This window comes from Motacilla alba, chromosome 5 (genome assembly GCF_015832195.1).
Source record: "Motacilla alba alba isolate MOTALB_02 chromosome 5, Motacilla_alba_V1.0_pri, whole genome shotgun sequence".
In the NCBI taxonomy this organism is placed as follows: domain Eukaryota; kingdom Metazoa; phylum Chordata; class Aves; order Passeriformes; family Motacillidae; genus Motacilla; species Motacilla alba.
The window spans coordinates 669,252-813,430 of record NC_052020.1 but is presented as its reverse complement, the minus strand read 5'-3'; the positions used below and the strand labels follow the sequence as shown (position 1 = coordinate 813,430).

The 144,179-nt window shown below is 42.1% G+C and overlaps 2 protein-coding genes across 5 annotated transcripts; one reads left to right on the top strand and one right to left on the bottom strand.

Annotated features, from left to right (window-relative positions):
• The first annotated feature begins 61,904 nt into the window (after positions 1–61,904).
• On the top strand, positions 61,905–114,027 carry USP47 (ubiquitin specific peptidase 47). 4 transcript variants are annotated; one of them, XM_038137203.1, is made up of 29 exons: positions 61,905–62,172; positions 76,550–76,609; positions 79,683–79,886; positions 80,765–80,881; positions 82,000–82,138; positions 83,664–83,760; positions 84,259–84,404; positions 85,213–85,292; positions 86,102–86,251; positions 92,296–92,391; positions 92,482–92,634; positions 93,998–94,165; positions 95,974–96,105; positions 96,810–96,886; positions 97,199–97,254; positions 97,786–97,898; positions 98,770–98,874; positions 99,895–100,102; positions 100,508–100,623; positions 101,545–101,664; positions 103,542–104,325; positions 105,984–106,159; positions 106,321–106,401; positions 107,418–107,533; positions 108,242–108,360; positions 109,835–109,965; positions 111,311–111,358; positions 111,450–111,580; positions 112,528–114,027. In XM_038137203.1, the coding sequence occupies exons 1-29, from the start codon at positions 61,912–61,914 to the stop codon at positions 112,700–112,702; spliced, it is 4,359 nt and encodes a 1,452-aa protein (XP_037993131.1). In that variant the 5' UTR covers positions 61,905–61,911; the 3' UTR covers positions 112,703–114,027. The 4 variants fall into 4 exon arrangements, with proteins under 4 accessions (XP_037993131.1, XP_037993132.1, XP_037993134.1 ...); XM_038137204.1 differs by having other exon boundaries at positions 80,768–80,881; positions 112,528–113,939; XM_038137206.1 differs by having other exon boundaries at positions 94,001–94,165; positions 112,528–112,702.
• A 1,019-nt stretch (positions 114,028–115,046) lies between these two features.
• On the bottom strand, positions 115,047–140,182 carry DKK3 (dickkopf WNT signaling pathway inhibitor 3). The gene is made up of 7 exons (XM_038137208.1): positions 139,876–140,182; positions 138,264–138,401; positions 137,669–137,752; positions 121,914–122,006; positions 119,932–120,076; positions 117,157–117,313; positions 115,047–115,998 (listed from the first exon to the last, which is right to left on the bottom strand). Exons 1-7 carry the CDS (start codon positions 140,047–140,049, stop codon positions 115,755–115,757), a joined length of 1,035 nt encoding a protein of 344 aa, XP_037993136.1. The 5' UTR covers positions 140,050–140,182; the 3' UTR covers positions 115,047–115,754.
• Between the last annotated feature and the right edge of the window lie 3,997 nt (positions 140,183–144,179).

Here is a 144,179-nt window from a genome sequence, read left to right as displayed (position 1 = left end):
CCTGACACAGGTGCTGGCACTTAGCTGGATGTCTCCAATCAGGCACAACTTGATTTAACGAGATACAGGGGCAGGCAAAGCAAATACCAAGTTGTTTAATAAGGTGATTTTTTTTTCTCATGGGCAGTTGCTGAGGCCAGAGCTGTGAGCACCCCACAAATGATCCTGTGGAGACCGCTGAGCCTGCCTGTATGGAATCAGTAACATGGGAGCACTGCTTCTGACTTCCAGGAGCTGGCACAGGAGAGTGCTCAGGTTTTCCTCCTTGAGTTTCCTGCTGTTCTAGTCCCATACCAGCCTCTAAAATTAATTATTTGTATGTGTATTTTCTCTTTTTTTTTTTTTATGTTCCACTGTAGAGGTGGATTTATCATAGTCAGTATTTCTTAAGGCACAGCTGTTTCAGCTGACAGTGATCAAGGCTAACATTGAAGTCAGGTCACAATTTACATTACAAACACTGATTTCTGGAATCTTACTACCCTTGCATAAAAATGTCCTGCAAGCAGAAAAGAAGCTCTGTGGAAAAAAAATTAGAAGAACTAAAATATTAAAGAGCAAAAACAGTGACACAGTTTTGTGCCTACTAACACTGGTTTTATGAACCTGTTTTCATTTTTCACCAGCCAGCAATCTGACCCTTTAAAGCTCATATTCTCTCAGTGCAAAACAAAGTAGACACATGCAGATGATGTCCAAGTGCCCATTAGAAGGGACTGGCAGCTGCAGCCAAAGCCTCGTGGCCACCAGGACAGGACAGTTTGTACTGCTTAAACAAACATGCTAATGAAGGTTTGCTTTAGAAAAAATGAGAAACATTTCAGCACCCTGAACATTAAATCCTCATTTAATGATGGGAAGTGTTGTTTCTTTCCAACACCCAGGCACGGTGCCACAGCTTCAACAAGCTGCTTAATTTTCTCTCCAATGCCTAAAACTATGTGATGGATATATGGTGCCATATCACCCTCAGCTGGGAATTGCCTGAACTTTATTGTTTTCTGTCACAGTGTGTATGCTCTTCCAATGTTTTAGTGATTGTAAAAGATCAGTAAAGAAGGACTACTTTGAAAGTCTTTGAAAAGGAAAAAAATCCATGAGGGAAATTCAAGCAAAAGTAAACCTGAGACCTGTTGTGCAGCACAAAACATTTAGTGAGAAGCAGAAGCAGCCTTTTAACTGTGACAAATAATGAGAGATGCCACTGCAGGACCGCTGCTGGAAGACAGTTTAAGAGGGCATCAGAAAAGTGAGTGCTCAGCTTTCGGGAAGCATTTTATTCCCAGGGTCCCATCCTTGTGGATCAATAGAGTATTTATGGTTGGCAGTGATTATGAGTTACCACTGATGCTCTTACATGGACACCTCAAAGGCATTTTCATCAGTCTTTCCTTCTAAATTAAAGTTGGTGTGCAAAGGCTGTAGTCCAAATTCAACAGGAACATAAACAGCACAGCACTTTTAACATATTAATGATGAACTGGGATCTTTGGGGCAATTTCATCCCATCCTGGAGGCCAGTGCTGACCACGGGGCAGTGCCACTCTGCCTGCAAGACACTGCCACCCCTGTTCTGGTTCTAATATCAGTGTTTGTCAACTGACCTGGCAGGAACTTTTTATTTGGTCAAGTTCCACCACAATGCAGTGTAAATGGCAGAAGTAGCTTACAGAAGATGAGTGGGATAGTAAACATTTCAACTGGAGAATGCAGAAAACTTGAAACTGAATATTCTTGATCCTACTTGCTAATACACTCTCCTGGGAGACTCAGGTGCTGCCTTCAAACTGGATGGGCAAGTGAATTAAGAGTGAAACAAGCCTTTGCTCCTCATTGTCTGTTTGGTGCTGCCCACCTCCCTTGTGCTTCTGGAGGGCTGTGCCAGAGGGAAAGATAGGAAAATATATAACTTGGCATCAGCTTTGACTTGGTAGGAGTGCCATGATGTTTAAGGAGTTCTTCACAGGAACAATGGCTGAAGCTTCAGTGGGTCCTGACCAGGACTGGGTTAAGTGGCAGCTACAGTCTCACAGGAGAAAGCTCTCATGAAAAACCTCTGAGTGCATAAACCTGTTTTCTCAGCTGCTGAATTTCTTCTGTTTTATCTCTTGCTGTCCTCAAGGTTATTCAGCTCCTCTTTATCACACTGCAATTCTCTTGCACAGTAACAGTGTTTCCCAGCTGTATTCCAACAGGGGGTTTCATTAGCAAACTCATCATTATTTCAGAGAGGTCATTAGTGAAAGCCTCATGTGTTTGGCCCCAGGCAGATTCCTTGAAGATCTCTAGTAGTCAAACGCCCTCTAGCCTCATAACTACTCCCAAGGAGGTGCCAGCCTCACCTTACATCCCCAAATCCTGAATCTTCCTCATAATACCCAGTGTGTGATTTATCTTAATCTGCTAAGAGCTGAATTCATAGTGCATTGTAACGTTATAATGAGCCACTTGCAGAAAGGTATGGGTTTCTTAAAATGCAGCATTTCTATCCTAATGCAAGCAGGAAAAAGATGATGGCCTAGGAAAATAACAACTTATGAGAGGACTAGAAGGGAAAACATTTGTATTCTACCAGAATCAGACAAAACAATATGAGCTGACCTGAAAGGTAGTGGTCCCAGTAAAAGCCACGCACTGTGATCCCAGCAACATCAAAGAGGCAGCAAAAGGCTCATTATTAATTTATCAGGAAACAGTAAAGAAAGGGAATGGTTGTTTTTTGCAAGAAGCAGAAATCTTGATGTGTCACACACTTCTGTTAAAATACAGCAATGAATGAACATTAATTAACTCGTAATACGCATTAATCAAAGGGAATGTTTCATTATTGCCCAAAATAAAACAAAAGGCCTCTTTGGACTTGTGTGGCATGCCAGATAATTAGCACAGCCATCCACCAACTTGGCCAGCTGAAGAAAGGGATATTCACCAGCCAGAGCCACCAATGGAGGGAACCACCATTTTTGGTCCAGTCACGACCTGGTTCTTGCAGCATGGAGAGGAGTTCTCACAGCAGGGTGAATCACTGGCTAACCTGGAGCCCCTGCAACGAGTAAGGCATCAGAACACTTGGTGAGTGACAATTATCGAAAGTATGGGATACACTTAATTGAACCAACTTAATGGAACAGCTACAGGAGCTGGCAGGGATCCTCAGTTCTGTGCTGCTTCCCGATGCTGTTAGATCAGGATCTTCTTTCCTCCCTGCTCTCCTCCACTCTCTCATCATTGTTCACTCACCCACCTTACAGTGCACAACCTGTTTCCTCTGTCCAGTCCAGAATTCTGTCACATCCACCTTGGCACCAAGCCTTATTTCTTGCTCCTCGTGCCATTTGACCAGTTTCCTTTCTCTGTTTTGTTTCATTTTTAAACTCCAGGCAGATTTTTAACTCCTTTATTCTACACTATATTTAACATTATGTTAGCTTGATAAAATACCATCAACTTGTAGTCACAGGATTTGGTCTTCTTTCTAATCTGATGTCTAAAAGGTATCTGGCAAGTTTATTTGGGGCATGCAATCCTGAAAAGCCCTGTTTATGTTGGATAAATTAATAAGCAACCGAAGCCAAACACAGCTGTATGCCAAAATTACATTGGAGGCTTTATTTGATCTGTTATTTCATATACTATGAAAACATATATGCACCTGAGTATAAGAAAAACCATGCAAATTGCTATTCAAAAAATTTTTAAAAGCTATAACAGTATGAAGAATACAGTACCACTAAGCTTTCTTAAAATGTTTATATATTACTTGTAAGAGCCATTTAAGAGGGTATGAAAAGTACAGGCAAAAATTAACAAATTAGGAGATTCCAGGATTAAAACTGCACAAATTCATTATGATCTACAACTCTACTGCATGCACAGGTACTATTTCTTCTACGTGAGCTGTGCTTTATTCAGATTGCTCTCTTATTGACCCGCTCTCCACTATTTGATTTTGTTCTCACTGGGCAAAAGCCAGCCCTGTACTCAGCACACAGTGTTCCATTAGTGCTTTAAAGGAGCAGGATTGGCCTTCAGTGGGTGTGAATCTTGCTGCCTGTCCTCCCACAAGGAGCTGATTTCACAGCACAGAGGGCACATCTGTGCCAGGCAGTGGAGAAGGGCTGATGTGGCTGTTCAGTACCTCCCTGGCAAACACAGATCCTGCAGCCCACAGCAGAGGATGCTGCTGAGGGTAACAAAAGCAGGTTAGATGAGCACCATGCCCGTGCTAAACCCCTTGGCGCCCAGGAAAGCTTAATCAGAGCTGACATCTGTGCTGCCTGCAGTGCCAGAGAGGCTGAGAAATGTCTGCTGGGCTGCGCTGACATGGGCAGAGCTGATGGGCTCTGCCTCATGTCTGCTTATTATAAGGAGTAGGAAATCTACAGAACTTTTTTCCCCTAAAACTCTATGACTGAGTTGATACTGTTGATACCTACAGAGAAGAATCTTCCAGGAACAAAAAAAAAAAGCACTATTTAAGGAAGATATCAACATCACTGTGCTTTAATTGAAATGGCTTAGTGCACAAACATTTCTGGTGAAAGTGGTGCCACAGAGGTGACACTTTCCAGAAGAGCTCTAGAACCAGACTGTTTCTTGCTCTAAAACACATTAAAAATTACTGGATAGACACTAGACAGTAGCTGAGGCTCTCATCTGAATTAAGCCTTGAGTGACTGGCACCAGATACCCTTGACCAGCAATTCCTCTTGATATTACAACCTATGGTAAAATACCAGACTTTTACTAAGAAATCTAAGAGATCTTTTTATTTATGCTTTCACTAATTCACATTCTTAAGCCAGGAACTTTTTATTTCTAAATAAACAAGCATGCTTAAATGTCTGAAAGCCAATAGAAAATGACCATCTTTGGTGACATGTGATGAAAAAATCAAATCAGGTTTTTCTCATCTTCATCACATAGTAGGGGTCACAGCCCAGGATTTTTACCTCAGACATGGAAAATAACTGACATTCAGCTCTGTCTTCATTGACAATGTCTTTATTTAACAAAAGTTGTTGGGTGTGTTGTGTCCATGTTAAATATATTCATAAAGCCCTAAAAAACAATCAGCATGTTTATAGGTGCTGCACACTCCATTGTCTTCAGAAATCTATTTTTAATTTATAAGATACTGTTTGGGAGTGCATTCTGCTTGCACGAAAGGCTGTGCTCTGTAGATCTCTGTGTGCACTCAGAACTGAGGGTCAGCCTGGAGCATCCAGACGATCCTGTTTACTAATTCATGGAGTGTTTCACAGCTTGCCAGAAGGACACAACAGGAGTATTCTCACTTCTTGGTATTCTGCAGGGGTGGAGGGTTTATTGGATTTTCCTCAGTCACCTGTCACGCCTTAAGCATTCCTAGATCATTAATGATCAATGGATCCGTTTAGATAAGAATAATAATGCAGACAATTGAAAAACATCCAGGCTTCCTGGAAGGCTTGTGGTCACAGTCACAAATGAATTCTCTGTTCAGCCCTCCTGAGGAATAACTGCTATTGGAAGAGCACATTGTGGAATGCCAGAGATGCTAGCTTGGATGATACCCTAATAACTGCAGTGTAATATTTGGGTTGTTTGTTCAAACACTGCACAATTATGCTTCCTTTAAATTTATCATATTTACTGAGATTCTGGGCTCTGTTTAGACCTTATGACCTCGTTGTATATTTAGTTACTACAGCAGCCTCTACAGTTACAAAAGTAAAAATGTTCTCTCTTAAAGAGCTTCTTTCTCAGTTTTGGGAAACTTTATTCCTAAGTCAAAAGCAGGAAATACTCAAGATCCAAAAACACAGAGCTCTTATTGTCCATACATTTGAAGTCACGTTCAATCTCTGCTTCATGTTCCCATCCCTTTTGCCCATCCTCTGTCCTTCCTGTATGTGTGCAGTAACAAAGACTCGGAGTTAGATGGGAGAGAAGCAGGCTGCATTTGAATATGCTGGAACTCAGGTGGACAGCTGTGTGTGGGGAGGACAAGTCTGGCAGCCCCACAGAGGAACTGTTTCCTTCCTGTGTCACACACACTCTCTGTTCCTGCACATGCCACATGCACTTCACACAGCCCCAGGGCTGTCCCAGCCACCCTTCCAGCTGCTTTGCTGCCTCCTGTGTAGGGAACAGTCACTAAAGTCCCCTTGCTGTCTGTCTGTGGCCACCCAGCCCTTTCTCACCACAGCAGCTGAGAGTCCCTGGTGCAGCAGTCACGGGCTCCTCAGGCCAATTCAGGTAACCAAAAGAGTGGCTGGGAAACTCAGATTCCTCTGATTCCCCATGTTTCTCCAGTTCTGATGGAGATCTTTTCCTCCAACACTTTATCTGCATGTTCAGTGATCTCAATCTTCATTGCCAGGATTATCATCTCTTGAAGGATGGCGCTCAGACTCATGGTCCATCGTTTCCAGCATCCTTTCTAGAGCCATTTCTGTGGACAGGACAGACTTCTGCAATATTCCTGCTTTTGTCATACTGAAATAATTTTGACCTTTTAAAATTCTTTTATTTCCCCATCCTGTGCAAGGTGCTCCTCAAACTCTCTTTAACCCTCCTAATGTCCTGGTTATGTTTGATCTGCCATATGGAGTTTCCTGCTCTATTCTGAAGGACAAAATTCCCATTACAAATGCCAGTCCTTCCTACGTGAAAATCACCCTAATTTTCTATTTAGTCCTGTAGGGCTTTTGCTGGACCACTCTGATTTCTTTCCAAATTTCAGCACAGAGTTTGTCTTGAATGCTAATACAGGATTTCTCAGAAGTGTCTTGGCTATCTTGCTCTTTAGCCTGCTCCCTCCTTAATCCTTTTTTCTTCACTTTAACCACTTGCCATGTTAGTATGCAGTTCCCTTTCTTTAGATTGAACACTTGTGTTCTGGATTTGTTTGTTTAGTCTCTCCTGCTGCAGGGTTAAGCCGGATCATCCTGCAATTGCTATTAGATCAGCTCTCCCACGTGCTTCTCAGGCTGGTCCTGTGCACCACTCAGGACCAAAGTCAGGGCAGAGATTTTCTGGGATTGCAGACCAGTTGTTCAGGAAAGCAGCTCCAGAAATTGTATTTTTATGTCCTGTCATAGGTGATGAGGCATTCATTCTGTTGGTAGCTGAAACATCCCCATATTAATAGCTGCTCTGACTTTGTAGGTGCTCTAAACTCTATCCTCTATCCATATTCTGACTGAGAGTAGGGGTAATTATACAATCATTACATTTTTATTATTGCAGTGGGATACTTCCAACCAGAGGGATTTCAGACTGCTTCTGGTTTTTTGTGTTTTGTGGGTTGGTTTTTTTTTTTTTGTTTGTTTGTTTATTTGTATGGGGTTGGGGTTTTTTGCTAGTTTTTGGTGTTTTGTTTTTTTTTTCCCCAACAACAACAATAATTTCATTTGGTTACACTGTATTTTAGACTCCAAAACTACTGCCAGCCCTTTGCATGTGCATCCTCTTCTGTCAATTTGTATAAAGCTGATAGGTTGGGAACATCACATCCACCAATTACTCTCTTTCTGCAGGGTCTCTGAGATGCCTCTCCCATCACATGAAGCCAAGCACCCTGGTTCTCCCATCCATTTTCCATGCTTCCCGCATGGCAAGGTTTGCCCTTGCGCTGTTGCCCCTGCACTGGACACTGTCAGCTGCCATGGGAAGGAGCCTGATTTGCCTTCCCTACTCCCTGCACTTTTGGTGCTTTCTTTGCATCTTTTTAGACATGCACTGAACAGTATCCAGGGGCATTTTGGGGATCACAGCCCTCTGGCGACTGTGCTCCTCTGCATCTGTCAGCTTCCTCACACTTCATAGCAGTTTTTTATGTTTTCAGGGTCATCAGCCTGGTTTTTTTCCAGCCAAGGTTTCAGCCCTTCCTTCCTGTTCCCCCTCTTCTGAAATATTCCCATTTTCTACTGTATGTAAATCTCTTATGACAGTATCTAAACTAAATAATTTCTAACTGAGTATTATGTTATTTTCTGTTCATGAACAGCAACAGCAACTGATCATCATCTTCTTAAGAACTCCCTCTTCTATTACAGATTAGACTGCTACCAGAGCACAGAATTTCTAAAATGTTTTTATTTTATGAAAGGTTATTAACAGGCATCTGCTAGTATATTAGCAGGCAGCTCAAGTATTATATTTATCCAGACAATAACAGCATCAGCACTGTAGTGCAAGCTTCTCCCTTGCAATCCTGTTTATTTATTTCAATCAAGCCCAGGAGAAATTCCAATAGGAAAAAGGGATTGTAATGAGTTTCATGAAGCCTCATTCATGCCAAGCTGTTACAGATGATGATTCAGAGAGGGAGGAAAGGATGTGGGGCAGCACCCAGAAGCTGGGGAATAATAGAGTGTTAAACCACCAGTGCCTGTTTGCAAAGTTCAGATAAATACCAGACAAAAACCATACTCCCTGGCACTTCAGCTTCCCCCTGCAGGGTGCCAAACACACCCCAGCATGTGTGTACAGGGGGGAGTTCAGCTCTGCTCTGCACTGGGGTGGCCTCACCTTGACTCCTAGGAGCAGTTTTGGGGTGCCACAGTACAGAAAGGACATTAATGTGTTAGAGAATGTCCAAAGGAGGCCACAAGGATGGAGAAGGGTCTGGAGGGGAAGCCTTGTGATGAAAATCTGAGGTCTCTGAGCTTATTCAGCCTGGAGAAGAGAAGACTGAGGGGAGACCTCATGGTGCTCTTCAACACCCTCACGAGGGGAAGAGGAGTGGCAGGCACTGATCTCTTCACCGGTGACAGGATCCAAAGAAATGGCCTGAAGTGGAAGAAAAAGAAGAGCATCCTATCCCAGCAATGGTTTGTTAAGAGCAGAGCAGATACATTTTAACCTGCTGTAAACATTCCCATTCTCATTTGGACCCTGAATTCTGAACTCACGGGCACGCTGAGCACAGGGAAGCCTGTTAAGGTATAGCATCCATAAAAAGGCAGGCCACAAACAGTAATGGCATGTAGTCGACAGCAATTTGACTTTAAAACAAAAATCCTGTATCTGCACCTCTTGAAAGAATGACCCCTCCTATGGCTAGAACAGGCAAGTCATTTTGCCTCCCTTCACTTTGTTTTGTGGACTTGTTCACCAAACCATGTACAGTGGCATATTTATGATGTGAAAGGTATCTGGAAAAAATCACCTATTCAACAGAAAGGACAGCATTCTAAAATGTCCAGGCACTTCCCAGAGCTGCTCAGTCACATGGTAACTGCCATGGGCTGGATGAACACTAGGAATGAATAAAGTCATGATCCACATCTGTACCATTTGTGGTTTCGAGTATGTGTTGCAATATAAAAAGGATTTCCATTGCAGGCAGATACAATCAATGGAAACAAGTAAAGCAGAGCTGCAGAAAGGGTTCTGAAAGAGGGGTCAGAGTTAATGGTCTCAGCTTCACGTCAGAGAAATGTCATAAGGCCTCCCTCACACCTGCAGCTGGCAGTGCTATAAACTGAGAATCAGAATGGGGAAAGGGTAAACAAAACATTGATTGCACTGCCCGTGTGACAAGCACATTACTCCTCACAGGATTATGCCACAGATTCCATGACAACAATAAGAACTAAGATATTTATAACCTTGAAAGCAAGCCTCTGTCTTAATGCCACAGTTTGCATCCACAGGCCAAGGACAATTCCAAAAACTTTTGCACGGAGGTACCTCAGGGATTTAAGGGATTAGGTGTGCTTTGATTCGCGTGTGAGCTGCAATGGGACAATGTCTCTGAAAATGGCCTTTTCCAGGCTGGTGACTGCCTGCAGGGCTGGGTGCCCTGAGCAGTGGTGAGTGTGAAACCTGGAGCACAGGAAGAGGGCTCCGTTTGGAAGTGCTTGCTGTGCAGCAGGGAAACACTTACTGATCCAGAACATTAAAACAGTCATAGCCTGAGCCCCTTCCCTTCCAGCACCACACATGTAATGAAAAAGGAGCTTGGTGAGTCTGTCATTTCTCAGTTCTGTATGGCCTGCACACAGCAGACCTGACTGTAGCATCACACCCATACATCAGAAAGGGAGGATTTCCTTGCATGTGCACATATTGATTCAAAAAATGAAATTAATGTCTTAGGCTTTAGTGAGCTGAAGCTTTCAGTGCAGTTTTCAGTCATTCTGCAATATCCATTTTATCCTCAATAAGCAACTCTCAGTCTCTCAAAATTAAGTCAGTCTACCCAGATTTAGGTCTCTTTCATATCCCTCAAAATCCCAGCATGGTGTGCATGCTGTGTGCCCTGAAACTGCTAGTGACATTAAGAACCACTGATATTCACTACCCTGGGCTTTTTCACGTACATATTCCCAACATCTTTCTTTGCCCAGGCAAGCACTATAATTTTTTTATCCACACTGACACAATTTCCAGCAGCGAGATCCCACCACTCGCCCTTTGCCTCAGTCCCATCACCTTCTCTGTGTAGTCTCCAGCATGGGAGGGGAGGGGAGCTCCAGCTGGGAGGGGAGCTCCAGCCAGTTAAACATCCAAATTTCTCAACTGATTTTTCAAATTTTTCTTTAATCTGCACAGTACATACAGCACATAAGCTGAGGTCAGCACAAAGAAAGCAACAGAAATGAAGTTGTCAAGGCTAAACTCTTTCAGTCCAGAGAAATTATGACAAAGAGGTGGGCCCAAATATTTACTGAGAGCAAATATTATATGAATTGAGGTCTTGTGATTGGACAGTGTTAAGTTCTCACCTGTGGAAATGGTATCTCCAGTAACGCTAAGAAAGGAAAGGATTTTGTTTCCATAGTAGAATAGATGGCAAAAGATGCAGCTCTTCACACACCATGGTCTTCTGACAGTTTCACTGGTGATGTGGTTGCAAAGGCACACAAGAACCTGGCAGATTTTTACAATGCAGTAGAATAGGGCTTCTTATGTTTGATATTCAATGAAAAGGAACAATTATATAATTCACAGTGCACAGAGAGTCAGCTTGGGACAGACAGAGCAGCCGAGTGAAGAGGCAGAACAGAAGAGGGTTTAAAAACAACTCTCTCTAAAGATGCATTTTGATCTGGTGAAATGAGACACAGTCAGAATTCATAACCATTAAATCACAGAATACATTGTGTTAGAAGGGACCTTTAGAGCTCATCTAGTCTACACCCCTGCAATGAGCAGGGACATCTTCAATTAGGGCAGGTTGCTCAGAGCCCCTTCCAAGCTGGCCTTGAGCGTTTCTAGGGATGGGGCATGCCCCACCTCTCTGTGCCACCCGTGTCAGTGTTTCACTACCCTCCCTGTACAAAATTTTCCATGTCCCTACAGACCCTCATTAAAATCTGTCCCCATTGTCCTCATAAGCCCTCTGTAAGTATTGAAAGCTGCAATGAGGTCTCCCAAGAGCCTTCTCTTCTCAGGCTGAACAACCCCAGCCCTCCCAGCCTCTCCTCACAGAAGAGGTGCTCCAGCCTCTGATCATTTTTGTGGCCCTCCTCTGGACCTACTCCAGCAGGTCCACGTCTTTCCCGTGGTGAGGAGCTTGTCCAGGTCCCTGTGGAGGGCATCCTGTCCCCACAGGCGTTCCAGCTGCCCCGCTCAGCTTGGGGCTCAGGGCTCCCAGGCCTCCGGACCTGCACTGGATCCCACTGGCTGTGTCCTTGGTGAAGATACCAAACATGCTGGTGCCAGTACAGACCCCTGATGGACACTCCTTGTCACCCATCTCCCTCTGGATGCATTCATCCAGCCAATTCCTCATCCCCACAGTCCATCCATCAAATCCATATGTCTCCAGCAGAGAGACAGAACTCCACAGAACAAATACTTCAGAATGCTATGACAACTACAGATTGTTTCATTGTTCAGAGCTAACTCTAAGCTAGACAAAACTTTATTGATGTTCCTGATTTTCAGAAGTCTGGGAATTTTCCTGCTATCCCCAAAAGAGTTTCTCTACATAAGAACAAGATTGAGCTGGATCTGAAAGCCAAGCAAGTCTTGTTAACAGGTATAGCTGTACAAAACATCACTTTATTCTACCCAGACTTGACTTTTCCTCCTCGAGGTGCTTTTCTTCTCTTCCATCTTCCTCATTCAGTGTGTACATACAGAATGCATCTTGAAACACCTAAATTTTTATCAGAATGTGCTTTCATCATACAAAGAGTAAACAGGCACAATACCTGTGTCTTGAATGGCTGCCTGGACAAGGAAACTGCAGGTGACACAGCCCAACCTGCCTGGACACCAGGAGATGCCCCTGCTTGCCCTCTGCAATACCCCTGCTGCACTGCTGGAAGCAGCACTCACCTGAGGATGCAGATTTGTCTAAGAATGAACACCAGGAGAATGGCACAGGAAAATATTAGGGAAGAGAATCGTGTGGCAAATGTAAATGAAAGAGCAACAACTCTCTCACTGCAAAACCAGGAAAATAGTTATGCACGTTATGTTGGCTTGTTCCCTTCAGTGCTACTGCAAAAGTCAAACAAAAGTTCTTACTAATTTTTTTTAAATCCTATGTAGGCATGAAGGGATTCATCCTGGCATTATGATAAATGATGAAACATAAAATTAGCATAAACTTATTTATATGAGGAACGCTGCTGACAGAGTACATGCTTCTTCATTTTATTTTTTCACGTTCCCTCTTTCCAAGACACTCAGCCAGTTCTCCCATCAATTACACCCATACAAAAGAAGAATAACTTCAATAAAGCTTGTATAAATTCATCATCCTAACAAAGAGGCAATATGTATTAATAAGCTGATTTTGACAAAACCACCAGCTCAGAATAATAAAATTTAACCCCAAACTTATCTATATTGCCTAAGGAGAAGACTACTAGTCTGAAAACAGATAGCATAGTGTATATGATTCTTTCTACTTGACTGTGCAAAATCACTTGTGTTAACAGGAGGAATCTGGTTGTGTTTGTTCAGTTGAAGACAACAAAAAGGGATCTTTGTTCTGCTGTATCTGGGCTGTCCCCGCTTTGAAACCAAGCTCCAACAAGAACTTTGCTTTCCCACCCCCTTTCTCAGGCCCTGGCACTGTTCTGAAGCTCACAACTGAAGGCTGGAACTCTCTTGCATGGTGCAGTGAACTCCACGTACAGCATTCAGGTAACCTCACTGCTGCCTGGTTTAGGGAAAAAAAAGGTCTATCACTGCTCAAGCCAATGGTCACATAATAGAGCAACTTATGCACCAATTCTGAAAAGAATTGCCTTGACACTCTTGTTTCAGGAGGAAACATGCACTCAAGGAAAGACGAGCAAATCCCAGAGTACGGCTGTCAGACAATTTAAACACTGGTAAAAATACTCTGTGTAGCTCCCCAAAATATTTGTTTTCTGTTTTCTTTCCTTTTGGTAATTAAAATTTTAAAAGCCTAAGATGGTCATTAAAAAAAAAAAAAAAAAAAAGTCTTCTACATCTTGAGCAATACTGCAGCTATTTTGTTGTACAGCAATGTAAAAGAAACCCAAACAAACTAGTTAAATATTGGATTAGCAAGTGACAGCTCTTCAAAAATATTCTCATTGAAGTTGCTCAGAGCACCAGAATCAGGTTTCATGTTTTGAAAATTAAGTTACAGGGAAAGCTTCCTCCCTCTTACCATATCCTTGAGGACCTGTGAATGCTGTTGTGGGTGGCAGTGTGTTGGCAAAGCAAATGTCAGCAAACTGCCTCCCCTCGCACAAGTGATTGATTTATCAGTTTAATAGAGCTGTAAATCGAGAAAAATGTTCCTCAAGCCCGAACAGTGAACCACAAGGAAATAATAGGCAACAAGCTGTGATGCAGAATTGAAAATGTAAGCACTTGTGATACACAGCATATGTTACATTTCCCTGTCAGGAGCCCACGGAAAATCTGACCACTCTGATTTCCGGCTGCAATGACTCTGCCCTTGAATTCTGGTGGCAGAGCCCCACAGCATTAATGTTGGATGCCCTTGCTTTCATCTGTAGGGAGCACCCACGTGGGTTTTATTACATTTTGTTCAATTTGAAAGAGAAAGAAGCCAGTACAAAGGAGCTAAAAACAGCACTACAATACACTGAACCTAGCAAGGAATTTCCAGCCATAAAGCAAAAAAATATCCTTTGCAATCACTTAGTGCTTCTGTATTTACAGAATCAAGAGAGTTTCTAATGGCTGTAATTGTTTGTACAAAACATAAAATGCTGGCAATGTGTATAATTACCAGAAGATTCCTTAAGTACTGTTCTCAATCCATCTAAAAACATCAATGTCACCTGCCTTTTTTTTCCCCTTTGCAAAATACTGTTTCTGGCATATCCTGCCATTTCTGCCTAGAATTTCTCCTTCCTTCCTCCCATTTCTGCAAATTTCACAGGACGTTTGCTACTGAGCTCTTGTGTGCTGTGAGATGGAGCGAGCAGGCTGTGCTGGGAAAGGAAGGAGAGATGTTATCCAGCAGCAGGAGAGCCGCCAGCTGCACTCAGCCCTGAGCCTGGAAACCTCTGCCAGGGAGGAAAGGTCTCCCTGTCAGAAATTCACTTCTCACTCGTGAGCAATCGTTTGTTTGTAACGCAAAAAACAGCTCATAAGAAAAACCTCAAAACCTCAGCCATGGCCTGAGTATCTGAGACTCTGTTTTTAAGAGGTGTTGAAATTGGATCATTCAAGCATTTTGAAGATACATGCTGAGGTGGGAACAGTTCAGTTTTAGGCAAGTACTCTCTTCCAATTACCTGAAAACATGGTTTTGATGCATTTTTTTCCTCCAGGCTTGCTTCAACACTGAGACAAATATGGGTTTTCCATTGGAAGTAACAGTAGGTTTTCATTCAAGAAGGTAGGGGATGGATTTCAACACAAAGACAGTTAATTTTTTTTTTTTTTTTTTTTTTTTTTTTTTTTTTTTTTTTTTTTGTGGCTCTAACTAATTCTATTGTGTAAAAAGCTAATTGTTCTAAGTCTATACAACTGGAACAGCAGACCTCTATTCCATCTTTCACTAAATACTGGCAAATGCAGCCAGCAAAAGACCAAATACTCCCAGAGGTTCAGCAATGTCTCTGGAGATCCTCAAATCCTTCCCCGGGAGCTGTGCCTTTGCAAACAAGTCAGGCACATCTTCTGCAACCTTGTCTGCAGCCCAGGGGAAATAAAAAGGCACCAATCACATGGGACTGGCCTCATAACGTGGGTCTTTTGTTCTCCTGGCTGCTTTGTTTTAAAAGCAGTGGTTATCTTCCCTGTCCCTGCTGGAAGCATCAAGAGCTCGCTGCCCCATCTCCTGCTGCAAGGCAGGAGCAAGGAGACAAAAACCCCCAGGGAAATGCAGTGAGGGAAAAGTGGCTTCCCCCTGCCAGCACATCCATCCAACAGCCTGTCTGAATCCCGCAGTGCCTTTGCCATGCTGCCCTTCGTTGCTTTGGCTAATCCCCTGAACCTCTGGGAGGGCTTTAATGCGCTCAGCTGTGGCCACTGCCACCTTTTCACGGTGGTTCCAGCCCCCTTGTCCCTCCCACCACAATCTGGAGAGATTTCTAGATGCTGTTTAATTAGAAGTCTGAGCTCTGTACTCACCAGAAATACTGATCAAATTATACTGGTCTGCTGCACAGGAACTTCTTTTCAGTACTGGACAAACAGATGCAAGAGGTTCCCCAGTGCCTGTTCCACCCACGGCAGTCAGCAGCCTTCTGTATTTAAAAGCAATCCAACGTATTTCTGAGGTGCTAAAGTGCTTCCTTCTTTCTTCTTCTGATGGTCTAGGAACTTACCTGTGTGCAAACAGAACTGTCTGTCTGTTGGGTTGAGTCTTTAACATGCATTAAAGATTACTGGAGGAGCAAACACTGCACACTGGCACTCGCTGTCCTTGCCTCAGTGTTCTTCTTGCCTTGCCTTTCCTCATTAGAATTCAATCAGCAGGCTGTAACCCCAGCCTTTCTTTGTTAGAAAACAATCAGCTAAAAATGAATTTTTACACAGGGCAGATAAATAGGATAACTTCATTGAGAAGACTACGTCCCATGAAATTAAACTTATTTACTTGCTTCAGTCTTTTAAAGTATTGTAGCAGCAAATTTTGAAGTGTTGGTACAGCAAATGATCTGCCAAGCAGGGAGCTGCTGACTCGCAGGGCCACTTGGAATCAGAATCTCAGTGTAACTTGTATTAAATTCCCTAGTTTCTCAGACTTTCGTCTCAGGAGCACATTTAAAAGTAATTAGTTAATTAACTTGAAAGGAAAGAGAAACCCAGATAATTCTAGAATCATATTTACCATTAAATTCAACACTTGTTCAGAAAAATATAGTTTTCCTGAATTGACTTACACCCTGGTTAGCTCATCACAAACTTAAAATCTCATTTTAGCTTGAAAAATCAAACTTGCTGAGCCAAGCCAATAAATAATGCTGTCCAGTATGGGCAATAAATAACCAATTTAGCTGCCTTCCAAATCCATTTACAAGTAATCATGCAGACATTTAGCAGCTTTATAACTGATACCTAATGGCCACATAATAATATATTTATTAGAGCTAATAATTCCTGTTATGCTGGTAAGTGGATGAGCATGGTTCATCACCATCCCTGATGGTGTCTTTGTGCAGTAAGAGGGAGGCTGGCAGGGAGTGACTGGTACCCCCCTGCGCAAGGCTTCTTTAATGCACTCTCTTTTTCTGGGAGGGTAATGCTCAGACACAGATCCAGGGGCCTGTCCTGTCACGTTCTGACAGATTCATTCTCCCAGGTTTTGTCTGGAGAGTGCAGTGACTGCAGCAGGCTGGAGCACAGAGGAAACTGGAAACCTTTAAAGCAGAGCACAAAAATAACACATTTATCCATCCGTGTTATCCGTCTTGAAAACTCTTTGTGCCACTGGAAATGAGCAAAATTAGCTTTCAGCTGTCAATTAAAGCAGCTCAGTCTGCAGTTACAGTTGGGTAAGAAATTGTTTGTATCCTAGCACCGACACCAAGCAGGAGAAAAGAGATTCTGAAACTCCCTTTGTGCTCCTCGGGCTGTGTTCCCCCAAGACTCTGGCACAGGCTGGCACTTTTCTTCCCAGCACCCCTTTCCTGGCCCTGCAAGCAGCTGTGGAACGGAGCATTCCAGCTACAGCCCCATCTCACCTGTAAACTCCTATTTTTCCTACCCTGCCATGTGTTCCTCATGTCAGGGCTAGAATTAGGGCAGGTGTGAGCCATTGCAGGAGTTATCCTCTTCAGTCTTTGAGAAGCAGCCATGGGCAAGGATATATCTTGAGCTGTTTCCTCCTCCTAAGGTCCCTTTCATTCTGCTTGAGCTGGGAATTTCACATACGAGTCCTTGCTGTTTAATTTCTAGAGAATGTTCCTTGGTATTGATTGTGTCAAGATGTCATTTTCCCCCTGCTGCTCACTGAAACTTCTTTAAAAATGCTCAAAAATCCTCCCCACTTAAGCTTCACTTCATTTATCACAAAGTGGAATGAAGAGCACTTTAGAAACAAAATTCACAGGCTTGTGGGCATTTGGCTAATACGTTGAGTGTAAAGAGTACAGATGGGAAGATGGATTTTTGCCTGCTATGCTCTGCTGTTTCAGCTGTGTGCACCCCAGGCAGAGCCTGTGACAGCCCCCCCCCATGGCACCAGAGCAGTGCATGAGTGACACCCTGCTCCCTGAGAGCAGGAAAAGTGACTCAGCATCCTCTGCTGCCTTGTCTGCTGACTGTGAAGGGAATTATCACAGCTTTTACTGACAAGGCACAGAGAAGATGGGAGGAAGAAACAATACTGCATCAGTGCCAGCAGCAATAGAGATGGCTTGCTTAATCTGCCAGTAGCCTGAGGTAGGGAATGTCACTGGAAACTCACCTTAATGATGTTGCCGTGGAGGCAAAGCCCTGTCAGTCAGCAGTCTCATTTTTGGTTTCATAGCTCTAATCTAAGGCTGAAGAAAAGCTTTATTAAAAGTAACTGACAGTATCATTGCCTTCCTTGTCACCACCTCAGCCTGGATCTGTGCCTGGTACAAACACACTGACACCTTCACCTGGGACAGCGTTTTCCAAGGAAAAGTGCTGCCCACACCTCTCCTCCTCCTGCTTCCCCTCACTGCCTCTGAGCACCCCCTTACAGGACAACAGCATCAAGCCAAGATGTACAATTTCAGGCTGCTCACCCCTTGCTGAAATAACCCCAGGGAGGGCTGACAGCCCAAGGGTTGGCTCAGGCTTGCACCCTCCCTGCTCCCAGCCATGCTCCGACAGGGAGTGCTCCTCTCCTTCAGCAGGACCAGGGTGGCACTGGCTGGCAGCACCCAGCCTGGGCTCCCTGGCAGCTGCCCAGGTGGATTTTGGTATGGAGCTGGCCTATCCCCTCCTGTCCTCACTGGTCACAAATCTAAGAAATTCAGTGGAGAAAGATGTCCTTGATTGTGGAAACCCAGGGCACTGGGAATATTTCTCTGTCTGCTCTGGGGTGTCCTGACCCCCAGGGGAGCACTGACTTTGACCCTCATCCATGGAGAAAGTTTCCCAGACTTCAAGACAGACTAGAATCCACTAAAGTGTGAAATAGATTACAGAGAGTAGTGTAGGTGTATCTCTTGGTGAGGAATTTAGGGTTTGGGATTTTTAGTATGTTGTGGATGGAAGCAAGACGGAGGGCACAGGGTGTTGTCCTGGATTTCTGCTTCATGCTTCTTCTTCCTTCTTCTCCATGGGTTTGGGTGGCATTTTGTAATTGGGCAGAAAAGTCCATATTGTGGTCTCTTTGGGATCAGTTATTGGGTTAAAGGGGAACATAATCTAGGTGTCCTTTCTTAATTGGATAGTTTAGTCTTAAAAGACCTTGTACCAAGAGATTGTTGGCCATTTTGTGCCTTCTAATGAAAAGCTGCCAAACTCATGGCTGTGAGACTGTTTCACTGATAAGAAATAATAAACACTTGAGTCCAAACACGAATTACTGTCCCAAGTGCCTTCATCCAGACCCAGAGAAACCCATGACGGGGATCCCCACATTCAGTGTTCCTTTCTGTCTTGGGAAAGCAATCAGGAAGAAAGGTTCCCTGCCCCTTGCTTTGCCCAGCTAAAAGACAAACAGGATTTTGGCTTCCCAGTCTTTGGCAGTCAATGTCACCATGGAGCAGGAAAGCAGCTTTCCTAGGGCAGGACAGGGCTTTGCCCTCACTGCTCAGCCTACCCTGGTTCTGAGCTGAGCACGGCACATCTGAGCTGATTTTGGGTGGGATATCTGCCCAAGGGAAGAAGCTGTCTAAGCTAGAGTAGAATGAGGCCTTGGTTTACACATTCAATTTAGTTCAAGCTACTTTTTAATTAATGGTGATTAAAAATTAACAGTGATTGAAATATCAGAAACTTTTAAATAAAAAATACAATTATATTAGCACTAGTAAATATAGCTGAGAGATGAACAAGGAAGAATGTGAGCTGCATGGCAGACAAGGACCTCTCCAAGTCCAAAATTCCCGCGATGTGATAGTAAGATGGTGGTTTGTGACTAGTGTGTATTTTCAATAAAAGTTTCCCCTTTTGTTTCAAAGAACAATGCTTCTTTAAAAGGTGATTCCAGAGTCTCTCACCAAAAATGTGTTTCTTATGAACTGAATTAATTTTTGCTGACCTTAACAAATAGTCATCAGTCACCCAAAACATGTCCCCCAGAGAATCAAACAGCCAGCAAAACTTCACATAGCTCTAGAATTTATGTGTTTGAAGGATGCATTAACTACTTCAAACAATTTCTGGGATGTTTTAGACCATAAAGTCTGCTTTCAACTGTCATAGATCATTGGCTCTGCTTTACAAGAAACATTGTTTAACAGGTTTATAACTTGCCTATAAAAATGTGCTCCAGGCTGAAGCTCAGTATAAAAAGGTCTCAGCTAAAGGGTAATTTTTTTCATTACAACTTTTTCCTACTTTGTTTAGCTTTTAAGATTAGCACTGCCTCCAAAAACTCCCCTTTCACTGTAGGATTATCACCAATACTGGGGTTTGATTTATGCTCTAAACTGCAGGGAAGGGAAAGGTAGTCCAGATTTAGAAAAAACATCACAAAACCATCAGCAAAGGAACACCCCAAAAATGCTGGAACTACGAGGTTTTACATGGTCAAGGTCTTAGATTTTTAAGGTAATGTGCTGGAACACATTCTTAAAAGAGCTGTGACTCAGTGTGCACCTCAGACCATACAAAAGGATGCAAGGGAATTCATGTATTACCATTTCAGACTGGGGCATCTGTAACAGAGTGCTCCATCAGTGCCCCTCTGCACTGTTCAAAGGATGGGGTTCCTCAAGACCTGGAAAAGAACCAGCTAAAGCTGCTTGGTCTGCTCATTTCAACCAATGCAAAGTCTCAGGGTCATCCCAGTGAGCGTCGCTTGGGCAAGCTCAGAAGTAATTGAACATTCTCAGGAGCAGAAAACATTCAGCTTAATGAAAACCAGGGAAGTCAGGTCCAGGGCAAGCAAAGTTCAGCAACTTGAGCTCGTTTTTATGTTCAATTATTTGGCTCATAAAAGTCAAATAGGTGTTAATGCCTAGGGAAGAATAGGAATTATTAATATGAAGTTATACGAAACTACCATAAAGACACAGCACTGGGATTTGTTGGGTTTCCCCCCAACAACTGCAGAAGGAGTATTGTTGGGAAAAGCAGCCACATGCTTTTCCCCCAGTCTTCAAGAGAGGGAGTGAAATTGCTGTATTTTTGCTCAGTTTCTGGAAGCAGTGGGTACAGCAGGGTAAGAACACTCAGTGGAGAATTTTGCATCAGAGATCCTGGGCTGCCCCAGCTCTGCTCTGGTTGTCACACCCACATCCATATCCACTGACAGGAGAGCCTTTGGGGCCCTCTGTTCTTTCACTGCCTCATTCTTCTGGGCATACGGGGTAGAGTTACACTTCCTAGAAACATCAGAGATATTGCTTCAGCTTTTAAGACACCCAGAGAAAACTGTCCTATTTCCAATGGTTATGTAAATACTTCAAATCCCGATCAGCTTCCTGCCCTAAAAGCCTCACTAGGGCGTTTTATGCTTCTTTTGACATCGTGTGGTCACAGGTGCTACATGCACAAGCTGCTTTTTTTTTATCCCCTACAGCAGTATTCCCTGCTGTTCACTGCTGGCCCTCAGGGACTTGGCAGCCCAGGCACACCATGGCCAGGAGCTGGGGGTGCTCAGCCTGGACAAGAAAATGCTCCAGGGAAGCCTTGTCATGCCTTCTGGTACTTAAAGGGGCTACAAGGGAGCTGGAGAAGGACTTTTGAGAAGGGCGGGTGGTGGTAGAACTAGGAGGAATGGCTTCCAACTGGAAGGGGGCAGGGTTGGATTGGATATTAGCAGGAAATTCTTCTTTCTGTGGGTGGTGAGACACTGGCACAGGCTGTCCAGAGAAGTTGTGGAAGCCTCATCCCTGGAAGTGTTCATGGCCCGTTTGGATGGGGCTAGTGAAAGGGGCAGTGTGTTGGGACTAGATGACCTCTAAAGTCCCTTCCAACCCAAACCATTCTATGAAACAGCTGTGTGATCCTTTTAGTATTAACTAGAAGTGCAGAACAGCAATATGTTCCCATGCATCAGTGACAGAGGGCTTTGCCAGATCAGCAATATTACGGAGACCTTTGTGTACATCTTATTTTCACCAGTATGCTCCAAAAATCCCACAATGAAATCAGAATAACACCACAAAACCCTTTGGGTGGTGTGCAAAGAAAAAAACTTCTTAAGAGCTTTCTGTAGAACCAAGCTATATTAACCTGCAAAACAGCACTAGTGATGCTCCTTTTACCTTTTATATCATCACCAATCTTTAGGTTGATAATTATTCAAATGAACATATCAGCTGAAACAGTGCAGTTGTTATCCATGAGTTGCTAGCCACACATGAATGACAACAGTGATGCTTTCACAAGTGCTCTGTGCCACACCGGGCAGTTCCTCAGGATTCACATGAGGAGGCCAACTTTGTCTTTAGGTTTTGAAGAATTACAGAAACAATAGTAAAAGTTGAAGGCTACTGAAGTAGGGAAGAAGTTGGGATTTTCAGTGGCAACCCAACTTCATTCATAAGAGTGGAATTTGCTGGTGACTAAGCCTTTTTCTGCTGAGTGAGGAGGACATGATCCTAATCCCTGGGCTGAAGTTAGAGCTAAGCCAAAGCAGCTCAGCCCCACCATGGGTGAGAAGCACCTATTTGATGGCATGTCAGAGGGAGTTCTGCAGAGCCACTGCTCCCCCAACAACAGGGCTGAGGGGATGAAGATGTCCAGGCTGAAAATACAGCCTTTGTGCCTATTTCAGTTTGTAAATCTCATCAGGAACGGGGTACAAGCACAGGCTCTGTTTGTACTAATGGGAACTGAAAGGCACACTAAAGAAATGACTCATAGGAGAGACCCAAGGACCTGGGAGAGATTGTAATACTCTGTCTAATTTTGGAAACCCTTCATGATTTGTATCCTCTATCAATGTCAATGGAAATAATGAATGGCAATAGCAGGTGCACCAGGAGTCCTGGCAGTTGTGACCTTTAGGAGAGGGAACTGGGAGTTACAGATGACAAGATTCATTGCAAGCACATCACACCACACTGAGCTGCTGACTTTCTGGCTCGCTAAGATTTGCTGGAACACCCCAGCCCATACACCAATAGCCCAGCACCCACAGGAAGGGAAGTTTTACTAACAAATATCCCAGTCTGCAATTTTCACCAGTGTCACTGTCACATTTTCTGAAAAATCCCTTCCCTCAGGATTTTCTCCTGGGAAGCTGAGAAGCCTCAGAGAAAAAGGGAAACAACTCTTATCTCATTGGCTTCTCATGTGTTGTGCTCACCTGTGGAATGTTTGGAGATTGTTTACCTGCAGATGATTGTTTCACTGGTTTCATGTGAATTGTTTTGACTCAATGCCCAATCAGGGCCAAGCTGTGTTGAGGCTCTGGAGAGAGTCACGAGTTTTCATTATTATCTTTTTAGCCTTCTGTAAGTATCCCTTCTGTATTCTTTAGTATAGTTTAGTACAGCATTATTTAATATAATATAGTATCATAAAATAATAAATTAGCTTTCTGAGAACATGGAGTCAGATTCATCATTCCTTCCAACAATGGGGGTCTCAGAAAATACAACACACCAGGAATTCCTGAGACCCATCATGTAAACCCATATGATGTAAACTTATAACATTTTTCCTCATGCGGCTCGTCAGCACTGCACATTGCAAATCTAATACTTGGGCTTTTTCCTTGCACACAGACATAGTAGAAATATGAACATGATGCAGAAGTGGACCACCTGATACTAAAGTCCAGTGCAATTACAGGCTTCTGGAAAGCAAAATTAATTTAGGCATTGATTGCTTTTTTGCTGCTTTCCTTTTGAAGGCTTTACCTAACTCACATGTCCACATCTCTTGTAATTTTCCTTTCCTCATAAAAGTGAAAAATAAACCCTGGAGGGATCCCATCTGTGGGTTGGGACATCAGCTTTCACCATACATCTAAAGTACATTTGTGTACCTGCAGATGTACATGAAGAAGCAAGCCTTCATTTAGGAATTAGTTATTACCTGCACATAGACATACAGATAGATTTCTGCAAGCAATAGGATCCATAAATTAGGTCTGGGCTGGATAAGCAATGCAGAGCCAGAACATTGAACCAGATTCTCTGAAGCAGTTTGAGAACTTTATCTGTCCCCATTTCATTTTAAAACTCTCGTTCTAGCTCTCCTAGCTTCATCTCTGGCCTTTCTGGGACCTGGAGATGGAGGCATGCTTCAATTGCTGGGATTTTTTTTTTTTTTTTGTCCCACAAAATACTGTGTTTTTCTTGACATGTGGGGACATGATGGAAAGAAGATCGATTACAAAGAGAAATGTCCCCTTTCTGCCTGTCCTCAAATCCCCTTTTTGGTTCCTAAATGCAAAGCAGTTGGACAGCTACACCTGAGCCAATACCTTGTGCTGCTGTTCCTCTGTGTTTGATGCAGTATTTGATGCAGTACATGCTGGGCACTGGCTCCTGACACCCTCAGAGGTTAACTGAGAGGTCCTCCTTGCTTGTCTGCACTCAGTGTTTCTCCAGCACTTGATACCCCAGAGAATGCTCTACTGACCGTGCTCTGTGATCCAATGGGAAGTTCTTCATGCACTTCCTGAGTAGAGAGAAAACCCATTTCCATTAAAAAAAAGAAGATTATTTAAGTTTCAGTAGTGCAGTGCCACAGCAAAAAGTTTTTCTGCCTTCATAATATATCACTGTAATGTTTTATTTACAGCAGAATTTGTTCCAGAGACTAGTGACTAAAATATGCCGTAGGCTAAGGTCATAAATTTTCAGATCTCATCCAATAAGTTTTAAGATGTTAAGTACATTAAATTTTTAATTGAAAAGAAACTCAACTGCAATGTCATAACTTGAAAAGTCCAGAAACCTTACAAAGTCCAGCTTGCATTCACTCATACTAAAATCATAATATATATACTATTTTTATACTAAAACCAGAGCACTACATATTTCTATATACGTCTGAGTTTGCCTCCAGTTACACTCAGACTTCTCTTTTCTTCCAGTTAAGTGAATTCACTCTCACCTTCAAACCTGAAAGAAGTCCCAGAACAGCAGGTAGCCTCTGAACTGCCAGGGCCAGAGGCCTCCCACTGCCTTTAATATTTCTGCATCAGACCCTGGAAGAGCCAGTGCTGATAGATAACTTCATTTGTCCCTAGAGTGGCCCACAGGCCTTTAGAACCAAAGTTTTATTAAACAAACATAAAAACCCCCACAATTTAATTTTCACATTCATAAGGGATATATTTTTTCATTAAAGATAATTTGTATGTATTTTAAAAAATCCAATTTATATCACCTTGAATACTGAGTAAATATATGTGTAAGAATAACATATGCTGGCTTTTAATCAGCAAAATATTTTATAAGCATGGTCTTTAACTTTGTTCAATAAGCCTGAAACTGTTTTAATGAATCAAATCTAGAGTTCATCCGAGCCAAACTTTATTCAAGGATTGACAATAATGGTAATCTTTGGGTATATAAGAAGCAGAAAAGGTTTTTGTTACCTTGAACTGATATTTGCCTGTTTTTGCTCTGCAAAAATATTGAGTGTCGTGGCCCCTCAGCTCTAGAATAGGAAGGAAACATTCCTGCAGCAATGCTTCCAGAATGGAATGAATAATGCTCAGCATTTATTATTTCCCACCATTTAATGAACAATGGATAACTCTTAATCCTGATTTGAATGCATGACAGAAAAATCCCATGGGAGCCCCAGTTTGCTCCTGTTCATTAAGGAGCAGAATCTGCTCTCCTTGGAGATGGGTTTGTCCCTTGATGTGTCTCTCTGACTACAGGTGGCCAGGAATAGTCTCTGCACTAACTGTGCTGTGCTGCTTGCACTCAGACACAAAAATAACACTGCTCACTCCAAGCCAGCGTGCAGCTCATTTATATTTTACCTCAAATCAGCCCCACAAAAACAAAAGAAAGCTGTTCTCCCAACCCACTTCACCTCCTTTGCCTTGCTCCATGAGATCAATTGGCAAGTAGGGGTTGCTAGAAATACAGACCACAGCACAACCTTAATTTCTTCCCTTCATAGTAATACAAAAAACCAAAAAGCTATGGCCCACAAAGGCCTTATTAATTTCCTTTATTGATTGAAATGTAAGACACAAGGCGCCTCACAGCTCCTGAGCCACACAGCAGAATAAATGCGAGGACCAGCAATGAAAAACAAAGTAATGAAACAAAAGAAATTATGAAAAGTAAAGCTAGAGATCAATATGCTGCTTTTCTGAAAAACTGTGCTCAGCTTTAAAAACAGAGCTGTTTGTGCTGAATGTTTGATTAGCTATAGATCACTAAAGAAGGATTCCAGACCATCTGGAGTCTATTCTGTAAGCTGATCCGGAAACCTCTAGCTCAAAAATAGTCCCTGTGTGAAGGCACAAACACACATACCACAACCTCATCAGCAAGTCTCTGGAATGTATTTCAGATAAAAATATGCCATCTTTATCTCCTGGGAAACCTGAGATGAAAAAGAAAAGAACCCAAATGCCAAAGTACTGGAAACAATTGGAGAAGCAAGGCATTGTTTCTTAAAGGAGCAACAAGAGGGAGGGTAAGACCAAAAAGCCTGGTGAGCAGCTTTAGCTGCTAAACATTAAAAGATGCAATTATTCAACAATGTCAGATAATCACCCAGATGATAAATATACATCTGCTGAGCTTTAACAAGGAGCTTAAAATAAAACTTGCAATAGAGCAGAGGAACAGAAGTCCCCATTGCACTGGGAGGATACAGAAATTGGAGCATCACACAAACACTGAACAAAAGCTGTCTTAAAATAGAACTTGGAATGATGCCATAGCTAATAGCTATAAATACAGAACATGCTGGTGTATTAAACACGGTTTTTAAATACAGCTTTAATCAGAACAGAAAAGAAAGGCAAGTCTTGACAAAGATTTTGGTCACCATCAGCAGGGCGAAGAAAACTGAAATAATTCTAGACAGTGAACTAGTGAAATACTTTTATTTTTATATTTAAATCAGGTTGGGTCAGACTAAAAGGCTTCCTCCCTGTTTCTATACCCAGAATAGAGCAATTAGCAGGTGTGTCTCAGAAGGAGAAACCAGTCTGTGAACAACACTTGAATTACAGTCAAGTGGTGCAGCATCTCCAAGGGCAAACAGCAAATAATACTCTGGAGGTGGAAGAAGAAAGAGGCCCTTACTAAGCAGCTGACAATCAGCCTGCATAAAAGATCTTTGCCCCTAAGAATCAGGGGAAACCTTTGAGAGTGTGTTTCCTGGATTTTAACAACGATGGTATCCTGGGAATCTAAAGAATAGGACTGGAATCAGAATTTGGTTCATTTTTACATCCGGAAGGGTTTCCAGAAGGAAAGTTAATGAAAAAGAAAAGCTATAAAATATGAACTGCCTGAGTATTTAAAAAAAACCAAGAGGCAGTCTGGAAATCATAAATGTGTCTCCAGCCTGGCCATGACTGAGCAATACCATCAGGCTGGGCCTTACCAAAGGGAGTTCCAGGCAAACTTTCCACCCTCTCCTTCCCATCAGGCACAGCCTGTGCCCACAGCAGAGGATCCAGATGTGGGGATGTGTTTTCCCATTCTGACAGGGACTCTGCATGTGGTGGCAAAGAGTATGTCAGGCATGAAACACGTTTCCCTATAACCCAGGTATGTTGTGAAGTACAAGTGTGGAATTTGGAGCTCTTCAAGAACTGGGGGAACTGCTTCTAGTGAAATCTCAAACAAAAATGGCAGGAAAACAAAAGGAAACCTATGGAAAAAAGGGAGTCTTAGGTCATTGCCCTCTTGACTCACTTTTGAATCTTGGGAGAAATGGTTTAATGAGTTTAGAATTTATGCACCTATCTATACATATTGTTACCATTTTAGCAAGCTAAATTAATATAATCATATGGCTTAAAGATAAAGTAACATTAGCAAGAGCTGCTAAGAAAGTAAAATAGAAAACCCCTGAACATTTATCTCAGAGTGATCCCAGACATTTTCTCCAGCCATCTTTTTTTTTCTATAAATATTTTTTATAGATTTCCTGTGCTTACTATGGATCTGCTTTTGAAAAACCTCAGCCTCTGCAAACACATATTCTACTCCAAAAGAAAGAAAAATGGAGACCAAAGCTCATCACCCAAGCAACAGAAATGTGAAATGTAGATGTAAAAGTGTGTGAGATAAACAATACTTGTTTACCCTGGTGTCTCTGGTTTGTTTTCTCATTATAAAAATCACAAACAAGCAAAGACACTGTGACAAAACCAGCAACTGGGAACAATTCCCAAATACTCCATGCTCAGGAACAGTCAATCATTTGACAGAGACCAGGCACAGGATATTTACTTTTTATTCCTACCAGATGAAGCTGAGCTTCCACCTACAACTGTGTCTGTGCTTAGGAAGCTGGAGGGAAAAGATCCCTGATTTAAAATGATGAATGGAATTTACTGCTGCCACTTGTGCATTTAGATACTTAAAATCGTCCATTAAGGTACTTTTGAGCACATAAAAATGTCCTTCATTAGGTTCTATTAAATCTTATCTATTTGCACATGCATCTCTGTGGCTTCTGCAGCCCTGGCATGCACTGGAAGGGGCAGCAACACTCCCATGATCTGAGATCACACTCCCTTTCTCTGTGATAAAAATAATGGACAGGCAGCCAGATCACACAGATATTATCCTCCCATAGCTTCCAGTGATATAAACCACAATTACAAAGCTCTGGGAGCATCCCCACAGCTCAGAGTATCTTGGTACTTGTGTGACAAACTTTGAGGTACATCAGCAATGCTAAACTGCATGGGATTCCAGCTTCCTCTGCAGGACAGGCTGGATGGAACTTCTTACACACGATGGGAGAGCCCCAGATAAACCAGGTTGTTTGAATCTGAGCATTAAAAAGGAGCATAGAGCTTTTTCAAGAAATGGGCTTTGGAGGGAGTGAGAAGCTGCTCACTTTGACTGCAAACTTCATTTTATAAAAAATGAAATGACAGCTGTTCTGTGCAATGAGGTCCACACACATCCTCAGCAGATGGCCAAGGCATCTGTACTGATTTAAATCTGCTCCCGGATTCTCACAGGTTCCCTTGATGGATGTGCATCCTTCCCTCTCCTTTGGCACACAGATTTTATCACTCCCAGCAAAGGTTTCTATTGTATTTGCTGGGAATGTCCTGACGAAGGCAGGAATGATGAACCTGACTCCATGCTCCCAGAAGGCTAATTTATTATTTTATGACAGTATATTATATTAAAGAATACTATACTAATTGTACTAAATACAGAAAAGATAATTACAGAAGGCTAAAAAGCTAATAATGAAACTCGTGACTCTCTCCAGAGTGTCGTAATACGACACGAAAAGACGACACGGACACTGCTGCTCTCCAGGTGAACAAAAAGAGGGACCTTTATTTTCTGACTCCAACATTTATAGTTTTCCAAAAGTGACAGTGGATTGGAGGGTGACAGTGCCACCTCTCCAATGACACTGGACAGACCAAGAGTCCATCAATTCTCTCCTCCTCCATGAAAGAATGCAAAACATAAGTTGTTTACAGAACTGTGTGTGAGAAAGTTCGTTACAAGAATGAAAACATCAGAAGGCTTAGCAAAGTCTTAGAAAATCAGGGTGACACCAGAGTCTCAACACAGCTTGGCCCCAATTGGCCAAAGAGTGAAAACAACTCACAGCAGAACCCAATGGAACAATCACCTGTGGGTGAACAATCTCCAAACACATTCTACATGAGCACAACACAGGAGAAGCAAATGAGATAATAGTTGTTTTCCTTTTTCTCTGAGGCTTCTCAGCTTCCCAGGAGGAAAATCCTGGGAGAAGGGATTTTTTCAGAGAATCTGAATGCTGCAGGTTTCACTCAGCACTTACAGATGTGCCACAACTTGACAGCTATACAATTTACCCTCCCTAAGAGAAGACAAAAGGCACTATGTCCCAATATCCTCACCAAAGCCTGGCCTGGCCTAAGATTCTAGGAGCATTGAAATTTCTATTTTGCTGCAAAAAAGCAAACTCCGATTTGACTATTTTTTCCTTCTTTTTAGAAGGGTCTTGGTGCTTGTTTTAGGGCCCACTTCTCCTCTGTGAGGCAGCTGGTGCAGAGCAGCATTAATGACAGGTACGGTGCCTTTCCTCACAGCCACGTCACCAGCGGTTCTGTGTGGCTGCATTTCTCTTCACAGAGAAAAGCAAGGCACAACTTCCCAAGGACATTTCCTGGGAATTGCAGCAAGGAACCTCAGAGAAAGAAAAAACAGTTCTTATCTCATTTGCTATTGTTGTGCTCATATGGAATGTGTTGGAAGGTTGTTTACCTGAAGGAGTTTGTCAGTTGGATTCTGCTGAGGATTGTTTTGTTTCCTTGGCCAATTGGAAAAAGCTGTGTCCTGACTGTCAAGAGAGTGTCATGAGTTTTCTTTAGCATCTTTTAGTGTTCTTTGTAGTATAGTATAATATAGTACAATAAAGTAATTAATTAGCCTTCTGATATCATGGAGTTCTGCTGATCATTCTTTCCAACGTCGGGGGCTCCTCATATTACAGTAGCTCTGTGTGACAAACAGCCCAAGTCCTGAGTGGGGCCCTCACAACCAAACAGCAGCAGCAGAGAAACCCAGACCAAGTCCTTCACAGAACGTGGTGATGTGGCTCCAAGTGCCAGTGGAGCTGCTCTCATTTCCATCAGCAGAAAATGCAATCCTGTGCTTTTAGCCAGAGGACAGCTCCAGGATTGTGTGTCCAACGGGCTAAATGATTCCAACCATACTTCTGGCTCATTCTGTGCTGGAAAGGACATTCTGGCAGGAGACATCTTCCCAAATCCGCTGGTCACCTGGATCCCTGAGGCAAAGGTGCCTTTCCATTTACTGTATAACAGCAGGTAATGAATAATCTCCCCCTTCACACATTAGGCTCACTGTACTTTGAAATAAATTAAAATGGAATTGTTAATCTATCAGTCTTACAAACAGGTTTTTTCCTGTTTCAGTGATAGGTAGATGAAAAATGCATGTATCCTGGAAAACTTTTAGTACTCTCATTTAACCTTAGCACTCTCTCAATACACCTTTTTTTCCTGAAGATATGATCCAAACCCTACTATACTTAATAGAAAAGGTTTTCATTGACCTCAGCAAGCTTCGAATCAGACCTGTAAATTAGAGTCTGACCCCTTCCACAGAATTTATGATCTTTACAGCCTATTCCTGCAAAATTAGGACATTGTGGACTCCATGCTTTACGATTCTTAAAATAACTGCCAACAGATAGTGCAAACTATGCTGTTCATTTCAGGATATCCTTGAACTCTGGGTATTTGTCTAATTTTACTCCAGCAGACCTCTTGACCCTGATCAAGCTTCCTTCATCACAGTAGTTCTAGGCCACCTGTCCTGCTGTCAGGTTAGGAAGCTCAGGCATGAGAGAAAAGGAGGAACTGCTTGGCCATCTAATCTCATATTAGTAACTTCAAATAGAGTTTCAGCAAGTTTTTCTTATACCTTAGGAAAGGGAAAGGAAGCATAAGATGAACGGTTAGCAGCAGTCATCCTTGACTATTAGAATATGGAGCAGGTAGTTAATATTTAAATAATATATACATTCATATGCAGAGAGAAAAAATAGTTTGAAGCAGAACTAATGCCCCCCAGGACAGGGGACACCCCGTGCCCTCAGATGACAGTGACAGCCCTTTAGGGGAAACAAGCTAACAAAACCAAACCAAACCCCTGTGAATCACCTGGCTCAGCCTTTTCCACTTTGCAGCTTCCTCTGGCAAGAAGCTAATTCCCCTTCTGCCTGCACCTCCCAGCTCCAGCGTTCAGAGCCAAGAGAAAAGGTGTGTGACTGAAGAAACATCACGTCCTGTTTGCAGCCAGTCAGGGCCAGATGTCTGACTTCAGACAAGAAGAGAGAATGTTAAAGCACATTCCAGTAACTCACAGGCAATTCTACAACGGTTCATCCTTACTCAAGTAAAGGATTGCAGCCCATTGTCACACCTGTAAAGACACTCAGGAAGAGGTGTTCTGATTTAGCAGCATTTTAAACACTCTGTTTGGAGGCCTAAGTGAGTCCACAAGCAGGGAGGCAGTGAAAAGCCAAGGGTAGCAAACTGCTGTAAGCAGTTCTGCACTTACAGAGACTGGTAGAGCAGCAGGAAGCCTTTATGTTGCCCATAGCATCTCCTCAGACAGCTTTGTAGCACTCTCATTCAAACAAACCTTTCACCATTGATATCATGTAGTTCTTGGGAGAAAATGTAGACAGAGCCAAAAAACTTCTCTAAACTTTTCATAGCTACTGAAAGAGACAAAGAATAGTTAACTATTTCTTATTTGAGAAGCTATTTGACTGGTATATTTAATCATTCTATAGGATCAGTTTCTATCAGGAAAATAAAATGCTTCACTGGACCCCAGTTGACACAATAAGAGAATTCAGGTTTTATTTTTATCTACTTGCAAATTACTGACCAGTCAGGGTGACTTTGTTGTTCTTTCATGCTCTGCCTTGGCACAACTGCAGAGATTTTCACTGTTCTGAGCTGCGAAGTTTCCAGAGGGTTGCAGAGAGTTTCTCTATTGGAGGCTCCCTCTTGGTGCCTCTAGGCTTTCCACAATGTTTCCTAACAAATGGATCTGATTTTAATTAAGGGAGGTAAAGAAACAGCCCAGATGCTCTGTAGTCACACAGGTCCCTGGTCAAATCTTGTGTCAGAGTAAAGCCGGGGGCAGCAAAGCATTGGCCTCATGTTGAGCAGCCCACAACCAGAATTATTCACTCCAGAGGGAGTGGAACACTCTGGGTTCACTGGGGTTTGGGATGCAGTTTGATTCCCTGGCACCTCCTTCAGGTGAAAACACACATCTACTAAAAACTCCAGAGATCCCCTGGATGAATCTTCTTTCAAACACGATTTATTATGCCTGCTCTTCTGAAAGGCTCTAGTAAAGACAGACAAAAGTGACCTAGAAGCTGATGCACCTGTTTAGCCCCTGAATAACTTGTGGTTAATTACAAATATATATGACTAACACTAGCACTGTGATAAACTGATGTGCTGTTGGAATTCACACAAAAACAATTGCTTGGAGCTTTCCTAGAAGTAGAACAAGAGCAGGAGAATGATCACATTGAAAAGAAATGGAGTCAAGTTTTCTAGGCAGTCCTGACAGCTGTCTGCTAGTGGGGATTTACTGCAATGTATGCTTGGAATTAATCCATAACTTAACATTTATGCTAGTTTACATCTGTTTACAAGTCCTGCTTCCTATTCAAATGAGTAGCACGACCCTTTTCTCACATCAGCCAGGAATATCATTATTAACTGATAACAACCTCAATTTGCAAATTACTTAAATCTAATGGGGCTCTATTTCATTACCATACTGTCTGTAATTCCACGTCAACATTCATTACTGACATAGTTCCATCTTAATGCAGACAACTACGCATTGCTGAGAAGTAATTTATAATATCCTACATATTTTACTATGGAAGAAATGTGCCTTTTTGCCTAGGAAAAAGGTAGGAAAAAACCCAACACCATTGTGTAAAGAAATGAAAAGCTGAATTCAGGCCTTCCTTGCCTACAATCATGTAGAACATACAATTAAAGAGCTGTGTCCAGACAAAGTTCTATACAGCAAGGAGGTATTCTTTCCTTACATATCTGCTTCCTCACCATATCAAGAGCATACCTAGCCAAAACCTGCTCTTTTCTTCCCACTTTCAAGCCCTAAAGAGGCAACTACTGCAGCACGTTATTAATTCATTTCCAAACTGTGCCACACAAACATCTGAGTCAGAACTCATTTTTCATACAGTGCCAGGCAACAGGAGCACAGCACACCCTTCCATAGATCTGTCACAAATTCAGTGCTTCTCAAGTCCCAGTGACACAATACCCTGTGTGAGGAGCAGAAGGACATATGAATTGCTCTTGCATCTGTAAGGACAGCAGAAGATCCACCCACAGCAAACCCAAACTGAACAGCTCTGTGAAGTTCACCGTTATTTGCGGCTCCATTGCATTTGCAGACTGGATGTCCAGCTGCCTTCAGCACTAACTTCCTGAGGGAAGTTAAATTTCTCCCAGGGATTAAAGTTCGTGCCTTAACCCAGAGTCTGAAATGTGTCCAGGTGTTTTCCAAATTGGATTTTCATCTGTCAGCCTGATTCCAGTCCTAGAACAGATTAATGTTACAGTCCATTGCTTCCACTTCCTTCTCTTCCCTTGTATGGACAGCTCCTGTTTTCTACCTTTAATTGCATCTTTGTGGATTAATGCTCTCCAGCTCAGATCCTGGCTCCTCTCTCCAGCAACAGAAGATCAAACCTTATTTGGTTAGTCACTCCCACCTAAAAGAGTTATCTGATAGCAAGAAGGCAGCAAATACAAACACGATGTGCATAATCTGTTTCTGGCAGGCCCTTTTCCAAAAATTCTTTTAGATAAGGAAAGCAAGTGAAGTTGCAGAAGTTTTTCTTAGATGGGTCACTGCCCATGAACCATCAGGAAGTAACCCTGGCAATTTACTTTGAGTGAGCCTTGGCACACAGTCAGGAACACTCCAAAATCTCATGGAATGCCAGAGGCTCTTTTCCATTTCCTGTATTTGGTACATTTCACACCTTCCAGAGGATGCTTGTTTAAGCATAAGACATCACCTCAAACTGCTTTATCAGGAGCCAACCATTCAGAGACTGAGACTTTAGTCCCAGAATTCTGCTACCAACAAAGTGTAAGCCAGGAGTTCTGAACTCAATAATTCACTCAGAAACATTTTAACTTCAGCAAATGCTCAAATCCACCAGAATCCAGAGGGGAATTGTTTGCAACTCACCATGGTAACAGTGCACCAAGGCCAGCTATAAAAATTCACTCCTCTCCACTAAATGACTTTTCCTGCAGGAATAAACAGAGCATCACCAACCCCTTCCCCAGCCCTCTTTTGATTCTAATACAGATGTCATTACCATGCTTTGGAAATGGTGTGGAGGTAATTTGTGGTATTTTGTTGTTGGGTTTTTGTTTGGTTTTTTTTGGGGTGGTGGATTTTTGTTTGGTTGTTTTTGGTTTTGTGGAGTTTTTTATATGTTGGTTTGGGTTTTAATTTTTTTTTTAATTTTTAAATTTGTATTTCTGTACCTGACCAAAACACTGAAGAGCTCTTTGTGCAGCCCCTCTGCAAGCCAAGCCTGCTCCCATTAATGCCAGCAGAAGGCTCACAACTGACTTCCAGGGATAAGAGCAGTTTGTTGTTAAGTACAGTAATATTTGTTTCACCTTCACCCATGTTAACCTCTTAAAAGGTTTATATTTATGGGCAACAGTGTCTGCTCCTCTCAGAGGGGTTTGCAAATGCATAGCATTAACCTGTCATTTGATTTCCCACTTGGTCTGGTGTTCACACCGAGGCACGGAGCAGCACTGAGGTGTGTTGGTAAGGAGTCCCCCGGATAAATCCAAGCATATTTTACATTACAGAGTGACATTTACATTACAGGTCAGGCTCTTATTTTCCCACAAAAGGTGATTTGCATCTAGCTGGCTTCCTTCCAGATGGTGACCAGCAAGGGCACAGGGAGGCTCACACAGGACACCCTCAACATTGCAATGGGCTCAATATGGCTTTTGGGTTTTTGGCCAAAGCATCCCACGAGCACACAGCTCTACTGTAGTACAGCTGTGAGTGCCATTATGGGACAAAGGCCATCCTTCAGCAAGGACAGCTGCCCAGCATTAGCACTTTGCTCTTACCTGATCCAGAGTATGATTTTTAGTTCATTTAGTTTGAAGTAGGAAGCAAGGAAAACACCTGAGTCCCATCACAGTATGCACTACACACCTGCTGTGCATTTGTCTGAGTCTTCCTGCTCTGAATCCTCATGTTATCTCCCAGCTTTACCTTACACTTCTGATGCAGTCATTTATTGCAAAGGCATTTCTATGCTATCCCATTTCTCTCTAATGGAACATCACAGATAAAAGCAATAAACAGGCTCAAGAATTGAATCCTTTCCTGCATCTCTATAGACGTTGCTGCAAGCTGCACGTTCAAAACGAATTGCAGTGATGCAGTTCAAACACGTTTGAAGTAATGATCCATTCATTCTCAGGTATGGGGGTTTGGTGGGTAAGTCAAATAAAACTTCTCTGGTTTGCCAGGGAAACGGCTGAGAAACACTTGATTCTTTCCTGTCTATAATCCATGTCTTCTGCTGGCAGTGAAGGAAGCAGCTTCTGTCCCCCTGTGCTCTCTCCCAGGGGGCTGTGGTGCTGCTCTGCCCTCCACCCCTTCAGCAGCAGGTATTCCACACTGACTTCTGCTGTCTCTGCTCTCACGCCCCACGCCTGTGCACTCCCACGGGATCCAAGAATTTGATCCCAAACTTCTGACAATGCAGGCTTTAGTTTATGCAGGATGGGCTCTGCCCTCGCGGCTGCTCACCACGCCTCGAGTCCTGGCTGTCCCCCCTTCCTTCAGTCCCTGCTGGTGCCACCAACGGGTCTGACTCACCTAATTGTGATTGAATGGTTTTCTGTTCCAAATGCATTGCTGCTCTGGAGTGCCCTGGGTACATATATTTCACATTAAGATGGCCCCTCTGGGCCGCTTCCCTGCTCACCAGTGGCAGCAGTTACCTCCTCACTCTGCCATCAGTCACGTTTTTAGTTCCCTCCACACTTCTGGCAGCTCTTTAGAGGGGAGCTTGCTAATCCTCGCATTCCAGGCACCCCTTCCCACAGCGGTTACTCTGACTGAAGATTTGCAACTGAGACATTGCTGCTGCTGCAGCACGGGTCTCACAGGGTGGCTGCAGGGGGCCAGGGCAGCGTGAGGATTTCATGTCAAACCCAGCCTTGTGTCCTGCTCAGAGCTCCGTGACAGTGCTGGTGGCTCCTGTTCATGGTCTCAGCATGCTCCCCAGGCAGGCACAGCTGCACATTAGAAGTTTGTCAGACCACACAATTTATGATTTTTATTACGATAATGAATGCAAAGTATAGAAACAGATACAGAACTGCTGAATGGAGAGCACAAAAAACCACTGCTTTGCCTCATCTCTGCCTAAATGACACCATGCTTGAAGGTAGCAACACTGGCAGAGCTGGTATTGCCCTATCAGTGTTCTGCAATCTCCTATCCAACACTCAAATACCACTTCACAACTCAAAAAGTAACTCTGTACTGACACAGAGCATTAACAAATTAATAGGACTTCAAGCCATTCATCAACAGTCACACAAACTCTGCTTTAATTAATGAGCCATTCTTACCATATATGTAATGTTCACTGTCCTTAATGTTCAAACATCTCAATAGAAGCAGATTTCAAAAGTAATTAATATTCAAGTAGCTCAAAGCCTTAAATTTGCATATTAATCTTTGCTTTCTAAGTCACATGGAGAGGTATTTGAAAGGCTGGGCTCTGATCTGTCAGAATAGAAGTGTTAGAATGATTAGATTTTCAACACCTTTTGGGCAATGGTCCTAAGATCACACAGATCCTCTTTTTCTTTTCTCCCATGACAACTCTAGATCCTTCACTGAGAACTGGGACTTGAAACAGTTTGATTCTACTCCTGGGGCACTCCTAGGAACTAGATTGAGAGTGTACAGCCTAGAGTGCTACACAGCAAAGAAATGTCTGAAATGACTGAGTTTTCAAAGCAAGACTTGAAGTACATTCAGGGTTAAAGCACAATGTTGATTGTGCTGCTTGTGTGATTGTAGCAGAGCCATTTCCTAGCAGAATAGGGGTGTAAATGATGGGAGGGGACTACCTTGATCACCCCGGAGTCCTAAACGATGTAGTATTTGTTAAATTAAAACAGAGAACAACACCCATTCTATCCATACATTCACACACAGCAGCTGAAATGCACTCATAGCCTGTAAGGTACATCTTTAACACAAAAGATAAAAACCCCTTCAGACACCCCACAGAAATAAAGAACAAATACATTTAGCAGCACTGTAGGTCTCACACAGCCAGGGAGCCACAGGGAAGCAGTTGAACTAAGTCCAGGAAGTGAACTTTACTCCATTAAACGGAAGAGCATGGAAAAATAAAGATCCCAACAGCCTCTGCCAGTGTAAACAAGGATGAGAAGGTGGGAGAGAGGAGACAATTCCTTACTCCCCTCAAATCTGCCAACTGCACACCAGATGGCATTGCCAAGCATGGGTGGAAAACATAAACAGGATCATTAAGGTTTCCCATAGGAATAACAGTTTGGCATGTTCAGACTCCCATCCTCAGTTCCTAGCAAAGAAACAAACAAACCCAACAGATGTAATGATGAAAAAAAAAAGTATAGTGGAAAGACAGGAAAAAAATTATTATTCAATACTTCAGGTAACTAGTGACAATCCTCAACTAAGATAATTGATTAAAACCGAAAGTTTAACAGCTCTTCCTAATCCATTTAAATATTCAAGAACTTCCTTGGGAATCATATAGCTCCTTCCTTGAATTCATCAAGATCTACTTTCAAATCCTGTGCTCTTTAGCCTTCTGCTCTACTTCAAAGTTAATTTCATAACTTCAGTTGTCCTGTTTACAAATTCAGTTGCAATGGTGAACTAGCCATGAAAACACTGGACAGAGCACAGAATCCCAGCTCTGTCATCCTTACTAATGGCTTTGTTTAAGAACATTCAATAGCAGACAATAGTGGAAATCTATAAACTTTATTGTCACCATTTTTCAAATTAAAAGAGGCATTTCATTACCACCAGGATTTCACACATGGCTTCCAAACACAAGGTGACAGGACTAAAAATGTTCTCTGGAGAAATACTCCAAAAAGGCACCTCAGAAAGCACAGAAAGTTGTATGGGAAATATATGCAAGAGCTAAACAAAACTCCCCCTGTCCTCTTCAAGAACCTCACTGGTTGCCTTTTTCAGACATCAGTCCAACCCATATCACCCCAAACTTTCCCATCATGTCTTCTCTACCAGGCCAGCCAGACACAGCTCTCAGCCTGACTTCTTCCCCTGAAGTGGTCAGTTTTATCTTAGTTTTTCATCCTCATTGTTTTATGCTAGCTGTAGTGTTGCTTCTCATTTCCTGTTCCCTAAATGAAGAGAAAATTAGGTTCTCAGTGCACATCCCAAATCCTATCTTCTTTCTTTCCTGCCAAAAATAACTCACTTCAGCGAGCTCGCTGGAATCATCACACCACTCAGATTTAGCAAGGCTGTTTTATAGCCTGCTTGAACAATGTATTTGATGGTGTCCCATCTGCAGCTGGTCTGCACCAAACCAGAAATACTCACACAATATTTGTTAAGCTACTGTCTCCAGAGTTAGAAACATAAACTCTGTAATACACATGGCGTTTCCTTCAAACCCCTTCCCTGCTCATTTCAAATGCTTTACAAATGCTGTCGTACTCAGCTAAAGTTAGACAACAGGATTTGCAAAAAGCAAGATTTGCTATGAAGGCAGAATGCCTTCAAAGTCCTTGAAATAAATTCAAAAGAACAAAGTCGAGTTTTTGGTTCCACCACGGCATTTCTGGTTACTTTGAAGGTGCATTTCACCTGCAGAGGAACAAACCAGAACATAATCCAAAGCCACTGAGCAGCACATTTCAGAACTGGACTACCATGGAAAACACATGGAAATGATCTTCAGGAGCAAGGAATGGTTAAAAAGCACCACTTTGTACGCCATATAAATATCAAGTGCCTTCTGGCAGGACCCTGCCAGTAAATCTTCACTCAGTATGTTAGCATTGAGACGGAATTTCAGGTTGTTACATTGCAAAAGATATTGGGGATTTCCTTGAGCAATCTCTGAGCTAAGGCCACCCATACCTTTCACCAGCGCATATTACTCATTCAAGAGAAATCCTAAATGTGCAGCAGTCTTATTACACCCACTCATTATTTAGCAAGGGATTAGCATGTCCCAGAGATTGTCCCAAGCCTGCATTGTGCCATGCACCTGAAGCTCTGCAGCACGAAGGCAATTTGTAAGTGAGAGCTATCTGCTTGCCCCAGGCTGTTACATGGGAAGTTATTTCAGGTACTGCATGGTTTGGGGAGTTTTTGGTCTTTCAGAAAAACACAATTAAAGGCTTTAGGCTCGCAGCAGCTGTTAGAGCTTGTTTTTAAAACACAGTCAAGGTGTCTGTTTCTCAGTAGATTTTTCTTCCAATCTTACCCCACATATTCTCCACAAAACCTGCTGCCTGCTAACATTTGCTGCTGGCAGTGCCATCAATATACGTCACTGGTACACGTCTCTCTTCCCCTCTGAGACTGGAATTCCAAAAGCTCCTCCTGCATATGTAGCACAGCTCTGTGTCTTGCAGAGAAGTCCTCAGAGCCCACACCCCGTTTTGGTTTCAATAATTCTCAATAACACCACGTATGCTTGCTGTTGGCAGTGGTGGAAATAACACAGCTTTCCATACTCCGTGCAGGACACAAACATCCTTTTCTCTTCTGGCTGCCCCTTCTGCTGCAAACACTGAGACAGTTCTGCTTTTCAGCTTTTACTCTTGCAGTGGGCTTTCACAAGGAAACGAAGAAACAACTGCCCCCAGAACGTTGAAATGCACAATGCACATTCCTTTTTCAGCCTACTTATATGAAGTGTTAGGATACTGTCAGGTGTTTTATCTCCATTTTGTTACCTGTGAGAAAATTCATTGCAAGTATGCAATACCCTGACAGGTATATTTATAATCCTGGATTTCTGAAACAGCCCAGCCATAGACAATGAAACCTTTGCATCCAAATGTGCAGCTCCTACTCCTGCTCCAAGCCTGCTGAGAACCCTCCTGCACGGCTTCCTCAGAGTCCTGCACACAAATGGAACAAAGTGATCTGCTCTTCCCCAGCACTGTCTGGAGTCCTAAACAACCTGGATGGATTAGGGGACGTTAACAGTTCTCCAGGTAAGCTCACATTTTAAAGACTGAAAGCTTCCTACATTTCCAGTCCCATATTCCCATATATTCTGCCCACTCTTTACATTACTCGGGATTTCTGCAGAAGCTCCTGTCTTCACTAAGCCTTTCTCCTGGCTTCATTTTTATCTGCAAACGCCTTTACAACTTTTAATTTACTTTTCTTTTTATTCTAAGACCCTGCAGCTTCTTCTCCAACATCTCCAAACTTACTGTAGTTCATAATCAGTTTTTTATTTTCACTTTCCCACATCTTCTTCAACTATGCAGTGGAATGCATGCACCTACAATCCTTCACCTGCCAGGCGTGATGAACTCTAAATAAATGTTTCATATATAATTTTATATCAAGTATCTCACTTGTAACCTTAAACGATGTCTGTTTTTACAGCTCTGATACAGCAAGGCACGTACCATAAAGAAGTTGGTCTGTTAGCAAGGCTTGGAGCTGCTGTACCATGCAACAGCTCACATTTCCTGAAAAGCTGCCATAGCCCAAAAACCTCTGATTTGCTTAATTTGTTACAAGTTATTCCTGAATAAGCACCCCAAAGCTCTGAGGACTTACAAAGAGGATTAACTTACATATTCTACATTAACAGCTGAGCATTTTACCTTCACACCACTGCTTCTGGGCTTTATTTAACTCTCCCCCATCTACAAATGGCAGAATATTACCAAATTTCTTCTTAGCAATACTGTGTAAAGCGCAGCATTTATTAATTTATCGTGCTACTTTCTGGGCAAGCCAATATAATAGACAATGCTTGGGCCTAAGTAATATGTATTGTAGTTACCACACATATTACCACTTAAAATTCATATACGGCAAGCAGAACAGACGCTCATCTCAAACATGCCTGCATAAAATCTTTGCAAACAATAGCTTGTGTTTTTCTGGTATTTTTCAGCTTGGAGTTTGTTCCACATCTGTTATAGCAGAAAGAGAAAGTGGAATGTGGCCCAAGGACTACTTCTAATAAATCCTTTCCTTTATTAGTAGAAACAATGTGATCCACCATAGAGCATATGTTCCTATAATTATGTTTTTGAGCAAAAGTATTAATGGCATTTTGGCCATATGTCTAGTTATCCTTCTCAGAGTAAGTCTGGGGATTTTTGACACATTTGCATTTTATAATGGTCAGAAACTTTAATTAGAAGTTGGGGGTTTCAGTGTCTCTTATTTACAGTGAAATAGAAGCTGAATGCAGAACCCATCCAATAGTTTTGAGCAGTACTCAGCTACTAAAAATAATTTTTATGATTTTCCAACATTCCAGCATTATGTAGGCTTTTGAAGAATCTATTTTCCAATGCTGCACCTTTATCAGGATGTGAACGAACGGAATTTTAAGTGTTTACCTCTGTCTATCCTTGTAATTCCAACATAAAACCTCAAAGCGTGGAGAAGTAAAATGGGATGGGAATTTGAAACAGAACATTCCACTGGCTTTGAGGGAGAAGTAAATTTTGTAATCTGGTCATAGTCAACAGTGTCTTTGCAAAGTCTTTCATGACTGAAGCAAGGTATTGAAAAAGGAAGTACTCCCAATCATTTCTATGTTTCTTATGAAAATTTCTAGTCCATCAAGATGGCTTTCACGAGTCAAGCAACTACCAAGATATTCTATGCAAATTGCACACATGGATCATAATATAAACTTGGACTAGTATTATTCTAGCAATGAAAATAAATAGGCCATACTAAAATCAAGTATAAAGCAAAGATTCAGCATTTCCTTAAACCATCTGATATCTATATTGTCCTCTTTTGTATTACCTCCTCTGAATAACCTGAGAGAACAATGTTACCTGTACTTTCTTTTAGTGCTTTGTACTTAGCATGTGTGGAAAGTACTGACTTTCAAGTCCTTAAAAATGAAATCTCTTTGTTTGTGGGTCAGGTAGACACAAATGCTTCTGGAATTAACATGTGATAAAAGCTGCATCATGGAAGTCTTGCACTTGTCTCACAAGTGCCACTGTAAAGGTTAGAAACACCTCATTGCCCGGCGTCTTCCAAGTGTGCTTCCAGCTAGCCCTGAAAACCACAGTAAAAGCCAAACCCTTTTAAAATGCTTTCTGGAAAAATAAATTGACTTAAACACGAGGGATAACACTTCCAGGTTAAAACACAGTGACTCACAAATAGGATCACTGCTGATTAAGCCAGTGAGACCCACTTAGAACCAGAATTCTCATCCACTAGGAAGAGGAGAAATTAATTTCATACAGCCTAGTAAAAAAATAGCTTCTGACTTTTAGCAGTGTGGGCGGGATGTGAATGTGATCAATAGCACATTTCATCACCAATGACCTCAATTATTTCATTTCCTTAAACAATCTCTCAATTTTCTGCTACAGGCCAGCCCTTGAATTACCTTCCTCTTTAAAGCAGGATGCCTTTCAATTTTCATTGAAAGCCAGACTTGTCCTGCTGCCAGGATGAGTGAGGGAGGAGGCTCCTGGGGAATATCACAGGCTTTGTGTGACCAGGAGGTTAGATCCATGCTCTCTCTCTTTTTTAAGCAAGGAGAGGGGGAATGATGGAGGTGTGCTGACCTGCAGCAGCCAAAACAACCCCCAGTGTTTGAAGCTGCCTTTCTGAAGCTCTCCCACGCTGCTGTCCCTGTGCTGCAGCTCAGGCCTTCCAACACCTCAGGATGTATGTTAGGGTGGAGACACCAGGCCCTGCAAATGAAGAGATCAGGTGCTTTTCTTTTGTTTCCTTACAATCCATGCTGGGTAGGGAGGAGAGAGCAGAATTCAGCAATCGTTATCACCCAAGGACCTGACTTTATCCTCCCAATGTCATTTGTATCCACGGCTTCCTTCCTTGAGCAATTTTAGAGAATGTGTTCAAAGCCACAAAAGTAAACAATCCTGATGGTAAGTTCGTTTTTGGGAGGCTGTACTGTGAATTGCTGAAGATGAGGAGAACTGCACCAATAACAATCCCTAGGTACGATAAAGAACAAATTAAACACGCAGGTCATGCATTCCAGTTTGGTAAAGTTTAAACATATGAATTTGGATGTCTCTGAACATTAAGTCCAACACCTGGAGCTGTTAGGAAGTTGTACTTGCAGACTAAACCTGCCTGAATCCTAGAAGTGCAAACAAAGTGACCACCTGTCAGTAAAACCATATCTTAAGCATGCTGGATTTTCAGAAATTGAAAGAAGAGGTAAGAATTTCCTTTTGTGCTCAGCATAAAAGCTTTCAAGAAAATGAAAATACAAGACTTTAAATATTTTCCTGGTAAAGTATTATTGCACACCAGCCAATATTTCCTTGAAATAATAACAGTTGCTATCCAGAATAGCAAAGTACATCTTCATTACTATAAGAGAGGCATTTCTCCAGGTTGTCATGAAAAATGCTTTCCTGATTTAAAAATGAAAATTGTCTTGTTAGTGGAATATCTGAAGAAAGTTATAAAACAACCATATGAATCAGAGAGTATTATTCTTCAGCTCACAACTCATGCTGTAAAATCAAAATCAAAATGGTAATTAAAAACAAACAAACAAACAAACAAAAAAAAAAAGTATCTATAGTCTTGGGAAGCTCAACTTCATCCAAAAACCACAGTGAGGATTCCTGTATTTCCAAGCTTTTTATTACTAATGGGTAAGGCCAGACTGGTAGACCTGGTTTTAGAATCAGAAGCAAACTTGACCTAATTCTTTTAGAAGTTGATCAATGCTGCCCTGAAATAAAATAAAGGTGTTGCCCAGAGTTAACTGAGGGTCAAGCTTCTTATGGCTCAAACAGCAGCTCTTTCATCATTCCTTATTATTTATATGGGGAGGGAAAAAATATTAAAAACCCCATTAAAACCCCAACTTTGATGACCTTTCTTTTCCCCTCTTTTTATGTTCTTACCCTAAAATTCTGACTCAGCTACTGACTTCAGGGAGAGTAGGATCAAGCCTTGAATGAATAAAAACAGTGCACATGGAGGGAAATATGTGTCAATCTGAAACTAAATTTCTGTAAGATACTTCTGCTTAGTGCATTTGAAACAATCGAATGTTGCTGCTGAAATCTCAGGAATGCAACTACAGTATTACCCAGAGTCACAATAATAATGACATTATTAATGACATAGTTTCAACACAATTCTTAATTTTCATCATGAACACAGCAGCAAATTAATAAAACCCATCCAGTCCTGTGCCTGATGCTGATCTACCAGTCCAGGTAACACAAAGGAGCACAGCTATCAGAGTTTCTTTCATATACTCGATGAAATGGAAATATTCAAATCCTGACTGGTGCAGGAGATGTTATTCCCTGAAGTGATGCTGCCATCTTGTGAGGGAAAGGCTTAAATCCACTTTTATTTTCATTCCTGAGATGTATCCACAGTGACTGGAGATCTGGGACACACAGGTCAGGAACTGCCAGGGATGGGAGCTGGACATTTGCTCTCCCTCCCCAAAACCAGCTCTTTGGACACAGAGTGGAAAGAACAGGCAACCCTGTCCAGGAATTAAGAATTCTTCAAAGCAAGCTCACCCTTGGTGGAGTAGAATATTCAAATTGCAGTGGGACATTCAAAACTTAGAGAACTTGCATTTCAGGTGGAAATGGAAGCAAAGGAACCACAAGCAGTTCATGCTAAAAGTTGGTGAACTCCATGTCCTTTCTTCTAAATCCCACCATGCAGCTGGTACCTTGTGCTGCTAGACTGGGGAACCCAAGCAAATTTTAAAAAATGCCATTCGCATGGCCAGATATTCCATCCATCCACCAGTCCTTGACATTAGGGATCAAGGAATTATATAGGTACAGGGTACAGCCAAAGTGAGCAAAGTAATTTCTTGAGTTTTTCACCAGATAACACACCACTGGTAATCTAATTCTAATACAGTACCTTACATTTTTCTAAATCTCTTCATTCTAATTCTCCATACTCTCATCCAAACGCACACACACCAGATTTCAAGACAAGAACTAGAAGCACCTACAGTTGGATTGAATTTCATAGCATGGGCTGAAGAAACACTGACTGCTATTAAATCTAGAGTGAAATTTTCCAACAATGCTTCTAGAACTGAAAGTGTCACTCAGCATGAATCTATTTTGAAAAAGAAATAAAGTAGCTTCAGCATGATCAAAATATTCTGACTTCATATTTGTGAATGAGCATTTAAATCTTCTGTTTCTGTGTTTATAATATGTAACGCAGAAAATACAATTTTAAAACGTTTTATTTCTTGAAAGCAACTAGAAAATGTATGGTATTCATACACCACAGAGCCTATGTACATTGAGTTTTCACATGGGAGTACAGAGAAATATCCCTAAAATTAATTTTATTAGCACGCCTAAAGGTTTACTGCTGCTAGAAAAAAAATCACCTGCTCCTCCTGGCTGCGAAATCCATGTCTTCCTGCAAGCCCCCCACATCAGAAAGAGCATCCTGCTGTTTGGGTTTAGAGTTGTAGCTATCAGCAGTGACCTCTCTGCTCTCCCAAGATGCAAATTTGTTATGTTACAAGAAGTTATTTTAATAATCCCTCACCGGGGTTACTGAAATGAATCTGTTACTTTGCAGTTGGAGCAGCTGGTGAGGAGACAGTGCCCACCACTGCCGTTAGATTTTCTTCTTGCTCTGTCACAGACTGTTACAGCTCTGGGTCTTCATTTATTCCTTTGGGAAAGAGCAGAAACCACCATCGTGCCCTGCCTTTGAACAGCACAGGCTATTCACACAAAAAAATAAAATGTTTTGTTATCTCTGAAAGAAAGGACTACAGCCTCAGTTATCAGACATTTTGGCACTTACCAGGTGCAAGCCATGTGTAATGTATTCATTAGCCTGTATCACCACCCCAGCAGGCATGGTGTGAGCCAAGAACACCTTTTTCTCTTGGCCTGCTCCTTCAGAAGGGCTGGCAGAAGAGGGGAAGTTCCACTCCAGGCTTTCCAAAGAACAGTTCTTCACTGGGAAACTGTAAACCAGACAATCTGGCCCTACATAATTATAAAATGTTTTTGTTGCTTGACTTAACGGCAAGATCTGCTCTTTGTAATTACTTGGAAGAGCACTGAATCAAGAGATACATTCTGCTGCTTCCTCTGTAAAACACGTTGCCTTTTATTCACTACAACAATGGCCCTCAATTTTATTTTAAATTCAATATGCTTAGTGAGTCTGGAGCCTCTACACTCCATATTCAGTTATCTAATCTGAAATCACAGCCTAAAATAAACTGTGTTAATCAGAGATTAGAATCTGTTGTACTTCTCCTCCATCTGCAGAACTGTTGTGGACTTTGGGCAACAGCCTCTGAATCCTTTGATGCTCCACATGCCCATGTTAATTCCTGTAAATTTGGATGTTTCTGGCCTGAAAGAGGAGCAGGTGAGGGGAAAGGATGACATGACCCACATTTACAATCAAAACCCTCTCATTGTATCTTCCGGTACTGGTTACCCAGCTGACAAATCAGCTTTTTAATTTGCTGGAGTCTGAGAACTCTTTGAAAAATGGACTCAGGAGATGTACCTATTTCACTTGGAAAGCAACCTTACACTGCCAGCATGCAGGTGTCTCTTCAAAGCTGAGGGGCTTTGGTTTTAATGTCATTTATCTCTGTATCTCACCTCAGAATGTTAGTCTGCCCTCAGGTATTTCACCTCTCCTACACACCTGAACTTACTGTGCTGTTTTAAACCTATTAAAATTAAAAACAAAAAAAACCCAAACAGATGCATTAGAACTGTGGAATACAGAGGACATGTTTGCAAGGATGGTGTGTACGCAGTGTTCTTCCTCCAAAACATGAAAAGCCATAAAACCCATCCAGCAGACCAAGCAAGGCCTTCTCCAGAGTCAGCCCATGCCCAGTGGGGACTCAGTGACAGAGTCTGGGGGTCACTGTGTCCTCGCTCTCCCTCTGAGCCCTGGCCACCAGCCAGCCACAGCCAGCAGCCTCCTGCAGGGGCCAGGGACAGCTCTGCCACCCGGAGAACCCAAATTCTGCTCCAAACAATTCCAGAAGTTCGGGAACCAGAACGAGAACTAAGAGGTCTGAATCCCTGAGCTCCCCTGAGCTGATCTGAGCTCCCTACAAGAATTCTCATGTCAGAAAAACCTTCTCTGGGCAAGCAGTGAACATTCTCAACTCTACTCGAAGTGCAAAGGAGCTGAAAAGACCAAGGTACTTCTAGAGTTGCAAAATTCTACTTCCGTCTTCTTTTTTCTTTAAAGTCTTTTTTTCCTTTCTTCTTTTGCAGGAGTGTCAGTCATGGCTACAGGTTCATGGGGAAGATCTACAAAAGTATCTCGAGCTGAGCTGAGCCAAGTTCCCAGCAGCCCTGCAGGGAGATGGTCATTACCGGGACCTGCAACCATCATGAATATTCAGGTTTTAACTGCCTGGGTCTCTTATTCTAAATGGACTTCTTTACAAAGTTCTGTCAGCAAAATGAAAGATCGCTTTCTCAAACTGGAGGAGTTCTTACCAAAAAAAAAAAAAAAAAAAAAAAAAAAGGTTTAGAATGAGAATGTTTCTAAGCATTTTTCAGTAATGCAATTCAGCAACTCAAAATATCCATGTAAGTTAAGATATAGCTCCCTGCTCAGCCAAACCATGACTAAACAGGAGACATCTTGTTCCCTCTGATTCACAGAGGACATCTTGAGTATACTGTGGTGAAAACTTTCCATGCATTTATTATCTGATGAATTATATGTGATGAAACTGTTTTTAGCTGTTTATACGAGTATGCTAAGGGATGCAGAATTCTAAAAATTTCCAGGACAGTTTCTGGAAAAAAGGTTATTTCCTGAATCAACTGCTAAGGATTCAGAGCTATTCAGGGTACAGCTGGCCCTCCCTCAAAAAATTAAACCAAAATACTAAGCGCTTCACCTTGCAGGTATAGTTTAATGCATTGCAAACATCAGTTAAAGAATGACTGCTTACCTAAACTGAGGCTTTAAGAGAGATATTTTCCTTTATAATGTCCACAACTGTCAATGCTACACACAACAATATCACTACTTAAAAGAATATTGCTGTCCAAAATGAGATTTAAGAAAAGCAGCAGACATTAAAGAAAACAAAATACAAAGAAAAGTTACCAAAGAAAGACCATTTTTTTTAAAATCACAAGGCTGCTCAAAACCATTGATTTCTAGAATAAATTACCTTCACCTGAACTATTCATCATACTTAAGCTTGTACTGGATATTAAACTACTTTATTTTTATTAATTTCTTCTTTGGTTATCACTCCTGGCTGCAGTAATTATTTCTGCACAGCAAATAAACACACAACAATACACAGAGTGAAATAATCACAGAGGAGCCAAAAATTAATGAAACCTTTCAGCACAGAAGTAAAGGAAAAAGCAGTCCCAAATGACTTGGAATTTTGGGGAATGCAGGATATCACTTGCAGAACTTCTCTATAACAGCAGGAAGCCTTCAAAACGGGTAACCCATCCAGCAGAAAGTCCAAAAACCAAAGCAGAGGTGCTGAGGTCCTCTTGTGTTTTCTAGAATATCTGAGTAACAAGTTCTTAGATGAAAAGACAGGGCAAGATTAAGAGAAGGGCAGCCTACCACTGTTCTGTTGGAGCTATGCCTTAAATATTTAAGGAGGTTACATCTGAAGGTTTAAAAAAGAATATATGAGTGGTGCAGATTGCTAGATGAAGGAGAAGGATCATGTTCCCTGCATACAAATGCAATACTGAATTTTACATTAATACAGGGCTTTCTAGAAAATATACAAGAAGCACTAAAGAACTTTATTTAAATAACTGCATTATTTAAATCAAAATCGAGTAGGAATTCTTTTGATGAATAAGAAACTAATTTGCCATAAAAGATTAACAAGACAAGTAAAATATTTTCCTAATACTTATGTTATTTTTGGACTAATATTTTTGTAAATAGCCAGAACACACGGCAATTCTTTGACATAGCATGAACTCCTTTCAATTTGATAGACTCAGCATTCACTTCAGCCTTCTGCCTCTCTTTTTCTCGTTTCCCAACACAACCAACTGCACAAACAGAGATGTGCCAGGTATTCCTCGAAAATAAACATATTCTTAAAACAGTGTAAATACAAGCTACAGTGAGTTATTGTAGGACTTCACAGATGGCCAGGATGAACACATGTCATGGCACCAGAGACAATTCCTACAGTATCAGAAAAGAACAGCACAAAGGTTTTTCAGTAATGCTGACAAAATCCTCCCCTTTTTAGCTGACCTTTCTTTCCAGTTACAGAATGTAACATCAACAGCGAAACATACGTGGTTGTTGAGCTTGAGTTATTCTGCTAGAACCTAATTAAACCATTCCCAGCTCAGAAATTAGAAAAAAGTATATTCTTATGAGACATTCCAACTGGCTGATGTTGTTCAATGGAGCACAGAGGTCTCTGGATGTTATTGTGCAGAAGGCGTGGGGAGAATACAGACCTCAGTAAGATAAATCAAACATTCTTTATCTCTGCTAGAGGTGTTATAATTTCAATATAAGGGCACACTTTACAATCCACTCACTAGATTCTACTATACTGAAATAAATCAGCCCTAACAACCGCCAGTGAATCCATGTAATAACATTCCTTGAGGTTTGCTCAGCAGTGGAACACAAAGATGTTTTAGTCTTATTAAATTCCTGGTGGGTTTGGTTTTTTTTCACCCTGTTTTCTGGCACTGGATTCATGTCTGGTGTTCTGGAAAGCTCAGCATCTGAATCACCTTTGACTGTAAAGAAACAAGATTAATGTAGCAGCATCTGATCATAATATTAAATATTTATTACTCGGTGAAATCACGACTTTCCCTTTCCGGTGAAAATACTACACCTGCAGGAAGATGTTTAATTGGTCCAAATATTTACATATGCTCAGAAAATACGTGGAAATGTCACCAGTAGCTTCTAGTGAGGAAAGCATTCATTATCATCACTTCTAATTCTGCAAGGCAAAGGAGGACCGCTGGCTGAGTCAGTCTGCAGGTATTTCCCCACTTGCTGAGGAGGTGCCTGAGGCTGAAGAGCTGTGAATGCTCTCTGTTTGCATTGCTCACTCTCTTGCTGCGGAATTTCTCTTCCCCATCTCACTGTCAGGCTGCGGTGAGAAACCCGACTCCCTTCACCACACATTTCTCTGCTCAAAGAACCTTAAGAAAACTGTAAAATACCTCTACATCTTCGGGGAAGGGAGAGGTAAGGGCAGTGGGCAAGGCTTTCAGCTTCGGTGTGTGTCCATTAAATTGGCTCGCTGAGCGATACTGGCAGAAACAGCTCCTGGGTTTGAAAAGCTCCGGGCTCTGCTCAAAAGCACCACATCTACCCTGTTCCCAAGGGGCTGGGACAAGCTCCCTTATCCCATGGGCTTCCCTGAATGCGGGGCCTGAGCTCCAAGTTCGCATTCCCAGTCCTGTCAGGCTGGGTGACAAAAGAGACACTGTGCTGCTGCCCAGCTGCTGATCCCAGTGCCACTGGCTCCAGTAAACAACCAACAGAGCCCTCCTTATGAATGTCCTGTTCTCCTCAGACCTCGCTCCAATTCCAGCCCAAAACAGCTCCCAGCACAGCCACAGAGCTCCTGGCTGCCAGGGGTGGCACACCTACAGCTGCCTCTGTGTCCCATACTCCGGCTCAGCTTTTCAGCAACGAGACTAATGTGAGATGGAAAGGACACAGAGATTGATTTTTTTTTTTCACTTGATATTAATGTTTTAGTGTTTTTAGAATAGATTTTTTTAAATCAAGCTTTCTCAATTATCACTGTCTAGCGCAGTATCAGGAAGTAGCTTTATTGCTTTTGCTTTCTGTCCTATAAAAGCACCTGGGCAAATGTTTTGGTTCATCCTAGAATGTCTTTGGTTACAAAAGCAGTACAAAAAAGCAGCTGGACAGTGTCCTGCTTGCTCTTTTGAAGATGCTTATTCCTTCTATGATCACCATCACAGCTATCCATGCATTTTCCCAGGCACACAGATTTCATTTGTAGAGATCACATTTCACTTTCTCTCTTTCTTGCTTTGTCTCTCATCATTTTCCAAACCTTTTGGATCTGCCGTTCACCTTGCCATGTCCATTCCTGGGAAGTTCTTTATTATCATGTTAAACTTCAAATTTACATAACTTAAGCAAGTTTAGTTCCTTCTTCCAGGTTTAACTGGGAGAGCTTAGGAAAAGAGAGAAGTCTTGAAATTATTGTGTAAAAAAGGCGCGCGTATATACAGTAATTTGCAAAATTTGAAGAGTCACAAATGGCATCATGCATGGTAAAGACTAATGCTCACATGCATCTGTGTCATGCTGTTCCCACACTTCCCACATTTGAAATTTTCATATTCTTCTCACGTGCTCTCTGACTGTATGATCACTGAGCACAAGGAAACATAGCTAACATGCTTTTAGAACATACCGTTAAATTAAAAATGGTCTCCCTGCAGACCCCAAGAGATGTGAACCTGTTCACATCAAACCTCTTAGCATAGTGGTAGAGGAAGCTCAAATTGTGCTCTCAAGAAAACCTTAAGTTGCTGGTTTCTTAAATGAAATCAAGGCACGCTATAATTTCAAAGAAGAGAAAACATCAAGCTGCAGCTAACATTTCACAAAAGGATTCTAATATCTAACTTCTAATGTACAGATACACCCAGTTTACAGCACAAGAGACTCTCTGAGTTACTCTCAGTTTTGAAAACCAGAAATTTCCTTCTCTGGGTTCAAAATAGCAGCACTCATCACTACTGTAATTATCTTGGGATTTGTATGCTTGATACAAAACTCTAAGCTCAACTATTCCAGCTGTGACAATGTGGACTTAGATGTTTGCTAAGTAGAAATAAATAATGCAAACAGGTAAAGGGACTTCCCTTTTAGAAATGCAAGAAAATGCAAAATTGCTAATGAAATGTAAGTGGATCTTCCAAATCATAAACCTCAGCTATTTCCAAGATTCAAAGCTGCAGCAACACTGAACATCTCATGTACCAAAACAACAAATTACAGACTGCTGTGATGTACTGAAGCAAACAGTCAAGGGAACAACAGGACCAAACATAACCTTGTATTCAAAATCAAACTTCTCACACTCAAGCCTCAAGGCTTCAGACAGATGAGTACTGCAGAAGAAAGTGCCTGGGGTTTGTATTCCATCTCTCTCTCTTTGGTTCTGCCTGTGAACAGCCCCCAGCTATTACAGTTTTAACCAGATTTCTTCACACTGCATAATAGTACCAAACTAACTCTGGCTGAAACACCACCTTAGCCAACTACTCTTCTACAGTACAACAGGGCCCAGAAAAAAGGCATTAAGCAATCCAAGTGAACTGAGTGGCACCATTCTCAGTCATATGATGGATTTTAAATAGCCAGAGCAGCACTAGTAACTACTCTGAAATCTCAATAAATAATCACTTTGATTAAAGATTTTTTAAAATTGCATGTCCACTTTAATTCTTAGTGCTCTCAGTTTTCCCCCTTCCTCAATTAAAAAGAAAAAAAAAAAAAAAACCAGCTAAATATTTCATCCTGAGATAGTGCCATGGTTTAAGCAGCCAAAGGACCAGAATCAGATTAGCAGCGAGGCTTTGAGAAGAATTTCTTATGCCATAAATTTATTTCCAAAACTTAAATCACAAAAGCATCTTCAAAACACCTTTGTATGAACATTATTTTTGTTCATTTCAACACAGGAATTCTTGGTTTCATTACCTGTTCACGAAATCCTGCCCTTTCAGTTTTCAAGAGGCACTACAAAAACGCATGTTATAGCCAAGGACTGTACAAAAGGACTCCCCTAAAGATCCTGCTAAATCTACTTTGGCCGCGTCGAAATGTGGCAATCAAAGAGGATAAAAGTCCTTGGATGTGGCAGGAACCACCATCCCGAGGCTGCCAAGAACATGGGTGTTATCACGAGGCAGTCAGTTCAAGCTTCATTAACCTCTTCATGCCTGAAACGTGTACTACATTAGTGCCATCCTGGGTAAATTCAAATAAATGAAAATAAATAGCAAGGGGATACAAAAAGCGGATTAACAAAAGGCAAACTACAGTTTCAGTCTGTCTCTGAAGGAAGAGGCTAAGGGAGTAGCCATAAAATAAGAGTAAGAAAACAGACTGAGGAATGATCAGAGTATTAGCAGAAAATCTGCAGTTAGAAAAGTATGTTATCATCATGCTTTTATTTTTCTTAGAATTGAAAAGGTCAGAAGAGATAAAAAAACCCAAAAAGAAATACAACTGCTTTGATTATCTTTGTTTATAACTTCTTGGGCAGTAGGGACAATAAGCCTCTGACGTCTGAGGCTTGCATTTTGCCCATTTGAGAAACCCTCCTAGACTTCAAAAGGACAAACCTGCCATACAGCCCAGATCTGGCATGCAGAGCAGGACGGGAGTTTATTGTGCGTGCAAGTTTTCTTGTAGGTGGAGACAAACCTAGAACATCAAAAAGTTGATGGATGACTCTAATCCTAGTGAAGAGCATTCCCATCAGCAAGCCTGGAGTTTGGTTTCCTGTAAGTGTTTGCTTTGCTGGTGGTATCAAAAGCACAGCTCTAGTGCCTGTAAGAATTTAAAACTGGTCTGGGCTCCTTAACATAAATCTTTTGTTCCCATAAGGAACACAAAGCCAGCGTCTATGCAAAGGCACACGTTTCCAGCACAAGGAAGGGCATAGATTCATTCCATATGTAAAGCACTGTGGTAAATACTGCAGTAGCCAGCCTATGATTATATCTCTGAGCCTGGCACTGAGACCCTGCTGATTCACACAGCCCCGCATTCCATGGATGCACACCACATTAGTAACCAGCCACCCCCAAAACCCCAAGGAGCCCTCTTCCTTTAACAACTGCAAAGAAAAGAACGCTCTGCTGAAGACTTAAATCTCAGGAAAGGATTTGGGTTCAGTCCAGATTTTCTGGAACCTATGTGGACACCTCTGGAAGATGTGCTCACATCAAACAGGCCCATTTAAGAAGCCAGGTTTAAATCACAGGTGAGAGGCAAATGGGTATGCATCTAACTTAAAACAGCCAGCACAATTCACTGCAAAGAAGTAACAATACTGAAAGAAATCTATTTCCCATACTAACAGCAAGTACAAGATTCCAACTCTGCAGCCAAGCCTTCTAATCCAAATGTTGAAAAAACAACTGCTCTCCAGACACATCTATTCACAAAGGCAATGATGACAAGCAAGTACAGTAGTTACAATTTTTTTTTTATTATTTATCCCATGTTTATTCAGTTCAATCAACAGATAAATTACATTTGAAAGAAACAGTCCATTAAAAAAAATTAAAATTCAGATACATGTAACAGAAATTATTGCTTTTAGAAACTACAATCTCTCAACATTCTTACCACCCATGCTTTGCCCTACTCTTCCACACAGAAGAGAGACTCCCTGCACCATGGGATTACTTCATCAGCGCACACCCCACACTCTGATGACTATTGACAGTCAGGGCTGAGCACAAGCCACAACAGCCAGGAGCATTTCCGTGTACACGACCAAAGCAACACGGGTGCCAACTTGCTGAGAGGTCTCAAAGGGCACTTCACCAACGTCAGGATACTCTGTACACAAGTCCCTGCCCTGACTGACTCACACTGTGTCCACACTGACATTCCCTGCATTTGCCCTGTGACAACATTCCCCTGCCAGAGCTCCAGTGCTGGCAGCTGCTGTGGTCTGGCAGCTGACATTTTAAATGCTATGTAAGACCTCTGGCAGCTCCCGCTGCTGCTGCCAAAGGTAAAGCTACATTAATTAATGCAAGAAAGAGCTCAGCAACCCCCACAGCAGAGCGGCCCTTAAAGCCCCAGAAGGCTGCAGATGTTCAGGACAGAGCACACTGCAAAACAAGGACAAGGTTGAGCTTGGAGAACCATGGGGCTATGCACAGCCTGCCCAAAAGCTGCTTTAGAAAGGTCTCAGCACAGCCCGCTCCAAGCCCTGGCATGAGGAATGACAGCAGATGAAAAGCATCTCCCCTCCCCTCAGAGGCCAGCTATAAAATAACCAGGTCCAGCCCAGTACCCCTGGAAATACAAAGTTCCTCCCATCACCAGTGGAAGAAAGTTATCTGAGAGCACAGAGCAGAGCAGAGCGGTGTCGAGCACTGAGAGGAAGCACCAATCAAGCAGCAATGGGAGATGGTGACAGTCCCTTCCTGCTTTCCAGCCCTGCCCAGTGCAGAGGCTGGCAGGCGGCACGGCTGGGCACTGCTGAGGCCAAAGGCAGATCACACCAAGATCCTGCTGCAGCTACTGTCCTGCTACTCCATGCCATGGGACTTGAGACATTCAAAAGACGCCTTTTCTTCCCTCTTCTCAGTGAGGGGATGGGGTGGAGCCCAGGCAGCTGCGAGCGAGCTACCTCTTTATCGTGATTATCATGGTGCCATACAAAGAAAAGGTGAAGAAAACAACTTTCATCCAGGGGAAGGCCACCTAGGGACCTAACTCTGGGAGGATGGAATGTTCTCTATGTGCTAGGGCATGCTGAGGATGGGAAACCACTTCCTGCTTGCCCAGAGAGCTGCAAGCAGCATAATTAGCACTGACTCGGAATATTAAACGTCACCAGAGTAATCTGAAGGGTCACTGGGAACCCCTAGTGCAAACCCGAACTATGAAATTCCCCAGGAGCCAAGGGCAGCTATAAATACCTTGCTGTCCATACTGAGAGCTCCTGACTACTGAGGGCATACTGAATCCAGGGCGCTCTGCTCCTTTTGCACATGACAGCCTCTTGTTTGCTGCTGCCTTTGTGCTCCCCGGCTGACTATGCAACAGCAATTCCTCACATGCAGGAAGTGTTAACTCAGTGCTTTGAAATACACTGGCTTTGTCACGGCGAGCTCTTTTTGAACCTCTAAAGTAACTGAACCATGCTGATGACTTAATTATTGTCATGGTATGAATCCACGGCAGCTCTCCTTCCTTCTTGCTTTCCCATAGCAAGCCTTTCCTGTGCTGGGCATAGAGACTCCTCACCCTGCTGCCACCTCCCAGCCTGGGAGGGTTGGATAACGTGGGAGCCCCCATTCCAGGAAGGATGCAGGCACTCCACCAGGCTGCACATTTAAAAAGACAGCAGATTTCCAAGCTGCTGCACATGTCTTAGACCCAGCAGTGCCAGCCTGGCCCCGTGACCAAGCCAGCAAACTCCATGTGAGACGCACTTGGAACTCACAAACTCTACCCGACAGCAGCCACATCTCTTTCCAAACTCTCACCACACAAAGTGGGAGCTGGCCTGCCACCACACACATTTCACCCCCAGTGACACCAGGAAGGTTTTGACAAGTGCATGAAGAGGTCAAACACTCTGGAACTGTGTTTTGTTTAGGCTCCTAATGCCAGAAACTGCTCTGTAGTCACCAGCACACAATGCTGAAAATGTTAAGCCAAGCTGGTAAAAGAACTCTGTGTTAATAAAGGAATACATGGTCCTGCAAAACTCTCTGCAGTATTTCTACTTCTCTTTACAACTGTAATTTGAGTTCCAAACTCTTGTGGGAATTCATACATAAGATTAATGCTATCATGGAAAAGACAACTAACTTCCTAAGCTAGTATCTGAACACTTGGTGTCTTGAAACTAGAGTAATACGATAATCCTTAACAAAAATGTTAACGAATCTAGGCTGCTGATTTACAATTAATTAAAATAATCCCCTACTGGTTTCGATCAAAAAGATCTTGGCATGAAATACCATGTCAGAGGAGAGAAAAGCACTTGCCTGTTCATAAAGATTATGGCAGAAAACACTGCTTAAGAACTGCAGAACACAATGTTTAGCACTGAACATACGCAATTTTTTTTCCTAAATCTCATGACGTTTCACTTCAGAGGGCTGTTTATCTACGTATTACAGCCACAAGACCTGCAACATTGGTCCCTCTAAAGCAAAATAATACTTTTTCCATGGTATATCTCCTATTTAATGTTTTAATTTCCCCGACCATTATCAACTCTTTCAAATTAATTCCTTACTTTCTAAAATTCTGCTTCAAAATATTCACCTTCAGACACAAAAGTCTATATGGGGGTTTTAAAATACATACAATAGAAAATAATTTTAAAATTTTTCATCTTTAAATTAGTGTCTTGATTCAAGCACTTAACACTTTCAAGAAACAGCCTAAAATACTAAAATATAAAATACTAAAGTATTTTATATAGTATTTTATATTTAAAATATAAAATACTAAAGTATTTTAACAGATATAGAACAATTAAAAATAATTAGTGTTCTTTTTTCAAAGACCTTATTTTGCTCTTTAGCCTTTTATTGATCTGTTTCATACTTAAAGAGCTAAAATCAAAGAGATTATTATTTAGTAAAAAGGGCATTTAAAGATGCTGAATTCTGTATTTTTCTCTTTTTTACTTCTGTTAATCCTACTTATTCTTCCTATTAGTTCTCCCCTCCATCCATATAAGGGCTGAATTTACTGGTTATGTTTTTAACTTTCCTTATTGAAAGGACTGGACGGTACAGGCAGCTTTTCAGAGAAATACTCCAAATTTTGCTGTGCAATTGGGGAAAAGTTACTTGAGGCACAAACAGCAAAGTAACCAGCAGTGCAATGACCGGCTGGACTGTGATATCCTGAACTTTCACACATCTCTTCTATCAGTGGATGTGGAATTGCCAAAGACTGAGAAGGGAGGAGGCCTTGAGCTGTATTTTCTGAGAGCTCTGAGCGAACACTGCCACTGGTGGCAAACACACAATGCCTGGGACTTTTGGGGGAAATGGCAGCACCTTGCCAAGGACTGCAAACTTCAGCTTTAGGGGGTTTTGAGGGTTTGCGGATTTTTTGGGTTTTTTCAGTTGGTTGGTGGGAAGGAGGTTTTTTTGTGGGTTTGTTTGGTTGGGTGTTTTTAACAGGACAATACAGAAAAAACCAAGCAAGCTGGCTCTACCTCTGAAACAGGACACAGATCTCCTACTGACAGTCTATTTGAAAACTCAAAACCAGGTGTTTCAGAGAAGACATCCCAAAACCATGGCATTAATCTACACAATCCTCTTTCCACAGGCTTTCCATTTCCAAGAGGTAGGCTAACATTACTTTGGGAAAGACATCAGTTTACAGCATCTAACTGCACATACGAAAGAGCTAGATGGCAGCACTCCATTTTGTTCTTAGAACTTCCTTCAAAACTTTATTAATAATTTGTCAAATCTTGGCACATGATTCAGTGACTCCTTACAGAGAAGGAGGAATGATAAGAGCACAACCTTTAAGGAGGTATCCCATTCCTACAGACTAATTTACAAGTTCAGCATCCTTTAGAGTGGAGGTTTGCTATTTACTTTAGCACACTGACAGTGCATAACTGTATTTCCATCATTCCAGTGCATACATTAGTGTGACAAGCATTGTACTGACTGAAAACTGACACACTGCAGCACCTGTGACTCTCATTAATGTGCCTCTGAGCAAGGTTGACAATCAACAGCCCAACAAATTTACCTGTACCTGCAAATCCAGCATCAGCTGCAGTCTGAGACATCAGTTTTCCTCCTTCACACTAATAACACGTTAAACCTGTGCTATATTAAATGAGCCTTTATGTAAGGCCAGGATTCCCTTCATGAAACTCAAATACTGAATATTCCTCTTTAAGAAGCCTCACATAAAGAGATTAAATGTTGTAGCATCCACAAATTACAAAAGCTCCTGGAGATTTAATTATTAACTAGAGATTATTACTCCATTAAAGATGTTTTATGCACACATGCTACACTGGATGTTTGCACAGTTTTAAAGGTTGACAGGAGGATCTAACAAAGTATTTCTTAAAGAAACAACTCCTGATTCTTATCTAGCAGGCGCATATTTGTGGTAGCTACCTCTTTATTCTAATAGAACAATATATTTCAAATAAAGTCATCGAGTTGTGCAGCTTTTTCCCTTGTTATGCACAAACGGTAGCAAAAAATACGTGTAAGAACATCACATTTTAGAGAGTCTAAAGAACTTTCCAAAGTAACATCTCTGAAAGCTTCTTGTCCCTGAATTCTGGATTCCTTACAACCCAGAGGAAGAATCCTCCAAGTCTGTTTGGTGGGGTGTGTCCCCAGAATGGGGGGAGAGGGGAAATTACAGCAGAGCAGTCAGTCACAGTTTTGCTTCAGTGGTTGGATCCTTTGTAGTGGAAGCTTGGCTCTGCTCTGGCTCCTCAACTCAAGCCCCTGCTCACTAATCCCCTGGATCTTTGCACACCTCTGGACAACTGGAGATCACCAGGCAGCTGTGCTCCTTCAAGCAGCTGCAGATCTTGACATAATTTCTCACTTCTGCAGTTATACCTTTTCTTTTATACCCAGATGCTTACAAAAGTCCCCCTCAAGTAAAACCCCAACTAAATCCCAAACCTTTTAATGCACAACACAGCTGATAAGCACGAGTAAAACACCTCTTCGACACGAGTTCATTCATTTCATACTGCCTTTCCTATTAAAACCCCACTACTTTAGATATTTTTCTTCCTCTTGCAGACGGGTAGCTCGACAAAACCCCGTGCTAACATGAAGTAACATTAACAGCAAGGGACTCACAGGTTCCTGTCTCAGTACTTGATGCTATCATAATAGAGCTCAAAGGTCTAAGATGAGGGGCTTTCAGGTCCAACATATTTCAAACCCACAGGGCAAGAGCTCCTGTGCCAAAGAACCCTCTGACCTTTACAAGATAAACAACTTGAACCCATTAAGTTATATAATGCAAAACAGGTTAGAAATATACTTAAAAGCTGCTTTAAGTTTTTCAATGAGAGGATTTCTGTGCTTAACTCCAGGAGCAAAAACTTAAGGAAAAACAAACCACAACAAAGCCAGAAACATAGCATTTCCACAGCATACTTGAAAGATGAAAATAAAACCACTGATGTTATTTACAGAAATTACCATTTTGAAGCCTTTTATTGAAGCATTAATATACTATATGTATAGAAACATTAATAACATATCCCCATTCTAAAAGCTGCCACTTATCTCTGAGAATGCAGAGAGGAACCTGACAAGTTACATACTTTGAACATGAAAAGGGAGAGGAAATCATTCAACTTTATCAAATCTTCAGTAGCCTCCAGTACAATGGGTTTCAAAAATTACCCCAAAACTTCATGGACACAAACCAAAAACTATCCTCAGTACTGCATTTTTCCACAAGAGGACACTAAAATAATAAGAAAAACAGTTGAGCAGAAATGTACAGCTACCAAACAGCATCGTTCATCAGCTAAATAGAATGATTTTCACTTACAAACTATTTTGCAGTGAAGTAGACATCAGCTACTTTCTGTGTTTTAGTCATTCTAGTGATTTGGCTTTTAGTGCGTTTCAGGTGGCATAAAAAATCCAGATATAGTTCAGCTCGTTGCGGACAAAAACCAACGATTAAGCAATGCCACAGAAACAGCCTTGCACTCCGTTTGAAAACGAGCTCTCAACCTTGGATTTACAGCGAGCACACGCTGAACTTCATGGCATGACTTCAAGGAACAACTTCTGGGCACCAGTGAGGGCTCACACGCCAGCAGGAGCACGCTGCGCACTCCGGCCTGGCACCGGCACTGCGAAGGAGCGAGGCAATCACACTGGAACGGCCTCCCGCGTCCCTGCAGCCCGGGGCTCCGGGAAGGGCGGCCGGGGGAGCGCTGCGAGGGGACGGAGCTCGTGTGGCGGGGCCTGGCGCTGCGAGCGCACCCCCGGCCGGCTGCCAAAGAGCTCCGAGACCGGCTGCGAGCGCACCCACAGCCGGGCTGGCTGCTAACGGGCTCCGAGCCCCGCTCCCTGAGCGCCCCCGGCCGTGTGCCGACGAGCCCCGAGCCGTACCTGGGGCAGTGGCCCCGGCGCGCTCCCTCCCCGCTCGCCTCCTCCGGCTCCACTAGCGCGGCCTCAATTAGCTCAGAACAGAGCTCTGAGATCATCCAGCCCACCCCATGACCGAACACCACCGTGCCACGTCCAGTCTCCCCCTAGATACGTCCGCAGACGGCGCCCACTCCATTTATTGACTCCCTGCTCCCCGCATGCCCGGGCGCCCCGTGCCGCTCCCCGGGGCAGGATAACGTGACGGGGCAGCCGCGGCGGCCCGGCGCCATTGATAACCCGTGCGCGGGGCAGCTCCGGCCCGGCCGCCCACGGAGTTCCGCGTTACGGCTCCGACACCGCCCCTCGTGCTCGGTGAACACCGCGCGGCTGGGCCGGGAGCGGGAGCGGCAGCGGGGCCGGGAGCGGCAGCAGGAGCGGGGCCGGGCCCGGCTCCATCGCGGCCGGGCCGCAGGCGATGAGCGCGGCGCAGCGCGGCGGGCCCGGGGCGGGGCGGCTCTCGCGAGACCCGCGCCGGCGGCCATTTTGCCATGGATTGGCGGCGGGGCGGGGCCGCGGCGCTGCCCGCGGGAGCGGAGGAGGTGGAAGAGGAGGAAGAGGAGGAGGAGGTGGAAGAGGAAGAAGAAGAAGAGGAGCAGGAGGAGGAGGAGAAGAAGGGGGAGGATGAGCCGCGGGCGTCCCCCCGCCTCCCGCTGCTGCTGACGACGGCGCTCGGTTCAGCCTGCTGCGGGCTCCGCGCCGCGCCGCCGGCCATGGTGCCCAGCGAGGAGAACCAGCTCGTCCCCAAAGAGGTGAGCGGGAGAGGGAGACGACGGCCGCGGCCAGGAGGCCCGGGGCACCGGCGCCGCCCGAGAAGGGAGTGGAGGAGGCCCGGCCCGGCCCGGCCTGGCTCGGCCCCGCTCCCTCCCTGCGCGGCCCGGCGGGCGCGGGCCTGCCTTTGTGCGGGGCCGGGGGTGATGGTGCTGCGCGGGTAAAGGGGCTGGCCAGGGCGGGAGGAGGAGGCTGCGGCTGAGGCCGGGCTGCGCAGGGCCCCGGCGGCCCGGGGCTGCACCTGTCCGTGCCGCGGCGTGCGGCGAGCCCGGCCTGCGCGGCGGGGCCGGGCCGGGCCGGGCCGCTCCGCTGTCACGGGGCTGGCGGCGGCGCGGCCGCTCCTGCCGGCTGAGGGCCCCGCGGCGAGGGGCAGAGCGGGGAGCCGGCCCCGGGAGCCGGGCGGGTCTCGGCCGAGGGGCCGGGGCCGGGTGCGGGGCGGCTCCGCGCTCCTGGAGAGGGGCAGAGCGGGCGGCAGGGCCCGCGGTGTTTGCCGGAGGGAACGGGTTGAGCAGCGGCTTGTTCCCTGTGTTCTGAGCCCCTCATCTCTCCCCTGCTGTAGGGAGAAGGGGAAAGGCTTGTTTTTGGCCATAGGCTAGAGATAAGAGCCCGGGTGAAAGAGGAAGGCGAAGCCTCTGTCCTGCAGCGATAGGCGAATGACACGTGTCAAGTTGGAGCGATACTGTGCAGAGGAAGGAGTTCGAGTGATGGCATAAAATGTTTGGAAACAGCTACTGGTAGAGTAGTATCAGCAGAAACTTTGTTTCCTGAGCAGGTACACGTTTTTCCAACTTTTCTGACAGTTTTGCAGTTCTGATAAGTCACTCAAACCCTTCCCGGAGTTTTCGTCACACGTCGGTGTTTGTTACGTTTACCTGTTCCGTCGTGCGGGAAGCTTTGTCAGGAAAGGGCTTCGTTTGTGTGGAGCTTAGTAAAATGAGGTGCTGGTCCTTAAATGGTATTCTTGAGTAGATCTGGGAAGCAAATAAGAGCACTGAATATTAGAAACATTTTTTTGTGCAGGCAGTTGTGCATGTAAACACAGGATATATGTAGGAAAAAGGTAACTTTACCTCCTTTCCTTTCTTAAAATACTAAGGTTTTAAAATATTTTGTCATTTTACAGTAAAGTGAAATCTCCAGAAACTTAAAAGAGGGATGGAGTGTAGTAGCTAATATACTTAAATATTAGCTTTTAACAAAAATCTTCACAAATATAAAACTAGCGCCAGAAGACAGAGTAGCTGATATATTTAAAGATTTCATCTTAAAGCCAAAGAAACAGGTAATGGATAGTGGCAGGAGAAACATTGTGGCAGTAGCTGTAGTTAAGTGGAATAGACAAGATATTAATAAAAGCAGCTAGCCAAGGCTGTGTCTTTAGTTATATGTATTAATAGTATCCCCCTTGGCTTTAGAGTTGTATTCAGAATATACTTATGATTCAGATGTGTATTTTTAACTGACTCATTGGAGGAGGCTTTTGAATGCACTTTTATCTGTAGGGGGGAAGTATGGGGAAAGGAAGATGAATCTGTGTGATTACAGATATGGGTATCTTAAACAAACAGTGTGAAATCTATAAACTTTGTACATTGATAGTGCTAGCAGGAGGAGTTGTTTTTTCTCAGCAAGTTTTGTCAAGTTCTTTGTTGTGTCTCTCTGCGTTTTTAAGGTAAATGAAACTCAACAGAATATTAATGAAATCAAATTGAGAAAGAAAACAGATGAACTACTTAAGTCCATCTGGTTATATCTGTATATATGTTGTAACAGAAGTTTGTCTTCAGCTTTTCCAGTGTTTTTCAGTATATCCTCTTTTTTTAGTGACAGGGAGTTTTAACAAATGCTACACTGCAACATTCCCATTAAGTCCTTCTGAGATTCATTAATAGTCCCATTGCAGAGAACGCTGAGTTGTGGGTAAACAGAATTCTCCAAGTCTCTGAGTTCTCAACGGCCTGCTCCTGAATATTCCTGTTACGCCCCTAGGAGCCCTTGGAGGCAAAGCAGATCGTTTGGAGTTTCGGCTGTGCCCTCCAGGGATGGATAAAGGAGCACAGTTGATGGTTTTGTCCCTTCCGGGTGGGCTGGGTGGTACCGCTCGTGCAGCTCACTGTCTGTGCTGCTTCAGAGATTTCAGCTGGGCTCTGAACCAGCGTCTGCAAGAGATGAGCACGCAACCAGATTTGCCTTGGCATTCCAGTGTGAAAGAACGAGAAGAAATGTAATGATGTTTGCTTTGGGCTGCTTTAGGGAATGACTAATCATCCAAAGCAGTGGATGGGAAAAGGATTTTGGTTCTTGTCTACAAGTTAGTGATGCCTTGCTAGATAAGTGGTGGGAGGTGTCTCTAACACTACCAGTCTGTGTGTGGTGGAGTGGAAGGATGGGTATTAAGTTGATTATGAGTCTTCAGTTTGTGTTTTTATCCATATTTTTGTATATTAACAGGAGCTCAGGTTACTGTGTGCAAAGTAGAATTGCTAGGATTTTTTTCATTAGGTTTTGTAAGTAGTACTATGTTTTCATGGACACGAAGTGGATGCAAACGTTCATCTTTTGTTAGTCTCTTATGAAAGGTTTCCTTTTGGACATTGCATAGCTTCAGCTGCGTCTGTGAAGTCCAAGCAATCAGGGCCCTGTTATTTTCTCTTGCTCATAACTTGGGGACAAAGTTCTTTTTCCTTTGGAAGAGAGGTATGAAAGCAGTTTCTAATAAATCAGTGTTGGGATTTCTTTTTGCATAAAGGTTTTTGCCTGGGCTGTGCAGGTACTTAGTAAGTTTGTTCTTGCATTCCTCTGCTGTCTAATGCTTTCCCAGCTGCTCCTGTAATAGTGTGGCCAGTCATTCCCTGTGGTGGGGACACAGAATCCCTGTTCAGTGACCTGGGCTTCAGTGTAAGCTGGTCCATGTTCCTGTTCCTTCCTTCCTTCTCCTCATCCTCAGTTACTTTGCTTTCTTCTTCTAAAAGATGAAAAGATTCAATTCGGTTTTCTTTTATATCCAGTAAACAGAAGGCACGGAGTAAAACACTGTTCATTGCTGCACCCTGGTAGTGAAATTTGAGCATATTCTATAAAAATTGCTGTATTAATAGGTGTGGATTTTTAACCCTGGGAAGGGAGGGTGAATAGTATGAGTTAGATAAATATGGAAATAAGAAAATGATGCTATCAGAAGGGAAAACATTTCTATGGCTCTCAGTGTTTCTTACAGGAAAAGTTGAGTTGAAACTTCTTTTGAAATCTACCTCAAATAGAAAATAATAAAATATTCTTGTCAACACAGTTGGTGAGAAAGATGCCCATGTGTGTTTACTGGTAATATAAGTGAACTTTACAAAGATTATCTTGAAAATCAAGATGTGTGAGAACTTAGTGAGTATTGGTCAAAATATGAGAAGGGTGTTCTGCTATGAGGTTTTTGAAGTGTTTGTGCTACTGATTCAGTACATGCTGTGCAGGTGCTTTTTCAACAAGTACACCTGTCAGAATAAATAAATATATATATATATAAATATATACTTGCTGCCATTAAATCGGGCAAGGTGGTGTGAGTTCTCTCTCAGCTCACTAATGTGAGTCTTTTCATCCCTCCACTAATGAATCCATTTTAATCATCTGCACTGCACAAATCAAATGTGTCTCTAGATGGATATCATTCTGACTTCCTCATTAGAAGAGCAGGAATCTGATTAAGATATTTTGCAATTCTCCTTAGTAAAGGGATGCTGTTCTTTTCCATGCTGATGACATCCTTGTTTTTTCATTTCCATGGATCAAAAGATTCTACAAGTGGTTACAGCTTGCATAATTTATCAGTTTTTCCTGCTTTCCTTCTCGTGCTCCATTAGAAAACATAAAGGAATGATTGTGACAACTAGAGAAACTGACTAATTCGTTGACTGAGAAGGTATTTTGGAAACGAGCAGAAAATCCCCATGGAAGTCCACCAAGTAATTTGTTCCTTGCAAACAGACTCTTTCTGAATGATGTTCGTGTAGTTATTGAGTTTGGTGAATAAAGCTTGGAGTAGAATTCAGGAGCTTTCCCTGCTTTTTTCCAGCCATTGGGCTTCCCAGTTAGCTTTAGTTTCCCTTGCTATCCTCTGGGTATTTAATCTGCAGCACAGAAAGATGATCAGGGTGATGAAGTACCAGCACCTCTAGATCATCTGATGAAATGTTTGTGCCTGAGAGGTACCAGCTGCCTGATGGGCACCACTTGGAGCTGGAGCCTCAGACTGCAAGTGCTGCTGCAGGAAGTTCCTTCTCAGGAGAATAATCTGACGACTAAATAACTAAACACTTCTCTTTTTTTCCTGTAGTGATAAATTTTGAACATCATCACAAACAATAAATGCCATTTTATCTCATTACTGTTTTGTGCGTCACTGGTGAAAGAAATTTCAGAATCACAAGCATCGGTAGTGAAAGTATAAACCTTAATACTTTTTTGTGCCATTTTCTGTTATTTTTAAAACCTGTGGATGTAATCAAGGCAGCCTTGCATTATAGTTTTAAAATGTTAGTTGTACAAACACACGCATAGTGATTAAAATTATTATTGTGCTGCCTCTTTTTCTGATAGAATGTAGTGATGTCAATATAAGATTAAAACTTGTGGTGATTTACTGAAATAAACCAGTACCTTGAATTTGTGCTACCTTTGAATTACATGTTTCAGTCTTGTCAGAATTAAATGGGAGTGGGGGAAGGGGTTTGTTCTAAACCTTCCCCCCCCCCCCAGTACATTACAACTGGTACTGTAATGCACTATATTGTGTACAAGTGTTCATATCTATTCATAAATGTTCCTATGTTCATAAATATTCACAGCTTCACTCTTTTTGTTGTTTGAAAATATGTTGAGTTTTATCTAAGAGAAAAAAGGTGAAAGCTACGCTTGTAGAAAATGGAGTGATTGAGTTACATGTACATGTTCAGCCTTTTTATCCAGTTTGAAAAAGTTTTTAATTCCTTTGTGAACATTTAAAGCTGCTATTCTACACTTTGCCCTTTAAGATTTAATGTGGTGTTCCTTTGGGTGGCCCGCCATTTAGCATCTTGTTATTTTTCTTGTCTTGAATGAAGTATTCGCCAAACATTGCCACTAGTTATTAAAGAACTGATAATTGTGAATTCTGGTAAGTCACAGAATTTTTTTGTGGAGCTCTGAAAAAATAACAATGAACTTGACCACAGTTTTAGGCACTGTGAGATGCTGGGATTTTTATTTTCTTTGGTTTTTGCAATGCTTGGCATGTAGTCAGCTTGCACTGAGCAAATGCTCTTGCACAGCATTGGCAGATGAAATAATTTCTAAAAAGGAAGTTGTGCATGTTCTAAAAATACTAGGGGTGAAATTGGTACAGATCATTTGATTCAATATAATTGTTGAGATTGTGATCTCAAGGATGCTTTAGGTGCTTCTGAAAAATGGCAACAGATTATTTTTAGATTGGCATTTCTGTGAATAGCTTAGAGCTGGATATCGTGCTGCAGTTCAGGTGTAGCTTCTCAATAAGCACATGTGATGAAAGCTGCCTCAGTAACATGAGCAAGTGTGCCTGAATTCCTGAGGGTTGGTGAATGCTCTGGTTTTGGAGCTTCATGAGAAATATGTTTGATATAGTGTGAAAGTTTTCCCGGTAAATAATGTCTGAACACGTAAATAGCATTTTCTGAAGGAGTTTGGCAGCGTACTACAGGAGCTGAAGGAATGGAAGGCAGCCATGCTCACTGATTTGTGTAGGTGCTGGGTTGAGATCAGCAGCAGTGAAGGAAAAGAAGAAACAGCAGATACAGAAACTCTTACGTAGTACCTTTTTTTTTTCTTGTCTATCAGTTTATATATGGAAAAATTGTCTAGGTCCTTTCTCTCCTGCACATTGTCATCCCTGTTCCTTCTGTGGGGACATTGCTCCAGAGTTCTGTGTTGTCCCTGCAGCCCTTGGTGGCAGTGGCAGCAGGCAGAGTTTATGCCCAGGTGCTTCCATTCTGAGCTGGATCCTTCGTTCTGTGCAGAATTCCCAGAGAGCTGCTCACAGAATGCCTGCTAACACACCTCGCTGCTCAGTTTCTAGCTTTCCTTCCCCAACAGAAGCTGGACAGCTTAAAATTAGAGAGCTGTTAAAGAATTGAAAACTTTGCCCGTAGTCGTGTTTTAATGACTGAACTGTGCAGGATTTAAATTTTTTAGCATGCATGTCTGTTGGTGATTTTGTAGGGAAGTAAACTTTCATTTCAAAATTCTCCATGAAGGGAAGACTCTTCTGAGTACTGGTTTTGCTCAGACTCCTAATTTGTTTTTATGCTACTGTTCCATTTGTAATTCAATCCAGCAGAAAGTTCTTCAGAATAGGAGCAGCAAGGGAAAATGTTTCCATAAAATTCATACTTTGAAGAAATGAAGGGTGAGTTCATCCACTACTTCTGTGACTCTCAGTGGGAGACAAATGTTGCAAGTATCGAGTAATATATAAAAGTGTAGTGTCTTGTGGCGTTCTCATATCCCTGTTTTTAGCTTTTATGGGTTTTGTTTCTAAGGAAAACCAAGGAGTATACTGATTAGGAATGTGGAGAGGAGTTACAAGCAAAGGAAGCTCCATAAAAATGACGCTGTTTCAGATCTGAGTGTAAAGGTTATACTGTAATAAATGTAGAGAGTCTGGCAGATAGATTGTGAATGTAGGGAACTTCGTTGACATTTAATTCTCACAATTATTACAATGCGGTTACAAAACCCTTTGCAATCCTCAAAAGCTTTGGGTCAGAGGAAAGAAAATAGGATCAGCTGAAATGGAAACTTTTAAGAGTAAGAGAGTGAAATACAATGTCCAGTGGTTAAGAGATAGCTATAGATATTTAAACTATTCTTTGTTACCCCTGAAGAAAACTTTCTTTGTTCTTGTGTGATCTGCAGGTATGACCAGGAAATACTTGCACACTTTTGTTATTGACAGCTGCTTTGTTTAACTTTTTTAAGGGAAGTAATTAATCTTGAATCACCTTAATTTGCTATATTTAAAAGACCATAAGGAGATAAGTGTAAGAAGACTGGTTCTTCAGGATGTCCTTAGTAAGGCATATCTAAAGTCTCACTTTAAATATGAAAAATACCTTCTGTAAAACTGAAAAGTGGATCTTTTGATCTCCAGTTCAGCTCTCCCAAGACATGTGTCCCCTTACACTGTATCTTTTTCTATGGTCTTTGGAACGACCTCCAGGCTTGTACTTATTTCTGGCCCCATCCCAACTTTTTTTGTCATTCCTATTCTTTTGTTAGTGTTTTTTACAAATGACCCAGCAATACACAGCAGTAGGAACAAACTCTCAAAGGGAAACACTAGCCTCATAACACACTCTTTATTTCTGAGGCAGAGGGTTATTTTTGGACATGTTTGGAAAGTTGGAAATAGTAGACTTTGAAGTGTATATGTATTATAAAAATAATGTGTCCCTGTGCATTTTCCAGGAGTGACAGTTGACAGCTGGCATGCAGCTGATTCAGTGAGGTGGCACTTCCAATTCTTTTTAGCTAAAATTTGTTACTAAGGAAGCATTTCTGAGAAGGTGCCTTTGAAAAATAAAAATCTACACAAGACAGAGAAGAGAGTAAAACATACACCCCGTTTTCCAAAGGGAACAAGATCCCAGAGGCTCTGTTACAGAACTGATTTTGTACCTCCTCCCTGAATTGGGTCACGCCCCATGGGGAGAGCATTTGTAGGGTTCGCTTAGCATGGATCTGGCCAGGGCCGTGGTGTCAGTGTGGCACCTGCAGCAGTTACCCTGTGCCCACAGCAGCTGGCACACACAGCGAGCGTGGCGTGCAGACGGGAGCAATGGCATTGCCACAGCGGTGACGCTTTTTGCTCTTCTAGGCCTTTCCAAAGAGAAGGGGGAGTTACTCCTCTTGTCCTGTGAGCAGCACTGCCATTTACAGACTCATACCCCACCCAAGGATGGAGGGTCTCATTGCGGTGTCTTTGGATACCACAGAAAGATGCAGTTATGCCCAGGTGGTGTTGGTATTTAGTGATGTAAGCTCTACTGCATATAATACATGCATTTAAAATACTGCTACTGCTCCTCTGCTGGTACTGTTAACTCCCCTGAAAACCCTCCAGCAAACCAGGAAAGGGGTAAAGGTCCAATTATCAGGCAAATGGCCACAGTCAGGATATATATTCTTGAATTTTGTTGTATTTTAGGCTTGTTGTGAAGCAATTTTTTTCCTTACTTCTAAAGAGACAGAAGACCTGTGTTTGGTTTCACTAGCTTCAAAACACTGTTGTTGGATTTTGCCTGAAGTCTCCCCAGGTATAACGAAGAATTCAAAGTGAGGATAAAGTATGTTGTTGAGGTACTCACAAACCTGATACTTCAAAATCAGTCAGATTCAAGATTAAATGATTGTGTCTAAAGGTTGTTCAGAATTATTTTTGCTTCAAAAAACATTCCAACACACAGTACATCAAGTTAACAGCTCAAAATTACTCTGTTTAGACCTCCTGGGATCTGTGTTTTAAAAAGTGTGTTCAGTTTGCCACAAGTGTGCTATAAAATACGTCTTTTTAAGTGTTTTGGTTCAGGCATTTGTAACAGGATTCTAAGTGCACTGTTCTCTCATTAACTCAGACTGGGCTGTTGCAGAGCACCTGTGCTGAGTAACAAACACCTCAGTGCTCTGACAGGGTTAGTTTAGTAACCTGTATTTCAAAAAGAAGGTGCTTCTTTCCTCTAAATTAAAGCCCAATGTCAGTCTGAGACCACCTGCTCAGTGCCTCCTTCATTTTGAGGACCTTTATCACCCCGTGTTCACCTCCCAGGGGAGGGACCCTTCTTACCTGGCTGTACCAGGGAAGCTGGCCTCTGAAAAGAGCTTCCTCGGGCTCGGAAAAAAACATGGAGCATGAGTAGCTCTGCTGGGGGTAAAAAGGGGGTGGTGGGTTGTAAGGACTCTCTGGAGTCTGTGGTTCAAAAGCTCAGGGTAGAAAGAGGGGAAATGGTGGGAACAGGTGGAAATGGTACCCCGGTGCTCACTGACTGTTCTCCCCTTACTTGCTGTCTATTGGAAAGATCTTTGATCTTTGCATTTTCTGCAGGAAGCAGTGCTATCAGCATGTATCCAGTGTGGTGTTTAATGGATTGGACCTCTTGAAATAGGTGGAAAAATTCCTGAATTATGGTTGTCTGTTCTCAAGGAGCTGATTTGATAGTATTTGGTCATTGCTGAGAGAGAAAGAAACATTCAGACACTAACAACAGTTCAGCTGAACAGAAGCTTGTTTCAACTGTGTGGTTGTACTTCAGAAGTAAAAGGTACAGATGTAGACTACTTGTGTGTCATTGAAGGTCCCAGATTTCACTTGTCCTTGTAATTGCTGGAAGTGTGCATCGAGTCATTTACACAGACCTGGAATGTGCACCCCAGAGTTTGCCCAGCAGTGATGTGACTGGCAGTAGTCACTTACGTGCACTTCATATGGGAGTCTGAAGTTGCTGAAGCTACATTAGGTTTGGGAATTACTGTCTTAGGCTTAATCATCCAAGTAATTCTGTGACTGTGAGCTTGATGTCTGCTGCTTGCTGCTGATCTCTTTGTTTTTTCTCTGTACTGCAGTGATTTGTGAGAATTATTTACAGGCTGTGGACATGTAGAGTCTTCTCTAGTGGTGATCCTTTTAAGTCTCAATAGGCCATTAAATTTACTTGGCAGTAAAACTTCACACATCTATTGGTTCAGCTCTTGACCTGGAGTTTGGAAATATTGGGTAGAATCTGTATGAAGTTTGACCTTAGCTTTAGGTTTTGCTTTCAGTCTCTGAAAGTAATTTTATAAAAATGAAGCTGGAGTTAAAATAGTAAAATGCTGCTATAGAATTTTAATTAACTCAGTGATTCAAGGCTGAAAAATAGCAAGCCACATCTAAATGCAGTGTTAAAACCACTGCAGTTGTACATTTGAATTTTGTTGTGACAGCTCTAGTAACACTCTATTTTTATTGTTTCTTTATTTTCAACAAATACAGAACCTATATGGTCAAAGCAAATGTGTGTCGTGCAGATGGCACTATAACAATGCTGCCTTTGTATATACAGAAATACAGCTTGAATTGCTTCAGAGCAACAACATGCTTTATGCTCTGCAACTTGCAGGTGCAGATCTTTCATGGAAGGAGGATGAAATATGTTTCAGAAATTTACATGGGGTGTGAATTCTTGTGTAGCATGGCCCTCTAGAATGTCCACCCAGGTCAGACCTGTGTGTTGATTGCATGTTCCTATTGTACAGAGTCTTTTTTAACTCTGGTCTAATAATCAGAAATCTTATACATGCAGGTTCATCATCATCACCTTTCCAGAAATGGAGCAGTGTAAAGGGTTGTAGAATGGTGTAGGTTGGGAGGGACCTTTAATATCCCAATATCCTGCTCCACACCCCTGCCATGAGCAGGGACACCTTCCACTAGAGCTGGTCACTCAGGGCCCCATCCAGCCTGGCTGTGAACACTTCCAGGGATGGGGCATTCCACAACTTCCCTGCATGAACTGTGCCAGTGCCTTGCCACCCTCATGTAAGCAATTTCTTCCATATATCTAGTCTAAATTTGCCCTTCCAATGTCACCCCATTACTCCTTGTCTTGCCACTGCAGTTCCTGGTGAACAGTTGCTCTCTGGCTTCCTTGTAGGCTCTTCAGATACTGCTGCTAGGAGGTCTTTGTGCAACTTTCTCTTCTCCAGGCTGAGCAGCCCCAGCTCTGCCAGCCTCTCTTTGTAGGGGAGGTACCCCAGTCCCCTTACCAGCTTCATGTCCCTGCTCTGAACTTGCTCCAGCAGTTCCATGTCCCCCTTACGCTGTGGGCACCAGAAATGTCCCCAGCACTTGGGGTGGGGGCTCACGAGGGCAGAGTGGAGGAGGAGGATGCCCTCCCCTGACCTGCTGGTCACGCTCCATTTGATGCAGCCCAGGATGCGTTTGGCTTTCTGGGCTGCTGGCTCGCACTGCTGGCTCATGGTAAGTTTCTCATCAGCCATCACCCCCAAGTCCTTCTCCTCAGGGTGCTCTCAGTCACTTCTCTGCACAGCCTCTGGGTGTGTTTGGCATTGTCCCAGCTCAGGTGTAGGACCTTGCACTTTGCTTTGTTGAAATTCATCAGGGTCACACAGCCTCGCCTCTCAAGCTGTCAGTGTCCCTCAGGATGGCATCTTTTCCATCCAACATGTTGACAGCACCACACAGCTTATTGTCATCAGCAGACTTGCTGAGGATGCTCTTCATCCCGCAGGATTCCCACCCTCAGCAAGATGGAGTGACTTGGGATGAAAGTGTCAGTGTTTCAATATTCTTTTAACATTACAGTTAACAGCTGAAATTACAATTTCAACTATTTGTTGACCAAAATATTAGCCTGAGAAGACTCCTGTGCTAAAATAATCGTAGGATGATTTTGTGAGTTATAGCCTTAATTACCAGTCTGCATTTGCCCTTTAAGCCCTCATGCACTTGAGAGCCTGCAGCTTGTTTTCCTAAGCCACTGGTGTACTGTGTCACATGTTGGCAAAGTAGCAGCATGGAGCTTTGAGCATGGAGCTTTGAGGACTTCTCCCAAGTACTGGATAGATGTGCTTGCTACCTGAGTAGTTGCTCTTACCTCTTATGAGGAAAAGGCAGTAAGGCGTTTCTGGGTTTGCCTGTGAATGGTGTCTATGTTAATTTGAAAGCCCTGAACTGTGTAGTTAATTGCCTATTGATTTTGTGAGGTGTAATAAGTAATTGGCTTGGTGCATTCCAGAATAACTTTTATCAGGGTAAAATTAAGCAACTCTGCAGAAGACCTTTGGTCTCTTAATTGTACCTTAAATATGTTTCCACGCTGAGAGGAGCTTTTTGTAAAATGTGGAATTGAGCTAGTGGTTATTATAAAGTTTATTCGGAGTGTTTGAGTGAACACTTTAATTGAAAGGTGGAGAATGCTGTATTTGAGAGATGGACACATCCTTGTGATTTCAGCAAGGCCTGGTGCTGTGTCCTGCACTTGGGTCACAACCCCATGCTTTGCTACAGGCTTTGGGGAGACTGGCTGGAATGGGGCCCAGTGGAAAAGGACCTGGAGGTGCTTATTGACAGCAGCTGAAAGTGGCCAAGGAGGCCCATGACCCCCTGGCCTGTATCAGCAAGAGTGTGGCCAGCAGGAGCAGGGCAGTGCCTGTCCCCCTGGACTGGGCACTGGTGAGGCCACGCCTCGAGTGCTGCGTCCAGTTCTGGGTCCCTCAGTTCCGGAAGGACATTGAGGGGCTGGAATGGATCCAGAGAAGGGCAGTGGAGCTGGGAGGGTCTGGAGGGTAAAAGCCCTGTGAGAAGCAGGTGAGGGAGCTGGGGGCGTTCCGCCTGCAGAAAAGGAGGCTCAGGGGTGGCTTTATCACTCTCTAGAGCTGCCTGACAGGAGGGTGCAGCCCGGTGGGGATCGGCCTCTCCTGCCAGGCAGCCGGTGACAGGATGAGAGGACACGGCCTCCAGCTGCACCAGGGGAGGTCCAGGTTGGACACCAGCAGGAATTGCTTCACAGAAAGGGTTGTCCAGCATTGGAAGGGGCTGCCCAGGGAGGTGGTGGAGTCCCCGTCTCTGGAGGTGTTCATGAAACAACTCAGTGTGGCACTTGGTACCGTGGAATAGTTGACACGGTCAGTTAAAGGTTGGACTCAGTGATCTTGGAAGTCTTTTCCAACCTAAATGGTTTTGTGATTCTGTGACTTGTGATTTGTCTTGCTAGAGAAGCTCTCAGTTACTTCTAAAATTTCTGAACATCATATAAACCGTATAATTAATAAATCTGCTTTGTTTGATCTCTTACATGGAATTTGTTTAGTGAAGTAGCTCTTGAAAATCTCCCAGCAGACCTTAACTGAAAAAACAAGAGGTGACAACCGAGCACAGGAATATTTTTATAAAATAAGCAACCTGTAGATAGTTCTGCGCGGGTAATACCTGGAGCCTGTCCTCCCCTTCCACTCTCCACTGTGCGTGCCAAGTCAAATAGCACACCACAAAATTACATGTGCCCCTGTGTGTACCAGACTTAGCTTGCCTGTCTCTGGAGAGAAGGAATTCAGGCTGAAGTCAGGGTTCTTTGGAGTCCCTGATTAGGAAGAAAATTGGAAGTCTTAATTAAGTCCTTTGTATTTGATAACAGTGAAAACATTACAAATCAGCAGTTTCAGATTGGTGGTTCTAGGACTCCATTAACCTTTGGGTCATTTTAACTAAACGTATATGGCTTTTGATTAAGAGCAGGTAAAACCAGTAGGCAGCAAAACATTTTTAAATTGTGTGATTTAAATCTGAAATCTCTCAAATCTGAAATTGCAGACTGGTGTGTAAAGAAAACTGCTATACACAGTCTTGTCATATTAAAACTTCCGAACTGGATCTTCAGTTCAGTACGTGAAGAAAATATCTTGCCTTATGTGTCATCCTGCTGGGAAATTAAATGCAGTAGTCTAATTTGGGCTATTTTTGTAGGTCATTTGGTGGGGCAAATAGGGCACATCAGTAACGATCGTGTCAGTGCTCTTTGTTTTGGTAGTCTTTACCGAGGGCGCAGTGGAAGGAATTTGGAGAAGATCAGTGATGTTATGAGCATCTTCATTCTTACTTCCTGTTTTTCCTTTCTGGAGAAATACAAAGTGCACCACTTGAGATTCAGAAACTGGTTCATTTGATGTTTAGTCATAAAACAATTTTGTGCAGTTAATGTTTGTTGTTGAATTTTTGGTGATACATCAGAGATACCAGGGCAGGGTTTCTTTAACAGTGGTAGGAATAAAATCAGCAACTTCATCTCTTTGCTACCTTCAGCTGCATGCTTAAAAATGGGCTCATAATAATAAAGCTTCCCTACAGGAAGGAATTCAGGCAGGAAAGAACAGTTTCATATGAAACTGGACAGCTTCATAATTTATAAATACATTAATGAACCAAACTACAGGGTTATATGCTAATCCTACCCTTGAACCATTTGAGGTAAAATATTTACCTATGTCTGTGGCACCTTTTAAAGATAATCAAGGGAAGCGTTAATATGAATTTATATCTTGAATTGTTATTTACATTTTCTTATCCATTCACTTCTTTCTTTATGAGATGTAGTCTTTGTATTACAACTTAACTGACATTGTCTGTAACACTGCTCCTATGATAATTTTAGTATTAAAATAGGCCATTCCTTCTTGAGTTATTCTGTGAATGGTGTTTCCAAACTCAGTAATGATATTTTTCTATAGTATAAAATAAAAGTCAATTTACAACATTAAGTTATTATGACTTGTTAATTTTGTTTTTGTATACTGTAGGATATGTTTTGGAGTTGCAGACAGAGTATCTTTGCTGAAATGAAGAAGAAGTTTTCACAGGTAGACAGATGAAATCAGCTTTATAAAATGATAACCAAGAAATATGGTAGCAGCATGATGCTGTAGCTTTTATTTATTTTAACATGAGCATGAGCTATTGACACTAAACTCTATGCATGTTCTTGAATACAAAGATGATGTACATATTCAATTCAGTCTTCGTGGTAGCTTCATATGGAGTATGTGTTGATATGCTTTTACACTGGTGTGTGAGGCTTTGGCTCTCTCTATCTCTGCATTAAAAAAGGAATTGTTTTGCTCAGATTATGTAATGGTTTCAATTAATTTCTGTGTTCCTGTTGTGGGTTGGTTTGATAACAGCCTGTCAGAGTAGCTGAGGGATCTATCACTGGCCAGTCTTGCTTTTCACACTATTTCTGTAGGAAAGTAGCCCCAGACAAGGTGTTGCATTGTTGTCTCCTGGTTCAGCTGGTGTGTGTGAATGCTCTTCATGAGTAGAGTTGGGCTGAGGTTATTTTACTTTATCTATTTTACTACTAATGACTTGAAGTGGTGACAGTGTGAATGAATGACAGCTTAATACCCTTTGCTGTACTGACCCTGAGTTAAACCAGTTCAGTCTGTCAGAATTACATCTGTGAGCAAGAAAGAGAGGATTTGTGTGACGTGCAACATCCAGCAACCCAACCAGTAAATCTTCTGTAATTGTCTGGAATTTGTTCCCTTAATGTTGTTTCCATCCCTCAGATACTGTGTGCCTAATTATTTTTTGTAGCAAGTCTAATGCAAGTCCCAGCTGATTCACCATCCAGGGTACCGGGGAGAGTGGGAGTGGGAGGAGTTCACTCCAGGGAGCTCCTGCAGGAGGAGGGCGCTCAGTGTTGGTTATGTAAAGGCAGTAGCACAACGAACTGAGGCTCCAGGGGAGAACTGCTCATGACATGATTGTACACGGTAGCCCATCAAGTTACAGCATCAATACAAAATCAGTGTGGGAAAATTAAATCCAAATTAACTTCTGTTTTCTGAGATGATCCTGTATGGATAGTAGTAAATGCCTCTTAACCCCCCTGCAGTGTTCTGTAGAGTAGGGTGGGCTCCCACCCAGAGCAAGCCTTTACCATTGCTGAGGCACCTGCCTGTAAGTATGGGTTGAGCTTACAAGTTTGTTGGGTCTTAGCTGCTGCTCACCTTCTTAAAAAAAAATCAAAAAAGAAGAGCACTGAACAGGCTTTACCTTCTCTTTCCTAACCACACAGTGAATGAGAGAGCTTGCTTCTTCAGCAAAAAAGAAAAAAAACCACCAACAAAATAAAAAAGATGCTGTGCTGGGAAATTTCAAGGGAAGAGCCCAGGAGAAGAAGTCACTGGTGAAATTTAGTTTTAATCCACTTAAGTACAGCCCTGTGTGTCTCTCTGGGTGCTGTAGATGAAAGTGAAGATATAATATGTCAAAATTACTTTGAGTTCCAAACTCTGTTTTCTTCTTAATGTGTGGTTAATGTTCCAGGAATAGTTTTGGGTGTCTTCTTGGAAAGTAGTTCATAAATGTAAAATTTTCCCATAAAGATGAAAGGTATGAGGTGTTAGAGATTTGCTGCAAATAACGCTTTGAATCTTTTTGAGCATGCAGTTAATGAAGGCTTCCACACAGGATATTTCATTTAATAAACCTAAAGAAATTGGACTCCAAAGTCTTAAAAAACAACCTAGTCAAAAGGCAATTAATGTCATACAGATTGGGTGGAGGGTGGTTTTATTTGCCTTCCTCTAACAACTTTTTTGTGACACTGATAGGAATAGATGCTGCAGTCAGCTAACATTTTATTCTATCCCTATGGGAACACTGCCAGCAGATCTTGCAATCCCCTGGAATGAAGGCATCAGCTGGAAGGTCCGAGTTCCTTTTCCAAGGGGTTGGTGGTGTAAGAGCTCTCAAAAGGGACTGTACCACTTTGGCGGTGCTCTTCTGCATTGCGAGGCTGCTTGTGTAGAAATACAGGGGATTCTGAAGATGTTCAGATCTGCTTTGTAGCTCTCTGTTCTCTAGAATCTGCTTGTGATGTGGCTGAGAGTTTGAGCATGAACCTAATTATTGCCTTTTGTTGTTCTTATCCACTGAGAATCGTGATAGCAGTGCATGTGGTTTTTTGCCTTTTTGGATGGTGTGGCCTTTGGACTAGCCATGGACTGAGATTTGGGCACCCTGACAATGCATTCATTACTAATGCTTCTGTGTGCTACAGCTTGAAAAGGCTGAGTCCCTGAAGGAATAATTCCTTTTGCTTACCTGATCCTTTCCTATGAGATGTGTATTTAAATATCAGTTATTGTTGTTCTACAGTTTTGGATAATTAAGATAATTAGTTGATTGTGCTTAGATTTTTGACTTCCTCGGTTTTCAGTGTTGGAAAAATGCTGTTTTTCTTGACTTACCTGGGTCCAGAAACTTTTATTATTATTCCATTACCACTTTCATTCAAGATCATTATTGTTCTGATTTCAGATAGATTGAAGTTTCTATTTAAGCTCTCTTTACTCTGTCCAGTTGCCATTTGTCAGTGCTACTTTTCTTACTTTGTTCAGGCAGAAGAATATCTCCTGCAACTCAGACAGCTGTGGAGTTAGTGGGAAGTTGGTGGCTTGATTATGAAACTTTTTATTTAGTGGTCAGCTTCCAAGGTTGCTTGGAAGCTTGCAAATTTTCTGCGTTGCATTCCTGAAAGTCACAAAAGGTATATTCTGCCTCAGCAGGATTTATGATTGTGTCAAAGCTGGAGGTGATGACTTGGAAGTCTGCTCCTGCTTTTGAAGGAGTCTCCTCTCCGCTTGCTAGCTGGAATTCTGTGTGGAACCTGAACGGTTTCTCTGTCCCCACACCAGAACAAATTCCTTCTTGTTTTATAAAAACAAAGCTTGTTTTTGTAGATTTTTCAAAACTTGAAGGTTCCTCATTTTCTCATGCTCACTTCAGAAAATAAAGTCCAGTTTTAGGAACTTTAGTTTTTAAAAGTATGCTGCATTTTATTGGTGAGGTCTTGTTGTGATTTTTCGGTTAAGCTCCTAACTGTTCCTGCTTTGGCTCCTGAGTTGTTGTGTGCTGCCGTTCCAGGCAGAATGTGCTGCGGAGGAGCCCCGGGTGCTGTGTATAATCCAGGACACCACGAACTCCAAGACGGTGAATGAGCGAGTCACGCTGAACCTGCCGGCCTCCACCCCGCTCAGGCGGCTCTTTGAGGACGTGGCTGCCAAAGTGGGCTACGTGAACGGCTCTTTTGACTTGGTGTGGGGCAATGGAGACGGTGGCTCTGACACGGTAGGGCAGTGAGCTCTCTGCTTCCTCTGGCTACTTCGCAGCACAGAAAACCTCCTCCTCCTGCGTTGCGTGGTGCTCATTTAACTGCTGTAACAGCAGGCTGATGCCACTGTGTTGATTTGGCTGAATTTTAGTCTCAAAGTGTGCTCTTTAATGATGCATCGGTTTAATCATTAAACAAAAACTCATATGATCATTCAGATGCAATATTAGTTTTTGTTATCAGTATGTTTTTTAATAATACCATGATAAATAGTCTTAATTTCCTGTAGTCTTGTTTGAGAAGTGTTTTCTTCTCAGCAGCAGCCTGTTGTGTAGTGAGTCCTGATGTTTCTTAGACCTATTTATATGTATTATATTAAAAAAAAATTATTCATCACTCCTATGCTTTATTGTGAATCAGTGTTGATTTTACTTAATACTGCTTATTAATTCTTAATTTGCTTAAAACTTAATAATGCACCTAGAAAACTTTCTAAGATTTGTTAAGAGACAGACATTAGTTTATTTCAAGTCATGTTTATGCCTGCTGAAAGTAATTTTTTTTCTTCTTTTAAAGAAGAAAAAGTGTCTGTATGCTATAGGGGACACTGGATAATGTGATGTTCACAAGGAACTTGCAGACCGTTGTCTGACTCCTGAACAGATTAATCAGCTGTTAAGATTAACTAACAGCATTAGACTGTAATGTTTCTTAAACTGTTCCCAAGTTATTTCAGTAGTGATGATGTGTGTTTCGTTTACTGGATAATTATTTATTTTCATGTGGTCTTACTGTGTCAGCAGCCCCATCAAGCAATGTACTTGGATGGAATCTGTTAATTGCATACAGATCTGTTTCTAACAAGTGTTGTTTCTGTTGTTTTACTCTTTTTTAGCAGACTCCAATAGATCAGAACAGTGACAAAACCATTCTTGATGCTGGTTTTGAGCCAGGGAAGAAGAACTTTCTGCATTTGACAGACAAGGATGGTGAGCAGCCTCACGTAACGCAGGTAAAATCTTCACTCTGCTGCATAAGCCAGTGGGAGAGGTGTGTATTCTTTGTAGTGCTTGTGTAAGATCAGAACATGAAATAAAACTGGGCTGAATATTTCATCCTAAGCTTCTTTGGGAACCTTCTCCACAGACTTTTGACTATATTTACATCTATTTCACATTTCTCCTGAGTGGGACCAATTCCTTTAGTAATGATTTGCTGTCGTTCTGTTCATGCTCGTCATGCTTTTTATGTGATGTTTGCTGCAAGCAAATTTCTAAGGTTATATAATTAATTGATCTTTGACACACTCAGAGATAAGTCTTAACAATACATATTTAATGATATATCCAATCCCTTTCCTCTGGGTATTTGAAAGCAATGTTCAGCCTTTCTGGCAGCGTTCTCAAAAATGGCAGCCCTGCATTGACAGCAGTGAGCTTCTTCCACATTTATCTTTATGGGGGAATGAATAAATAAATAATTTTAAAAGAAGAGTTGGCAGTGTTGCTAGAAGCTACTGTCTGCCATAACAAATACTTTGAAATTTTCTGTTTCTCAAATACATGATGCACACAGCTGCAATATCCTCAGATCAAGGACTGGATAGACTGGTGATACATTAAGATTTATTACTTAGCTCTTGTATCAGGATAATGCTGGCTTACTTAGCCTTTGTTGTGGAGTTTAATTACCTGAAAAAGGGGGAGAAAAACCCATGTGTAAATAATTGTGCTCAAGATCAGAATTGAAGAATGGCTCTGGAAGAGTAATGGAGTGAAACTTGTATGTCTGGAAACAATCTTAATTCTGTATTGCAGTGCAGAAAACGTGAGGCTCAGGAGATGCTGAATTGCCCACTTGCTTGTTGTGTACATTGTAATAGTGTATTTGGTTGTGCAGTGTTCCAAAGGACCTGTCTTTCTGCCAGTGCTAAAGAACAATGTGTCAAGGGCTTGAGAATTTGGAAGGCAGAACTAAAGTTACGCTGTGTATCTGCAATGTTGAAAAAATTGTGTGATGTGCCTAGCAAAACTGGCTTCCTAGCCACAAGAGAAAAGTAGATCTGACAGGTACTTCAGTACAAATGTGTTGTCTAACTTGTGCATGCCATGGGTGTGTTTGTGTTTCCAGGAGGAGTCAGGTACAGCAGAGGATGGTGCACAGGAGAGATTTATAGGTCCCCTTCCAAGAGAAGGCTCCATTGGATGTACCCATGACTATGTCAGTCAAAGCTATTCGTATTCTTCAGTCCTGAGCAAATCAGAGACAGGTATTTTGTTCTCTCTTGTAAAGGCAATGCTAGTTTGTAATTATTTTAGCACATTTTCAAATAGCAGCACCTCAAGATTTTTTTTTTAATAAATTGCGATTTATTTTAACAATACCCACATCACTGCTACATTTTTTTATTCATGTTTTTTATGATACTCTCCCATCACTTTAGAAATGGAAGAACTGTGTTCCATCCTTCCCTTACCTGGGACAGGGTAACTCAGACTCTGTCAGACTCACTCCTGTGCAGTGCTGGTGTGCTGCTCGTCCCTAGTTCATACTCAGGGTTGGAGCAGCAGAGTGCCCGGCTCCAGCTGTGTTCACTCCCGGCTGAAGGAGGACTGGATGCCCTGTTACATCTCTGCTTGGCCTGGGAATTCCTGCCGGGGCTGCAGGTTTCTGTGCCTCCAGGGAGAGGAGGCTTCCCCTCTTGCAGGGGCTCCTCCTACATGCCCCAGCCAGGCAGTCCCCCTGGGAAGGGGAGTGCCCGGGGCTCTGGGAGGCTGCTCAGCAGGGCAGGAGGAGACAAATTACAGCTGGGAGCAGGGTAAAGGTGCTGAGCAGCCACAAAGCTGCCACTCGCGTTGCACTACTTCTCACCTGTTTAAGGCTTTTTAGCAAGTAACGAAGTTTATCTGCCTTTTTTTTTCATTTAATAAAACTGAAAAGATGGTTTGTATAGTGTAGAGTAATAAATAAAGTACAAATGTTCTGATTCAGTCTCTTGACAGAAAATGCCTGTGTGTGAAGTAGCTGCCTTTTCATTACTAGTGTGGTACTGAGATTATTTTTTTCAAGAATTTTCAGAGTATAAACAGGCATTTTTAATTCCTTTATTATACGATGCTTCAGGATATGCTTCTTGCTTATCAGTTGTTGCTAATATTGCATATTTTGTAGAAAATCTTAACATTACAGCTTAGATTATTGTAAGTAAATAATTTAATTTTCAGCTTGTAAAAATGACAGTGTTTTAGTAGTTAGTTTTTTAAATTAGTTATTTAAAGGGGAAGGCTTTAGAATAGTAGTGTTGTGTGGGCACTTGGGATTTTTTTATTTTATTTCTGATTTGAAAACAATAATAAAACCAGTGCAGATACAAATTACAATAACATTGTTGCTTTTAGCAGACATGAAGCAATAAGCAAGCTGATACACGATTGATTCTTAGAAAATTCTAGTTTATTCTGTAAAATATTTAAATCTGCTATTATTTATAGTTACCTACGGTAGTGTATTATTTATAGTTGCCTACCCATTAGTGTAGTATTCAGCATTAAATATTGCTTTTTAATGTGATTAAAAAAAACAGCTTCATGTCATTCAGGAGAGCTATTGTTCTCCGTTGATCTCAGAAATTATAACATTCCCTTCATTTATAGTGCAAATAACAATAAATAACAACAGATGAATGCAGTTCCTAAACACTATCACAGAATTGTTTTCTTGTCAAGTGTTTTAACTCTTGAATTGATGTGCCATCTTTTTGCATTATTTCCATCTCATGATTCTCATATTTTTAGGTTATGTGGGGCTGGTAAATCAAGCAATGACTTGCTACTTGAACAGCCTTCTGCAAACACTTTTCATGACTCCTGAATTTAGAAATGCATTGTATAAGTGAGTATATAGAATCAAAAACTTCTTAAATTTGTGCTGGTTCCTATTGGTAGGAGACCTTTTGGAATTTCGCCTGTCAAAATTTCCTTGTTTGGATACTGGAAATGATAATGAAAGTCAAGCTGGATAGACTTTTAAATTATATCTGCTTAAAAGCTCCAGCTTTTCAGTAAAATATAAGTTACTGGCTGTGACATGGACGCTTTTTAAAGAATCTTGAAAACATCGAACTGAAAGTTAAATTTGATGCTAAGTGCAGTTCATGTCTGTACAGTGAATGTCTTCAGATGTTTTGGTTTTATGTTTATACATTTGAAGAGTATCATTGCCACTTACTGCAGAAATGGAAAGCAACTGCATTTGGCTTCTCCCAAGAAAGAGAGCTGCAGTTAACCTGTGACATGGCAGACCTGAAATGTAGTAAATGTCGGTTTAATGCCTTTTTGAGTAATGTTTTCAAAGCAGTTTTATTTGTCAAATATCTTGTGTTCCAAATAGGTGGGAATTTGAGGAATCTGAAGAGGATCCAGAGAGGAGTATCCCCTACCAGCTACAAAGACTGTTTGTTTTACTGCAGACCAGCAAAAAAAGGGCAATTGAAACAACAGACGTCACACGGAGTTTTGGATGGGACAGTAGCGAAGGTAATGTGCAGCTGTTAAACTGCTGTGCTTTGCTTCAGCTGCTGCCTGCTAGGGCTAAACTGCTGTTCATGGGGGAAACTACCACCATAATTAGGAGTAATTAATGGAATCAGCTTTTTCAGTGGAAACGAAATAGCCTGCATGGATACTCTGTTGTGCGGTGTGTTTGATTGTTAAAGAAATGGCATCTGTGAGGTTTGGGCTGTTAAAGTAAAAAGCATTATTTTTTTGTAATTATACTGTCATTATACATGTAAATGGTTTCTAAAAAGTAATTCTTTATAGGAAACTTGCTTCTGTTTTGAATCACAAATGTCAAATGCCCATGTTGCATTTATGGAATTACCCATATTATTGTCTACTTCAAATCAAGCACTGTGTGTGTCTTTTTTACACTTGTGTGGTGTAATTTTGCCCCATAACCTGTTGATTTTTCCATTAGCACATGATGATGACAAGTTGAAAGTTGGGTTTTGGAGAATTAGTGCAAAGTGGGACAGAAATCAGAAGCAGTTTGTTTTATACCAGAGTACATTAGCAGTTCTGTATTTTTCACATATTCTTGCTTGTGTACACAGTTTTTGTTTATGTATAAACATGGTGAGCAAGCTGGCTGCTTATTTTTCTGGCTTACGTTGAGAGGCAGCTGCCTGTGGACTTGAACACTGGCCCAGTAGTGAATAGGTAGTAGGGTAGGCACACACTTGAACTAATGAGTAGTTTTTTAGGAAGCATTCTCAGGCTACAGTCGGTATTGGGACTAACAACATCTCCTGTTTTAACTAATAATAACTTCAATTTTTAACAGCATGGCAGCAGCATGATGTGCAGGAGCTTTGTAGAGTCATGTTTGATGCTTTGGAGCAGAAATGGAAGCAAACGGAGCAGGTAAGCTTGGAAAAACTGTCTTCATTCAGTGGTGTAGTATTGTGGGCATTTGTTGGGTTTTCTAATGATTGTAAAAATCATTTACTAAATTTTAAATACCAGCTTATTGAAAATCTGTGGTAGTTTCCAGCTTTCTGGTTTGATGCGATAGTTAAGCTACTGTGATGTATGACTTTCAAAAGTGTGTTGCATCTGTTTTCCTCCTCCAATTAAAAGTGGAATATTCTGCACTCTGGAATATTATACTCAGTCTTTATTTGAAGCACAGAAAGTGACCGTGTAATTCCCACAAGAACTTCCTTGCTGTCAGTATTTATTAGGCTTTGTTGTGGCCTCTAGAAGCTCAAGCTCTCCCTTCTTAATGCAGGAGAAAGTTAGGAATATATTCCTGGCACAGGATACATTCTGACAAATGGCCACCTTCCTGCAGGCCAGTTTTGGTAAATAGGGGTAATTGGTAAATTGTCTCTGGAAACACAGGAAGGGACTGCAGGGTCAGTCTGTTTACAATGTCTGCAAGATCAGCCTCGTTTTAAAATTCAGTGTGGTGCTTTTGTAGTCACTTAAGACATGACTATAAAGGACACTGAAACTTAATGTAACATCATTTGAGAAGCTTGTTTGATACATGTTTTGAGCAGGGGAAAGTAAGAAATCAGGAGGTGGATGACCTGCTGGGGAATGGTATTTTCAATGTGTAGCCATGCAATTAAGACTTCATTGACAAAAAGGTCTTTTCTTGTAAAACCAAAGAAATACAATATTGGTCATTCCTTTTAAATCCCTGTTGCTGCATCTGTTTGTTTCAGGCTGATCTTATAAATCAACTGTACCAAGGCAAACTGAAGGACTATGTGAGGTGCCTAGAGTGTGGCTATGAAGGCTGGAGAATCGACACGTACCTGGATATCCCTCTGGTCATCCGGCCCTATGGCTCCAGCCAGGCGTTTGCTAGCGTGGTGTGTACTATTATGGTCCTAATAGTGCATCCATACACACATAGAATACATAATGCCCCAGTGGTAGAATTGGTTCCCTGGTAAGTATCATCCTAGATACTCCATCTTGGGGTGTTCGTCTTTGTGCAGTGAACCAGCTAGCAAGTTCTAGAAGATTTTTCTTTTTTTTGGCTTTTTGGTTTATTTTTTGTTTTGGTTTTTTTTTCTTTTGCCCTTCAATGAGTCCTACTGGTGCATGTATAAGGGGAGGGGAAATGCAACTTTATTGCCTTAGGGCTGCAGTAATCAGTTATTTTCTTCCTGATAAAATCTTCAGCATTTACTTGAGAGATTTTTTATGAGATCACAAAGTTTTATTTGGATTGGTTTTTTTACTGGCACATCTGCTAAATTTTCATAGCATTATTGAAAGTGTCAGTGAAAGAACAGAACACTGACATAAAATTTTTACTTTAATTGCCATGTTGTTGCTATGCTTTTAAAGGTCACTTCTTAGATACCATATCCTTTTAATAAGCAATTTGATGATGATTCAAAAATCTTGTTCTACATCAGTGTTTGTAGTCTCTTTTGCTCCAGCTTTATTGATGCTGGCAAGCATAACTATTGCTTAGTAAATCTGTGGAAGTTCTTTTGTTTGAGTTTTTCCACCCTGAAAAAGAAGTATTACAAACTGTGAAATTCCACAGTATTCTATGGATGGAGTTGTGAGAAAGAATAAGAATAAATCAAACAGGTCTTTCAGTAAAGGTTGTTTTAAACAAACACTTGTGTAATTGGCTTGTTTATTAAACATAAAGTATTTTTCCTTCTGTATTTAGTGTGCTGGCAATATTTTTAAAGGACTAATAGTCCGTAATTCTTAACAGTAATTCTGTTAAGAATTGTTAGAATTAATTTAAACTGCAGTATAGCTTCAAAGTACTTCATACTTTGAAACTTTAAATACCAGTCTTGAGGAATAGTAAAGGTGAGGGACATTGATCTTGTGCAGAGAATTCAAGTTAGTAACGTTCTTCAAATTCTTTTTAAGATTGCATTAAAATTTTCTGGAACTGTCCAGCTAATTGAAGCTGTCTTAATACAGATTGATATTTTATACAGATGGCTTCCCTTTTTCACCTTTTAACCCTAATTTCTAGCAGTATTCCCCAAACTAAATTTTATTTGTTGGAATTTTTATTCAATAATTAGATTTTTATAATCTGTTAAAAATAATGAAAACTATTCAGTTCATATAGTTAAATTCTGCATTTAACAATGCATTGTTCGTATGTCTCAAATGGAAAGGTTTTTTTTCCTTCAGTGGACAAGTCTGTAAAGCAGTGCTAAAAAAAGACTTTGTCTATTATTTTGTAAAAATAAAACTTGAATCAATAAGGACTTAAAGATCAGATTAGTTTTAATAGTATATGATATTTTTCCTTTCAGTCAGCATTTACTGGGTTCACTACATTGAGGAACGTAGTTCTAAGATTTTTGTTACACAAACTTCCATGGTTGTAACTTGTATTGATGCTTCAATTTTTGAGCTTTTTCAATTCCTATTCTGATTACATTCAGTTGATTCTCCTCCCTGCATATGTATGATCGATAGCAGATGTAATTTTTAGTTCTGTAGTCTTCAGCAGTGGGGAGATATGGAGGATACTTGCTTTTGGAGAAGGGAAAAATCGCCTGTTTCTAAATGGAATTCTCTGAAGGTAGTATCCTCCATTGATCCATAGATGGTGTGATTTAGTAGGTGTAGGTAAAAGGGTCTGAGAGATCAAAACCTTCACACATGCGCTAATAGGGCTTATGGAAGGGAATGTAAAACTTTTTAGACCTTGCTAGTCAGCTCCTGAGGGAACTTGCAGCAGGCGACACAACCCAAGATAGGGGATCTAAGGAGGATACTACCTTCAAAGAACTCTAGTTAGAGGTAAGTGATTTTCCATTACTTTCCAATAAGAGAGAATGGATGGATGAGCCTTGAATAAGGTTAATCTGTAGAATGCCATTTAAAGAGCATTATCCCGCTGTTTGACATTGTGCATTAACCAAAGAAATGCAGATGCTTGAAATGTTGCATTAATTTATACGTGTATTACTTCTCAATGCATGGGGACATTGAAAAACTGGGAAGGATAATGTCATGCTTTCTTTATTTCCTGCTGTGAACTAATTCTGAAATTCTTCAGTGTGGTCTTAAGGTTTGCATTTGGAATTTTTCTGATTTCCCACTCTATCCCCCAACTCCATGAAGCATAGCTGCAAACTCACTAGGGCAGCTCTGGGGCATTGAGATGTTGTCAGTGTGTGACTCAAGATGGTTTCTGAAAAAGCACTTATATAATCTGCATTGGTCGAGGGTATGGTGTCAAAAAATCCCTGAATCAAGCTTTTCTTGAGGTCAGCAGAAATCCAGACATAAAAACATTTGGCTTCTTTCAGGGAGGTAAACAGGAGCAACAATTGGCCTTCTGATTTTTGTAGGTACTGGTGTCTTTTTGAATTTAACAGCACTAGGCGTAAGCTGAAATGTTTTGCAGTAAAAAAAAAAATATTTGTAGGATGAACAGTGGAGAGAAAGATGCAACTGGGAGCTAGCAGTGATGCTGGAATTATGATACTAAAACAGTGAGTGTTGATTTGTAACACCAGAAAACTAGTAATGATCCAAGTATTCTGGAGGTGCAGCAAATGCAGTTGTGTTTTGTTAAGTACTGTTAGTTTTCAGGATCTTTTGTACCATAGCTTTTCTTTTGAGAGTGTATGTGTACAAGTAGTCCTTCTTAGGGCAGAAATTACTTTGAACTTTATGTGAACTTACTTTGTGGTGTCCTTGCCAAACTGTTGAAGGCAGAATATGGATGATGTGATAACTCCTTTTTGTTTTTAAGGCTAGATCAGTAACAATGAGGTCTTGTGTTTTTCATTGAACATACTCTTTGAGCACAGAAAAACTGATGAGCTCTGAAAACCTGAGATGGCAGTTAGTTTCTAGCTTTTTCCAACAGCAGTTTTGCCTAAGTGCCATTTGTTGTGTAAGGCTTCATAAAGGTCCTACTGCTCCTATTCACAGGTTTTACACATTTACAAATGCTTGCAGTATGGCACTTACTACAGACTGGATCATAATTTATTTTTATGGAGGGGAAAGTTCTCTGCAGTCAGTGCATCTCTTGAGCCAGACAATAATTAGGTTGAATTGTTACAGCATTTTAGTGTGCTAAGTGACAGAAATCTCAGAATATTAAAAACTGAATACACTCAGAACTTGGCTGGACAAGGCTCTGAGCAATATGCTTAAAGTTTGACCTGATTTGAGCAAGGGATTAGGATCAGATGATCTCCAGAAATTTCTTTCAGCCTGTATTGTTCTTCTGATTCTTTGAACTAGAAAGAAGTTTAAATAGCTTTTGTCACCCTAATCTGTAGCTTGATCACTTAGGCTTTATTTTGAAGTGTGTGTGTGGGGGGGATTTTGGAAATGCTCAGTAACTCCGAAAGTAGATAACAGCTGCCACGTAGATAACAGCTGCCACGTTGAAGGTAACTCCTAAGGTAACACTGGCTTCTGGTGGCACTGCAGGGCAGGGGATGTGTGCTGGGAAAGGCTGTGCAGCTTGGCAGCTTTGTCCCTGCTTCTGCTGAGCCAACTGTCAGAGCAGAGAGCGATGAACTCTAGACACTAGAGTAGGAACTGTATTAAGAAACCTCCTAATCAGCAGAACCAAGCTTGGTGTAAAGATTATGTAAGAGGCAAGAGAGTCAGCGTGGGGGGCAGCAATGGTCATTATCCAAGGATTGAAAATACATGGCTTTATATATAGCTCAAAACTAATGGAGGTCCCAGGAGCTTCAATCAGGCCTTTCAAAGCTCAGCTCACTATGTGTGCTAATCAGTGAAATCTCAAGAGTGATGTAATAATGCTTCATTGCCTTCTCAGGGGTCTAAAGCATCATCACTTCTTGCCTTATGTAAAAATTTGTAGGGTGTTTCCTTGTTAAATTGCACATCCTGTGAGTCTACATAAGCATTGCACAATAATTTATGTCCCATCCTCCATATATTCCCATTTGTATTCATGCTGATACATGAGCTGCAACTTTTTTCTTACACTTGAAATATATTTTTCTTGCCTTAACTGGCATTTGGCTCACAAGACAGTTCTGTCACTGATTATGATGTCATATTGTGGTGTTTTCTGATTCATGTTTTCTGTGTTGGCCATTAACTTTTTTGCTTTCACTGAAATAGCTGTGAATAACAGTCAAACTACAGCAATGCATTTCTTCTGCTTTCTTTTTAAGCAGGTTCTAACTTGTTTAGTCTTTTTGCTTACATTTTAGAATGAGATTCCTCACATTTCAGTACATAATCTTGCTAAACACTAGCTGTCTGTGGCCCTGGAGTAAAAAGCAACTCAGCTTCTGTGGCGTTTAGGAAGTAAAGACATCGATAGCAGTTCAGTTCAGACTCTAAAAGGTTTTCACATGTCTGGAGAGTCTCTGCCCAAGAGCTTTCAGGGCTGTTCAAAGACCTTTCTGGCTGGCTCAAAAATGGGAAATTGAGATGACTGCCTTCACTGTACAGTTGTTTTATGGAGTTTGGCAGGTCTTTCATTTGTGAATAGTTGTCACCTGGAATAGAGTCCATTTTTAAAAGCCCTTTCTCCTAGAATAGCAACAGAGCTTTTGGAAAATAACTTGCTTTGTTGTTCTTGCTGCTTGCCTCCATTCTTGGAAAGAAAGAAGGGGGGGGAAGAACTGGAGGCTTTTGTGAAGAACTTGGCATATCCTTGATTTGTTCCCAAAGTGGGATTTGCCAAACAACAGGATTTAGATACCAGTCATGGGTTCTTTGCCAGCCATGTTATGACTGCTGAGTTTACTCTGCCCACTTAAGCCCCTTCTTGCTTACTCAAAATGTCAGAGGAACAGCCACAGACCTTCATTAACAGATGATGATTTTAAAAATGCTGTAGCAAGTTGTGTTTGTTTTCACCTCCATGGCTGAACAGAGAACTTCTGGCTTCCGCTTGGAGTTCAGAAACCCGGAACCTATTGGCTTGCAAGCTGACTGGGTTATAGTTTTTAACTTCGAAAATCTCTGGGTAAAATTCTTCAGTGAACCCATCTCAATACTTGTAGTGAATTCTGTTTGAACAAGTTTGCTCCCAAGTATTTACACTTTAATGTGCCGTTGTGTTACTCCAAATTGTGGTAGGGAAAGGAATAATGATCAATTTGGTTGTATTTTGAATATTGATTCCTGTAGTGAGGAGCAAAATAGAAATCATTGAAGTCCTGGGTGTAAGCATTAGTGACAGAATTTGTGGGGTTCTTTGAACTACCCCAAACTAGGCAGCTGTCAGAAGACTGAATTCCAGTTATTGCTTAGTTGCCTCATAAGGTTGAGCTAGGAAACTACTTCTGTCTTTATAGATGACCTTATCTGAGTCTTACTCCCTTGGGAGCAAAACTCAAATACTCTTCCCTCTGTCCTTTCCCCAGCTTTCACTTACAAATAGGATCTTCAAATGTAGTTTCCTGACCCTTGGTAGAACAGGACTAAGGCTATCTTCATGCAGGGCACTGAGAAACTGAGTAACATTTTTTTGGGTGCTGCTTCCTCTTTCCCCCTCTAAACATCAGATCGGATCTTTTGAGAAAAACTCCTTTAGAAATGCAGAAGAACCATCTCAAAATTTTGGGAGAACAAGGACAAGGCAGGGTTTAAAAATAAGCTCATTTTCACAGCAGATGACTTTACAGACATGACTCAATGTGATGTGCAAGATAACAGGAGTAAATGTAACTGTTGAACCAAAGACAGTTGGGATTCATCAAATACTGAATGAGATACAGTTAACAGTAATTGTGGTTTTGCTGGGTAGAAATGGTCATTTTTACCTAAATATTGTGTCTATACCAAAGTTTGTCAATCAAATTTTGGTGATAGATTTAAATGAATTGTTTGTATGTGTTTGCATTGTAAATTTATACCTGCATAGTAAACACTCTTTAAAAATGGGGTAACATGTTTTTATTCTTAGGAAGAAGCACTGCATGCTTTCATTCAGCCTGAGATCCTTGATGGCCCAAATCAGTACTTCTGTGAGCGATGTAAGAAGAAATGTGATGCAAGAAAGGTAAAGACTGGTCAAATGATTTGCAAAAATTACTTTTAATAAATGCCAATCCTGATAACAGAGACATAATGTTGTCCTTGTTTCATTTAGGGTCTGCGGTTCTTGCACTTTCCGTACCTGCTGACATTACAGCTGAAGAGATTTGACTTTGATTATACCACAATGCACAGAATTAAACTCAATGACCGCATGACTTTTCCTGAGGAGCTGGACATGAGTGTCTTTATTGATGTTGAAGATGAGGTAAGGTATTTGGTTTCAGAGAAAGGCATTTAACTTCCTTCAAGTTTCTCATTCAGGAAATCAAAATTCCAGTCTTATAAACCCATTTTAACAACATTATTCATCTACGTAAAATGTTCTTTAGCATGCTAGTGTTGTAATTTGAAGATTTTAAATTTGTCCACATGGATTTTTTTTTTTTTAATATTGCCAACAGACATTTTCTCTCTAGTTGGGGTTCCAGCTTCCATAAGGAAGCTGTTTCAGATTTCTTACATCTTCAATAGACAGATTTAAAGACACGAGTCTTAGGGCTTCTACATATATACTGCAATTCCAGAAAGGAAGATTTATCTGAAACTTGTGTCTGAATCGTGGTGGTTGTGAGAGGTGATGTAAATTTTCAAAACTCTGAATACTGATGTTAGTCCAGAAATATTAGTAATGAATTTCTTCCCTCTGAATCACCATGTAGTGTATACTGTAGAAATAAGATTTAAAAAATTTTATTTTTTCCCATCAGTCTTCTGGCTTTTTACTTTCCGGGTTTTACCAAAATTCATGTTGTGCAGTTGCATTCACCAAGAAGTATTTACTGTGCGTTTTGCATTGAAGACCAAAGTAATTCCTCTCCATTCCTGAAAACATTTGTTGGCCTGCACTGGTATAAGAGAAATACTGCTTGGATGTTCAAATGGAGAGGCTTTTCTGGCTCTCTACAAACCCTTGTCTTAGAAAGGATCCCATGTAGACAATTTGATACCTCTCAGAGTGAGTGGGATAAGTAACAATGAAGATTGATCTGGCAGAATAGAGCTCAGATAAAAGTAAGGACTGTCAGAAAATCAAAACAATTATCCAGAGGCAAGAGGATCAGGTAAGAGATGGGTATACTGGGTGAGATGCATTCAAAGTGTTGGTGACACCATGCTGTTAAGCTAGCAGAGCACTGATCAGTCTTTCTGTAATGCCTTGGCTCAGTCCAGTGAGTTGAAATGGAAAAAAAAAGTCTTTGATTGTGATTAAAAATGTTTTCAGTCAGTTCTGATTAACAGGGCCACGTTACAACAGATTTGTTGTTTGGTATCAGACTGAATTGGGATAGCTAATGCACGGAATAGGCTAGTAGCAAAGACAACCTTGTCAGGTCTGAAAGCTCCTAATTACTGTTCAATTGCACACAATGCCCAGGAATACTGAAGAGGTGAACTGAAGAAACCAACAGAAACAAGTCTGTTCTTGGTGCTGAATTGCAGAGGTCTCTAGTTTTTGAGGAGTTTATTGCTTCATGGAGTGGATTTTTTAATTTCACGAACAGTGTTATTTCCTGTTCCACATAGCTTTTAATGTTGTGTAATGTTAGTGTGTATGTCTTATTTTTAAGAAGTCTCCTCAGACGGAGAGTTGCACTGATAGTGGAGCAGAAAATGAAGGCAGTTGTCACAGTGATCAGATGAGCAATGATTTTTCCAATGATGATGGAGTTGATGAAGGAATCTGCCTTGAAAGCAATAGTGCAGCAGAGAGGATCTCTAAAGCTGGCAGTGAAAAGGTATGGTAACACTGGGGTGTGAGAAGGGTGGGCAGGAGGCTGGAAGGAGGGACACAGCGGGAAAGGCTGACCTGGATTCCCCACCAGGATATTCCATGCCAGATTCCCTGCTGTGCACCGTCATGCTCTGCAGGAAAAACTGAGGGCTTTCCAAGGTTGCTGTTGTTCAGAGACTGGCTGGGCATTGGTCTGCTGGGGGAAGGTGGTGGGGGTGTGCTGAGTAATGCCTTTGCATCACTGCACTATTAATTTTTTTGGTGTTTCCTTTACCTATTAAATTGTCATTGTCTCCAACCACAAGTGTTCCCGCTTCTGCTCTTCTGATTTTCTCCACCATCCCACTTGAGGGGAGTAGTGACTGACTGGCTGGAGGGATGCTTTGTTCTTGGCTAGGGTCTACCCACCAGAAATGTAAATGATAAAAATATAATTGATTCTGACATTGAAGGTGAGGTGAGAGGTTGGAAGTGTGTGAGTTTATTTGAATTTTCAAAAATTAACATTACAACAAAGGAAAAAATTCACCTGATGTGTAGGTCACCTGAGATACATAAAGGTCTTCCCAGCTTGTCAGACTGAAAATTTCCAGTAACTCGTTTTCCAGCAGACCCTTAAACTGAAGACCCGTTTTGCCTTGTGAGCAGTGGTTTTACTTGTGGCCAGCTGCCAAAGGTCTACCAGATTTAGCTGCAAAAGCATCTTGTAGAGTAGTAGGAGAAGATTGGGAATTTTTGATCAGTTTTATAGATGAAACCCAGGGTCTAAATGTTCAGTTCCTTCAGTCATCTTAATATAAAGGAATTAAAGAGCAAGTCAGTCCAGGATAGCAGCCATCCTGCTGTGGGACGTCAGGGTTGGTAGAGATCCCTGGTGAACTTGGTTGAGTTCTCATTGAAAATTTGGAACTTTATGGTAATGTCTACAATATGTACTTCATGTATGGTTATTCAGTGAACTCATCTACTCATCTGAAATTAGGCCAGTAGCTTTCATTCAGTCTTGGTAGAAAGCTGTTTGGCTGCAGCTGGTACTTTTGTAAAGTAACCATTTTAAAGGCTGACTTGCATGTTAATCTGCACATGTGACCCTGTTTGTGTTTACCTTCAACCATTTGAGAGGGGTTTTTTGGTATATGTTCTGAATACTGTCAGTCTTAGTTGGAAATGATGGAAAAATTAATTCTATTCTATAATTCTAATTAATTAATTCTATTCTAAAAATCAATTCGCTTGATTGGAACAAGACCAGAATATTTTAATGTGTCTGTAATGCAAGTGGGACATCCAAGTATTGGCCAGTTAGTTCATACTACTTGTTCTCAAGGCAAACAGGCTGTCAAGCCAAGCTTTTTGGTTTGGATATCTTAATAAGGGATGTGGGATATGCTGAGAGCATACAGTGTTTCTTCTACGTCGTCTAAAAATATCCTTGTTACACTTGTGAGTCGGTATGGTTCAGTTTTATTTTTTTAATTTATATGCAGCACTGAAGGCATGTGCTTAGTGCCCTGTATTTCCATCCATTTATGTATGAAAAAAAAAGTGTATAACATCAAGTTTGGAGAGGGGTGATAGCAAATAGACCTAAGCTTTGTAGCTACAAACTGCTGAGTAAAGTTTAGCATAGCGGAGCTCTGGTTTTGTTCAGTGCCTGTTGCATTAATTAATTTCTATTACACAAATCCACTCTTTGCATCCAACTATTTACATACCTGGGTTTGTGTCCTTCTTTTAAAACCTTTTAAAATTACCATTTGCTTAGCTTTTCTTCACTGGATACATTTCACACCCTTTTTCTTCTCTCCACAGAGTTCTTTGCTGTATGAGCTCTTTTCTGTCATGGTTCATTCTGGAAGTGCTGCTGGTGGCCATTATTATGCCTGTATAAAATCTTTTAGTGATGATCAGTGGTACAGCTTTAATGATCAGCATGTTAGCAAGGTAAAAATAGTATTTTTAGTTATGTTTTCTATTCATAAATGGACCAATAAGTTTCTGTTTTGTGGTTTTCCACTTAGCTGCCCATAAAACTAGTTTCATTATACGTATTTCAAGTATTTCCTTGATTTCATCCTCTCATCCTAATGTCCTGCCATATATGTGTGTTTCACTCATTAGCTTAACTGATTTCTTGGGGTTTGAAGAGTTTTTATGTATCTATTTTGTGTGGTGTGGAAAGGAGTGTTTCTCCTTGGCAGTGATGGTGGGAAGGCTCCTAAAGAAGCTGTCATTCATGTACACAGCAGGCTGTATTTCGAATTTTGTCTTCTGTACGTGTGAAGAGCATTTCTTGCTTAGAGAAGTGTTTGTAGGTCTGTTACAGTCCAGACTGTGCTCTTAAACCTGCCCAGCTGATGGAGGTGTTCCAGCTATCGTCCATAGGTACCATTGCAATCGGGAACTTGTATCTTTTTCTCTAAGAAGTTCCTACTTTAAAAACTAAAAAAGTATGTTTGCATTCATTGTAAAATGGAGAAGCAAATCACTTTGAAATTGTTTTTGGAAGTCAGCAAATAAGCAGAAATATTTTTATAATTGGAATTATTAATATAGTGTGTTGTGTAATGCCATGTTTCCTAGTGAGAATAAATGCATCTCGATTAGTGCAAGTTTCTCAAATAATCATTACATTGATTTTCTGTTAGATAACTCAGGAAGATATTAAGAAAACATACGGAGGATCTTCTGGAAGCCGAGGATATTATTCCAGTGCTTTTGCTAGGTTAGTATTGCTGTAATGCTACTTTTTTTTCTGGTAGTGTTTTAGTGTAATAATATGAATGGCCAAGGTGTATATGCCTAACATGTTACCTTAAAATTGTTAGCAGATGCTTCAGATAGATGTAAGAACTACCCTGACAGCCATTTCTGATCATTAAAATGATATGATATTTATTTCTGAAAATTCTTCTTGGTTAGTGTATTACTTAGATATGGTATAGGTCCTTACTGAAAGATAAAGAAGCCAGAGCAGCTTCTGAAGCCAGTATTGTCTCCTGAGTGATAAATTCAGCTGTCTCTGCTCTTCCCTCAGCTCCACAAATGCTTACATGCTGATATACAGACTGAAAGATCCAACAAGAAATGCAAGTAAGTTCAACAGCTGTATTTGCAAAAGTTGGGTTTTTTTTAAACTTAAGTGTTGCATGTTGTGGTTTTGTTTGTTGTTGTGAAACAAAGTCATAAAGTACTCTAACCTGCAGGAAGTGCAATATTTATTTTACCACAATATAGATGATATCTTGAGACTTTCATTATCAACTAATTCACTTTCTGGAAGAGTATTTGCATTTATTGTAAAAACGGATTAAGTGCAGTCATCAGCTTTAGTGTCTTTCTCTGCTACAGAAAAGCTTTATTGGTACTGGAATCTTTTGTTGCTATCACTTTCTTGTGTTGCTGATGACATAAGCAAGGGGAATAAGAGGCTGACTTCAGTTTAAGTTAATGGAAAAGAGAACAGGGCATGGTGGTGTGGGAAATTTGTGTGGGAAAAGAATGGGGTGAAAAAGCAAGAAAGATAACTCAAATATACCTGTAATGCCTAAAGGTGGAAATGTAATGCCTGCTGTGGAAAAACTTTATTTTTTAAAAAAACTCTTGCTTTGTTTTTACTGGCAGAGTTTCTAGAGGCACATGAGTATCCAGAGCACATTAAACAATTGGTACAGAAAGAGAGAGAATTAGAAGAACAAGAAAAGAGGCAACGTGAAATTGAACGCAACACGTGCAAGGTTAGAACTTCTGCTGGGCTGAGTAACAATACATTGCTAGTGGGAAATGTTTCTACAGTAAACAGTGGTTTTTTACTGCAGTACAAGGACTCCTTTGTGATAAATGTTTGCACTAACAATTCTTTTAAATGAATTGCACACCTGTTGGAAAGCTGTACGTAGTGTAGGCATCTGTTAGAGGTATGCACCAGACATTTTTGTTGAATTCATGTATTGCATGTGGATTTGAATTGGTATTAAAACCAAAACAACTTATCACTTATTTAAGCAAAATTACTTCCAAAGAATGTGTAATGCTGCACATTGTGTTTTGTACTGTTAAATCTTTTCATATTGTGACCCTTGACTTTGTGCAATGGTGATCCTTAAACTAATTCTAAATAGTTACTTAGCAGAAAGAGCAGAACCTTTTCAAATCCTAGATTCAATATTAACAAAGAAAATAGGACCTCAGTGCCTTACAAGCATGGCAGTCAGCTGCTCTATCTGTGAATCAAGTGATTGTTTTATGAGGAAGTTCTCTCATTGTAAAATGCGTAACTCTCTATGTGAGAAAGGAATTTCCCATTCATTGTTCATATGTGCATTTGGCTTTGGAGCATTTGCTCACTGCCTGTGGCTACGAGGTGTTCTGGTTATAGAAGCTGTACCCTACCTGGCAGAAAGATTCAGATGCACACATACACCTCGTGTGCCTTTGACATATTCTGTCTGCGGTTGTGTAACCTGCTGAGAGGAAACCACCCCACAGCCAAAGCAGAGCTAAAGGTGTATTTCATATTAGATTGCTTGAATATGGTGTTTTCAACTTAAATGGAAAGACATTTGAAAATGCCTTCATGATAATTTTTCTTCCTTTTGTATTTCATAGATTAAATTATTCTGCATGCATCCTACAAAGCAAATCATGATGGAGAACAAATTGGAAGTTCATAAGGACAGAACACTGAAGGAAGCTGTGGAAATAGCTTACAAGGTATGCCATGTGTAACAGGATAGTTAAATTGTTTGATGTAGTGTTTCCTGCTTTATGTCTTCAGATTTTAAATTTGTAATACTGTGGGAGTGTTTGAGAGGGCTTGGCTGTGGGGACTTTTTGGGGGGTTGGTTTTGGAGGCTGCTTCTTGGGAAGTTCTGTATGATGGGGTTTTTGGTTCTGTTTTTTTAAAGGTGTTCTAGTTTGCCATTATTGACTAAGTAGCCATCAGCTGATTGCTGATTGGAGTGATGAAGCCTGCCCTTGTAAAAGGCAGTATGGTCTGGCATACCCTTATTTTAAAATCAGACAGTGAGAGCTGCTGTTAGGTTCACCATGGCCTCAGCAAATTGAAAGAATTCTGAGCACTTTTATTGGTATTGCAGTAAACACTTTGTATTAGATACATAATAACAGAGTTCTTGAGAATATTCCTGGGTAGCTAATTCAGTAACAGGAGTGAACACCAAGGCATCTGTTGATCTCTGCCTTCCTCAAACAGGTGGGAGGTGAAGACATCAATTCTTGCTCACCTACTTGTACTCTTTGGTTCTTGCTGTGTATGTTTTTGGCTGGGAGAGCACCAGCAAGGCACTTACATATTTGGGATATGCTAACATCTCCTTGAGATGCACAATTAGTGGATGTGACTCCTTCAGGCCTCCCAAGATGCCATCTGGTAGAAGTGATAGGCAATGTATTCCTCTGAAAATACTTCTGGGACCTGTCTTCATGTGCCTGTGTACATACTTTTCAAAATTCCCTTGTTTCTGCATTTTCATGCAGGCTTCTATTTGAATTTGGAAACACTTATATATATTGCATGTATATATGCATATATAGCATATATCTATATTGCAAAATATCTGTGGTGTGTTTTCTAAAACCAGATTGACTGTTGTGAATTGAAGGGGTTCCTGGATGTACGCACAGTGAGGTACTTCTAGCTTGCAGGTTAAGAACTGAGCTCACAACTAAGCTGGTACTAATGCTGGGGGGTTCTGTGTGTGCACGTTGTAGTTAATGGATTTAGAAGAGGCTGTTCCCTTGAACTGCTGCCGCCTTGTCAAGTACGATGAGTTCCATGACTACCTGGAGCGCTCCTACGAAGGAGAGGAGGATACCCCTATGGGTTTGTTACTCGGAGGAGTCAAGTCAACCTACATGTTTGACTTACTGCTGGAAACAAGAAGGCCTGACCAAATTTTCCAGTGCTATAAACCTGGTGGTAAGACACGTAATTACATATGTGCTTTTTGTCTGTCCGTGTCTATACTGTGTGATGGCACAGGCACAGAGCTGTAAGACAGCTTCAGTATGAGGTTGCAAGAAGAAAACCTAAATTTTACAGTCAATATTCAGAACTACATAATGTGCTGTGCTGCTGACTGGCTTCTAGTTGTAGCAGGTCTAAGGTATACTACAGTTTGTCAAACTGGAAGGTTTTTTCTTTTTTGGCATTAAATTTGATCAGAAAATGTAATTCTGAAATTGGACTGCTTTTCGAGTTCTTACTGTTTGTATTTAATGCAGCCCCTTAATTTACATCAGACAAGCACACACGTGTTTTCTGTCTGTCGAATTTTCTCTGTGTATATATGTGACTTTGTTTTCTTTTTTCTCCTCCTTGCAGAGGTCATGGTAAAGGTTCACGTAGTCGACCTGAAGACTGAATCTGTTGCTCCTCCAATAAGTGTGCGAGCTTATTTGAATCAAACAGTGTCAGAGTTTAAACAGCTAATTTCAAAGGTAATTTACAGTCCTTATGGACTTGTGTTAAAGAGTTTTCATTCGTTGTGACTGAGAAATGTGTCATCATTTCCATACCTCAGATGAGAGGCTGCACCTTTTGCAGGTCATGCTGTGAGTCCCGTCCAGCAGGGTTCAGTTCGATGCTGCAGCTGAGTTTGTCCACCGGCTCGCTCCTGCTGAAAGCAGCAGGCTGCTTCTTGCTTCCATCCAGAGTTAGTGCCTTCAACAAGCTCACTGAGAGTCCAGCTGCTGATACAACAAATGAACTGTTACCACACAACTGAACCTAAGTGTAACTTCCCCCCAGCTTCAGTATTTGACACCTAACATCCAAAGCTGTCCACGTTCTTCATACAATCTCTCCTTTTCTTCTCAGTAATTACTTGTTACCAAGATACAAATTGATTTTTACATGGTTTGAAACCAAGGGACATTACTGCTTCCATTCCATTGGAAGACAGAGATTGCATTTGCACATTTCTGTGTAAAATAATTCAGCAGGTGGTGTGAGTTCATAATATTTGTTATAAAATACGATTCCAGGAATTTGAGTTTCATCTTAAGAATTTAGCGAACACTGTGCAAAACCTGTTGTTCAAGAATATTTTTAATTTTCAGTTGGTTCATACGTTAAAGATAAGACCATTGTCATAAATGATTTTGCAGTTCTCTGCAAAGCCAGGCCATTTTATGCTTCTGACCTGGAAAAACTGATGCTTGCTACATATTAAAGGGTAGAGGAAGGGCACTGGGACTGAACAGGTTTGGGAGGTTTCCCCCCGTTCTCTTCTGCAGTTTCAAAGTTGATGAACAAACCTGCTCCTTTCCCAGTGAATAATGCCAGGAATGAAGCTCCTTTTTCAGTTTTGAAGGGATGTGTGGGGCACATGTTACCTCCCTGTCCGTGTCCTGTTCCAGGCCACACACCTGCCTGCCGAAACCATGCGGGTGGTGCTGGAGCGGTGCTACAATGACCTGCGTCTGCTGAACGTGTCCAGCAAAACACTGAAAGCCGAGGGCTTTTTTAGAAGCAACAAGGTACACGCTCTGGTTTTTAAATTGTTCATTCCTTGTGTTTGTGTTCACCTGTTGTGTTGTAAAAGGCATGGAAGTACGTACGGAATCGCTAATGGATAACTGTCCCGTGTTTTGCTCTGTAGTGTGTGGGATTTCTGTGCCTGGTACAGTGCTGCTGATGAATACTCTAGGCTATGTATGAAACCAAGTGTACATAGGAGAGAGTGGACTGAGAATCAGACATCTGGCTGTTACTCTGGTTCAGATGATGCTGAGCTTAACAACCTTGTGAAGAAGACTGTTAAAAGTCAAGCGTTCTTAGGGAGCAAAGATTGATATATTGCTATGAAGCCTGCTGGATGTGTTTGGTAAAAACACCTGAACAACTGTACCTGCTCTTAGTGTTATTAAACTTCTTAAAAAACAAATATCAAAACTAAAAGCAAGTTTTTGGTGTGTTTCTATCTTAAATTCAGTAGTTTTCACTGTGAAGATTCCCCCTGGACAATTTACATTATTTTTTTCAAAAAAGACTTCTGATAAATTGTGGGGTTTCACCCCCGGATTGGGATGACCCCGAAAGATGGAAAAGTCCCTCCTCCAACCCGTGCCTTCGAAGAAAGACTCAGTAGTCTTCTGTTGTCTGTTCTCAAGGTTATTTATTGTTGGTTATCTACAAGATTCTTCTCCCTGAACTGCTGTGGCCCGTTCAGCAGCTCAGACAAAGGCACTCTCTCCTCCCAGGAGGCTGGTGCCATCTTTTATATCATATATTACGTACTACATGTTTATGCTTTTTCTCCAATGCCTACTATCTATATTGAATGGTGACTTTCTACTCTAAACCAATCTGTGAGTGCCAACATCACCAAAGACATGGAGGTTAGGAAGGAGAAAGAAAGAGGACAGGGCACACCCAAGTCCCTCCATCTTAGATCTCCTAACCCCCCTGTACAAAACTTGGACCCCTGCGTACAAGGCCTAAAACCCCCCTGTACAGCACTCAGAAATCCTACCCTTTACTTCGTGACTACTTCTACTACAATATCTAAACTTTTGTGACTTCTTGTTCTTCCTGCAAAGTTGGTAAACTGTTCCATGGGTCAGGTTCAAAACCACAGGGGTTTCTGGCTGCATGCCAGGGTCTCAGATGCTTTTGACCTGGGTCTGGAACGTCCGAGAATGTCTGTGGGACATTCTGAGTTCCGACAATAAATATTTCCAGTAATAATCGTATAATGCATTCAGAAGCAGAGTAACTTAGCACTCAAATAACTTTAACATTTTAAATGCATACATTGCCCCTTTTTACTGCAGTAGAAATAGCCCATCTTCTAGCACATTTTGCACGTCCTCTGTCTCTGATGTTGAAGCTCAATGTTAAATCATCTTGATGAAGAAAGGTTAAGGAAGTCTTTGATGGCTCACAGCAGAGCAGAACAGTGGCACTGAGTTGTTATTCAATTACTTAGAGGCCTTTTGCAATCAGTGTCGCTACAACATGGAGCCCTTCGACAAAGGGAAGAGAGATTTAATTTGCAATAGTGCTTGAACAAGCATACATTTAAAACTTCCTTATGACACTGTACTAGAGAGTAAAGACACAGTCTGCTGCATTGGTGGGTCTCATTGCTGCCGTAACAGTGCTGTGCCCAGGTGAAGGGTGATTTATGAATCCAGCTGGTCCAGTCTTAACATGGTTATGAAAATGAGGAAAAGTGAAATCATTATCATACTACAGACGTAGCCTGTCTTTTTCTAAGCATGTATTTTAACATTTGGATAAAAGGTGATGTTTCTTGATGGCATTATTTCTAATGTGTCCTCAACCCTGTGTTTGCTGTTGTTGCATTTATTTAAAATAACACTAGGTGGTACAACACTTCTTTCCTGCTCAGGTGTTCATTGAAAGCTCGGAGTCCTTGGACCGCCATGTGACATACACAGACTCTCAGCTGTGGAAGCTTTTGGATCGCCATGCAAACACCATCAGACTGTACGTGTCATTGCCAGAGCAAGCTCCTGGCTCTCAGCTCAGACGGGCGCTTTATCAGAAGTCTGGTGGCGGTGCGGGCAACCTGGATGAGCCTTGTGAAAGGGTAAAAGGACCTGTGGGTAATATGAAATCCGTAGAGGCGATTTTGGAAGAAAGCACTGAAAAACTTAAAAGCTTGTCCCTGCAGCAACAGCAGCAGCAGGAGGGAGATAATGGAGACAGCAGCAAAAGCACAGAAGCCAGTGATTTTGAAAACATTGAGTCACCTTCAAATGAAATAGACTCTTCAGCATCTGCAGAAAACAGAGAACTTGACAACCAAATTCAGATTTCTGATCCAGAGAACCTGCAGTCTGAGGAGCGGTCGGACTCGGATGTCAATAACGACAGGAGTACGAGTTCGGTGGACAGTGACATCCTCAGCTCCAGCCACAGCAGTGACACTCTGTGCAACGTGGACAATGCCCCCCTCCCCCTGGCTAACGGACTGGATTCTCACAGCATCACGAGTAGCAGGCGATCAAAAGCCAATCAGGGCAAGAAGGAAACCTGGGACACAGCAGAAGAGGATTCTGGAACAGACAGTGAATATGATGAAAGTGGCAAGAGCAGAGGAGAAGCACAGTATATGTACTTTAAATCAGAGCCCTACACTGCAGAGGAGGGTTCGGGAGAAGGGCAAAAATGTATGTATTCTTTTTTAAGCATTTTAAAATAATTCTGTGGGTTTTACTACTTAATTCATGTGCTGTGTTAAAAAAGTCTAATGGCAGTATTGAAAAACCTGATTATAATGTCAAATTAAAACTAATGGAAGTGCAGACAGGATGTAATGTTCAGTAAAAATCTGTTTTGATCTTGTGAAAAGTGATTACATATTTGAAAAGTGTCTTGCTCTTTTGTTTCTAAGAAAATGAACCTCTACTTAAGTGCATTGATAGTATTCTGAAGAGCAAGCTGAGTTGTCTTCTAGTGAAAGGATCATAGTTGCATCTGCTGCTGATGATTCACCTGTTTCAGAATGCACTTATTTAATGTGGTTAAAACAGCATATTTCTGTTACCATTTAGACTAACAAACCTGAATAGCCTTAGAAATGTGACTGTAAAGAAAATTCAAATATACTTGATATTGGCAATTTCATTCACTAACGGAAATACAGTGGGTACAGTGAGGCATATGGCTGACATAAAAGTGTCCAAACAAGTTCAGCATAAGAGCCTAAGTGGTATACAATTGTCATAAAAAATAAATCATTTCAACTACCCTCTGTACCTGCATGTGCTCTATAACTAACTGAATAATAATGAAAGAATAGTAGGATGTAAGATAAATATTCTCAAAGGCAAAGGCTTTCATGTCAGTCCAGAAATCTGATTACAATAATAATAGATAAAGAAGAATTTCTCACAGAGAAATTGATTTGCATCTACTAAAGCTTTGATAAAATTACTCCTTTAGCTTGGAATGGTCTTTCTTTAGGGCTGATTCTGAACTGCTTTCATTTTCCCCTGTTTTGTTTTGGTTGGTGTAGTTGGATTCAGGAACTACTTGTTTGCAGTAATTTTGATGTTATCATAGTACACATAGTACACATAAACGATTATCCTGAGGGGAAAGCTTTTATTTATTTTTAGTACAATTCAAATAATTTATTTGTTCACTTCAGTATTCTGAATAGTTTATTCTAGAGTGTCGTGAAGTTACATAATCACGATATAGTTTGTAGTGTAGTACAAATTGCATGTATTAAGAAACTCAATTTCTAAAGGTAAACTTTATGTTCCAGAATTTAATGTTACTACAGTTTTTCCTTAATTACAACATTATTCCATGAAAAAGTCCCTTATTCTGGATTTGAGCTTGTCTTGTGATACCCTGTGGCCTTCCAGAGCACAGAATGTACCTTTTTAATGCTGAAAGCAGGAAGGAATATAGAAGGGGCTGGGTGGCCTGTGCCCAGCCAGTCCCAGCACCAAAGCAGTTCCCTGTCCTTGAGGCAGAGAAAGCTGTAGGAGGATTTAGGAGGTGCTCCATGGAATTCTGTTTATTTTCTTTCTGCACAGACAAGGTACTGCTTTGCTGAATGCAAGCCAGGGCAGTTTGGAATTGCTGTGTGCCCCAGAAATATCTGTCCATAAACACTTAAAATACAGCAAAGCTTTTAAAGGTTATGATAACATCATTAGATAAAATGTAAATGAAGCCATTAACCATAATTCAGGCTTTTCAGTACTGTTTTGCTGCAAGTGCTAACTCTGAATATATGGAAATTGTACGTGAGAGTGCTTTTTCTTTTGGCAGCAAGGTGTTTCATACCATTTTTATCTTTATTTTTGCTTAGGGCTGATGGTGCATGTTGATAAAAGAATTACACTGTCGGCCTTCAAGCAACACTTGGAGCCTTTTGTTGGAGTTCCGTCTTCTCACTTCAAAGTCTTTAGAGTCTATGCCAGCAATCAAGAGTTTGAGAGTGTTCGGCTGAATGAGACCCTTTCGTCATTTTCTGATGACAATAAGGTTATTTAGAAGTTATTTTGAATCATTGAAAGTATATTGGTACAATATAGATAAAGTTAATTTGCTACAGGTGAAATAATTATTTTGGTCTTGGTAGCATGTTACAAAATACAATTCTGATTTTGATAGCAGTTCTAACAGATATTCCTTTTGCATTCTAGATAACAATTAGGCTTGGAAGAGCCCTTAAGAAGGGTGAATACAGAGTTAAAGTCTATCAACTCTTGGTAAATGAGCCTGAGGTAAGGCATTGAATGTTTCAAGGCTGATTCATCAAAATACTGATACGTGCCTTGGCCAAGGCTTTGCTTTGAAATCTTGGGAAAAAATGAAACTCCTTTTCTTCATATTTCTCTGCAAGGGATTTAGAAAGGAAGTTTGCAATTATTTCTGTTCCAAGTAAGAAATTGGAATGTGATTTACACTATCTCTCAAGTGTCTTTATTTCTGTAGTGTAAATGGAGGACAGGTGAATTGTTTCTTTGTTTCCCTTAAATGTGTGACAGTCATGTAGCATTCTCTCCAAGGAAGAAACTGTGTTTGCTTGTGGCTGTGGTTTTCAGTGACGCTGAACTGATCCAATTCATCCCATTCATGTGCTGCAGATAGTGCTTGTCAGGAGGGTTATCTGGGTAATGGTCCCCTCTGCATAAGGCAAGGCTGAAACAAAAGTGCCTCTCTTGCAGTAAAGCAGCTCATAAGCTTGTTACATCTTCTGGGATGTGGAAAATACAGAAGTGGTTATATAGACTGTAGACTGGATAGATTGTAGTCTTTAGAAGTTGACTTTGTAGGCACTTTTATTTTTTGGACAAAACTGCAGAATTTGTATTAATAATGGATAAGAGACTGAGCTGAACTGCTAAAGCAGGGAATAAGATAAATTTAAAAGCAACTTCCATGGATGGAGCTGTGTCTGATCATGAAAGCCAAGGAAGTGGCATTTTTATGATGATGTGGCTTATTTAATTGGAAATCTCCTTTGCCATCGTGTGGAATGTGAATGTAGTGGTAGCAGTTAGCAGCACAGCACAGGCAGTGTTTCTGCACAGGCAGTCAGAGGGTTGGAGTGCCCTGCCAAAGGGCTGCTGCTACACTAATTAGTTACACCCCACATTAGTGAATTCATTGCCTGCCTTGTTAACGAGAAACCTGCTGATCTTTTTGCCAGGTGGATGGGACTAGTCATGAAGCATAAACAGAGGTACAGTTTTCTGATCAAAAGAATTCTGTCTTTTATCTCTTTTTATGTTCACAGCCATGCAAGTTTCTTCTAGATGCAGTTTTTGCTAAAGGAATGACTGTTCGACAGTCCAAAGAGGAGCTGCTTCCTCAGCTTCGAGAACAATGTGGCCTAGACTTGACAATTGACAGGTAAACCTGATGAAATATCATTTTAAAATGTGTTTGGGGATTTCTTTCCTCTTGTGGAGAAAAAAAATAATGAAAGAAGCAGAAATAAATTGCTGTGGTCTTTGAATCAGTTTGTGAATACAAACACTAATTCAGCAATTCTTGGCTTTTATCTCAGGCAGAATGAATTCTGTAGGGAATAATATTTACATAGAATTGCATGTGTGCAACATGTCTGCAGCTTTAGATCTCTCTAATGATGATTTCCTTCAGAAAGAGGAACATTAAGGAAATCAGTTCTTAAAAGAGCCACCTGCTCTCTACATGCAAGCCCAGCACAGATCACTGCAGCAAACTGCTTGTGCAGCATCATCGTGTGTTCATACAGCAGTGATCTGGGTGTCTGCCCTTTACCATAAGTGGGTAATCCCTAATTAGGAAATGGTTTTCTTCCTTTAAACCCCTATGTATTTCCTGCATCGAACAAGTGGAACACAGAGTTGTTTCCCTTGTGTTTATGAATGATTCAGCACTAAGCCAGCAGTGACGCCCTGCTGTCAGGACTTTCTTTGAACATTAAACTTGCTCCTGTTCAACTTCACCAAGCCTTGAATCAGTGAGTTGTAGTATTTCAGTTTTGTCAGAAAATACTCAGTTTTGATCTCTGCCAGTGCAAAGTGTTCATGAGCAGATAGAAACTCACTGGGGTTTTTTGTGATGTATTTATAGGTTTCGCCTACGAAAGAAAACCTGGAAGAATCCAGGCACTGTGTTTCTGGATTATCATATCTATGAAGAAGATATCAATATTTCCAGCAACTGGGAGGTCTTCTTAGAAATACTTGATGGTAATGATTTATTTTTTAATTAGTATTGGTGATGACTAGGTAGCTGAAGTATGTGCATGCAGATACATAATGCATTTGTATAATCTAAGTTGGCACAGCAGTTCAGTCATTTAGTAATTTTCAGACAGGGTTGAAAACATTTCTGTCATGAAGGAATTTGGAACAGAAGCTTCTGTTCATCAGAACAATTTTGGAATCAGATATTAGAGAGCAGAATGTTTCTGAAATTCTGCTTAAATATCATTTAAATTATGCCATTTCTTAAGGATTCCCGTGCACATACACTTAAAATTTTGATTCTGAATTCAAAAGCGTAATTTAAGGGTAAAAAAAGTAGGCCATGCTCTTTGGCCTCTAGATTAACAGATACTGCAGTTAATGTACAGATGAAGAATGTGAATTCCAGTCACTCAGGAATTTTCTTCCTAAGCACACCTGGTTTAAGAAATCTCACTTAGCTGTTAGTCGAGTGTTTTGGGAGCTGTGTTCAATTCTGGTATTTTCAGTTTTAACAGAATTATGCCAATGAAAGTATCAAAATTTGAAAAGAACCTGGGAGATTCAGGAAGCCTGTGGATTCCTGTGGACATATGTATCAGCTCCTGCTGCAGTTCAAACTTTACAGTTCCAAATTTTTCTTAGATTTAGATAACTCCTGTACTGTTTCCTAGTAAGTAGGTCTTGGAGATACAACTTTAGACACTGCAGCCCACCTAACTCACAGATTGTAGATTACAGGGCTTCCAAGTGTTCTGCAACAGTTTCACACAAAATAAGCATGTAATGTTAGACATAAATGTCTAAGCACATCTTCTGCATGCTAGATGATAAAATTATAGACTAATTAAAAATAAAAAATAAATGAGTCCTTGGATATCATTTCTGCTTATCTAATTGTAATATAAACAGTATTGTTCCATCAGCCAGAGACAGCTCTGAAACCGGGAACAAGGACACCTGGAAAAGGCTGGAGGCAGCAGATACTAAAACTCTTGAAGGTGGTGGGTGGAAAGAAGATTTCAATAGCAAGTGTGGAATTGGTGAGGGAAATCTAGAAGTTAAAAGGAAAAAGCTTATTTTGGTAAAGGAGGTGAAGCACATGAATAAATACCAGATAGCTGAGGAAGGCCTCGTGCAGATGCCAGATCTGGAGTCAGCCCCTGGTTAAGTGGATAGATCTGCCATGGATGACTGAGCTGGGTGTTATGGAAAACTGCCCTATGGCTTCAAGGAGATTCTGCCCATGAAAAATTCATTTATAGGAGCTGATAACAGAAAACTTCAGCTAAATCATAGTCCTTTCTTCTTCCTGTTTTTTACAAGTGAACTGCTTGCAGCACACTGGGTTACTTAATTTGTGCATGTATCTCTAAGGCAGTCTTCCATATTAGAGTATCTTTAAGCTGTGGACAAACCCTGTTTTAAAATAGGATATTTTGCAATGCTGATACAAAAAATTCTCTTTCTCTGCTAGGAGTAGAAAAGATGAAATCCATGTCACAACTTGCTGTTTTATCGAGACGATGGAGGCCTTCTGAGATGAAATTAGATTCTTTCCAGGAAGTAGTACTAGAAAGCAGCAGTGTTGAAGAACTAAAAGAGAAGGTAAAATGTGTAATATGATGCAAGTTTCTTGTGATGACCAAGAGCCTTATTGATGTTATCTGGTGGGAAGCACATGGATGTCATAGCTCCAAAAATCTTGTTGCATGGTGATTATTGTTCCCCAGGAACTCATAACCTATCCCATACTATTACCAAACCACATCAATTATCAACTTTACTTCTTAGTTTCACATAATGGTCTGGTCTGAAAGCATTCGAGTGAATACATGCAGAAAAAGAAGTCACATCTTGAAGTTTAAGCAGCTTAATAGTACCTTTGTCCCTTATCATCAAAAAACACACATGAAAGAAAAGCTGAGGTATTGCCTCATGGTGTTTTTTCAAGCTCATGTTATTTCAAAATACCAAACCTTTCAGCCTCCTCATATTTGAATTTGACAGCTGTTGCTGAGGGGTGGTGTTGCTGTATCAAGCAGGCTGAAGTATGTTTTGGTGGGAAAGAAGAATGGCTGTGGCATGGTTTGGTTTTACTTTAGGCCAGGATGCTCTAACAGGTAAGCAGACCTGTGTCACGCCAGCAGAAATCTGGAGCAGGAGTGTCTCCTGTTGAGACTGTTTTGTTAATCCAGTGCTATCACAGGGTTCCACACTTGGAGAAATGTTTTTTTCTGCATGGCAATACCCAGTTGTTAGGAGGCCACCTTGGACGTTGAGGGCAGTAAAAATGCTGGTGTCAGTGACCCTGAGAATTCATAAATTAGGGTGTTGGTTCACAGCCTGGGTTTGTGTTCTATGCAGGTTAGGCTATGGGCTGCTTTCTTGCATTCCTCAGGTAGAAATGAAGTCATGACTACAGGTTCTTGCATGCAGTCAAGAATTCCTCCTCACTTGTGTCTGAAGAAAGAGTTGGCTGCCCTTGTTTTCTTGCCTTAAGAACTGATGTGCAGGGAGCAATTTTATTTCTTAAGGTTCTGGTAGGAAGTGCAGGTGTGTGGAGGTGGGTCTTAGTCATGCATGTTTTCCAGCTGTGCCTGCTCCCAGATTGACTGGATAACACCTTCCATGTGACACAGGGTTTAACATGAGGCACTTGGTCTCTTTGTATCTTGGAACTGGAATGTTGTTAATTAATTGTTTCTGTGAACTTTTTTTGTCTCCCCTTCAGTATTAAGAGAAGTGTGATGAAATGCTGTCACAGCAAGCGTCACTTGTGACACACACTGGTAACTTCAGAAAAGTGAAGAATGTGTACTTGTCACTTTAATTTTGTACACTGGAGGACTTGCAGATAATTCAACTTCTAGATTTGGCAACTGTTCACTTTATGTAGACACTGTTTAATGTTGCTTTGGAGTAGTATTAAATCCACCATTTCTCTTCACAGCTAAGTGAAATAAGTGGAATACCCTTAGAGAACATCGAATTTGCAAAGGTAAGTAAGATTTTATGGTTTTTTACCTTTTAATGGCACAGATGTGTAATTATGAGTTTTATTGTATTCACTAAGTAATTGCTTTTTTCAGGGTCGAGGAACCTTTCCCTGCGACATTTCCATACTAGAGATTCATCAAGACTTGGACTGGAATCCGAAAGTATCTACATTGAATGTCTGGCCCCTGTACATTTGTGATGATGGTGCAGTAATATTTTATAGGTATGTATTTCATTACAGTATAACAAACAATGCAAAAAAAACCCTGTGGTTAACATTTGTGGGGTGATGTAAAGGACAGGAACATAAAATACTCTTTGTTACCCTAAAGAAAAGGTTTGAAATACGCAGCTGAAATATTTGTGCTCCTCAGCTTCCTAAAAGCCTGAATATTAATTAAGGTTAAGAAAACAAGAACTGCATCTTTTTACTCAATCCTCCCTCCTGAACCACTGAAATTAAAGCTAGCTGCTATGCTTGAGTGTGTATCTGGATTTAATTTCTTAAAATAGAACCATATCCCATGTGGAGTTAGTGAGAGTCTTGCTGTAGGTTTTGGAGAGCAAGGATTTTATTGTCTGAGTTTATTCCTTTGAGAAATTAGTATGGATTCTTTTTAAAAAACCTGTTATGCTAAAAATTCTGGTAATGTGGGAAATGTTGATCATCTGGGGGCAGGAGTTGAGGACTGAGAGCTTGAATATTGTCATTTCTCCTAAACTTGGTGGGGCAACCCCATGGACACATTGCTGTGGCAATTTACATATTTGCACGTGAGCTGGGCAAAAACAGCTGGTTAATAATGTGCTGGTCCTGATGAAAATGACTTGGGAGAACATCTGGTAAGGACTGGCTGACACACTGCTTCCAGCTGTTGGCACTGAGACCAAAAGCAGAGCAGAGCTGTGGTTGTCTAGAAAGAATAGGAGTAAGAGAGATGGAGGAGTACGGGCTTGTTTCTTGCCCTGGTTTGTAGTCAGGCAGAACACTGAATGTTTCTGCTGGAAAAGCAGGTTTAGACACATTGCCTGTTCCTGCAGAATAAAGCAATCCCTGAGAAGTATGCTCAGTTGTGGTTTTGCTAAGTTGCTCCAAGCTGAAAAAAAACCCCAGAAGTCTACTTGTGGTTACTGTATTGATCTGAATTTGAACATATGTTTACATTTTAGGGATAAAACTGAAGAATTAATGGAATTAACAGATGAGCAAAGAAATGAACTGATGAAAAAAGAAAGCAGCAGACTCCAGAAAACTGGACACCGGGTAACCTACTCTCCCCGTAAAGAAAAAGCACTAAAAATTTATCTGGATGGAGCACCAAATAAAGATTTGACTCAAGACTGATACTTGCTATAGCATTTTCCCTGGGGAATTTTTTTTGTTTCCAATCAAAAGGTTCACTACTACTGTGTAGTGCCATTACGGCAGGACATTCATTAGGTGTAAAGCGCTGACACCAGCACAGCCGGGCGGTGCCGGCCGCAGGCAGGGCCCCGCTGGGCACTGGGGGACTTGGAATCATGTTGTGCACTATAGTCAAATGTACTGTAAAGCTAAAAGGGATGTGCAAATAAAAGATTAGAACTCAAAAGTGGGCGGGGAGGGAAACGAGTGGAAATTGTTGAGGACAGTGTGCACATAGTAGCTAGTGAAACTAGCCTCCAACAGGATACTCATAGCTTAATAATAAAAGCTGTGCAAAGGCCATGAAAGAATCCTTTTCTCTGTTTGTTTCACTGATACACGCATTACCTCATCAGAGAGTCTGGAGTAAACGTTAACACATTGGTTCTAGGAGAGCAGCAGGGAAGGGCCGGGCGTGGGAGTGCTGCAAGTGTCAGGTTTTAGAATATTCTTCCATAAACAGGGGGTCTGAGAGGTGTCTGCAGGAAGCTGCTGGCAGGCGTTGTTTGTTTGCAGAAGTGCTGTTGTAAGGTGAAGTGGTTTTTAATAGGTTACCGATGAGCAGCTCTAGTGTATTGCGTTCAATGTGTAAATAAAATCTGCCCTATCCATTTACCAGAACTGCAGTTCAGCTATTTACCATGCTATTCTTTACACATATCAACATTCATTGTGTACATTTGGAAGTATAGTTGCCTATTTAAATTTGTATTCATTTTATGTTTGACGATGCTGGGTACTTTAGGGTTGTACTTCCCCTTGTTAATGAAGTTTTTGTTCTGTTCTGCTACTTTTTGTACATTTTGTTTTAAGCCTATTACAAGTTTGCATCTTCTCCACCTGCTGAAAGTCAGTTTATTTTTTCCCAGAGTTGATTCCATAGCTATATGTAGTCAAATATTGGGGCAACCTCTTAACACCTCAACGTACGAACTCGGTAGTTCAGGCTGCGGTGCAAAGACTGATGCAGTCAACATGATTTCATTGCAAAGCCTAGGAACAGCAATTTTTTGCTTTGGTCCATAAAGATCAATAGAGAACAATTCTCCATAGTTTTTGGAAAAACCACCTAATTTATAACAATCAAAAGATTTTGGTAAACTTTTTCATGCCAGATGCTGTTTACAACAATGAACATGCCAATAAAACATTTGTTCATTCTGTTGTGTTATTTTAATCATTAAATGCTGTGTCTTTTATTTTAAAAATTATGGAATTGTTTCATGGAAATACAGACTTCCCCCAAGGCAATGCTGGAATTGCAAGGCTGTGTGTTTGTGTGTATGTGCACACCCCCCTCCATGTACAGAGTGTTACAGGAACTGGTTTATAGCCTGGCTGCTGCTCCTCTTTACATTCATGCCAAATCTTTCTTCAACTGTGAGTTTCCTTTTCCAGAACTGAATTTCTCACCAGTGAAACCTCCAAGTTCCAAGTATGACTGGCAGCTAAATTCTGCTCCAGAGGGAAAGGGGTGTTCAATAACAGAACCTTCAGTTCTTCCTTGCATGCTGGCCCACAGCAGCCTAAGAATGCTGAGGAATCTGGCAGCTTGAGAAGCAGGCATTGCACAGAGGCATTCCCTCACTATTCCTCTTGGCACTGTCCTGTGCTGCCTCTTGGCCAACACATGTGAGGTTGGAAGTGGGGGCAAAGGGAGCAGAGAGGGAAACACCATCACCACAGACAGAGACTGCTAAAGCATCCTTAGAGCTTTTGGAAGAGAGAAGTGGATCATGAATTTTCCTCAAACTCGGGTATTTGGAAAGGCAGAAATGTAGAGATCAAATCCAGGGATGGCAGCACCAAGAACCTGAAAGGAGAAATACTGTCCTTAAGAGGGCAGTATTTACAGAGAGTTACTGCTCTCATGGATATGTTTTTAAACAGGAAAATAGGAGTGGCATTTAATTCCTTCTCTTTGTGTAGATGGAGCTGTCTAAAGCACAGTAATTTTATGAGGGATGGAAAGGGAGGGTAGACTCAGTGAATTCTCAGAGATGATGTCTGTGTGTGGGTGTGAGAATGGGTTGTAGAATCCTTAAACCAAAACTAAGATAGTTAAAATGAAGTATTATCCTCCCTGTTTATAATTATAATGGCTATTAATTATTAATTCTAGTACCCAAGGAATTTATTGAAAAGCCCTTCTTACACCAGAAGTGGGGAAAGATGTGCAGATTGGTAGCACAGCCTTACACCTGCTCTTGTTATTGGTGGTCTGCTGTTCCAAACTAGACATGAGAATTGGGATTATCTGGGAAGAAGCACCATGAAAAGTTACTTGGCTGGAACCTCACATCTTGTTTTACCATGTGCGACAACAGATGGTGAAATCTATCAGAAAGCCATTAATAGTGGAGGAGCCATGGTAGCAAACTGGTGGGACAGGTGGTAGCTGGGGAGTTTGGGGGGTCAGATTTTACTCTTAGCTTGCTATTGATTTTTTTAGATCTATGACCTTTTAAGATGGTAAAAATAATCACATCTTGTAACATGCAGAGATTTATGCCTATGAAGTGTATTAAAAACACAAAATCATTCTAAAGAAAAAAAATTAAAATTCCTTTTAAAATTCCTTAAAATTTATGACTGCAACACTGTCAGAGTAGATGGTTCTTTCCCTAGAGAAATAAAACAACTCGGAACATCTGTACTCAGAGATCACTTCTGTAGTTTCTAGCAACTTGAAATAATTTATGCTTGTGTGCATTTTTTAATGAGTACAAGTACGAAGAACTTTATTTCTGACATACAAGAGGAAAGTACAAATCCAGAAGAGCACTTCTATGGTTCCCATTTGGCAGAAGGTTTGAAGGCAGGGACTGAGTGGATTCCACAGGGACATGCAGGTTTGGTGCACAGAGAAGGATGCTCCTTGAAGACTTTGCTTATTGCACTTCTATCCAGTAGTGTGTGTTCAGGGTTCATACAAGCAAGATACTAAACAAAAAAAATCTAGAAATAACTAACTAAACTGGTGCTTTGGGCTTTAGATTTCATCTCCCAAAACCAGCTCCTGAGCTGACTCAGGCTCAGGCTTCCAACCTGCTTGGTCCTCCAGGCTTTCCAATTCTCTACGCACTTCCTGGATGACGCTGCTTTCCTCATAATCAGAGAGGAGATCTTGAGGGATCAAGGTGAGAAAGGGCATCTCATCTGTGATTAAGGGATCTTCCCTTTCAGTGTGCTGCGTTTCATTGGCAGACCGCTGACACACAGATGTAGTGCTGTGGCTGTTGGGAAAAGGCACATCTGGTCACAAGGTACATCGCTGTGTGTTCTGCTCGTCTGAAATTCTCCATTCCCTGCCCATATGAAAACATGCTAAATGTACAATGGATCTACCCTAGCTGACTTCACAAGCACTTGATTCTTAATGCTTGACAGCTGGTGAGTTATAAATGTGATTTCCCCATACAGAGATCCTAACAGCACAAAATGTTTGATCCTGGTGAACAAGAGCAGTGGCCCTCAAAATAAACAGGTAACAAAAAGTTACTTAATCTTCAAATTCAGATAGAAACTTCTGGGCAGTTCAGCTATATTCACACCCCAATTAATTTCTGTTTCTGTATCCTCATCTGAAACATCGTTCTTACTAGACCTGACATTTGCTGACAGACCTTCCCTGAGGTTAATGGCGCATTGACAAAAATTTTGGTGCTGATAGGATGGGATGGGATCAGCTCTGCTTGCTTCCTTAGATGACATTTATGAAACAAAATGTTACCCAATTCCTTTTCAAGCATGAAAAAACAAGGAGTTGGATACAGAAGAGAGAAATATTAATCTGCATCTCAACCCCAGCTATGATGTCTTGTTAGAAGTTAATACGATGCTGGAAGTGTAGGAGAAAACTTGGAGAGTTTATTTCATAGAAAATGTTGGCTTTCTAAAAATGCTTTTAGCAAAACTGAAATGATCTCACTTTCTGCCAATGAAATTGCTGATGATACAAATAACTCCTTTAAAAGAAATATTAAAAGCATGACCTATGAAAAGTTTGTGTTGAAATTCCTTTAACTTACCTTACATTCTAAAACTAAGAAAAATCTGACGGAAACCCAGTCGCACGCAGAGAATTGGTGGACAGGGGCTGTATGCAGAGAATGAAATTGGAATGATGCATTTCAGCAGCTGGTAGCACTGACTGACTAAAAGGCAGAACCAGCCTCATTAATTCACACACTTTATTCACACCGGATTAATGTGCTGCCAGACTCAATTAGGCACATGTGTGTGGGACAGAGCAAAAGGTGTCAATGCTACCGATGACAAAAACTCAAAACCTTTTCTAGTGAGGCACAATCTGCGAGTTCTGCAGCTACTGACCACAGAAACAGACCCCTCAAAGGTTCCAAGCAAGTTGTGTGCCCAGCCTTGGTCCTCACCTCTGAGGCTGGCAGCTCAAGCCACCTGCACAGGGGCACCTCTCCAGCACTCCATCGGGCTCCAGGTCCCAGGTGATGAGGTTGAGAAGTCTGTTTGAAGGATCATGGCAGGGCTCACCTTCCTCAGGTAAGGGTGTGCACACAGGAAACAGCAGCTCTGCAGGCCAAGGGAAAGGCATTTTAGGAGAAGTCCTTAGCTCTGCTAAACTGGGGTCACCCCATGTTTAATTCTGTATGCAAGATATAAAAAGACAGACTCGACCTCTTTTCAAGTTCCCTTACGCGATAGGGAGCCATAACCATGTTTCTTCCACTAGGTGGGAGTAAGACATTTGAAGTTCATCCTTAATGAGCAAGATCAGCTTGACTCAGAGACTGCTGCCAAGGCAGCACAGCACAGCTCCATCCCCTGGAGATGCCAAACTCTTCTAATCCCAAGAAAAGTAACATTACTGGGAATCCTTTGCAATGAGCAGCATTAATGGTTTGAAATCTGACTAGAGACATACCTCTCTATCTTAAACTCTGTTATTTTTTTCTATTTCTTTTCAGAGGCTGCAAATGCAGAGCAATTGTTCAGAAACTAATGAGCTTACAAGATCTACAACTCAGATATTTCATTTATTTTATCAATTCTGCTGTGGGCAAAGCTGTCTGATGGCATCTGGGGCTCGGCACCCTCATTTCTACACAGGGCTGAATTTCATCCTGTGTAAGAAATTATTTGGGAAGGCTGTGTCCTTTGGGTTTCCTCATGTCAGTAACTCCCAGTTTCAGTCTGGAATTCAGCTCTTCCAGATGTTCCTAGAAAACCTCCCTTCTTCCTCTTGTCTTCAGTCACCTCATATGGCAGGACGAAATATGAGAATAATTCAAACTAAGTTTTTTAATCAGGTTTGCTCAACAAACACATATATGTGTGCACATGCACAGACACGTGCTTTAATGTACATGACCTATTGTAAGTTCCCCGTTTCAAAACATTACATACTGAGCAGCAAATACTCCACAGTTTACTTCAGTTTTATAAAAAATACACATCTTTATTAGGACAATCATTTGCAACTCTCTAGTGATGGAGAAAGGCCTTGAGGTTGGGCCTAACCTGAAAAACCCTAAAGCCCTGCTAAAGCAAACAGCCACAGAGAATAAAAATTCATTGCTATTAATCAGCAGCACTGTTTTATGTTTTAACAAGAGTATTTTATCAATATTCATCAATGTTCTTACCTATTGAGATATAGATATAAAATTTTCTTAATAACTATATATCTTGCTCCTTCCTAACCAAACTTAGTTAGCATTGAAGGTCCACTAAGCAGTGCTCAACATCAACATGGGGAAGCTGAGCAGCTCCTCTTCACTTTTAAATGGGGCTGGAGCTTTCTCTTTTGTTTTCCTGGAATGCCCTGCAGCCCGATCCACCAGCAGGCTGAGAGTGGGACAGCCCAACCATCAGTACAAAGTCTGCTCTGGCTCACAGAAAGGAAGAAAGCTAGGGAAGTATGTACCTGGTGTAGGGCACTGGCTGGAATTGTGTCCTGTCACTACTAAAAGAACTGTGATAAATTAATTAAATAATAAAAATGAAATAAAAATATATTAAATAAATAAATAAAACCAGTTAAAAATATAAATAAATTAAATTAATTAAATTAATTAAATTTTAAAATAAATAAAATTTTAAATAGAAAAGTTAATAAACTGTGATAAATGCAGTGAGGAGCTGGTGGGTACAAAACAGGAGAAGAAACTAGACCCCAACCAAACAGGACTGGGGATTGATTTCAGGCCCAATACCTTCTCCTCTGTGCTCCCTTCTGTAAATCAAGTTTCACATTCCCATGTGGACTGACAGCATGATCTGGGATATCATTCCTCTGTGTCTCTTGGCTGCCTGGTCACCACTGCATGGTGTGATGCCCTGGAAGGCTCACATGAAACTCGGAGTATGAAATGCATCTGCAGCCTGATTCTGATGGGCTGCTTGCTGAGAGGAAGGAGAAGCCACTCTGCTGCACCTTCGTAATTCTATCATTGTTGCTCTATTGTGTGTAAATTTGACACAGAACTCCCCTTTAGAAATGTTCATTTTTGTGCTTCTGCTGCTGGTCTCGTCTCTAGCGTGCAACAGGCTTTGCTTTCACCAGCATGCACCCCACCAGGCTGTTTCTCACTCCTCATTCTAACAAAGTTTCTAATGGAGTTAACCCAGTGCATTCCACAGGCCAAGGGAGAACAACCTGCTGATTCTGTAGGGATTTAACCTCTTCCCCTGTGTAGCCCCACATTTCCCTTCACAGAGAACAGCCAGGCACAGTTCTTCCCAAGAGTATTTCTGGGTTTCCCATTCTCTGAACCTCAGAGAAAGGAAGGACAATTCTTATCTCATTTGCTGTGCCTGTGTTGTGCCGAAGCAGAATGCACTCTGGAGGTTGCTTACCCAGAGTGATGTGTTTTGGTCCCTGGGCCTGTCAGGGCCCAGCGTGTGTGTGTGTGCCGGGACTGTTGCTGACAGCCGCGAGATGCTGGCAGGGTGAGCAGAGTTGGGTGCTGGGCAGACCCAGCTTAGATGTAATGTAATACAGTGTAATATAGTATAGAATAATATAGTATAATAAAGTAATTAATTAGCCTTCTGATAAGATGGAGTCAGCTGCATCATTCTCTCTCCCCCTTGCTGGAGTTGCCTGCAAATTCAATACCCCCTGGGCCGAAAGGAGCCCAGTATCAGCCCTCCTGCACACTGAGATGGACGGGCAAAGCCCTGTGTACCTTTGTGGAAAGCACAGCACGTCCCAGGGCTGCAGTCGTGCTGGGTCTCACAGATGGTGCCGTTCTCCCCTCTGGAGCTGGATCTCCTGCAGCGGCCCCACACGCAGAGCTGCTCCCCACAACACTCCACGTCCCGTGAGCAGGGCTGCCAAGGGCAAAGGCAGGCACAACACTGGCACTTGGCATCAGAGCATGGCATCACACACAGCTACTGTCACAACCGGGCCCTGGGCCTGAGCACGACGACGTCGACTTTAAACATATGTCATATTCCCACTTTAAACATATGTCATATTCCCACTTTAAACATATGTCATATTCCCACTCTTTAAGTAGAACTGCTCCATTTCTCAGCTGAAGCACACATGGAACTACTGGCAGACAGGAACCTCCCCAGCAGAGTAGCAGCCCTCCGTCCAGCCCGGCCTTGGGCACTGCCAGGGATCCAGGGGCAGCCACAGCAGCGCCACACTTCTCCTCACAGAGAACAGCCAGGCACAGTTCTTCCCAAGCGTATTTCTGGGTTTCCCATTCTCTGAACCTCAGAGAATGATCAAAACAATTCTTATCTCATTTGCTGTGCCTGTGTTGTGCTGAAGCAGAATGCACTCTGGAGGTTGCTTACCCAGAGTGATGTGTTTTGGTCCCTGGGCCTGTCAGGGCCCAGCGTGTGTGTGTGTGCCGGGACTGTCGCTGACAGCCGCGAGATGCTGGCAGGGTGAGCAGAGTTGGGTGCTGGGCAGACCCAGCTTAGATGTAATGTAATACAGTGTAATATAGTATAGAATAATATAGTGTAATAAAGTAATTAATTAGCCTTCTGATAAGGTGCAGTTCTCCTCGTCATTTCTCTCTCCTCATCAGGGATCCCTTCAAATGCGATGCACAGCTTCTCTGGGCACCCTGTGCCAGGGCCTCACCTTCCTCACAGGGAACACTTCCTGCCCAATATCCCATCTAACCCTGTTCTCTTTCAATTTAAAGCCATTCCCCCCTATCCTGTCACTACATGCACTTGCAAAGCGTCCCTGTCCAGCTCTCTTGTAGCCCCTTTAGGTACTGAAATGCTGCTCTGAGCTCTCCCTGGGCTCCTGTCTTCTGCAATCAAGGGAAACAAAAAATTAATAAATGAAACATCATCAATGGAGAACATTACTGATTTTTTTTTTCCATTGTCAAATGCAGTCAGGAATTAACAAAATTTTCAGAAGTATTGTTTTCAAAGAGCAAAGCAAAAGACAAGTCTTACTAAAATCCTTTTTTTTAGTTGTAATAAGTACCAGACCTCATTGGTAACCAAGAATCTTTGAAAAAAATCTCTCTGAAAAAAGTATCTTTGTGAATTTCTGGCTAAAGGTTGCTTTGTATGACAATTGCCCAAGTGTTTCAACTACACACACCTAAGAAATCAACCTAATAAAAGGCGTGTGTGTCACTTTCTTTCCTTTTTCAGGTAGTTTGGTTAACAATCTTAAATAGTCCTAGCAGGTCAGCATTTCAGCAGCTTTTTCCTGTCTGTGCAAAGCCCCGTCTGGGCAGCCATACAAAACCTGTATTTCTTCTCCAGTGGACCCCACAGGCAGTGCTTAACCCAGGGCAAGGAGCAGGACCACAATGGCACTACTAAGGCCTGCTGATTAAAGAGAAAAAGGCTCTGCAGCTGTCGAGGTTCGAGGTCAGGGAATTGATCCCACCTCCTTCAGCCTGAGCTCACTTTCAACACAAGAGTAGCTAGGATCCAGTTTTTTATTCCTTTATCCTACCAGTGTTCTGCTGAGAGCTGAAAAGGTGGGGAGGTGGGTAGGTGTTGGGCCATCGCAATCTTGATTTTTAATTACTCCCTGTTAACATGAAAATTTTTTTACCCTCATGCAGAAAACTTTGCAGCTTCTTTTCTGTCAATTTTGACTTGCTGACATTAGCAACAATAACTTACTGAGTTTCTAAAGATCACATGAAATCCCATCTCATTCAGGACTTACTGTGTCCTGGGGCTTGCAGAGCTGACATTTGTATTCCAAGGTGGAGAACTGGCAATACTTCCCTGGTTCACAGTCTTCGTCAATGATACACTCCTGGAGGAAAAGATAAAGGAGTGATTTACCAAAATTCATTCTCCTTGAGATACCAGAAGCTCTTCACTGATTATATTTCTTATTTGGGAACCAAGGCAAAAAGCTTGCTGGGGCTCTTTGTCCAATCACAGTTCTGTAACAGACCAGTGCCTTCTCCCTGGCTCGTCTAAATCCTCTGGCCTCAAATTTCACTTCCTGAGCCCGTGGCAGTGAGGAGAGCACAGAGAGTGAGAGTGATATATTTTTGCACCCTCATGCCTGGTTCACGGGGAGGGGGTGTTTTCCCACCTAATGGTTACCTCTTAAAAATTGTGTGATTAACCCTCTTGTCTAATTTTTTTTTTCTCCAGGCTGGAAACAATTTAGTCAACAGAAGAATAACTCATAGCACTGTTCTGAGTCACCTGTTTGTGACCTGTCCAGCACTGGTTTGTACCATTGTTAGTGGAAAGGAAAAAGGAAAAAAAGGAAAAGGAAAAGGGATTACGCAAAAATCCCTGAATTCTCTGAAGTAAGCACTTGACTGCTCTTTGGCAGACACTGATCTCACTTGCTGGAGCAAATCATCTGTGCAACCTCTATTGAAAGTTCCCACTAAGCTCCTTGTTTTCTTCAGCTCTCTTCCAGATTCAGCCTTTCGGGGGGGTTCTTGCCCTGGGTGAGACAAGGCTGCTCTGCAGGAATCAGCCTTGTCTTGGTTAGCTATTCTGGCCACATCAGATGTTTTCCAACAGTTTATTATGTTCATTTATGTGCAAATTCACAGAATCACTGGGTTGGAAGAAACCTTCAAGATCATCGAGTCCAACCCAGCCCCACACCTCAACTAAACCCTGGCACCCAGTGCCACACTCAGGCTGTGTTAAAACACCCAGGGATGGTGACTCCAGCACCTCCCCAGGCAGCCATTCCAGAGCTTTATCACCCTTGCTGTAAAAAACCTTTTCCTGATATCCTTGGTGCAGCTTGAGATTGATTACTCAGAACAGAGAACAGAAGCTAAACACAGTCTGGGGCCTGATTCTTTTCAAGTCCACAACTCAGAATTCAGGTTTATGTGTTTATAATTCAGAAGAAGTCATTTTAGCTGTTTTAAGGAATTAGTATCACCAGGCCTAGGCTGCTATAAATTATTGCAATGTTTTTCTACTTCATTATCCCAGTACTCGGCATGGTTTGGTTTTTTGTTTTTGTTTGTTTGGTTTGTTTGTTTGTTTTTGCTTTTCTGTCGCTACATAATCAGGTGGCTCAAAGTCCAAATATCCAAATGTTGTGCAGTGTGTTGGAGGTGTTGTGGCTCCAAGTGAGCAGCCAGCCTCCTCCCTTCAGCAGCTCTGCTCTTCTAGGCCAACTTTGTGTTTGTAGCTTTGTCAGCTGCTTTTACGAATGTCCTGTGCAAACCGTACCCAGAGCAGACTATTTCACTCCTGTTCCATCCCCCTTCAGGCAAACAGCCAGGTCTCGCTGCAGTCAGGTTTTCCAACTGTCCTTCTCCACAAAGGAGAGATCTTGCCATGATTGCTCTAAGCTCATGGAATAACTCTAGCTCTGAAACCACCTCACACCAAGGCTGCAATTCTCCAGTTGCTGCTTTCTCCTGAATTAATGAGTCCCACACCAAAAAAAACCTTTTTCCTCTTACTGACTTGTCCCACTAGTTCAGACGTTTGTTCAGTTTTATGAGAGTTTCCAGTCAGGGGAAAAAAAATCCCTTTGTGGTTTTCTTTCCTGGCATGGCAAAGGCTTCCCTTCCCATGTGCTCTGTGAAACTGTGTGCCACACTCCACAGCAATTTACCTCGCCCAGACACCCACAGTTAATGCAGAACTCAGTTGTGCTTACATGCAGATGTGTAACCATATATTTGTTTAATTACTTATTTTCTTTATTTAATCAGGCAATGGACCTTTTCTGACTCAGCTACCTTTAGATAGAATAACTGCTGGACAAGGAGCAAATCTGAACACCTTCATCAGCTGCAGCAGATTCTGAACAATCCATTTTTTCCTGGAATTGCAAAACTAAATCATCTCTTTAAATATTTTGTCATTGCAGGAGCAACTGGGTAAACTGAGGAGAGGCAGTGCTGGCTTCTGATGTGCAGCAGAGCACACAAGTTGGGCAGATAACTTACAGACAGAATTAGGCACACTGATAATGATGTACACCTCTGAAATCCATTGTGGTATAATAACAGTGCTGTGGCAAAGGAATGGCTGTTTGGGAGTAATACAGGGTGAAAGCAGCACTGCCTATTTATTAATGGGTGTACTGGGACCCATCAACAACAGAGGCCAGGATGGAAAATCCCATGCCATGTACCTGTAAGGACACACTCAGCATCCTGTGGACTCTTATTATAATATTGTGCTCTGCAGTGAATATCCTGCAGCACTTGGAAGCTATCTGGGCATTAGTATCTGCTCCAAAACCAACAAAAAACAACAAAAAAACACCCAACAAAAAAAGTGAAAATAATTGAAAAGGTTCCTAAGTCTGCTGAAACAACTGCAGGTTTCTTGTCTTTGGTAGATTATGTCAAAGATAATTGCTTTCCTTAAGAATGATTGGTGTCCATTTCATTTGAAAATACCGCAGTGAGTGATGTTGGTGATAGCTGAACATGGCAGCTCCCAGACACTGGAACAGCTGGGGCAGGTCTGACTGCAGGCCAGAGCTGGTGGGACGAGCTTGGACAGGAGCACTTTCCCTCAGGCCTTTGCACACACGTGGAAAGGCACAGAAGAAAAGAGTTTTCTCTCTGTGTGAGGTGCCAGCCTGCAACCCACAGCATGCACTGGGCTGGAGGGGCTGCAGCAGCTCTGAGGCTGGGCTGGAGGGGCTGCAGCAGCTCTGACACTGGGCTGGAGGGGCTGGAGGGGCTGCAGCAGCTCTGAGGCTGGGCTGGAGGGGCTGCAGCAGCTCTGAGGCTGGGCTGGAGGGGCTGGAGGGGCTGCAGCGGCTCTGAGGCTGGGCTGGAGGTGCTGGAGGGGCTGCAGCAGCTCTGAGGCTGGGCTGGAGGGGCTGCAGCAGCTCTGAGGCTGGGCTGGAGGGGCTGGAGGGGCTGCAGCAGCTCTGAGGCTGGGCTGGCTGCTGCACTGCACCCACCCCACCTGGGCCGACCCATGTCACCCTCTGCCCATACCAAGGAGGATCGACAGGGACAAGCCAACAATTTCTCATTTCAAGTCATGAAAGCAGGACAACAAGCCAGAGTTAACCAGGTTTCATACAGAAACCCACTGTCTCTGGCAGTGCTCCTCTGGTTTCTGTGCCTCACTGTGGCAGTACTTTTAATGCTGTTTTGCTGGTGATACAGTATGTACTGAAATAACACTCATTTTGCTTTGATCTTTCTCCCCTTAATCCTTAATTAAAACCCTAATTGTAGTCTAAAAATTATTCTGATGATGACTAACCTTCAAAATGGACTCATTGATTTGAAATTCACAACTGGCATTTGATTTATCCATTCCCTCTCCCCACTCACACTCACCCTGCCTCCACATTCTCAGGAAGTTCTTCAAAGATAACTTTACACAAAACTCTTCACTACTCATATCTTCAGCCAGTGTTTGTCAGGGACTGTCTCGAGTGAGACTTTCTCTCCTGCGATCTTTACTCTTTAGTTTAGAACCCAAGAAAGCAGAGGAAGGCACAGCCATGACTTAACAGACAACGTTTCTGTGGCTCTCCAGCATGGGAATGGTGAGATTCAAACAAGAGAACCTCTTTTCCCCTCCCTGTGTAATCTACATGGCTCAGTTTGCTGGCTCATTGTGATCCAGGTTTGTGCCTATAAACTTCTGCAGGAGCTGAGGGGAGAGGCAGGATTGTTTTCTGCACAGCTGGTAAGCCAAAACAGCCCTTCCAAAGCGCTCATTCCCAACCCTCTATGCATTTCAGGTTCTCGAGCCATGAAGTGTAGAGGCAAAAATCAATGATTTTGGAGAGGTGAGGAAGTGCTGCCAGCAGAAACACAGCACATCACAGCACAGGAACACAGCACAGGAAACAATTCCACTAGAGCAACTGGTGTGACAATTGGGAAATGAGTTTTAGCAATAACCTTGGAAATGCACTGTATTTCAGGACAACTGTCCTCCAAAAGCTTCTCTGAACAAAAGCCCCTTTACGTGTTTATTAAAAACTCCTCATACAAAGCAATTCCCTTCTCAAAAACTCAGGTAAAACTCAACGTGAGCCTCCATAAACCACAGCTACAGATCCTTCCCTCACCCAACTGCACCCTTGAGACAACAACAATTCCAGCTGTGGCTGCAGTGCCACATTCACACTGGAACTGACATCTCCCAGCAATGAGTCCTTCTAAGAGTTAATGTTTCTGTGTTTACCAATCCCCTTCTAGGTTTTGTTTCAATTTCTGCAAGCTGTTTCACGCAGGGCTGCTCTCCATTACTGCAGCAGATGGCAAAAACTGCTGAGTAGTAAGGAAAAAAAATAAGCATAAAACCTGTTTTATATCCTACATGTATTAAAAAAAAAAAAGGCAGAATTACACAGAATGGAATATTGTTTTATGGAAACTACTACCTTAATTTGAAATGCAGTAGCATTCCAGTTCCTAATCTCTCAGTTGTCTAGACAGGACATGTAATGCATTTGTCTTTAATGAGATATGGATTCATTTGCCTTGAAATACCTCAAAACCTCTGTAATACTTTCCAGCAGCGCAAGTCTCTCACTGCTGTCCTGCCAAGCACACAACACTCGTAAAATTAGGAACTTCTGTTAAAAAGAGACGTCCTAAAAAGAGCAGACATGAGCTGGGAGCTGTGCTGGGGGTCAGTGCCGTGGGGACAGGCAGCTCTTTGGGTGGCTGCTCAACAGGAATGTGGCTGCTGAGCTCAAAGCCAATAAACAACAGAAAACAAGTCCCTAGCCTTTGTCTTGAACTTCTCCATAGAGCTCATCTCATCCGATTCCTTCTCCCCCATTTCCCAGAAACATTTTATTTGGAAAAAACTTCATTTCTGGTTCTCCACATGACACAATATAAATGGAGGCAAAATATGTCTGCATGACATAGCTGAAAGTGGCCTGAAGGCACTTGAGCTTGGCTTTAGGTACCCAAAGCAACACAGCTATGTTAGCCTTAACATGCTGTCAAAAAGGGAATTACTGAGGCAGGCTGTGATCCCCAACAAACTGCTCACACCAGTGTAAGAACTGCATCCCTTTCTACACCACCTGCTTATTCTCACCACACAGTGATCTTGTCACTGATCAGACCCTTATGCAGTCCATGCTCGGTGTCAAAAGAGGAAATAAATAAAATATAATCTTATTCACAGCTTCAAGGAATTGACTCCAATGAAAAAAGAAACTACATCAAAAAAAAAAAAAAAAAACCAAACCAAAACTGAAGAAACAAAACCAAAATATCCTGGCAAATGCCTCAGAGTAGTGAGAAGAATGGTGCCTAGGTGCTCCCTCAGATCGTGCTCTGTCCACTCTTGGCCAAAATCTCTCTGTATGCCTTGTAATAATTTAACAGCAGGTCACTCTGCAGAAGCAGCCACCTCATTTTATTCCCTCACCCTTTTTTCCCTCAGTAATAATAACCTGATCTTGGCAGGACTACAGCTTCTGCAAATGCTCCTGTATAGGAAGCACAGTGCCCAGTACTCATTTCAATCTGTTCTGCAGTGGTATCAAAGAGGGCACATGAGAACTATTTCAATTTAATAGAAAACCCTAATAAATTATATATCTGTCAGGTAATTAACTTAGTCTGGAAACTAAGAGCTATCTAACTAGGAAAGGAGCAAAGGACTGTGTCTCTGTGTGTGTGTGTGTGTATATATATATATATATGTATATATATATGTATATATATATATATATATATATATATATATATATATATATATATGTATATGTGAGGTCAAAATACTGATGCACCTTTATAAATAGTTTTCCTAATGAGTTTGCAATTAATGGTCCTAACTGAGAAATGCATCTACCTGTGGATCTGTTGATGGGAGAACAATAACTCTTTGATAACCAGGAGTTGTGTCTCAACGCCTGTGGTGTGAGAGGTCCTGGGTTTTATTCCAAACGTCCTGAGCTCCAGCAGCAGTTGTGAAGCCCCTGTAGGGCTGTGCCACAAACCTCTGGAGGGCCATTATTAGCGAGCAGCAGAGATCACACAAAGACACAGCGTGGAGGCAGTGATGCTCCGCGGGAGCTGAGTTTGAGTGCAGGCCACTCTTGTCTCTGCAACTGGCAGCTAAAAAAGTTTCTGTGATTCACTACTCAACTATGGCAGTTTTGCAAATCTGTAAAAGCAAAACAACACAGACTGGCTGTACACAGCGAGGATGTGAAACAGCTGGATGAAAAGAAAAGCCTTTGAAAACAAGATTTCTGTACTTAATAGCTGCGGCTAATCTTTGCCACCAAATTAAGAGCAGCACACTGAGAGTAAGATGTTGACCTGTGCCCCACCTCTCACTGAACTGATTTCAAACCCTGAATCTTATGGGCTTTGGTCATTTATGATACACTTTTTTTTGGTAGTCTACAGTTTCAACAGACTTACTAATTCTGTTTAATGTGCCAGCCAAAGACAATAACACTGAAACAGAAGCACATTGGTAAGGATCCACATTCAATGGATTTTGCCCATGGCAAATCCATTGAGCTGACAGTGTAGGAGACTGCTTTTACCATAGAAGAAATGGAATAGTTTATTTTCCATGAGCTGTAGATGGAAGCAGAAGGGGTTTGAATTACAGCAACAGCATTGAAACAAATCCTCTCCAGCATGCAAGGATTTTGGGAACACGAGATCCATGTCTGCCTAAGGATGGAATAGGTATTTGGGTCATAGGTGTTGACTCTTTGAAGCTTTGTCAGGACCTCCTCTTTGGGACATTTGTTGGGATTACAAAAGAGCCTCTTTTATTTCATTATTCCCTTAATTTAATTCTCCATCTGAAATCATGTGCCTAGAGGATACTGACAACATGAGATGACGACTGTTCATGAATATTCATCCCATTTCCTAAACAAACACAAATGAGAAAGAAATGAAAAAGGGTCTTCAGCACACTCTGTTTGTCCTTCCAAAAGGAACATAAGAATATGAATGTATTGCAGATTTCCACCATGTGTGAAGTCCAAGACAAACACCTACCAGGGGACCAAAACTTTCCCTTGCTGACAGATGTGAGATATCTTGGAGCCAGGAAAACCACTAAGGCTCCCCTTTGCCTGACACCACCATGTCAAACTCCCTACATGTCCTCAGATACTGCTCCTCCCCCTGGACTTTCTAAGGGAAGAAGTCTGAGGGATTCCTCACAGGATATAAATTCAGGAGCAGGCTCTGAGTCATTTCCATACAGAATAACAAGTAAACAGACCCAGAATTCCCACCCCAGCCTGTGTACCTTTAGTACAATCACGCTGCATTACAATATAAATGACTGGAGGGGAGAAGGGGACTTGTTCTGAAGGTGAGGATCAGGGCAGGGGAGGGGGGCTCTCTGTGTAAGCTGCAGAGGAGAAGAACCACGATGATGTAACCACCAGGGTGGTGTCCCTCAGTGCTATCAGTGACTCAGCCTCTCACAGGCCCGGCAGACACCCACTCCACAAAAGCCAAAATGCTCTTTGTGAATCACAGGAGAGGAAAGACAAAGTTGAGACTCACTCAGCTGACACAGAAATGCATTTCTCAAGGCATTGCATTTCAAACCACCATTCTACAGAGCTTTCTTTCTTTCTTTTCTTTTCTTTCTTTTTTTCTTTCCTACCTTTCTACCTTTGATGAAACAGAACTAAAGAGAAACAACTTCAATTCACCACTTTCCTTCAATTTCCATGGTTTAGCTTAATAAATCATAGTGCAATACATCATCAAACTGGACTGGTAACATCTCACACCTCTTCCTGACTCTACACAAATGCACAGAAGGCTGAGCAATCACTGATCACATTCATGCTCTCTCCTCCTACTCACTGCTATAAAACCAGTATCATTCTACACATTTTGTAGAATCTAACCCTCCTTAAGTCCAGACAAAGATTACATAAGACTTAGGCTCATCATATATGGAACAATGTGTTATTGGGCCAACCTCCCAGCCACAGCAAATTCTCCCACCTTACCTACGACAACACAGATGTAACCAGCTTTAACCCATTTATCTGCATCCTCTGTATCTATCTCAACCATTCCAAGATGCAAATAAAAGATTAAAAAAAAAAAACAAACCTCTGCAATACATGCAGTGCTGTAGCCTGTATTTCCTGAAGCCTTAGCTACTGTTGTTACCCTTCCAGCTAAGGCTTGCTGCTTAATTAGATAACATGGTTTCAGCTAAAATCTCAAATAAGCAGCTGCTGGAGCAAATGGATTAAGTCACGTAATCAAAACCAGTGGAAAAAAATTTCTCATTTGCCTTAAAGCTTTTCCTCTCATGATTAACTTGCTACATGTGTATGGCAAGAGGAAAGAAACACTACTGATGAACCCTCAATAAAGAAAATCCATACTATGATCTCTTAACAGATGTCACTAGATCACAGAATTGCCACCAGCCCACATAAAAGATTCATTCTTCTGGATGGATGTTACCATATAAAGAACCCCAAACATTTCTCTTAGAATAAACAGGTTGATCTAGGAGAGGCAGAAAATAAAATCCTTCATGCTGATTTGTTTTTCTATCTCCCTACAACTTGGACATGCTCTATAAAATACAATGGCACAGCCTTGGATCCCCAAACTCAGCGTGTTGTGAGTGGGAAAACGGAGCCAAGCCCAGGGAGAAGGCAAACCCCTTCCCTTTGCCTCACCCTGCTCCCTCACCACGGCTGGCTGGCAGAGGAGTGGCGGCAACCAGGGTGCAAACAAGGGAGAAGCAGGAACCTTCATTCCTCCCTGGACACAGAAAGCTTCAGACAAGGCAGGATTTGTTCCCACAACCAACAGGAACGCTGAGAGCTTTAGAAGGGGTGCACGGACACTGCTGAAGCACTGGCTGGAAGAGAGAGTTTTGTACCCTTCAGGAGAACTCACTGGTTTACCAATCTTCCCTCACTAACCATGCCCAGAACACTGAATCAGCTCTAGGCACTGCCACTCGATTACACGGACAGGTCATTTTTGGTGAGGAGAAATTTATCACAAGAAGAGATTTCTCTCTTCAGGATTTAGCTCCTCAAAGGGTAACAGTCAGGGAGAGAAAAACGCTGGGGTGGCTCTTCAGCCAACTTGATAAAAATATTCTTTTTCTTTGGGATTTAGCTGGAACACAAATACCACATTACAGCACATGAGGATCTGGCAAATTTCTTAACAACTCTAAACACAGGCATAGACTGGAATTGCTAATGAAGACTTTTGGAATATCTATTAGTACTACATAGTTATGTTTCTCTAACAGAAAACAAACAACTTAAATTGAACTAGACTAACAGGAAATATGAGAGAAATCCTAGTCACTCGTTTAGTATTTTTTTTTCATTACTAACTAAGTAAATTTACTAAAGTTATCTAAACTGCTTCAGACTCGCACTGATACAAACAAGAGCAGGATTTGATACCTTTAATTAGGAGTAACCCTTTTGCTGTTCCATCAGTTTGCTTGCCTGGAAATCTAAGCCACCATTTAAGAGGAAAAAAAAAAAAAAAGATACTGATATGTGTTCTCTGACCGTGGCTGGTTGTGTTTTCAGCCAGAACACCTGCCTGGCTTGCCTCTCAGCAAAAGGCACCTTGTTTCCCCTGCCCCTGCTAAGGTCTGGCAGCTGCTCCCACTGCTTTTTGCTCAGGGTCAGTGAGCCCCAGCGCTGAGTGAGGGGGACCTGAGCCTCCCTGCCCACCCCGTGGCCCCTGCACCCTGGAGGCTTACACAAGCCCCTGTGGCTGTGCTCCACTCTGGCTGCTCTGTGTGCACCCACAGCTTCCCACACAGCCTTCTTGGACAAAAAGGCAGCTCAAGGTGGACCAAGCTTAGCAAACACAGATGGGGACACTGAGGAGTGCGCCAGGCAGCTGGCAATTACAGGGACTTCCCACCTTCCTCCTCAGAGAAGTTTCTTTGTACAGGATCAGACTGACACTTGTGTTCAAACTCCTCCGGGCAGGTCCTTCCATTCACTGAGGCTAACATTCAGACTGGCTTTTGGCCGTAGCCCAGTGAACATCAGATGACTGTCAAAACCACTGGGTTTAGATACTCTGTGACTGGCAATAAGGCCATCCTCTCATCCATGACCTAAATCAAATCTCTTAATAGCTTTTGCATCACTAAGGAGCATTTGCTGCTCATGGAGTTACCTGTGAAGTCTCAGAGATGTGCACTCAGTCCATCACTCCTTTCATACAAGAATAAGTCTCTCTCTACAACAAGATTAACAGCCTGAAAACACTCCAGATTAGTAAGAGCAACTCAGAATGTTAATTGAACAATTCTTCTCATCTCTAGCTAAATCCTCTTTCCCTTTGCACCCTTCTCCACATCATTTTCTACTCTAACAAACACAGACCTCTTGTCCCCAAGAACTATTCACACTTGCCCCAAAGCTTCATATTCTACATTGCCAAGACCAAAACCGAAAAGGGAACCAAAAAAGGGGGTTCAGTAGAACATTAAGAATTGGCTAAGGATGTCTAACCATGCCTGTCTGAGGAGCTATGGCTCTCCAAAACGAGTACAATTTGCCTTATCTGCTCCTCCACCAAGGACAACCTAAAGGGTGGGTGCTGTGCAGAACAGAACTGCACTGGCCCAATGATTAATGGAGCAGAGCAGGCTGGACAGCTAACAGAAAAGCAGACTGAGAATACCAGGGAACTAAATTATTAAATACACAAAACCTACCAGATTTAGATATTACGTGATTTTTGGCTAGACAGAGACCTGGATTTCAACCCAGGAATGCACTTACTGTGTCTATTGATAGTTTAAGGTTGTTGAGTGCAAGTCACCAGGGACTAAAAGTTCTGTGAAAAAAGCAACAAAAAATTGGACCCAAATATCAGACTGCCCAAAACAAGTGTCCTCCCTGAGACATTAGGGAGCACAAGTCAACACCAAGATGCTGCATTTTCAAACTTCTGCCATTGACTCCTCTCCTGCAGTGCTGCCGATGGAAAAATTGCAATTTGCCTTCCATTGATTCTTCCTTCTCAATTTCCAAAGCTTCCTTTCTACAGAGCACTGCTAGGAACTCCTCTCCCTGGAGCAGCATGAGCCTCAAAGGGAGCAGCTCCAGTAGATGCAGCTGAGAACATGGTTGGTGGGATCAGACACAGGGATCCAAAGAGGAACCAAGGGGTTACTTTGGCAGTTCTGGATATCGTGGGGAACTGGGAGCTTGAAGAGCTGCAGCTCAACCATTTAAACCAATCTTTTCCTCTAGAAAAGGGGGAAATTGAACTGTTTTCTTTCTTTTTAGTACCTTCCTGCTAAAGGCTGACAAAGGGTTTAAATGAGGCTGTTATAGAAGAGATGCCATCTGCTCTGTCTGGACAGATAAACCAGAACCTGCCAGGTCAGCCTGGAAAAGCTGTTTCACAGTGACACCGCCCTGCCCAGAGCTCCAGGGGTGCAGACAGCAGCCTTCATCATGGAAATGGAGGCCTGGGCATCCCAGGGTCGCCTCCTAAGGACAAGCTGGTGTTTGAAATCCCTGAGAGAGCAGCTGCTGTGTTTGCAGAAGGCGCGGCCCCGGCACAAGTGCGCACACAGGCGCTCCCAGCCTGGGGGAGGAACAGCAGGCGCCCTGCACAGAGCCGCACCGAGGGCAGCTCTCCCCACCCTCCACGCAGAAACTCTGACCTGTGCTGTGTAACCAAAGAGGAGGCACAGCCCTGCCCGCAGCAGCCTCTGCCACCAGGGGCAAGCAAAAGAAAGGAATCTGTTCCACGGAGCCAAAGTGGAATGAGAAATGCGTTACATTCTGCCAGTTCTGGTTCACTCTCCCGAGACACCAGCATCACTAAAAATCTCTTTCAAAAAAGAGAACTGAAAGATAACAGGTACACTTCTACTAAAATGTGAAAAAAAAACCAACCAAAAAACAAACCTGCAAATAAACCCACAAAAACAACCTAGCTGAAAAGAGGTATTGCTTTTTCTTATTATTTATCATATTACTAGAGAGAAGAAAAAAGCTCAGGTACACTAGCTTTGAATTATAAGAAGAGAGAGTGAATTACTGCTCTGAATGGAAGTGAGAAGAAATGCAACTCATCTTTCTGTAGCAAACCTTACCAGTACCTGTTTTGCTTCCTTTTATTTTTCATCCTTGCTTTCCCTTGGTTAGGCTAATACATCACACCTGACATAGGCCTAGCCAACAAGCTAGAGAAGATTTTGATTTTCATAGGATAATGAGGAATGCTGTTATTTTTTGCTGTGCTCTGTGCTTGAACTTTTGACCAAAAATACTTTATTATTTTGCAAGCTACCCAATGCTCCCTGAAGAAATAAATTACAGAGTATTTGAGCCATAAATCCAGGAACAAATGGGTGTCAAGCCCTCCACAGACCTTATGCCCATCCAGGTACCTCTTGCCTGTGTTTGGCCTCTATAAAGACACAAGCCTGCTGGATTGAAGCCTGACATCCACAGGGGTGACTGCCAGCCCTCAGTGACATCTGAGAAAGTGAATGTGAGTCTGGGAATGTTCATGGGGCCTCCCAGTAATGCAGTGCCTCTGAGGAACTGCAGCGCACTGCCAGAACTGGCACCGAGCCCAACCCCACTTCTGGAGACTCCAAGCAGCCCAGGCCACAAAAGCACTGTCAGAGCAGCCATCACTAGCAGAGAGCAGCCTGAGGAGAATGCTGCTGTGATGCAGAGCCAGGAAGAAATAGTCTGAAAGGAAAAGTCTGTGTGTGGAGGATTCTCCCTGGTGTTTCTGTAATATCTGCACTTTGTGTATGTGTACATGAGTATGTACATTTATTTATATGCTCCATCTGTGTATTGGTACCTGCTTCAGGAGGACAAGCACTGGGATTTAAAATGCAGGCACAAGCTGTTTTCCATGAAGCTGCTTCTCCAGTGCTGGATTTCTCACTGCAGCCAGTAAGTGGATTTATTATTGCAATGCTCACACTTCTTTGCCTTCTTGTGAGGCTCTTGTGTCATCTCTCAAAGCTCAAAAACGTCACATGAAAAGCTTTCAGTGATTCCAGAGGCTTATAACTCAGCACAGAAAACAAATGTAAACTGAGGAGGGGTAGGGTTCCAGTTATCACAAATTACTGCAGTAAGGAATTACACAGAGTTTGAATTTCAGAGCATGTGGTTTGTGACAGTGCCTGGAAAATTCTTCTTTCTACCAACCAAACTTGTAAAGAGCTGTGGGAATCCTTAACTTGTATAAGCTAAGGCTATAAACTGAGCCTATGGAACCAGGGGAATCACTCTTCCACCACCTGTGGTCTGTGAAGCCTGTGGCCCGGAGAGTGACCAGGACATGTCACAGTGCCACACAAAACTTCAGGTATGAAAATTTGTGTACATAAAAGTGACCTAAGGGCCCAGTGCAAAGTTTTCTGCAACTCATTTCCCAATACTTTTACCTTAAGTTTACAGACCTAAGCTACAGTGCCTTTTCATTTGGACAAAATTCAAAATTTTTCTTCTACTTCACAGATCTCTCCCCAGCAGCACTCCTTTCCTTGCTGTAACCCAAATCTTCCAATTCTTAATTGCATTACTCCTACAATATTTCTTTGCCCTTGTAATAGCAAAAGTGATTCACATTACCCCTTCATGCCTGACGTTTGCAAGCATTTTCAGATTTGCTCCTTTTAGGCACCTCTGAGTCACATGAATTTCACTCTCTCCTCAAACAAGGACCAGGCACATCTGGAGGCTGCTTTTCCTCCAAGTTGGCAACCCCTAAATAAGGTGTTTGTACCATGGGCATGCTGAAAGTTCAGAATGAGTGTGAGGGGGAAAAAGCACACACAGCTGCAGCTCTGTCCCAGCAGCCTGCAGGGGGGTGCTGGGGAACAGGGGAGCAGGGTGGCAGCGAGGAGGAGCTGGCAGCGCCAGCTCTGGCTGCTCCTGCTTCGGAGCTGCACCGAGGCTGCCACCACGAACAAAAATCTGCACTCAGCCCTCACATCCTTCAGCTGCAGCTCTGAGAGCACTTGGAGAGCTCTGGATGCAGCACTGGCCTGCTCAGTGAGGCAAACTTCCCAGATGGAAAATGCAGCTGGACCTTGATAGATGAAGCTTATAAGGAACTGTGTATGAAACCTGGAGAAAGTTAATTTAGAAACAATTTTTACAGCTGTGAGAATGATCAGCCACCACAGGCAAGCCAAATGCATAATGGAACATCACTAGTGCTGTGCTGCAGTGCTAAGAAGGTTAAAAAATTTGCCTTTGTACAGTGGGTTTGAAGATGATGATCACATTTGCTTGGGAAAAAAAAAACCAACATTTGGATTGTCTTCGTTACACATAATGTCATTATTCAAAAGCACTGTGTAGGATGTTAACACTTTGTATAGAGTCAGCTGTAGTTCAGAACAGTCACAATTCATTTTATACCTTGAGTTTTCACTTAAGCTACAAGCTTTGCAAAATAGCAAAAAGAAAAAAAGTAAAGTTGCTTGTGTGTGCTGTATTTTGGTACTTGCCATTTTCCAGCTTAAACAGCAGTATAAAAACATGAGCCTGCAAGAGGGAAAACTTTAGAAAAGAGGCACTAATTTTAGGTTCTGTATCCATTAAAAATCGGAACTACTGACATAATTTTTCCATAATTACATTTATAAAATGATTTCCATAATTATATTTATAAAATAGTTACAGAGCTGCTTCTGTGAAAGAACTGGAGGTAAGTTCTTCTAAAAAAAGCCAGGGTATGTTGAAGTAAATCAAATCACAAACTATTAGTCAGATGAAGTCAGCTATCAGAGGAAACCTGGCAAACCCAGTCTTAGTAAGAGCACAAAAAATAATCCATTTTGGTAAGACTATAACCAAAGAAAACCCACTTTTTTTAAAGCAGTGGTATGTGCTGAATTTCTCATGTGACTGCTGATGTTTAGCAAACGTACCTGTGCTTGCAAAACTCATGTAAAGAATATTCTTGATCTTTTAAACTCCTTTGAGAGCTCTTAAACAACCATATTTAGCGGGGAGGGGGGTTTATTGTCCCATCTCTCTCCCTTCTCCTCCAAGTGGCATTTCAGAACCAGCTGTCCGTCACTGTGTTAGGCTTGAAAAGCAAATAGAGCCATATGTTGTTCCAGAGATTCCCCACAGATGAATGATTTGGGGTTATTTTCAACTGTTTAAGTCTATGAAGCAATTTTTTAATGGAAGACAGGATCACTGTTACACTAAGGATTTATTCCCACTCACTGGAAAGGGCTGTGTAACTACCTTTGCTATTTAACATTTACATTTGACAGACAAATTGAATAGTCAAACGTGTCTACTAACCACAACACTGGAACTCTGTTTCCAAGTCATAATATTCCTAGGTTCAACGAATTAAAAAAAACCAGACATTTTTGACTGCTTACCCCAATAGTTTTGTGTTTCAAAACATTCCAAAATTTTGTTAGGTGAACTCTGTCACAGTCTTCTGAACAAGGAACCCCAAGTTTTTGTTTGATTTTCAAAAGGAAAGAAACGTGCTCACTTACGTGATTCCTTTTGTTTTCTCCATCTCTTATGGATGTAATAACTGTCTCAGAAAAAACTGTTGATCCTGTTTTGTTATCTGTAACCTGACACCGGAAAAGAACAAAATATCACAGCACAGTTTTTATTAGTCCTTTGTTACTCTCAGTCCTCCATCCTGCAGTAATTAACCCACTCTCACCCCCTCTTTTTTCCCCATTTTGCTGTCGCTCTTAATAAACCGTAATCTGAGGGGGAAAGTAGATGACAGAGCTACCTCCCTGTCTTTTAAAATGACACTGTAAAGGAGCCAACTGAGCAGGAGATGGTTGGGTTTTCATTCCCCATGTAATAGCTGTAGCTGTGTCCTATTTTCAGCGGGCCCTTTTTCAAAATGAATTGTTATTTCCCACTAACCTCTCGTGACAGGTGTGCTTATCACCGTGACTAGTCGAGCACAGAAGATACAAACAAACCCAAAAGCAATTATCATCAGGAAAATTTACACTCCAAATTATTTTGTGAATAAACATGTAAACTGGGCTGGTGGGGGGGGGGGAGGTTGGAAGAAAACGTGTTTAAGAATGGAGAGCTCACCATATACAAGTTTTCTCATACCTTATCAATTTCTTGATGGGTCTGAACAGTTCTGTTGCCCACTCGGGTCTCCGTGTTGGACTCGTTATGGTAGTTGGGAGGTAAGTCCTCAAAGCTGACTTCTGACAGCTTTTTTGCCCCTTCCTCTTCAGCTTCCATCTGCCAAATTAAAAAAACATACCAAAACAACCGAAAATTATCAAAAATGTCACAGAAGAGACCGAGCCACGCTTCCCGTGCAGGCCCCAGGGACTGACACTACCTGCTCCAGACTCTGCCTGCAGCTGCTCTTTTCATGGGCCAGAAAAACAGGGCTGAGCTAAGGCCCTGAGCTCTGGGCTGGTGAAGCCAAAGTCAGTCCCTGTGGGGGAAAAAGGTGTGCAGGCCACGGGCAGTTTGGTATCTGCACAGGCTGGTGTCAGTCGAGAGCCCAGCTTTCTGCTCTCCACAGAAAACCGCCGGAAACTTGAGGCAGGCTTTCCATTCTGACAAAGGGGAGGAAATATCCTGGCAAGAGAGAGAAGCAAAAGCCCCTTGAAGTCAGCCCTGTAGATGAGGGTGCACACATCCAGAATTTAATTCTCTGTTTCAGTTCCTACTGTCTCTGTGGGATGAAGACGGGTGTGAATCTTGTAAACACACAAGAATAAATGGTGTCCTTTTATTTGCAACCACCGTAACAGAGCTTGGAGGCCAAAAGTTCAACCAGGATGAACAACAGGATCTTTCCCAAAACAAAATCTCTCCTTTTGGTGTGTCTGTTTATTTTAAATAACAGCTGCAAATCTTTTTAAGTGCAAACCATTTATCTCCTAAGACTCTGCTCAAACAATTCACACTGCGCTGCACCCAGACAGCAATCCAGAACTGACTACAGAAAGACAGGCAAAAATTCTGATTACGCCCTTAAGCATCTTCACAGCATTGTAAAGAATGGTTTGTTTCAATGTATTTGCAGTCTAAATGAAGTGGATAGCAGTGGTAGATTTCAGAAACCATCCAGAAGACAGCAAAAGATCTGAAATTATTTAATTATAGTAAACCAAGGTCTGTTTCTGCAGCAGGTTGTCACAGGTTTTTGCAGACTAAGTATTTTTGAATGAGAGGAAAAGAGAACTTGAAAGGAAGATTCTTAACAGGTAGGGGAATGAAAAGCACACAAGAAAGGGGAGTGCAGGGACAGGGTGTCTTGACAGCCATACGAGACAATGGTTTGGGGTCTGGTCTCACTTTCTGGCTTTGAAACAGATCCTGGGCAATTCTGGGCCAGCAATTTCAGATCAAGGCATGCCATTACACCGCAAGCAAGCTACTTCACACATTTTCGGGACACTTACAGCCCTGAATCCTGGCTCGGGATACCCTGGTGCGCCTTGGCCGCTGCGGCACAAAGACCATCCCGTAAGTCTTCCCTCCGCTCCTCCCCTCGCCACGCACGGTCCCCTCCTCACTCCGGGCTCCAGCCGGGCCACGGCCCGCACCCCTGCCCGCCGGCCCGGCCCGCTCCATCCCGGGATGGGCACCGGGCCGGGAACCCGCGCGCACCGCTCCCGGCGGGGGATGCGCGGCGCGGCCGGGATGCTGCCTGCGCACGGGCAGCTCCGGGAGCAGAGAGCCCGCCGCGCCCGCTCACCTCCTGCACGGCGTTGCGCAGCTTGTGCTGCGTGTCCTCCATCAGCGCCTCCACCTCCCGCAGCATCTCGCCCAGGCTGGCCGCCCGCCGCCGCCCGCCGCCCGCCGCGGGCCCGCACAGCGCGGCCAGCAGCGCGGCCAGCAGCGCCCAGCGCCGCATCCCGCCCGCCGCCATCCCCGCCGGGCCCCGCTGGCCCCCGGCTCCCCCGCCGCGCCCCGGCTGCCCCCGCTCCGCGCTCGGCAGCGGGCGGGCCCGGGCGGGCGGAGCGCGGCGGGGCGGGCGGAGCCGCAGCCCCCGCCCTGCGAGCCGGGAGATGCCGGGACGCGGGGAGATGCTGGGACGGGGGGAGATGCTGGGACGCGGGGAGATGCTGGGACGCGGGGAAATGCTGGGACGCGGGGAGATGCTGGGACGCGGGGGGATGCTGGGACGCGGGGGGATGCTGGGACGCGGGGGGATGCTGGGACGCGGGGAGATGCTGGGACGCGGGGGGATGCTGGGGGAAGGAGCGGTGCGAGCTCCCCGTTCAGACCCGGGAGCTTCTGCGTGTTTTGGACAGGTTTGATAGGAAGAGGACGGGGGGAGCTGCGTGGCACCTCCAGCGTGGGCTTTGCCTTCCAGCGAAGGCTCTCGAGAGATGCTCTCGGCTCGGAGGGGTGACACGACCTGCACCTGGCTGGCCAGCAACCCACTCTGCCTGACTAATTCCCTTCCATTTTTTTTTCTAAAAAAGATTCAGGCAACATCATTATTTTGTATCCGTGTGTCTCCTCCAGTTTCCACGTCGTTTTTCCTCCTTGTGCTGTACGCCAAGAATTTCACTGACATTTTTTGCTGCAGTCAGCTCACAGCTCCAGGACAGCACTGTAGTGGCAGGATTGAACTGTCCTATAAGTCTCATTTTATTGTGGAGCCTGGGTGACAGGCAATGGTGGGTAAACCATGAAAGTCCAGAAAATTTCCTGCATGTGCATTATTACAATAATCACCAGTATAAAGCCAGAGCTCCTGGCAGGCTAGGGCAGCTTCAGGCAGCTCTGAACGCCGGCAGCAGAGCTGGGGATGTCCCTGTCCCCACAGGGAAAGCCTTCCCTCCATCTCCCAGCCGCCACACATCGTGCTTCTGTTCAGTGCCACAGAAGGTCTCCTTCTGGACACACCAGGAATCTCAGCTTACTGCTACAATAGTCTGACTTTTCCTTTTTTTAGATGCAAACCTCTTGGGCTACTCCATGTAAGGAATTAAGAATGTTAGCAGTTATCAGGAGGCAATCAAGGGTTCAGCTGTGTTCTGTCCCATCGCAGGAAGTACGGCACGTGAAACTCTGTCAGCAGAGAAATACCTAGACAAGGTGTTCCTCTTTTGCACCTCTGCCTTTGTGGTTAGGTTCCCACTTCATCCACTGCCTCAAAGCAGATTAATGATATTGGCAATGTACAGGTGACACTTCGGTAACATCTAGAATTTAAACTCTGCTTTGAGCAGCAACTGAATGTTAGATTAAGTGCAATGAAGACATAAAAAAAAAAAAAAAAAAAAAAAAAAAGCCTGAGGCCCAAATTCCCAAAGGTCATCAGACTATCAGACTTCAAGGAAATAGACTAGAAGCCAGGTACTTCTTTGTAATATCTTTGTGAATTTGGGCCTCAAACCAAATTCCCATAAATTCCAGAGGGACTTACACTCTAAACAGAATAACTGAGGATCAGAAAGAGTTTGTAGTATTGATCACCTCTTCTGGTCATTTGTTCTACTGTTTTTATCTTGTATGATTAAAGCAGCAGAAACAACCTCTCAAATAAACAAAAAAAACAAAAACCAAAAAACAAACGAACAAACAAACCCACCAAAACCCCAAAAAAACAACAAACCAAACACATCTGTATTTAATATAAAGGAACCCTTGTAATCAGGCTCTCTCTACTGACTTTTTACGATGGGAAAAAAGTCATGTTTATTGAAAATACTGCTTCTGTATAAAAGCAAACAATGAATAGCAGGTTCTTGTGTTGGACTGGAACAAAGCCTTGTCCAAAATGATGTTACGTAGTGGATGACAGAGAATATGTTTTGGGCTATAACAAATTTTTATAGGTAAGGTGCAGCCCAGAGAGCTAAACTTTTTCTGAGGCAAACTAACACAGATGCTAAAAAGCCTCTCATATGTAGTGCAAAAAACATACATCACACAAAAACACATATGATCTTTTTGCCAAGGTGTAATTCATTCTTAAGCCCTAATTTATTAATTTAGAAAGAACATAATGAGCCAGAATAATCTTAGAATATATACACACATAGTTAGAAAAAGCACATTTCAGAGCTATTACATGAAAGGAATTTGTAAGACTTAGATCAGTGTCCATACAAGCCCCTTGAGATGGATTGGAGGCAGAACCAGCCCCCTGTCACAGGGAATGCACTCTTGTCAAAGGCATCATCTGAATCAGTGATTCTGGAGAATAGAAATCACCTTCTGCTTGGATGAGCTTGCAGACAAAGGACCACGTTCCTGAGAGCAGCCGGCTAGGGAGCGGGACATCTTTGATTTATTTTTTTCCCACACATTGTTTATTCATTTAGACACAGTATATTATATTCTGCTCTCCATGTTTCAAACATCTGGGGTTTTGCATGTGCACTTACCAATTTACTTACTAGTTCTCTTCCCTCTCCAACAATTGTACTGTGGACCATCTATCAATTGGTCAGCAGCAGAAAAAAGGAATAGCAAGATGTTGTAAGAATGCTTTTCCACTCATATGAGGTTTTGCAGTACGGAAACTTGTAAATGTTGGGACAAGAACTTCAAGTTATTGGATTATTGTAAAATTTTCTAGTAGTTGGATTATTATATGTCAGGGAGTCATTAAACACTGACCTACCAGCACACGGCGTGCCCTTGGCAGTTTCCTCAAGCACAGCCTCATGTGGCAGCTGCACTTTACTCAGGAAAAACAGAATTACACAAATACAAATATTGTTCGCTTTTAGCAGCTCGTTATTTAGCAAGGCAGCAGCTATACTTCTGAAATAGGAACATACTTTGACCTCATTTTTATTGCTTTGTGGACTGCATTTTCCTTATCAGGTACTCCAGGCTTTCACTAGTGAAGACCTAACTAATTCCCAGCGCTGTTTCCTTAGTGTGCCTTGCATTGTGTGGGCTCCTCATGACCAGAGCAGATGGAGCAGTGAGTCACCCACCTGACCTTATCAGAGCTGTGACAACAGGAGACCAGATGAAACCTGTAGCCTGGGCCTGCTTTCCAGCCCTCAGAAACACAGCACATGGAATTGGCTCTGGCTGACGCAGACTGCACAGCCTGGAAAGGGCTCTCTTCTCTGTCACAGGAGCAAATCTTGTGTGCAGGCGAGCAGCTGCACTCCAGTACCTGGCCTAGACACCTGAAATGCCTCTCCAGGACTTTGCCTCCATTTAAAAATAATGCTGTGTGGCACAAAGGCTCTGAAAGTTTTAAGAAAGTATTGATTTATTTTTACTTGCAATGCATAAGTCCGTGGCAATGGGTGGGAATCTTTTTGCCTCTCAAAGGTGTGGTCCATGTGCATTCAGATGTGCAGGTGTGGCACTCAGGGATGTGATTTGGTGCTGGGGTGGCAGTGGCAGGTTAACAGTTGTTAAGGTCTCCAAGTGACAGCAAGGATCTTTTCCCTTACCAGTGGTTCTCTGATTCTATACAATCAGTTTATGCTTTACAACTCCTGCGCGCTGGTTTTTTCCCAGCTTCCCAGGAAGTACAATATTGTGTGATGAATGAAAAAGTTAATTCTCTTTACACAGGTGTGCACATGTTTTTCCTGGAGAGGAGGAAGAGTGTCAACTGACAATCCACAGCCACAAACACCCTCCTGAGGGCTGTGGTAGTATTCCATGCTTTTAAGACTTTGTGGTTAAGAAAACAGGGGGTGGAATGCAGAAGCTGTACCTCCTGATGTTCAGCAATATCATAAACATTTATGAAGTTAGGAGGAATACAAACTTATATAATAAATCATCAAAACCATAAGTTTCAATTCATTAAGACCTAAAAAAATGGGTCTTTCTAATTAATACACTGTGAGTGTTATTATTCAAATTTTCTTGTTTATTACATAGTCAAAACTTAGTTTAATATCATTTTCATTTTGAAATAAAGAAAAATGCCAACAAAGTGATAAAACCTTGTAAAAAATCATTCATATACTCTGATTTCCCATTTGCTATTCTAAATGTTTTGAACATATTTCACCTGTGTGTATCTAACATCATGTTGTTAATTTCACAGAAGCCAGAACAGAA

Bases quoted from the DNA above. Each gene is read 5' to 3' on its own strand.
- DKK3 (XM_038137208.1), bottom strand. From the start codon at position 140,049: ATGGCGGCGGGCGGGATGCGGCGCTGGGCGCTGCTGGCCGCGCTGCTG. The intron at 137,753-138,263 runs GTATGAGAAAAC...TTCCGGTGTCAG, and splicing joins CCCATCAAGAAATTGATAAG to GTTACAGATAACAAAACAGG. The intron at 122,007-137,668 runs GTAAGTGAGCAC...CTTTTCCTCCAG, and splicing joins GAGAAAACAAAAGGAATCAC to GAGTGTATCATTGACGAAGA.
- USP47 (XM_038137203.1), top strand. From the start codon at position 61,912: ATGGATTGGCGGCGGGGCGGGGCCGCGGCGCTGCCCGCGGGAGCGGAG. The intron at 98,875-99,894 runs GTATGCCATGTG...TGCACGTTGTAG, and splicing joins CTGTGGAAATAGCTTACAAG to TTAATGGATTTAGAAGAGGC. The intron at 106,160-106,320 runs GTTATTTAGAAG...TTTGCATTCTAG, and splicing joins CATTTTCTGATGACAATAAG to ATAACAATTAGGCTTGGAAG.